The sequence below is a fragment of the Malaclemys terrapin genome, chromosome 9 (assembly GCF_027887155.1).
Source record: "Malaclemys terrapin pileata isolate rMalTer1 chromosome 9, rMalTer1.hap1, whole genome shotgun sequence".
Classification (NCBI taxonomy): Eukaryota; Metazoa; Chordata; order Testudines; family Emydidae; genus Malaclemys; species Malaclemys terrapin.
Window position 1 is genome coordinate 76,019,668 of NC_071513.1, and position 144,179 is coordinate 76,163,846.

General features: G+C 39.7%; 1 long non-coding RNA gene and 1 other non-coding gene across 3 annotated transcripts; one reads left to right on the plus strand and one right to left on the minus strand.

Annotated features, from left to right (window-relative positions):
• Positions 1 to 24,060: 24,060 nt before the first annotated feature.
• LOC128843511 (uncharacterized) lies at positions 24,061 to 82,083 on the minus strand. Of its 2 annotated transcripts, none has more exons than XR_008446283.1 (2): positions 81,936 to 82,083; positions 24,061 to 24,691 (listed from the first exon to the last, which is right to left on the minus strand). It is a non-coding gene; the product is annotated as an uncharacterized LOC128843511 (long non-coding RNA). The 2 variants fall into 2 exon arrangements; XR_008446284.1 differs by lacking the exon at positions 81,936 to 82,083 and adding an exon at positions 33,062 to 33,168.
• A 38,988-nt stretch (positions 82,084 to 121,071) lies between these two features.
• LOC128843818 (U6 spliceosomal RNA) lies at positions 121,072 to 121,178 on the plus strand. Its single transcript, XR_008446346.1, has one exon. It is a non-coding gene; the product is annotated as a U6 spliceosomal RNA (small nuclear RNA).
• The last annotated feature ends 23,001 nt before the right edge of the window (positions 121,179 to 144,179 follow it).

Sequence of the window (144,179 nt, forward strand, 5' to 3'; positions counted from 1 at the left end):
GCTTTTGACAGTTATTTCAAATTGCTCATGTTTGAGTTAGCAGATGCTGGCATAAGTAAATTGCTTCTCCACAGCGTTTCATCTCCTCAGCTATTTGGAATTCAACTTAATTCTCAATTTGCATGCTTTATACTGGGATCTACATCATGAAACTCTCTGCTCTTGACCTTTCTATATCACCTCAACACACACACACTTCCATATATGGATGCACATTTACCTAATGCACTCAGATACCTTCACGCACCCCCTCCCTACACCAATGGTATATATTATCGACTTTGTATTGTTAGACAGAATTGGGCTAGGTTTTGTATGTTTATTTATATCCATCTGTTTGAGTATAATGCAACATAAGGATATATTCTCTAATTTGATATTAATGTATTATTTTAATGAAATGGTACTATCAAGTTATTTACATAACTAACCCAAGCAACTTCATTATCTTGTTACTGTTACCCATCTCTTTTATTCCTAGTCACCCCTCTTTCCTCATTGTTTTTGTTATCACTATCATAATTATTTGTTTTATCTAAATATGCATTGTAAACTCTTTGGGGAAATCGGTGATAACTTATCTGTCAAGACTCACACTCTCTAACAGAGTAAGGGGATCTTCTGTTGACCTACATTCTTTCCAAGTGTTGGGACCTTGGATGACAAAGTTGACTAATTCCTGCTGACTCACCAGGGTAGCTATATCTTGTTACATACACCAAGGATGTAAGATTTCTAGACTGTAATATCACCTTAATTTATCTGCCTTAGATTTTCTTAAGCTGCAAATCACCATGGTCTGTCAATACAGTGTCTAGAATGTCTAAGATGATGATTTTCACTGATAACTACTTATGATAATGTATTCCATAGCCATTAGTTCAAATGCATCCTTTGAATTCTAAGTCCTTTGCCCAGATTCTTCCTTTTCTACCTCTGTTTTCCATCTTTTCAAGGTCGATGGGTGCTGAGCAACATCTTTGCTCTTCACATTTCCTGGCACTCTGGGCTTTCAGCCCAGTCACATCAGAGAGAGGATGTTATTCCTCTGAGATTTAGGGGTGTGATCTCTTACAATAATGTAACTCCATTCCTTAATTTGTAATGAAAGAGGTGCTGGGGCTTAAGCAATTCTTTTACTTTCATAACTGACACAGCAAGCCCAGAAGTGCCAGGGGTATGAACTGCCAAGCTTAGAGGTGTCAGGGGTCAGCCCTGGCAATCTGTGGCACAAATTAAGCACTGCAATTAGGTTACTCCTCATTTATACCAGTGTAATTGAGAGGAAAAATGGGACATAGATATCTTGCAAACGTGAAAAACTGTTTCCTCTCTGACTCTGAGGGGGAGTGAGAACCATCTCAGGGTTCAGTAGAAGAGTTGCAAGAGTTTTCACAGCAACAGTGTTCTTTAAGTAGTAGAAGGAAGAATGGAGAGGGTCATTAATTGGATCAAGTTGGAATGGGGCCTTTACTGGAAGTAGAAAGGGTAGATTTAGATCCAGGACCTTTTTGGACAAGTCATGGATTCAGTGGAGATATATTGTGAGGGGGGAATGGAAGGCAAGATTGTTCTATGGATATTTGATATAGCAATAGGGAAAGAAAGATCAAAAGGGCATATTTCCAAACTTATCAAAGCTGAAGTCAGGTTAAAGTTCACTTTAGGTCTAGGTATAAGACAGTGGTTATATTTAAAAATATCATTTATCTATCTTGAATAAGTAAATTGAATTATTGCAACACAGAAAAAACAAAGGAGGAAAACATAAGTGAAATTGACTCAAATTTTAAAATTCAGTTTGAAGAGGACATGGCTGTAAGTTGAACAAGTTCTACTGTGGAGACTAACCAAAAGGAAAGGATAAACTTTAGAGATGAGTTTTGTTAAGAAAATGTCAGCTTTAAGGACCTCAAGTATAAGTGAGATCTAGAATGCAGTTTAAATACGATTTACTTTTAGATCACATGGTAGATGGAGAAAGCCCATTACATCATCACCTTTTAATCAGATTCTTCAGATACTGGTCCTTTAGCAAGGTAATAAGTATATTGTGTTTTTAATTGTGTTGCTTGTGTTAAACTCACATGATAAAAACAGTGATAATTGACGCTGTGATAGTCCTGATATTTCAGAGGATTCTCCATGCAAAAAGTTGACCAGAGTAGCCTATTATCTTTCAAATGCTCTAAGCCACCAATGGATGAAAATGCATTTTTTTTAAAAGTGCCCAGAAAGGAGTTCAAATTCTGTTTGCAAACAACAGGAAGGCAAGACTGAATGCCCTTTTGAAGCAAGTTTGCATCACTATTTCAAACAGAAAACTTGCAAGAACGGCAGAGACCTAATTTTCTTATAAATTATATATTAACCATCCCATGCACTTTCAGTGGAAAGCCAATATTTTATCAGCTATAAAAAAGGTGAAATGCTTGCTGAAAGGCATGATGTGCGCCATCCAACCCAAGTATTTAAATTAACATTTACTTTATTTAATGTGGGAATATGTGAGATGCCCACGAAGCATGTGAATTAGTGCATGAATAGTTAGCTACCTGAACTCAGAAAACATGGTCTGATGCTGATGAGTGCTGAGTTCCCACATCACTGTAAACATTAATTCAGAGGCATGTCATACTAATACTAAATACATCATGAATAAACTAAGCAAATGTCTAGAAGGGATAAAGCACCTGGATTCCTATTTCTACAGAATCCCCTGTCACTAAGCAAGCAGAAGCTGTTCCAACATTTAAGGCAACAGATGCCTTGCTGAACAACACTTATGTACACTGCTTTACAGCCCACATCATTTAAGGAGTAGATTATCCTTGAGCTCCCACCCAGAAGGCAATGATCCAAGATACTATAATGGGTATCAGTTAATACTACTTAAGCATACAGAGGTTACTAATATGAGACCAGAGACTTGCTTCAACTGTAGTTCATTAGGAGGTTGTTCACTTGCTGCATATTTAATGTAAGTGATCACTCTGTGACTAAACAAAGAAAAACAACATCAGTAGTGGAAATCAGTAAATTCTTTGTATGGTAATTATGGTTACAATGTCTAACTGATTTCCTCTTTAAAATACTTCTGCATGGCTTAATGTTATGTACTCAGCAAGTCCAGAAGAAAGAGGACATATTCTTTACCAAATAGAATAGAGCTCAGCAATGAAGAGTACATTCTCTTTATCTAAATATATTTTTGTAATGTCATTGTTTTTCTTGGTATGCATAAATAGTCATTTTTTGCTATTTAACCAAATGCCAATTAGTGGCCAACAGTATTTACAACATAATGAATAGAAAGAAGAATATATATAATTCTGCAAACGCTCAAAATCCGTTCTAGTTTTATTTTTGAAATCTATTTCATATCAAAATAGTAATTTCCTAAATTTTCATTGCATCACAATTATTAACATGGATTGATTTATAGTGTGGGGTTCTAGTTCAATCTATGGTCTACTTAAAGGCGAGGTTCTGCCACTCTTATTCATGCTTAGTACCTTACTCTGAGTAGTCCCATTGAGATCAATAAGACTACTCGTGGAGTAAGAGTATTGCTCAAGGGGAGTACGGATGGTGGCACCTGGCTCAATGTTACCCTTATAAACAGAGTTATACTAGATTTTAAATGACCATTTTAATGACCTAACTTTGCCAGGCAGTTAATCATGGTCTTAATGAAGATACTGGATTTATGGCTGATTACAACTGCCTGTAACCCAATTCACCCCTTTTTTGTCTTATGACTGGAGAGGTGTTAAATCCACTTCACCTTGAATGGTCTCTTAGAATATGTGTTTACTTATGCTAAACATTCTGATCCACCTTGTGTTTAGTTGTGACACTGAATACCTGCCCCAGACCCAAAGAAGAGCTCTGTATAGCTTGGAATCTACAAACTGAGGCTAGGTCTACACTACCTGCTTGAATCAGCGGGTAGAAATCTATCTCTCAGGGATCGAATTATCGCATCTCGTCGGGACGCAACAATCGATCCCCGAATCGACGCTCTTACTCCACCAGCAGAGGTGGGAGTAAGTGCCGTCGACGGGGAGCCGCGGAGGTCGATTTTGCCGCCGTCCTCACAGCGGGGTAAGTCGGCTCCGATAGGTTGAATTCAGCTACGCTATTCGCATAGCTGAATTTGCGTATCTTAAATCGAACCCCACCCTGTAGTGAAGACCTGCCCTGAGTTACAGCTAGTAAGGGACATAAAAGGCAATCATAAGAGATTCTTTAAAGACTTGAGAGCAAGAAAAAAACAAGAAAAGTGTAGGTCCTCTACTTAACAGTGAAGGAGAGCTAATAACTGATGACATCAAGAAGTCTGAGGTGATTAGTTCCTATTTTGCTTTAGTCTTCACTTAAGCCATTAATGGTGACCAAATACTCAGCACAACTAATATTGACAACAAGGGGGTGGGAGTGGGAGCGGGAATGCAAGCCAAAATAGGGAAAGAACAGATCAAATAAATGAAATTCATCCTAGAATATTTAAGGAACTAGCTGAAGCAATCTGGGAACTGCTAACAATGATGTTTGAGAACTTTGGAGAACAGGTGAGATCCCAGAGGACTGAAGAAGGGCAAACATAGTATCTATCTTTAAAAAGGAGAACAAAGAGGACCCAGTGAATTATAGACCAGTCAGCCTAGCTGGGACACCTGGAAATATACTGGAACAAATTATTAATCAATTGTAAGTGCCTAGAGCATTATAGTGTTATAAGGAATAGCCAGCACAGGTTTGTCAAGAACAAATAGTGCCAAACAAACCTAATGTCCTCCTTTTGACAGGGTTATTGGTCTAATGGATAGAGGGAAAGTAGTAGACATGATACATCTTGATTTTTAGTAAGGCATTTGACACAGTCCAATATGACATTCTCATAAACAAACTAGGGAAATGTGGTCTAGATGAAATTAATATAAAGTGGGTGCACAACTGGTTGAAAGACTGTACTCAAAGGGTGGGTATTGATGATTCATTGTCAAACTTGGGGGGCATATCTAGTGGGGTACCACAAGGGTCAATCCTGAGTATGGTGGTATTAAATATTTTCACTAATGACTTGAATAATGGCGTAGAGAGTATGCTTATAAAATTTGCAGATGACACCAAGTTGGGAGGGTTGCTAGCACTTTATAGGACAGGATCAGAATTCAAAACAACCTTGCTGCATTGCTGTATATGATAGCAAACTAATTTTAAGAATATATAACAGGACAGGAGGAAAATATTAACAGATGTGAATAATCTAGAACTAAGGCCCACATATGCATTCATTGCATATTAGCTACTCCTTCTGAAATCAACAGGAGCCACTATTACGTAGCAGTGGCTCAGCAGGATCCTAGGAATCTCATATAATAGTTCCTGAGCATGTCCATGGACAGTATAATGTAAGAATTGTACCACATAAGCATGTGATTATCTGCACTGTGAAAATGGTTTTGTGTCTGAATGGATCTGAAGGTCATTCATCTATAGAAATGTGTGGGAATATTAAACTTGTGGGATTAACTGGGAGACTTGATGGTTTAGGGGACTGATAATGGGAGCCTTTCACCTCAGGATTTCTGGTTTGAAGCAAATCCAGATGAGTTACAAAATGTGATTCAAAGCAAACCCTGGATTAATAGTTATCTCAGGCTTTCAAGCTAGTCTCAGAAAAGGTGTTGGTGATCTCCTAGGGAACCGGTATCCACTTCACAATAATACACTACTACTAGTAATACTTAACTGTTTAATCCATGCGTGAGTTGGGAAGATTAATGCAGCCATAAAATAGGCATATGTGGAGCTGGTCAAAAAGATTTTACCCCCCCAAAATGGGGTTTCACTAAAATATTTTTTTGCAGAAAAATGTGATTTTTTTTATTTGATTTTTATGGGAGATTTCAAAGCAAAATAAAAGATTCATTTTGTTTCATTTTTTATTGAATTTTTCATTTTGTTATAGTCTTGAAGAACTAAGAAACTGTTGAGGAAATGCTGAGCTTTTCAGAGTGGCAGAGTTAGTGTTTCATTTTTCCTTTGGCTACTCTGTCACTTTTCCAAAGTTGGAGAAGTTTTGAAAAGTTTTATAGAGCAGAAACAATTGGAAGGAAAAAAATTAAAAAACCCAAACAAGACTACACACCGTTAATTCTGCTGCATTCAGTCTCAAGAAAGTATATGTTTGTGGCAGGGAAGAGGGGGAAATACTATGGTAGGTCAGGTCAGCATGCTCAGCACCTAACTGGATCATGCCCATTAAGCATATGAGTAGTCCCAGAGATTTGAATGGGACTGTCACATGCTTAAAATTAGAGTTGATGTAAGTACTATCCTGAATTGGGGCCTTAGTTGACAAAACTTAGGTTGCAGAATTGGTTTTTGCTCACCTTTTTTCCCTCCCTCCAATAGAAACACAGTCCATTGTCTTGTAAATATCTTTTTCTCTAAAGAATCTACTTTTATTATAAAGTTGACTAGCGCTAGGAGTTGATGATGTACCTTTTTTGCTCTGTTCTTTGCTCATGCCCCAGTTCTATTCTTGCAGAAAGATTTCTGATTCCCTTTTTCCCTACATGAAAAGGTCCTGCACAGTCAATGGTTCCTGAGGTTGTGTTATACCTATTTTGTAGTCTGTAAACTTTGGAAGCAACCGCACAGCACATCTGGTATTCTGGGCATTCACTGTGGTTCTCTTTTGTCCTTCCACTGTTGGTCATGGAATTACCTGCATAGAGTGCCTGCCCCCATTCTTCTAGTACTTAATTTTTTTTAATTATCTCCATGAGTTTTTTAATTTGCAGACTGAAATGAAACTTGCTGAACATTGTGTCTTCCTTCTCCACACTGCTCAGAGGTTTTCTTTTCTTTCTCTTTTTATAAGTGGTTGTTGGTTGGAAGAGTGGCGTAAAAGTGTCAGCTGGGGAGAAAAATGCAGAGTAGCATGAGGTGCCACTGTTTCATAGTTGGCAGACAGTCAAATTTTATGCAGAACAGATGACAGAGTGCTGTGCCTAAGGAAAACTATTGTTCCTTGGTGCAAATGATCTTAGAGAAAATGTCCAATCAACTTATAAGCAGGCAGAATGCCATTGTAACAGATGAGAAGGAGTGTAAGCAGACATACATCAGATGTGTTTGCTGATAGTTTTATACTCAGCTGAGAATGTCCAAAAGACATTGGACTCAATCCACAGCTCAGCTGAACTCACAATTGGTGCACCCAAGGGGAGAGAAGAGAAGATGATTCAAAGCTTCATTTGTGCTCCCCAGATCCTGGACTGGGCAGCAGCCAAAATGGCTCTTGATATACCTTAGAGCAGTAGTGGCGCATATGTACCTTTTGTAACCTGGAGCTATGATATGACTTGGTCCAAAAATACAGGTTTGTCAGCACTACTGTGTGTCACACTTTTAGTGTAGCCCTCGCAGTACTGGAAGATTGTGATGATGAAGAGGACACTTAAGAAAGAAAAATGGTCATTCTTAAAAAGTCCAAGTCAGTCTATTGATATAAGTTCTTTGAGAGAGGGCCCATCTTTTTGTTTTAAAATCATAGATTATAAAGCCATGGGGCTATTTTTATCTGACCTCCTGCATAACACAGGCCATAGGACTTACCTGAATTAATTCCTGTTTCAACTAGAGCATATCTAGAAAAAACATGCAATCTTGATTTAAAAATGTCCAGCAATGCAGAATCCACCAAAACTCTTGGTAAGTTGTTCCAATGCTTAATTATCCTCACTGTTAAAAATGTGCACCTTATTTCTAGTCTGAATTTGGCTACCTTCAAATTCCAGCCATTATATCTTGTTATATCTTTGTTGGCTAGTTTGAAGAGCCCTCTATTAAATTTCTGTTCTCCACGTAAGTACTTACAGACTGATCAAGTCACCCCAAATGTGTTTGGATAGCACCTAACTCAATGGTCCATGACTTGGGCTCATATCACAATATGAATAATAACAATTAATAGCACACAGTGGTGTCTGAGATTCTGAAGATATTCCCCTGGAATAGGTAGAGAATACCTGCTGTATCTCAGACCCCCTTGTGTGTTGGCAAATATTGTTTAAAGATGACCATAGTAGAAGACTTTTCAGCTCTGGCTGGTGATATTGTGGCTGAAACAAACAGGAATAAAAGGAAAAATAACCCCCTTTCACACTAAACATTTTTGTCTAATAAAGCCAGATCTTACTCCCATTGAAATAAATGGTGACACTCATTTGAACGTCAGTGGAGCAGGATTGGACTCTAAACCTTCCCATGGTTTTATAATATAGCAATAAGTATTTACTGACTCTCTCCATAAACAGAGCAAGCAACAACATGTAGTCTCAACCTTTCCTATTACAGAGGGGAATCTTTTATAATACCCTTATCCAATATCTTCTGTAGTATAGACTTGTCAAATATCCCATTATGGAAAAGGCCTATAGAATTTAAAGATTAACCCTGCAGGTTTCAGTTGAGATATAACTTAGACATTGCTCTGAAAGCTTAGAGAATTAAGTAGAGAGTGATGATGATGTTGCTATATGTTTTTGAACTGTTCTGTGGAAGGAAAATCCATTTTCAATTAATGCTATAGGAATTTTCCAAAAGGATAAGTCAAGGACAAAAAAAAAAATCCATAAACCTGCAAGAGAGAACTGCACTAACTCCCCTCAAAGACATGTCTGACATTAAAATAGCAACAATATCCTGCGTGGCTGCAGCATCACCGCTTCTTATGATTTAATCATGAGTCTTGTGATATTTAATGTTTTTCTTCAAGCCCCAGCTCCTGGAGTCATCTCATTATGTTGAGAGAAAAAGCCTCAATTTGCAAAAACAAGTAAATTTCTAGTCCTCGTGTGCAGAGAAAAGCTTGAAAATGTGAACCCTAGAAGCTTAAAAAATCCCAAAAAGTAAAGAAAAACATCAAAATTGTTATGTTTTAAAAGTTCTCATGATTTTTAAACCAGTATCCTGTTTTTTGTGTGGGGTAATTCATGATTTTTGAATACTTGTGGTTGGCAATATTGTGGTTGATACCTGCAATGCAGAAGTCCAGATGTAAGGAAAATATCAAATGACATTCCTTTTCTAATCCTGCCCTTACATTTCCTTGTACAGTATTATGAAAGAAGGAGGTATTTTAGTCCAGTTAACAAAATACCCTGGAAAAATCAAGTATCTAGATAATTTCAGCACTAAAACTGCAGAGAATTTTACTTAGAGTTGAGACAACAGTGTCTTTGTTTTGTCTACTGGAATTAATCCTCAAATTGCCCAGATAACCTTTATCTTTGCTTGTTATAGATAGCAATTCAACATTTTACTTTAAAAACTAGTTTCTTTAGATGTTATTTCAATTCACTTTGCAATCAGAAGCTGAAAGAGTTTTATTTGGGGAAGTTTAATCCAGAGAATCCAGTTTAATCCTGCCTTGCCCAACACTGACCAAGAAATATGACAACAGCACTCTTATCAATTTTCCCCTAAGGCTGAGTCAAAGTAAAATAGTCCAAGGAGGGTGTGAAGGTTTGTCCATTGACTTCAGGGGGGTTTGAATTAGGCCCCTAATGATATGATCATAGAAAAGTTTCACTGCAGCTTCATTATAACAGAAAAGATTTCTCAACCTTAATACTACGTTAAAACTATTTTTGCATGGAATTTCCTTGCTTGTTTGAGTTTTTAAAAAACAGTAAAAAGAGTCACTCTGCATCTGGAATTTGTAATTTCCTTGAATCAGAGCTTTTAAGCTTTTGGCTTTTCAGGCTTTGAGAACCAGCCCTTTTCAGAACTATTGATCTATGTTAAGGATAGTAATGTATCTGTATTCATATGAATGTGTGAGTGATTTCTTGGTTCTAGATTTATATGATGCTGAGACTGTCTGTCTAAACATCTAGGTTTCATTGAAGTACTAAGAAAACTGAAAATGCAGGAGGAAAAGGGGTAAGGAACTAGTGACCGTTTGAACAAGTACCTTATTTCCTTAGTTCCTTATTTGACTCTCGCCTTTCTGTTTCATTAGTGTAAGGCAATTCAGCATGGAGGGTTCGATTCAGTGTAACTCTTAAGTGTCAGAAAAAATGGATAAGAACTAGTAAAATCACAAAGTCTTCAAGCCTGTTCTCAGAATATTTTCCCCTGGCTATTATTACAAGCCCTTCAGGAAATTTCTCCTCTTCTTCACATTAAGAGGCAAATCTAAAGCTGTATTTGACCAGTTGTTTCATTACCTTACCCTCTTCCTCAGGCCTCTTCTGGTGAGGATCCGTGTTTTTTCACCTGGCTTTTTGCCAAGTACAAATGCTTTTCTGTGCCTGACACTATTGTCTCATTGGACTAGGAGCAAAAATCAGTGGTAATGAAACTTTTAACTACTTTCCCAAGCTTCTCCTCCATCTCTGACTCCTTAGATTTTTCTTCCCCACTTTAACTGTTGTTTAAGAGTCTGTAGCTCACTGTGACTGTTCATAACTGTTCTACCTGTCTGACCTTTTGGCTCAGGTTTTTATCATTGATTTTTATTTTCTTTTTAAATGACTTGATTTCTTGGCACCTCAGCATTGGACTAGCTCTGCTTCCATTACATATGTGACAGTAAAACTCCTACTGAATTCAGTGGGAGCAGACGTAGGTCAACACTGAGTGCTTTTTAAAATCACAACCAGAACTCACTCTCTCTCACACTCACGTGGTGGCAGCAGCAGCTCTGGAAAGCAGATAGGCCTCACAAGTTACCAAAGCCAGGTTAAGGGAAATGAAAAATGAATTTAGAGGGATAGTGTATTCTATGGCCAAGTGATGGGAGATCTCTCTCCCAATGGCTTCCTGGTGTTTAAATTATGGTTTTAATCACAAGCATAAGGTGAAGTACCTCTGAGAATTGATGTTGGTGGAGTGGTATAACACCAGAAGAGAGGAAGTCCAAACCACTTAGGACTGTGTAGCTCAAATCATCATCTTTCACTTCAGCCAACTGACAGCCAGTGCAGTCCAGAAGCACAGGGTAACAGTCTCGCTATGTGAAACACTGCCGAGTAGGTCGGCAGCAGCTTTCTGTGCCAGCTGCAATTTCCAAATGCTTTTAAGAGGCTGCCCCGTGTGGAGGTGACAAAAGCATGAATAACCATGGGGAGGCCTGTACCCTGAAGAAACGGTTGCAACCTTCTTGCCAAACACAAATCCAATAAACAGCCTGGCATCTGCTGCTCCCTGGACACCCAAGAGCAGCTGGGCATTCCCAGGACCTCTATATTTCCAAGTGGAATGACCACTGGAGGTGCTGATACAATTTCTTCAATGTATTCTGGTTGTGCCACATTACTGCATGCATCTCACTATATATTAAATGATATTGTAAATACATTACTTTTATCTGCTGTAAAAACTATTCACAACAGGGTGAGTTAAGGGCAGGAATGACACCAGTATTGCTGATTTTCCTGACATTTTCTTGACTTAAACTGAATTGTTACAAAACCAACCAAAATTAAATTTTATTTACAATAGCTGGACCTATTCTTGGTCCCATTTAGACCAGGCCCATTGGTTTCCTACCACTTCTGTTGCATGTTTCTCACTGTCATGAACTATGAAGTGTCAGTCCCAAGGGATAACATGCAGGAATTTGTTGCACTGTTTGTGTGATTAATTGGAGCAGACATTTCTCAGGTTAACACATCATATTCCTGTGGCATGCAATTCTGAGTCAGAGCAATTCAGTGAGAGTCCTGAAATATAAAAATTCTATTGAAGTTATGTTTATTTCCAGTTATTAACAAGTTAAACGTTTTATTTTGTTGTAAATGGATGCCTTATTTACAGCTCCTTCTGCACATGCCATATGGATTTTTAGAGACATTTTGTAAATACACATTGTATAGTATTGTAAATAAGCATCTGTTTTATTAGTGACATAATGGTAACACTGGGATTATTGGCTTACTAGAATTGCTACTAAAATACACGGGTTTTGGAGGAAGCAACAGAGTGACACCACTGCTCCTTGGCTGCCAGAATGATGGACAGAAAGACAAACATCTTGTATTCCCAGGAGAGACAATAGACGCTCCAAATCTTCAAAGTATTCCAATTTAGATTTCCTTATTTCAGTCTCTGGAGAGCATGCCAAGAAGCCTGAATTAGGAAGGGGATAAGAATCCCGATAGGCAGGCAAAAATAGAGATTAAAAACAAAGCAAATGGTTCATTTTAAAAAGGAAACTAAGCACGTCAGTCACTCCACCTTAAAGCAACAGCACCAAATATAAATAAGGCAAAGAATAAATTCTGCATGCAATGAGCAATCTGCAATATCTACTGATTAAAATAAATGCAAAATGAACAGAAGGCTTTTACCTTTCTTTAGGTTATAATTTCCTTCAGATGCACGTATAGAATTCTTATTGATGTTAATAACTGTAACACAAGTGCATGTAGATCCAAATAAAATACTTGTCTCTAATACAAATGTAATTAGAGGAATCATTTTTCATGCTTAGTCCAAGAGCCGTTCTCTGTTGCAGCTGCCTCTGGAGGTGTTTCTTAGAGCCATCACTTGAATTTGTTTACCTTTTAAAAATGAAGTCTCCTTGTTATTTTAAGTTCACTGATTTTTTTTTAAAGAGTTTAACTGCCAGATAAGTTATAGAAGTAAAAGAACAAATACAAATTAATAGTAAACACGGACTATTTGGTGTTCAAAAAACTTGTTAGCTGGTTGTGGTCAACTCTAACTGAAGACAAGCTTCCAGCTGAAGCATGTCTCATTCCTGTTCAGTCTAACGATGAAGATTCTTCCTTACTCTTTGTTCTCTTCCTCTGCTTAAACAGAGCAGAGAAGCAGGAAGTGATATCATTAGCATTCAACACAGGTCCAAATTCAGGAAAGCTCTTAAGCGTGTGCTTGAAGATAAATACATGTTTGAGTGCTTTGCTGTATCAGAACCTTAACTCCTACTTGGTAGGCGATAATTGTACCAATCCAAATGGAATTGTCTAATACTTGAGTGAAACGCCACTGTGAGTGCAATGAAATGTTGGCTGTACAGTAGGTAGTTGCATTGGCAAAAGTGCTTCCAACAAAACTATTTTGACACCCTGCATTCGCATTCGGCCTCTTATGCCACGCATTGTGTCAATATATCATCAAGTTGTATAAGCAAAAGCATACTTCATTGTGAGTAGGCATCTCCGTGTCCTCCGCACCACTTTCAGGTGCACTGCCTTATGGGAAATTGTTTTTGTTTTTTGTGTTGTATTTTGGTATAGCCAGAATCCTCTCGGGGAATTTTGGGTGATTGTATAAACTGTAAAGACCCCTGAATGTTCAATTGTGCTACTAGATAGGTCACTTCTGAAGAGACTGCTGCACTGTGAGATTGCAGATGAAGGACTGCATATCCTGGACCACTCTGTGTGCATTCATGGTGATACTGTGCTGATATAAGTTTCCAGCTGGTATAATTCTATCACTCCAAAAAGGGGAATAAATATGCTGGAAAAAGGGCAGGTAGGAGCCAAAATTAGGTTCTAGGCTGTGCTGAAAAAAGGAGACTTTAGCTGGTACAACTTTCTGTTATAGACCAGGCTCTCATTATAGTTTCTAATGCAGACTAGGAAAATTACTTGTTGTGAACAATGCTTGCCAACAGCAATTTTTTTTTTCTGTTCCTCACTTCAGCTAATTAGTTTATTGTGGAAAGTGCTAGACCCCTGGGGGAATGTTTTGTTTAGCATATTTTCTAAAATGGTGTTGGAAAATATTGGCCCCCTCTACACTTGTAGCTAAACCATTTTCAGCACCAACTGAATGAGAGCCAGATGGGTGAAAGGGACTCATTGTTAAGAGCTATCACCAACAATGAGTCATTTTTTCCAGTGTAGATGAATCGTAAGGAGAGAAAGTACTTCAAAATGCATGAAATTTCACTCTACATGGAGTTTCACGATAGCAGTCTTCACTCTACATTGGTTCCATGGTATGATCAAGACATGTTTTTTTCCCTAGTAAATTAAAACAGATTATAGTTAATTTTCAATGCCTATTAGCTCTGGATCTCAGTTTAGAAAGGTAACACAATCAGAAAGCTCAATAAAGCTCAGAAACTCAGAAAGATATTTTAAAATACTTTATAATGCCTCATAAATTGGGTAATAAAAATAACTACAGCATAGTATCACAACCTGTCATCCTCTCAGTCCCAAACAAGTGGCTTATTGTGTCCTGAGAATAAAAGGCCTCTCCTGCAGGGTACCACAAAAGAACCATTCTTTCATATTTAGGCTGAAATTCCCTTATTTTCAAACCTATCTTAGCACTCCAGAGCATTTTCTGACTAAGGATACATTAATAATGGGAGATGTACAATGATTAGAGGTGGGCACTCAAGCTGACCCTGGGGTTCAAGATTCAGTGAACCATGTGAACCTCAGCATGAGTTCAGGGAAGTTTGGGGAGCATGGGGTTATCATGGCTGTAAGCCTCCCTTTTCTTTTCCTCTTCCGCCCCCCTCCCACCACCCCCTAAGACATTCTCTCTTACTTCCTCTTCAACAGCCCCCGTCATTCTAACAAGCCTCAGGATTCTCCCAAAAGGGATTGGTGAAGTGTAATGGAATGCTAAACTGAACTGCATGGTTCAGCCACTAGGTGTCACTGTGTGTAAAATACCTTATTTAAATAAACATCAGCCATACCTGGCAGAGCATTAAAAGGATCTTCTGATGACCATATCTGGTGTGTATAAGCAAGTTCAGTGACCAGTCCATATCTGGTACAAATGAACGTGACAGGGAGGTCTTATTGCAGGTGAAAGGGTATGTTTTTACACTGCATTTAAACAATCTGGCACTGGTCACCTGAGTAAGGGTCTCGGGGTTTGAGCTGCAAGGCTATAAAAATGCAGTGTAGATGTCCAGGCGCGGGCTGGAGGCCGGGCTCTGGGACCCTGTGAGGGGGGATGACCCCAGAGCCAGGTCTCCAGTCCAAACCCGAACATCTACACTGCAGTTTTACAACCCCATAGTCTGAGTCCTGGGAGCCCAAGTCAGCTGACAGGGGCCAGCCAAGGGTATTTCAATGTTGTGTAAACATACTCAATGAAAAGGAAGAACCACTTGTGGAAGGTTCCCCTAGGAGCTCTGAGTTCTATGCAATTAATCAGACTTAGCAGCAAACTAGTCAAAATTTAATAAGACTTTTTCAAAACTATTTAATTTCCCTCCCCCCCAAAAAAATTTATATATATATATAGTAATATTTATTTTTGGAACACTTTTACTGGCTCTGAAACCCAATTTTTTCAGCTAAACCTTTTGTTTAGCCCTTTTGGTTTTCTTTTCCATAAAAAATTAAATGTGTGAAAAATGTTAGAACTTTCAGCAATATTTGGGAGATTGCTCTAATCCTAACAGTGTTTAAAGTGACTCCAAGGAAACCTACAGGAATTGGGTCATTTCCAGCACCTGAAAACCAAAGTCTACTGTCAGAGCATGTGCTACTTAACAAAGACTTTGTAATAATCATATATAATTTCTTTCTTTTTTAAAGGAAGTTATCCAACTTTATTGGCAAGGGGGACATAATATGTAGAAATTTAGAGTGGATCATGACTCTTTTGCTAAAGCATCTGATCAGAAATTCTGACTAAGAATTTTTCTTTTACATTGTATTATAATGATATTTTATTTAAAAAAAAACACACAGAAAATATAGAATAACACACAAAATATACATGTTCTACAGGTAGTAAGGTAAATATGCAGTATTTTTATTTATATATATGCAGGGGATAGGTTGACCTAACTACATCACACAGAGTGCAAACTTTTTGCACAGAGCTGAGCAACGTCGCTAGTTCAATCTAATTTTTAAGTGTAGACCAAGTCAAAGATTCTCCCTTAAAGGTGCACTGTAACCTAGTAAAGGTGGGAGGGTGCAAAGTGGGTTGAGGTGTGGCTCTATCCCACCTACATAATGGCCAACAGAGTGGGTGTATTCTGTACCCTTAAAGTGAAGTGGGATCCTTTCTGAGACTACATCCCTTGCTCCTCTGCTGTAATATGGATTTATACTACCCTAAACCCAGGGCTGTATCAAAATGGCCTGATATCTCTCTAGAGAGAGAGAGAGCGAGACTGACCTCTTTCTAAATATAGTTCAGTTTCATTTTAAGATGGCTTGTCTTTCTCAGGTTATCAGTAAGTGAGTAAAGCTAAATAGTCTCAAAATTGGTTTGAGAATCATCTAATCTCATCTCTTCTCTGTGATCCACGTCTCCAATTTCTTTCATTTTATTCAGCTGTATTGAAAATGTAAGGTCTCTTCTTGAAATTCTAGGTTTTTTCCTAGCTACTCTTGTCAACACTTCTTTGTTGTGCTGTAGATTCAGAGACCTTCTCACTGACTGAGCTAGTGAGCAGGCTGCATATTTTTCATAATATATTGTGAAGCATGTTGTATCTTTTGAGCATGAGTGATATTTGGATCTGTGAGCAGTCCCATAAAATGAGATCATGTGTTTATTAGAGCAGAGTGAATGCTACTCAAGTGGGCAGGGCGGGGAGGGGGAATGAATTTGCTTTGATTGAATTCATGACATTTTTGTGTCCACTTTTTACAAATATCCATAGTGAATGTGTTTACTAGCAGGAATTTTTGCAGAAAGAGCAAATATTATGTGAATATTCTGAACTTGACATATGATTTTTTAAGTCAGAAACCCAGTTCTCGGAGTTAAACTCATCCAGTCAACAATGAACAGTACCACTATGTATTCTGGGTCTAATACAAAATTTAAGAGCAACTTGCAGTACACTGAATAGGAACAGTATACAGTGCCAGATCTATTTATAGAAATATCTATTATTCACGGAATAATGTTAGTTAATATATTTGCATACCACTTGTAGACAACTTGTGAATGGAACAAGAGGCAAATTGAGTGAATACATTATTTTGCTACAAATCATTTAGTTGTTTCTAATGCCAACCTAGGCCCTGATCCACTGAGCACTTAATCATGTGCATAACTTAATGGAACTACTCAGGTGTTTAATGTTACACACATGATTAAATGCTTCACTGGATCAAGGTCCTGTTTGATAATATCCTCTCCTTTGGGCTGATTTAGTTCATTCTGATGCTGATTACAGAGTATAGAAGAAGCGTGTGGTTTTGTCAAAAGACTTGATGGAACATTTTGATTCCATCAAATCAGTATTTTCCAGCAGAAACTGTTCAACTGGAAAACTTTGAACCAGCTTCCCATTGGCACCAGGCTGCTCTGGGAGGAATTTTGCCTTCTCACTGGGGTGCTGTGCCTCTGACCCATCTCCAAGGCAAGTCCCTATGTTGCACAGTTGAACCCTTTGTGTTTCTAAATAATCAAGGTGCTTTCAACCCATATGTGGACATGGATTGGTGCAGTGATCTGTGTAGTATTGATGAAGGGTATGGATTTCAGTGATTGTGGCCTAGATTTTTTTTTTCTAGGTGCATTTAAACTTTTTGTGTAGTATTTGATATCCAGCTATTAGATCAATTAGATTCTCTGCTTGATCATTGGGGACCAGTGCTTAATTTGTAATGAAAGAGATGCCAGGGAACAAGCAATTTTTTACATTCATAACTGATGTAGCAAGCCCAGAGGTGACAGGGCTATGAATTGCCGTGCCTACTGGTGCCAGGGCTCAGCTCTGGCAAGCCCTGGACAAAATAAACACTGTTGGTGACATTTGGAAGAGCCAGTTCCTGGTTTCCTAGTTATCCTGCCAAAGCTTGTTTGATTCTGCTTTTCTCCTATGTTCATAATCATCTTTCCTGGGAGAGATTTCAAATAGGTTTCAGAAGGGTCCCTAGATCCAGAATATACAACAGAACCTCATCTGCACGTGTGTAGGTTTTACATTCTGATTTGTCTCATTTGAATCACTGAGTTTGAGATTCACCTCTAGCGGCTAACTAGCCATATGGTAGAGAAAGAAAACTGCCAAATTAAATAATAAGGGCATCTCAGTATTGGTGTGCCTTGTAAATAGAAGTTTTTCATTTAACCCAACTGACTATCATTGAGTACTGAAGGCAGCTGTCCAGTTCTATGGATTTGCAGGAGCCCAATGGTTAGAATTTAGGAAAATTCAGGTTCAGAACCCATATAGCTTAGTATTTTATTTTCCCAATTATCTGTCTTTCAGGGTTTCTCCTCTGTTGTGTGGTCCTAGAGTAGCATGTCTCTTACTCTTGACATGGTCTGGAGGCGAAGAAGAAGGCTGATTGTTTTTACTCCCAACACAGACATATGCATTTCCAGCAACTTTGACCCAAAGTTCACTGAGAAACCTGATAGAAAATTGTCAACTAAGCCGCTTGAAACTTTTCATTTTCAAATAATATGATTGTTTACAGCATTTCATTCTCAATTCTCCCTTCTTGCATATCTTTTTCACCATGCATTTTAAAAACAAAAAGTTTTCCCACAGTTTCAAGTTAGTTTATCGTTTTAGATTCACATTTTCCATTTTATATTCTTTATTTTCTGTTCACAAAATTGATCAGACTTGCTAGACAGCACCAGCAGTATCCTAAGATCTAAAACACTTATTCATTGCTGAGTGGGGGGAACTTAGCTCCAGACCAAGAGTTACAGATATTATTTTTGTCCTTTTCTTCCTTCTCCAGGGGCTGCCCCAGAATTCTCAGAGTTGTAAACTTTATTACATTTTGCACATCTCAATGTAAAATGCAATGCACTTTAATTAAAGCTTTAGTATGTTTACATTATTGAATCATTCCTGAGCTATCTCCTCAGTTTCTATTATAGCTTTTCCATCTACATGATCCATAATTTTACATGTCATTTGTCTGTAACCACAGGTTCAAGTTTATTTTAAAATGAAATAACTGTTAGGCTCTGTGTCTGTGGGCGCTGTGGGCTCCGAAGCTAATAGAGATGCCTAAACATAAGTCAATTAACTTGTGATGGCCTAAGTGTCCACACTGAGGCATTGATTTGGAAAGTCAGGGACATATTCCCTTTCCTTTGCTCATCTGTTTCAATATTACAGTCAAAAACAATTAGGTGCTAAGCTTGGAGCTAATGAGTTTGCCTATAATTTTTTTATTGCAAGTATAAAGGGATTCAAGTTAGAAAAAAATGGATAGGAGCATTTATTGGTGTGTAGGAGGCAACACACTGAAGCATGCACTGCAAATTGTAATAATTTATTAGCAAACATACAAAATCTGCTTGTTCCCCCTTTATAATAACTGAGAATCATGAAAAAACTAATGATATTGTCCCTGTTTTATAGTCACATTTTTAGATGCTGTTCAATATTAATCAACTTTTTATAGCCAGTCGGGGTAGATTTTTAAACAGTGCTTAAGTGACTTAGGCTATGTCTATATTACAAGCTAGGGGTGTGATTTCCCCTGGTTGTGTACACATACTCCTGCTAGCTCGATGAGAGTGTAAACAGCAGTGAAGCCATGGTAGCTCAGGTAGCATCAGCAGATGCAGGGCTGAGCTACGTGGAGTACATACCTTCCTGAAACTGATGCCTCCACTGCTGCTATCTATGCTACTGCAGCTACACTGTTGTTTATACTCATGCCAGCAAAATGAGAGCTAGCATGAGTATGTGTACATGAGCTGGGGAATCACAGCCCTCGCTCATAGTGTAGACACAGCCTTAGAAGCCTAAGTCCTATTTTCAAAAGTGATCTAGCCTAAGTCCCACAGATTTAGTAAGTATTTGCAGTCTCTGACCCTTGTTTCATTCTGACATGTGTAAGGCAAGTAGTGAATAAGTATTATTCAGTGTCAATAACACTTTCAGGATCTGTCCCATAATTAAGATATAGTGGGTAAAATTTCAAAGTTTCAATGGGATTTAGGCACGTAAGTGCTTTTGATTATTTTACCCATCGTCCTCAACTTCGGCATGCTAGGATTTTCTGAAGAAATTACCTTGTGAGCAAGGATAGTACTTGACTTTTTTTATTAATAATATAGAATGATAATTTATCATCCAGATTGGGTTTGGTAACTGCTTTTTATCTTATAATAAACATAGGATATGACTAGTTAGCTTTGATAGCTTTGGATATTTCAAAACAATTGTTCATAGGGAATCTTGGTTAGCTGTCTGATTTTTCACAAACCTAGTTATATTTCAAATAATAGATGCACAGAGAATAAGCGTGCCATTTATTTGGTTTCCAGTGCTCTAATGTATTTCAAAGCAAATGGCAATTCATGTCCCAGGCTTCTTGAAGGAGCTATATTTACTCAGAAGCAGAAAAGGTATAGTTTGAATGGACTCTCAGAATTATGGGAGTTTAAGACACAATGTAGTGCAGTGAGAATAAATTATCTGTCCTTTGATAAACTAGAATAATGGCTGGTACTTGAAAGATTAAAACTCTTTTCCCCTGAAAAAATCTGAAGCCACCCGCATTGGCAATGTGTATAAAATGTATTACTTTCAGATAAACTGTCATGGTCTAGGGAAAGCTTTTTGGTGTGGAAGCATCTCTGAAGTTGAAAGATAGCTTTCAAAGTAACATTACCCCATTACTTTAAAAAGATATTCTGGCTCTTGCATTTTGGTTTAGGATCCATCTGCTAAAGATGAACATCTTACCATCTTTGCTAGAGCTCTTTCAACACCTGTCAATTTTTTATCACTGAAAATTAAATGTAAAAAAAGCTTAGACTGCAGAAACTTTCTTTGGAAAGGCAAAGCTCCCTAAGCATGACTAAGATGCAACTAAATTAAAGATACACAGAAGACACCCACACATATAGAGTACTCTGTAATGCAGGATTTACTTTTTCTCTTTTGTTCTGTTGGTCTCACAGTCTAAAATAATGGACATTTTGTTTTACTGTATCCATTTACAAAAACGTAATATTCATCTCCCCTCATTCAGCCAGTTAAGGAAGCAGCAGATAGCTCCGTGGCACTCTCCTGAACCATCTCTTCAAGGGCTACTCTTCAGGTAGGTCTGCTGCCCCCAAGCAGTGTCTTCCGTGGGTGGAAGTTGGAGGCTAACTGTTCTCTGCCCCTACCCATCCAGCTCCCTGCATTCAGCAATAACCGAGCAGTACAGTTTCCTTCTGCATCAATCCATATGGCATCTTTGGGGCTGAGATATCTCCGGCTGCCCTGGCATTACCTTACCAATCTTTATGGTAGCTGTAGGTATCTCAAAGTGTGTATAATAGTAGCACAAATAAATATTCTGTCCATTTATACCATGGATGTGAGATTGTGACCTTCAGATCCACTTACTAAATGGAACAATTTATGACTAATATGATAACTGATCCTGTATCCCCAGTCATGTTTGCTTGTGACATCCACATATTATTGATTTAAAAAAAAACACATTTGGTAGCCATTCTGTAATATTCATTTCACCTTTTTTATTCCCTGAAATTCACTCTTTTCCTTTTTAGATTTCCCTTTAGCAGTTCTAAAGAAAGAAACAGATAAGCATAGTAGCACATACAGAGTGTAATTTGCTGCTTGCAGAGAGCAAGCACAAGGTCTAGGGACCACCTGGGTCACACTTAAGCCCTGTCTTGCTTTAAAAAAAAATCGCTAGTTGCTGCATATTCAACCTGCATAGATTACCATAAAACCTGTCATTACACTTCTTTTGACCTGATGGATACTGCAATTTGTTTGAGCACGTGGGAGAGGGGTCAGACTACATTTTGAGAGAGGAGCAGAGGCAATTTTCTATAAGAGTTTCTGAAGAAGACATGAAATGCATTTAATGAAGGGCTTTTACCAGCAACATATCCTCCATTAGACTTCATCATTAACATTCATCTATAACATTTTATTAATGGCATATTTGTTTTTTAATGTATTTAATTAGCACACAGTGATCTTGATTAACTTATTGTGCAATTCAACTCCATACATCCCATAAGCAGTACACATATTTTCAGCTGAGTGTCAACAGTTTTTAGTTTTCCATGCCAAAAATATATGGTGTCGTGTGGAGAATGTAGGGTCCATTGTAGAATCTCTTTAATAGTATCATATAATAGTCATGCCCCCAGTTGTAATGTACACTCAACACTCTACACCTCAGATTGCCTCATCAACCTGACTGACCCAACATCAGTTTTTAGGTTCAGGCTGTGCCCTCTTGATTTCTGGGAATACATGGATGTCAAGACTAATCTCATCTTTCAGTATAAAGGTGCATTAATGGTTCTTTGTGCTGTGGAGATAGCCTTGAAATATAAATAAGGGTTGTTGTTTTTTTTGTTCTCTCCTTTCTTCTTTTTCCTTTTCACATTTACCCTATTGTCCTTGTTAATCACTTTCTTGCTCTCTACCATGTTACATGGACTCTCTGACCATTGTCTCCCTTTTTCTGCCTACCTATCTCCTGTATCTTTTATCTCTGTACAGAAAGTTCTGGTACTTGATACTCCAAAAGGCTAGTGTCACTAGACTAAACTTCATTGTAATATAATAAAACCATGCAGAAAAGACTATTCCTGCCTAATCAGTGAGTTTGGCTTTTAAATGATAATAGTAAAGAATCAGAGAAGTGTTTTACATCTATGTACAAAATAGTAATGTAGTGATATTTCTGTCCATTCATCCGTCTGTAGAAAGCAGGGGTTGTATCCGATTAAGTCTGTACAAAAACATTCACTATGCTCTTTGGCTTTGTGCTACATGATTAAATAAGAAACATATGTATTATTTTCATGTATATAACACTAGTCTGTACCTATATTAGTCTTTTTTATCTTCTAGTAATATTCTGTATTCATATGCCAAAAATTAAATTAAAAAGGACAAATGTGGTTTTCAGCCCTGTTGCATTAAAGAAATTATAACACTGTGTCATTGTTAATGTACCCATTATATGAAATTTTAATGACTTGCATCAAGAATAATGGCTGAAACTAAACATAGATAAAGCCAGTGGAGGGGGGGGGGGACACACATGAAGTCCCTGACATTATTCTAGTGAAGCAAATTACAATGTTGCAGAGGATTTTTTAGCAGTATTGTTCTTTTGATAATGCTTTACTGAAAATTAAGTGTGTGTGTGTGTCTGTGTGAGAGAGAACTGAGGAATAATATGCTATTAGAATACATTCTTGCTTAAATTATATGTTAATGGATTTATTCACCATGATTGAAGGACTGTAAATAAATACCTATATTTTCCAATACATCTAAGCTAATTAACTCTGCTTCATGAGCAGCAACAGTAGGTTTAATTCTCTTTTCTTAATATTTTATATACTTACACTGGGAAAAATACCACTGATGCAGGCTAATTGCTCTTATTTTCCATATTGGTATTACTCATCATTAGGTTAAAAAGATACTTTACCATTAAACACAATTTCAGCCCTAATAATTTTCGATTAATTGTTCTACTGTTTTCTTCCTTGAGAGCTAATCATTGAACACTCAGAATCCCATTTCACAAAAGGAATATCATGCTACTTCCATGTATTTTCCACTAAAATTCATTCTAAAATATATATTTAAAAAAATCAAATTAAGTGGGGCTTATTTTCACAAAGTTGTGTCAGACTAACAAAGGAGCTCAGAAAGAGACTAGAGCTTGCATAACAATCTGAGCACAAAATTAATTCATGTAATTAAAAGTGGGGGAAAGCTTTAGCTTAAGTCAGAGTTCTGTGGACTGCCTCAATTTCTATACTTGGGCCTGCCTCTGTCCTCCTGAAACTCTCTTGAACAAGGTCTGTACAAGTACAAGAGGATGTCTCAGAGACCACAACCTCAGATATGATCAAGGTCCTCCTTCATCTAGAATAAAATGTCTACCGGTTTTCATAAATCCGAGGCTTCCTTATGTATTATAGAGTCACCATTATTTATATAACGACTCTCTGCTTTGTTGTCTCCATCCTGGTCTTAAATTCAACCACTATATCACTTATGTTGACCACGAATGACTTAATTTATCCAGGTTTCAGAGTAGCAGCCGTATTAGTCTGTATCCGCAAAAAGAACAGGAGTACTTGTGGCACCTTAGAGACTAACAAATTTATTAGAGCATAAGCTTTCGTGGACTACAGCCCACTTCTTCGGATGCATACAGAGTGGAATAAATATTGAGGAGATATATATATATATACACACATACAGAGAGCATAAACAGGTGGGAGTTGTCTTACCAATTCTGAGAGACCAATTAAGTAAGAGAAAAAAAACTTTTGAAGTGATAATCAAGATAGCCCAGTACAGACAGTTTGATAAGAAGTGTGAGAATACTTACAAGGGGAGATAGATTCAATGTTTGTAATGGCTCAGCCATTCCCAGTCCTTATTCAATCCTTTGTTGATTGTGTCTAGTTTGCATATCAATTCCAGCTCAGCAGTCTCTCCTTGGAGTCTGTTTTTGAAGTTTTTCTGTTGTAATATAGCCACCCGCAGGTCTGTCATTGAATGACCAGACAGGTTAAAGTGTTCTCCCACTGGTTTTTGAGTATTAGGATTCCTGATGTCAGATTTGTGTCCATTAATTCTTTTGCGTAGAGACATTCCTTATGCAAATTTCCTTTCTCATTGTATACCATTTCATTACTAAAATGTTCTCTTTCCGAACAGATTTCGGGTGAGGTACCACAGTAGATCAAACAGCTTCAATTTTCTTATCTGGAAATCAGAGTTAAAATGCTCAGCTACAAATAGAAATGAATTGTACCTTGAGAAATGAGGATGATCTCATTTTGGATTCTAGTGATTTTGTCTATCAGCTCCCCTTCCCATAATCAAGCATATGATCTTTCATTTTGCAGGTGCACTGAAAGTGTGTGTGTATATATGTGTATATATATATCTATATATATGCTTATATAAAATTGAACTAGTCTAAAGGAAAAATATTTCACACAAAAATTCTGTGGCAGAATTTGAATTGGACCCGTTCTCCATCTTCTCTATTATTTTTCACTGAATTTTTCCTGAAATCATTTTCTACATTTTTGATTACCAAAAATCTGTTGTTGTTTTTTTAGTAAACAAAAAAATTAATTTAAATTTTTAAATAAAAACTGGTAAAATACGGAAATATTCAGAAACACTGGAAAGTTTTGATATTGTCAACAAATTTTTGTCAACAGTTTCATTTTTGGAAAAAAGCCATATTTTGACATAAAATTCATTAGTGCGAAAACTTTAACCAATTATAATAAAAAAAATTCTTATTCATGCTGCTGTCTGTGTTAATACTTGGGAAGGGGGGAGGAGGGGGAAGTAATAATCAGAACTTTGGGCCTGCATCTGTAGTGAAAAGAAAATGCTTCAGAAATAGAAAGAGAAGCTGGTGTAGATAGATGATCAGAGAATCAAATGGTTAGTCTTTACTATGTCACAGTTGCCTTTCCACAAAGGACTGCCTACAGGGCTAAAAATATAAAGGATTTTCAGTAAATTACAGCTGTCTTTGGGTGGTTTTTTTTTATTGTGCTTGCTTGTTGTGTACCAAATGTCACAGAAAACAGAAGGCATCAAACTTGCAGATAGATCTACAAAGAATGAATCTGTTCAGTTCCTAGGATCAGAGGGGCCACAGAAAAAAAGCATTACAACCATGATATAAATATGCTACAGTTTTTCAAGCAGTTGCCTTTTATCTTATATGAAGGGACTAGCTGATGGAAAATGACAGAGAGAAGATGGAAAGAGAAATAAATGCTTTGTTGTTTGCAATAAGACAAGCAAGAAAAACTAACCAGGCAACAAATAAATAAGTAACTAAATCACTAAAATAAGAGATGTTGTGGCTATTTATATTTGTACTAATTTGCATGTAGGTACATATTCATACTGCCAGCAAGTTCCAGTTAGTGTAGAGTACAGCTGTCCACCTTATGAGCAATCTTGAGCAGCATGAACACGGGTCTCCTCTCTGCATTGACTTCCTGTTTGCTTCTGGGTGCAATGTAGAGTGTTTGATGTTTTTTAAAGCCCTGAATTATCTTGGGCCCCAGTTATCTGAAGCATATCTCGCCTTATAGCTCATCACAGCATTTAGATGATCATCTGGGAGTCTGTGCTACTGGTTCTTAAATTTGCACAAAATTACAGATGGCCCCAACTCAGCACCAGATTGGAAACCAAATTTCCGGATGATTCTCACAGAAACAAGAATTTAAAGTTTTAAGGCAGGAAAACACTGTATTCTTATATAGTCGCATTACTCATAAATGCCGGTGTGGGGAAAAAGTTGTCAGAAGGAGTAGAAAACCAAAAGGAACAAGGTGGGAGGAAAAAGCATAAGTAGTCATAAAAATGAAGTACAGAAGGTTGGGGTTTCTTCATTGGAAAACCAAGTTAATCATTCAGAGTCTGATCCAAAGCACACTGAAGTCAATGGAAGTCTATCTGATTTCTTCAGTGGACTTTGATTAAGGCCATATTACATTGCGTATTACAGCACATATGTATTAAAGTACAGTTACAATATTTTACATGGGGAGGTGTAGTTTTATTTTTGAGGAAGATTGAAAAGTAAGATTTAACCACTATAGGAAATGTAAACTATAAACTCATGGAAAAATTAATCCACAAGCTCATGTTTATATTAGCTTTTAGACTGGAACTACTACTTATCAAAAAAGCATCCCTCTGAATGAAGTCCTATTCAATGTGCTATACTTACAGCAATGGGGGTGAGAAAAAAAGCCTTCTTCAAAACTAGAGAATTCAGTGGAGCTATTCTGGATTTATGCTGTTGAAACTAGAATATTCTAGCCTCATACTGTAAATAGAACATTTTATCCATAACAATATGCAATTAGAAGTTTAGGCGTAATATTCCTCACATCAAAAGCTAAGTACTTTATTTTCATTACATTTCTATGGTATTTCCACAGTTCATAATAGGAGAGATGTCCTCTGGTTTAGATGTTTTCTGGACACTTAGTAGCTGGCTGAGTTAAAGGCCTGCTATTTTACAGCCAGGTATTGATTGTTAGAGTTCAAGTGAATTTCAGATAACAAATAGGGATTCTGACTCACTGGAAATTTCAGATTAGAGTAAGAACTAACTAACATTTTGGGGTGAGGGGAAGAGAGCATCAACCCTGTACCTGTGTAAGTTTTATATTAGTGTTTCTGTGTTCATCAAAGACTAGCAGCTAGGATATGTTCCAAATTAAAAAAGCAAAAACAAAATGCAGGGAAATTAAAATGCAGAAGAGAAAAATTGGCAAAACAAAATTGTAATATTTTGCAAAATACTGCTGCTCTGCTCAATTCACCTAACTTCTTGGTTAAGATTCCTAAATTATAGCACATTTTTACCTACATCCTTGAAGTCAAAGGGAATTTTGCTTTGACTTCAGTGGATGTAGGATCAGGCCCTAAGTGCTTAATTAAAGCAGTTTACATTAGGTTAAGAAATTGGCACTCAAACATCTTCAAAACGTATAGTACAGTATATGAATAGAATCACTTATGCAAATCAATTACCTTGTTTACCTTATGCTAGCAGTTTAAAGTTTAACTGTTCTGTGTTATATACAGTACATTGTAAATGAAGTGGTGATCTACACAGGATGTCACATCATAGCATTATTTAAACATTATGTCCAAGATGTATTATATAAAGTGTTTGTTTGTAAGCAAAATTTTCTTCAGTCCCTGCAGTCTTCTTTACACTTGAAAGAGCAGATGTTCATTCTGTTTGATGAGGTGAGAAATAATCACTGGTTGCATTCAAAGCAAAATAACCTTGGATATATGGTAGGTATTGTACCAATTTCAAGTCCACACACTTACAACTTTTACTGCAAAATCTGTGAGGTATGATAAACAGTACCAATAATAACATATGCAGTGGGAGGAATTCTTCTTCTTAGTGTATGCGCAACTTGCCTCAGGTGGCACGTGACCAGGATTTGGTCCAATGGTTGGATCATTAGTTTCCCTGGCCCAGGCTGGATACTGATGGGGAGGGTGACATGCTCTACTATAGGCTTAAATTCTTATCCCTTACCTTCGAACGTTCCTCTCAAAAAAAGATATCATTGCCAAAAAGTACATATTGGTTCACTGTAAAGTGCTGTTCTTGCAGGAAGGAAATAAACATTAAGTTATTTAACATGGAAAATTCATTTGAAAAAATGAGGTGCTGTACTTAAGAAGGACTATCTACATTAGGGCAGCCCTGAACAAGGGATGGTGCATAACATGCATTAATCCAGGAGCAGCCCCAGAAAGCATTAAAAGTCATAATTCTTCCTATGCTTCTACCTTGTTCAAGAAGAGGGAATAATTTACTACAGGCTTAGAGAAAAAGAAAATTATGATTGCCTCCCACCCGGTCACTTCAACTGCACTGGTCAGTGAGTCAGAGGGATGGAGTCAAGGTTCTGCTCATTCCCTGCCCACCTGACCTGAGGGAGGAGTAAGCCAGTACGCAACACCTATTTATTCTGCATGCCCCGTCTCATGGGATGGATAGGTACGTATAAGTATAAGGTGGGGCTCTTACTCTCCTGTATGATTGCATAGCACACATCACAATTTACCTCTAAGAGGAAAGAAGATTCAAAAGTCCACAGGATGACATTTAACTTGACAGAAGTGCATTAGTAGTAATGAAAACAATAACATTTCACACGTAGAAGGCAATTTCCATCTGAAGATTTCAAAACACTTTACAGAGCCAGGTAAGTATTACTCTCTCACTTTATGGTTGATCCTTTGGTGTATATGTATGAACTACACCCTAACTCGGGATTGTACATAAAAGGCTAAAGCTGGCCAAAAATTTCCCATCTCATCTTTTTTTAATGAAAAAATGGAAATTTTTTACAGAAAGTGTCTGCTTTCCTCAAAAAAATACCCCCAAACTGAAACATTTTCAGATGAAACAATAAAGTAAGTTTTCAGGGTTTTTTTTTTTTCCTCAGAGAATTTTAAATTTTCTGAAGGGGGAGTGTGACAAGGTAGACCAGCCCTGCGCTGGTTCAGCAGGGGTTAATCCCAGTTTGTGGGCTGAGGAGGCCTTGTCCCCTTGGCTCTGCTGAGCATACTCTAGCTGGAACCCGGATATAAAAGGGAGCAACTCAGCTCAGTCGGGGCTGAAAGAGGTGCACTGCAGGTTCCTGCAGAGGGACTGCCAACACTCCAGGACACAGAGGCCAGTCAGACTGTGACAACTAGTGACCCCCCCAGATGCTGTTGAGGGAGGCAAAGCCATGGGATCCCTGAGACACCTAGCTGTGGAGGAACAGGTTGGAAGTAACCCAGGGAAATTTAAAGGGTAACCAGTCATATAACTGGGACTTGGCTCAGTATGTTTCAGCAGGTTCCCCACTGAGCAGGTGGCGGACAACCCCAGCACTGCCAGTGCCCTGGGTTGGACCTGGAGTAGGGAGGGCCTGGGTCCCCCTTTCCTGGCTGCTGCCCAGTTCCTCAGCCACCCCGGCTGTCTGGCCATGCTGCCCTGCCGCTCAAGCCCCATTGACTCTGGCTATTGGGCCACCCAGACCTGTGAGGAAGGCAGCCATATTGACTCTGGTCACTGGGCCATGCAGCATTGTGGAGGAGGGCAACCCTATGGACTCTGGACATTAGGCCACACAGCCCTGTGAAGGAAGGGATCCATATAGACTGTGGCCATTGGGCTATGCAGCCCTGAGAGGGAGGGCCTCCATATTGACTCTGGGCACTAGGCCATGCAGCCCTGCGAGGGAGGACACCCTATTGACCCTGATCATTGGACTGTACCGCCTGGAAGCCAGGGGCTGTCATACAGCCTCACCCAGGGGTGATGAGGTGTACCAGCCCTGCAACAGGGAGACAGTTTTCCAGTTATCCATACAGCTGTCTTTTAAGAATAGAGAGAGAATTTGAGGAAGCAGAATCAGTCAACAAAGTAGGAGGGGGGTCATAAGAGTAATAAAGGCAGGTGAGATGAGGAAATAAAATCAACAGTGGATTCTGATATGGGGAACTGATGAAAGACTAAATGAAATAACTACATTGTATAATGGTTATGGAGAGAAGCTCTCCCTTCTGCGTAGCTAGCATCTTCACTAAGTGCTACAGCGGTGCAGCTGTGCTGCAAGTGTAGATAAGCCCCGGGTCTGCCTAGAGCTTGACCCTAGTGCAGGCCTGCCCCTGCAATCTCAGATTTGGAGACTCCTGGGAAGTGCTGTGTGTTCTTTTAACCTGGTCAGCAACTGGAAATCTTCTGAGATTACTGCTGTTTTGAGCAGAAGCTGCAATCAATGTAAGCAGATGTCTTCTATTTTTAGCAGCAAATATTATCTCCTGTTGCATTTTCTGTGATGTCATCTTCCTGTATCCAGGAAGAAAGGAGAATGAAACCAAGCACCACAGTCACTCAATCACTATAGTCCACACATTTTTAATATGTGAGCTCATAGAAAATGATAATACCTTCCAGGATTTAATAATTAAATCACTTGAAAATTTGACTTCGAAACAAATTCTAATCCCAGATGTGCAATGTGTTTGGGTAAAAGGAAAAATCTACCATAAGGGAGTAGTGGATATTTCAAGATTTGCAGCAGTGGGCACCATGCACTTCAATTCTCAACTGGTCTTTGTTTTTTAATAGCCTGCAAAATACCTGCCAAAGAACAACAGCTGTAGAGAACACTCAGCAATAAGAACAATTTATGAGTATGAACAACCAAACAATCAGCAAGTTCTTGAAGTTCTTGAAAGGCAAGAGTCAAATGATATTTCCGTAGTCCTTTATTTTCTTTTATTCTTCTTCTTTTGCAATATTACCTCTATAATAATGTGAATTTTGATTCTTTTCTTCAATTTTAAAGGGCCACGGAATTAACATGTAACAATATTACATCCAAGCCTTCATTCCTCACTCCCTTCTCTTTGCCTCTTGATAATAGCATTGTCCTGTATACCATCGATAAAGGTTGTTGAGGTGGCTTGCCAACCCTGACATCCTCTTCCACCCTTTTTTATATTATTATTCACCCTTCACATACAGGTTCTTTAAAACTCCTGTGACTTTACATATGTCTCTATGGGTAAGTCTACACTGAAATGTAAGTCATCTGACCCATGTTAGGGAACTCTGGGCTTGAGCTTCTGCAGTGTATTTTAACTCTGTTAAGATTTTTTTTCTAACCCATGCTCAAACCTAGGGCTCTGGCGTTCATACAGCAGTGTGCAGACCCAAGTCAAAGTAGCCATATCCCAGGTTCCCTAACATCCTTCCGTACCCTGAAATGTGGCCGCTGTAGCTCTAGGATCATGTTGCACTGTGGGAAAACTTTACTGCCCACCTTGCACATTACCAGGAAGCAGCTCGATTTGCAAAAGGCTTGATCAGTTTGCTCTCTATTGCAAATCCAGGAGGCTTTCTGATAGTGCACTTGCAGATTGGTGATCAGGAGAGAATGGGTTAATGCTGACCTGAGCTGCTGCCATTTACAAAGAAGGTGGAGTGGCTTCCATTTTTGATACAGTTGACTGCAGATTGTTGGGTTAGAGAAGACTAAGGAAGTTGTCCCATGGAATTGTGGGATACTTCTGTCTGACTCCCAGAACCCAAGTCAAGTGGGGCTGCATCTACACTGCAAAGCATAGTGCTCAGATCCTGGATCCCATCTTAACTCAAACTCAGACCCTCCAGCCCTGCAAGGTCCTGGAACTCTGGGTTTAAGTCCTGGGTTAGGGCAAATGCAGTGTAGACACCGGGGGAGTTAGGCTTGAGCCTGAGCTCAAGCATGGGCTTATGTTGCAGTGGAGACACACCCTATAACATCTCTAAAATCCATTACTTCCTCTCTGTTCCAAATGAAAATCTGATTCATGCCTTCATTGCCACATGTCTACTGACTACTATAATCACCACATATCTACTTTATCGCCTCTCCAGACTGTCCAAAATACTAGTATCAAAATCTTCTCCTGTCATTACAGTCATATCATTTCCCCTAGATTCTATTCCTTTTCCACATCAATTTCAAGTTCCTTGACTTCACCTGTAGGGCATTACACATCTCCAATTGTCTATGTGTATGTCTGTTGCCACCCATACACATTATCCTTTAATTGTATTGTTCCAACCAATTTAGACTGTAAGTTCCTCAGGGCAATGACCGTCAGAGCTTTGTGTTTTGTAAAGTGATGTGAACACTTATAGCGCTATCAAAGTAATCATAACCACAACCCACAGGGCATCACATGTGTCAAAGCATATTTGTTGTGCACCAGATCACTAAGGATAGCTGTTTTTATATAGTGAAGTGGGACTGCAGGGCCTGAAGAAGAAGAAAAAGTCCTGAGTTATGAATCTCATCAAAACTGGCCTATATAAGTAGATATAGGTAAATGAGGCAAAGATAAAAACTCAGTAGCTTTGCAAGAGAATCATTCCTAAATATATACAAATTATTTATCTCTGTCAAGATAGAAAAAGCCATTCCACAATATTATTAATCACTGTGATACACACTGTAAGTATGAAAAAGTATCAGTAGAAAAGAGCATTACATTTACTTCTACTTGGAAACTACTGTTAGGATTCTGTGAAACATCCAAAAAGCTATAGCGCAGTCTTGATCCCTTTTCAGAATGGAATGTCCTACGAAGAATATTCCCATTTCATTCTGTCCTTTCTACTAGGGCCAAATCTTTCTCTGATTTTCTCCAGCATATAGCTGGAGTGACTCAGGTTAAGCCGGTGAAGTTACTTGTGATATACTGAAAGCAAAATCTTGCCCAAATGGATTTGCACAGGTTTATCTCATGTCAGAATGGGGTGCTTTCTATGAAGGAGATAGCAAAGAGAAATTTTGAGGTGACTTAAATTAGTTTGGGCTCAATTCTCATTTCACTTACACTGATGTATCTCAGGAGTAACTCCATTGAAATAAATAGGAGATAAGATGGTGTAAAACTGCTGGAAGTGAAGGAAGAATAAGACATTACATAAGTCATACATGCACCTATGTTTTTTACACCTCCCTACGTTTCCTCTGTTAGTATAAATTAGTTATTTTGCATACTCACTGGCCACTGTCTCCATTCTGCTTCATCAAGATGGCTGTGAGCCAGAAGATGGTGAGCTGTTTGCCTTGCACCACAGCAGATGGATCTCTTGGATACATGAGGTTCCTTCTGGGCTGTGGGGATATTCGACAGGATGTGCAGATGTGTGAGTATCATGCAGGCTGTGTGATATGGCATCGCTGGTTTGCTGGGGCCCCTTTTAACAGGACAGTTACAAGATAGTTCAGTCCCCATGTCTATTCAACTCATGAGCTCTTTGCTGAGATTACCAACATTGGTGGTAATTAGCACTCATTGGGATGCTGGATTTTATTATGTGGATACCTGTCCACAATGGACTAGTAATGACCCCAAGCTGCAAATGCATGTAGAGCCAAACATTTATAGAATTCTGGGGTGGTCACATCCAGCATTGTGGTTTAGGCCATTATAAAAATAGGGCCAAATCTGGAAGTTTAGATTTGGATTCAGATCCAAATTTCTTCACATTCAATCTGTTTCAGCATTTCAAGCCATGTTCTTGGAATTGAAATGAAACAAATTAATTTCACATAAAAGCCACTGAACACTCTTGCCATGCTACCGCTCAACTACCGTCAATCTTCAACAAGTACAGGACCTAGAAGAAAACTCCAAATACCAATCCATTGAGCTACTCAGTCTACATGTACATCCTGACAGAGTAGTTGAGTTTAAGCAGAAGCTGACATCAAGTGATTAGGAGCAAGAGGAAAATGGTGAAAAGAAGGAAACAACACAGACCTTTTAAACTGTTACAGCAGTAAAAACAAGTATTTTCTTTACTAGTGATAACAGACAGAGGATACAGTTAGCAGCTGACAAGTCCTCTCCACTTTTGCTAGTCTTTACTTTTAGCTAGAACATTGGAGAGAGGATCTAGAAAATGCCCCAGAGTTATAATAGATATCTCTGCTAAGACCTCTGCTAAGCAATGATGGTAGCTAATTTAGAGCCCAAGCTGATGTGAAATAACAATCCAGTTATGTTTATCTGACCAGAATCACTTTGTGTATCTTGCTTTAGCTAAGGGTGCATTACATTGTTTGGGAGTCTATCTTCCAATTCCATTTCAGTCACAGAGAATTTTAAAGTATGTATATTGCTTAATCACACTGCATGAAACTGCCTCTGGAAAAGTGAGACGTTGAGAGATTTCAGAAACAGAAGCTGCTGTATGTCAGTTTTCAGTAGGGCTGTTAGCACTAACAATAATATCAGTAACTTGTCTTGATAGCCTATTGTAACTGTCCCCAGCTCATGGGCAATTTTCAGATACCATGCAATACAAGATTGTCTTTTTACTTTGTGTAGCTCTGTGTCAGGTGGCAGATGCTAAAACTCAGGACCCTGCACAGAGATGCCGAGTTATTTCTGGTGACATCTTCACAGCCAGGTCAGGAGGGCCCTGTTAGCTTCCAACCCAGACATATGGAAAGGTTTGAGAGGATGTCTGATGTTGAGACAGAGGAAACTGGAGCATGGAAGGAAGGATCCTGTGGGGATAGTCAAGGGACAAGTTTAGGCTGATGTGTACAGTAAGTTTTGTTGTTACTAAACAAAGAAAATCTTCAGAAAAGAGGAGAGGTTTGAACAACTAATCCAGTGGCTGAGCATATAATTGGGTGAACATGTGTTGAGAACAGGATGAATCAGCTCTTACTGTTTCACTGAACTATGAACAGACATCAGTATTAATCAAATATGAAGTACAATTAGTTACCCTGCATAGTTAGCTACTGCTCTCCTCCCTGCAATGGACAAAGATAAGGTGCCATATTGATTCTTTTAAATCTGCAGCAGCCTTTGTGGAAACTTGGCCCCTTGACTTCAATGGGAGTTTTACCATTGATTTCAATGAGACTGGGATGTCACCCATAGCCTTTTTTCAAATCTAGTGTGTTTTCCACTAAATATGTATATATTTGCATCTGTTCTGGGGTTTTGCTGTCTCTAATTTTTTTTATCCTGCTCTCTCTCTCTTCCTATGTTAATCAATTAATGTCAGTTTCTTTTCCCTTTTTTTAGTGGAAAATAAATGTAGTAATAATTAAAATGTTGTGTGCCACAACTTTCCCATTTAACAAAAATGAGAAATATGAATTTCGCATTTTTTGCCATGTCAAAACCAGGACTTTGCCCATTTACTTGCCAGGACAATCTTACAAATAGTTAATACTCTAGGATCTAGCCACAAGATCATTTTATGATAAAATTTTGGTGGCAGACCAAATAAATAAATAGGATTCCTAGAACATCAAATTCCACATTCATCTCCACATGCGCAGACACCGCGAAGTTGTGCTACTGCAGCATCTGATGAAAATCAAGATTGCAGTTCATTGGACAAAGCCCTTGACAGGAAGCTGGTATATAGGGTGGGGGTGGTGGTGAGTAACTGGAATAAAAAGGATCAGATTATATTATCTCGTGTAAATTTTCATAGCTTCACCATCTGAGGATCTGGCCCCTAGATTTAATGCACTGACTAAAGGACAATTTCTCCAATACTGTATCTTTGAATTTCTTCATTTTCTGGTCTCAGAGCAGATTCTTATAAGATAAATTCATATTTATGTGTTTTAATATACTATTATTGCACTTAATATAAAGCTAATGTATCTAGCAAGTAGCATTTAGTCTACTTATAGTTATTTCTATGAAACATAGAGCTCTAAGAAATACAGAATAATAATATCCTGAAACATTTTAAAAAAACAGATTATTGATGTTCTCCTAATATTGCTGAAAGTATATAATAATCTTGGCTCTTCAAAGCCCAAAATGTATCATTTTAATTGTCTGGAATGATACCCTTTCTTATTAGATTAATGAATAGTAGGTTTTCTTTTTCTTTTTCTTTTCTTTCTTTATGTTGGAAGAGAGAGGGTTATTTGTAATGATTAGTTTTTCAGAAAGATAAAAAATAATTATTTCTCTCACGTTCTTTGGATATCACCATATTCTATATAAAATGAAAAATACTAAAGATAATACATTGGCCAAAGAAAAATATGGCACTGAAGTAAATGAGATTCAGATAGGACTTGGCAATGAAGTGGAAAATTAAGAATTTAGACTATAACTCATTCCTTTTTTGCAATGACCCTGAATTTATACACCTTTTGAGTTTATAAATTGAGAAACAAAGAGAAGTCTGAAAAGAAAATTAAAAACACCTTTGTCTCTCAGTGGGCAAAAGAATGCAAATCTTACTTCACTCTACATCTCTGCTGAAGTGTTAGAAAAAAAAGATTAATTATTTTAACCCCATGATTAGATGACATTGATGTACTTGATAGATTTATGATTTATTCTCTTACCTATAGGTAGAGTTATTTAATACTCTTAACTATAGATAGTTATTTCTCTTTCCTACAGCATTCATTAAAAATTGAAAACAGCTACATTAATGACCAGATCACATCATGCTTCTTTTGGGGCCTGATCCTGCATTCCTGGTTCACCCCCCAAATCCTAGTAAAATCCTCAAGTTTTGGATAAGCTAGGATTCTTTGTATGTAAGAAAACTTTCAGAACTCTCATGGATTTATTAACACCTGAGTTTAGGTTAAAATTGCACAGCTGCTTCTTCTGCAGGAGATTATTGAAAGTATACTAAACTATCAGTGTCACACATTAATTGCTACTCAATAGTTCAAAGCCACAGCACTTAGAACTAATTCATTTCCTTCCTGGTGATGTAACGTTGTTCAGAAATAGCCCCCTTTCATGGTTTTATATATTTTTTTAAAAAATCTGTTAACAGGGAATTGAATTTTCAACTCAATCAATAGTGCTAAAATTAAACTATACATGCCCCATGTCAATTGCTCCTCCTTCCTCATCTATTTTATCACTCTTCAAGACCATCTCCTAGCTATGATAATTAATTCAAAGTGGAGTGAGTAGTTGGCTTGACTGAAACACTTAGAAAGAGACAAGAATTAGGCAATCCAGGCATCCACGCATACATAATATAAATAGGCTTTCACAATTTTATAAATAATGAAACCCTAGGGTAAATTTTGGTGGATAATTCCTCTGCAGAATTTGTAAGTGGCTTGTGGTCCATTTGGAAAGTGGGCAGCAATAATGAAAGGAAAAAAGAAAAAATTAACAGTGCTAACTTCTCCCTCCCCCTAAAATATTTTCTCAGCTGCCTAAGTGGACATGAGAAATATTAGGCTTTTATTCAGTGACCATTAACATAATAGCACTAAAACTGGCAATACACATGATATCCTACATCTCTCACTTGCAGAATATAAAAAGAAATCTGGAAATTTAAATTTCTTCACATCCCTGAGCGATCTCATTATACTGACATAAGTTTATACTGTAGACCTGGCTCCTCTCTCAAAGCTCTGGCAATGTAAACCCCTTGGGGCAGGGACCAACTTTTTGTTCTGTGTTTGTACAGCATCTAGCACATTAGCATCCTGACCTCTAGGCACTACGGTAATAAAAAAGCTTACTTCCACCATGAAGCAAAGGGAAGGCAGAGACTGCATTGTGACTGAGTGAGTCACAATGTAGCCCCTCCTCTTGTCCTACACAGAGCACATTGCAAGGTGCCAACCAACCCTTTTTATAAGCAGCATAGGAATGGATTAACATGTCATACATTTGTGTACTTTGGTAGTCCCTTCCAGTTGAGAATGTCCAAGTGTTTTACAACTATGATTACAATCATTTACAACTATGATTTAACTTATTTATTTATTTGTAAACTGAGCCTCATCACATTGTTACCCAGGGTTTTCAGAACCCAAAGCAGTGATAACTTAGCTATTTCACTCCAGGCAGTGTCAGGAATAAGTCTGTGGGAACACAACAATTCTGTCTGATGTGATGAAAGATTAATTCAAGTAATCGTGTTCTTATTTAAAACTACAATGTATTAGATTTAAGCACACCCAGACATAAGCTAAAGGTTACAACATCCCAAATAACTACCTAGAATCTGAGATGGTATTGAGTAATTTACAGCAGATCTGTAATAGCCAGTCACTTCCCTACTAGGGAATATGTCAGGAAAAAAATCTCTCAGGATAGCTTCAAAGAACTGGTCCAAAGTACATTCTATTATCTAGTCTTTTTATAACTAACAAAACACATAACTCATAGTGACCCCTACTGGGTCATCACCTCTCCTAAATTCAATAAATTACTTATCAACAAACATTCCTAGCAATCTTAGTTATAATAAGCTGCTATATCAAAGGTGCCCAAAACTCAAGGTTTCCATCTATGTATTTTCTATTTCAGTCTCAAATTACTGACTCTTTTTCTCCCCTCCTCCTATTCTGATTGGCAGAAACTTAAGTCTACAGCTAATTTTGATCTTGCTTCTAGAAGCCCTGCTTATTCAAATTAATCCTTAACTATGTGGCTTTCTATTTTATTAATTCATGGTGGCTGAATGCACGCAATATGGTTGCGGTTAGCTTGATCAAAATCTGGGGTGTACACACTCCCCTCAAATCCAGGGCAATGACACCTGTTTGAAATAAGAGTTATAGATGGAGACATTGATGCACAGTGTGCTTATGAGATTTGTCCAAGGTCACATTGGAAATTTGTGGCAAAGCTGGGCAAAGAATATGGTACTCCTGATTCCAAGTCCTATGCATTAACCATATGACCAGCCACCCTGCCACAGAAAATATCCAGCTGACAACAGAAACAATATTTAAATTAAAGTAAAACTAAAAGAGATCCCATACTTCTGGAATTGCTTCTGACTGAGGAACTTGTCAAAATGAGAAATCATTTTGGTACCCATGTGGGTACAAAAAGATAATGTCTTTCTTGGGGTTTTTCACCTTTTTCACTATGGTTGGATTTTTGTGAGTAAGATTATTAAATAATTTCCTTCAGCTTCAATACAGCATAAAATAGATAGTAAAAAGTAACTTGTTTGTCATTGCTATACATTTTCCGAGGATAGCAATGTGATGATGGTCTGATCAGTAACAAAGAAACAACAAAGGGGGGAAGATACATGAGCGTTTCTCTGGAATGTATTTTTTTTTTAAATCTGATTGGTGGGGAGGAGGGAAGGGGAATTAGAGACACTAAAGAATTAAAGAATCAAGCCAACTATTTATAGCAACCCTGATTTGAAGGATCTCCCGACTCTTAGTAAAATCCTCGTTCCATTGAAATCAATGGCAAAACTACTATTGATTTCAATGGGGCCAGGATTTTGCTCTCTGTGCATTTTTTCCTCGGTTTTCTTTTATTCTTGCTTATGCCTTTTAGTGCTTTCTTATATTTCACTGTGTCTGTCTGTCCTGTAAATGGCTGGCTGAAACCCCGGGTGAATTCTGAGTGAGAATTAATTTGTGCTGTCATGCGCTCAACATTTATTCTCGCCTGACTGTATCTATCTTAGCGTATCATGTAAATGAAGAAAGATCAGTGAACAAGGAATTGAGCTCCATGACCCAAAGCCTTAGGTAGCATAGGCCTGAAGCACCCACGAGAAAAAAATGGTGTGTGCTGAGCACCCACCAGCAGCCCCACCGTTCAGCACCTCACCTTCCCCCCATATCTCCCACCTGTTGGTGGCCCCGCCAATCAGTGCATCCTCCATCCCTCCCAGTGCCTCCCACCTGCAATGAATCAGCTGTTCCATGGCATGCAGGAGGTGTTGGGGGGAGGGGGAGGAGTGAGGACAGGAAGAGGCAGAGTGGGAAGAGGTGGGGCGGGGGGCGGGCCCTGGGGCAGAGTGGGGGGGTCGAGCACACCCCGGCACAGTAGAAAGTCAGTGCCTCTGTCAGGTACTGTTAATAAAAATTAAAAATAAAGGCTCTCTCAGCAGAGAAGAGAGATGCATTATTAGCAGTTTCTGCCTAATAATTCCATCAGTTAGAGATGGTGGAGAAACTAGTAGCATTATGATATGGGCAGGGCCGGCTCTGGCTTTTTTGCCGCCCCAGGCAAAAAAGCCTCCCGCCACCCCGAGCCCCCCAGCGGGGAGCGCGGCAGGGGAGGGCGCCGAGCCCGGCCGCGGCCCTGCTCTCCCCGACCGGCCGGAGCGCCGTCGGGAGGGCGGTGAGCCCGGCCACAGCCCCGCTCTCCCCGACCGGCCGGAGCGCTGCCCCCCTCCAGGTGCTGCACCAAGCACCTGCTTGGTCGGCTGGTGCCTGGAGCCGGCCCTGGATATGGGATCAGCATGATGCTTTCATAAATTGTCAAGACAATGTGAAACTATACAAAACTTTCAAATACATTTGGAAGATATTTATGAGTCTAGTTTGTTGAAATGAGCCTTTTATGCCCTCATCCTAGGGCTAGTCTACTACAGGGATGTGAATTGCAGAGCTCACCAAAGAGTTGTCCTCCAACTGCCCCATTTGGATACTGTTGGCATGAACTTCAAGGTACCTAGTTCATGTTAACGTAGTCCTCTTTCAAATAGGACTTTTAGTTTGTGCTAGCAGAGTCGACACAGAGCAGCTGGAGTACAACTCTTTGATGTGCTCTGCAATATACACAACCATAGTCTGCACAATGTAGCTACAATTCAAGACCTTGTGGTTGGGTCATGCAGAAATAATTGTTGGCACTGGCTATGCTTTTTTGCAGAATGGAGCTGTGTGAATCGTGGATTTATGTTTTTTTGGGGGGGGTTGTTTTGGTTTGGGGTTTTTTTGGTTTGTTGGCAATTTTAAAAAAAAATGTTTCAAGTCAAACAAAGCTTTTTTTAATTTTGGTAAATCAAAAAGTTTTCTTTAAAAAAGAAAGCATTGTATTTTGAAATGTTTAATTTTGATTGTGAATGTTTTTTCTTACATTTATATTGTTTTTAAATTAAATTTGAATGACATTGCCAAAAAATATTTTTTAAACTGAAATTTCAAAAAGAAAAGTTGTTTTGAACAGAAAAAAATTAGAGGTTTCATTTTGAAAATGTCCAAACAAAACATTTTGACTTTTTCCAGTTTTGTTTGTTTGTTTTTTGCTTTCACACACATAATTTCGCAAAGCTGACATGAATTTGTGAAACATATCAGTATCACTAAATTGGCAATTTCACTGAAAAAATGTGTCTAGTTCAATTGGAGAGCAACCTGCATCCTCTTTAAAATGATAATACAGGAAAGTATATTTTAAAAAGTAAATAAATATCCTCAGATTAATGGAATAATATAAACACTTTCCAGGACTGATATCAAGTAAAAAATGAACTAAATGTCTAACATTGCAAGAAATCTGTTTTCTTGTAGTTATTTTAATAATAAAGAAAAAATTAAAACTTGGAATCAACTTGGAATAAAAGCAGTCTTGGAAGAATTTATTTTTTTAAAAATGTTGACATATTTTAATTTTATTTTTTTAATTGATTTAAATGTTCACAGTTGCAGGAAATTATGGGATGTCAGAGAATAACTATTTAATGAAGTAGACATTAAATTCAAAAAGTTAAAGCAGGGATTGGCAACCTTTGGCATGTGGCCCGCCAGGGTAAGCACCATGGCGGGCCAGGCCGGTTTGTTTATCTGCCGCATCCGCAGGTTCGGCCGATAGCAGCTCCAACTGGCCGCAGTTCACCACTCCAGGCCAATGAGGGCATCGGGAAGTGGCGCGAGCCGAGGGATGCGCTTCCTGCTGCCCCCATTGGCCTGGAGCAGCGAACCGCGGCCAGTGGGAGCTGCGATCAGCCAAACCTGGAGATGCGGCAGATAAATAAACTGGCCTGGCCTGCCAGTTTACCCTGGTGTTTACCCTGGCGGGCCGCATGCCAAAGGTTGCCAATCCCTGAGTTAAAGCTTTATATATGTTAAAAAACAAATTGTCAATGTCACATGTCAAAATATACAAAGTAAATAAATATCTTTAAATCCAACTCTAAAAAGTTCTCAATCACATTTTTCTTACTTGGGATCTCTGTAAGTTTCCATTAATAGACTAACCAGTAGGTCCCTTTTTTTGAAGGGATATAAGATTGTATGCAACACACTAGAAATAAACCTAGGTTAGCAACATCATGGACATATTCACATGCTCTTAAGAGCATAGAATAGGTTAAAGTATTTCCACCTGTGATGTGTTTGAGGAAAGGAAAACTTCGCAGGTGTGGAGGCCAGAAAGATATTTAATGTAAAAAGAAGCCAGAACGAGAGATTTCTAGCTCTGAAGTAACAGACCGTGAATCGGATAATAGCATGAAGAGCTGTGCTGTCAGGTGCTCTAACGTTGTGCTTTTTTCTCTCCTAATGCCAGTCATTTTTAGTCCAGATTTTGTTGGAACAGCTTTTCAGGAAATCTATTTTCATACAGTTATTTACTATTATTATTTTCCAATTATATCATATTTTCAATGATAGCTGGAAAAGAGACAACGAAGCACTGCAAACAACTGAAATGAAAAGATGCTTTCTAATTCAATAATACTAGGAATGAAATTGATTTTATTATATTCTGACTTTAAGTCTTAGTTTCAGTTCAACTAATCCTTATATAATAATTCCCTAACTCTGAAAGTGATTTGTTAAAGCAATGTAATAGAACAATTTATTTTAAATAAATAAGATATTAAAAAGCATTCAAGGATCTCGGGCTAAAAGGAACATGGCACAACAGATGTTAAATTTGTTAAAACAATATAGATATTAGAGAAAAGCATGTGTATTTACATAGGAACTGCAAAAAGTTCAGAACTATAATACATTATTACTCTCTTTTCCTTGACAGAAAAGCAGACAGACACAATTTCTATCTATCTTAGTGTTTTCAGCCATCTACATGTTGCATGGGCAAATCAGTTTGGCATGATAATGTCCATAGTGGAATCTGTTAAAGAGTTCACCTAGGTTCTGCATAGCTCTGTCTTTTCTTTTCTTTTTTTTCTTTTAAAATACTGTAGATTTGTGGGAGATTTTCAAAGGTACAAATAGAAATTAGACACCTAGCTCCCACTGAGTTGCAATAAGATTTGGATGCCTACTTGGTTTTTGTGCTTTGGAAATCTCTCTCTGCAGTCATTGTAGGAAAGTTTTAGCAAATGTACAGGTTGCATTGTCCAGGAGATGTGCATCTTCCCCGGGAGATAATGAATGGAAAGGGAATGTGTCTGGGTCCTGTGTACTGTGGTCCTGACCTGATGATGGTTGGAGGATCAGGACCTGGTCCTTGAATTGACATTAAAAGAAAACAGGAAGTCAATGAAGAGTATGAAGCACAGGGGTGATATGCTCTTGGCACTTCATCTCAGTATTATTTTATTCTGTGTAGGTTCTTAATTCACTGAAGAAGACCATCCCAGCCCACTATCCTGAGGATTTCTCTGGTTGGAGGCAGGTCTCCTTTGAAACCCGACCTCCTTCACCCCTGTGAAATTTCCTAAACTCTGCACATATGTGCAGAGCCAAAAGAACAACAGGTTGTTAACGTTTGCATTACAAAATCCAGTGTGCATGCAGAGTCGACTCTTCAAACCCCTATACATTCGGCCGATCACAATAAATTTTCATCTGATCACTGAAAGGCAGAACAGAGGTTTAGGGCCTATTTTCTGCTAAATTTCAAGTGACTCCTCTGACTCCAGAACTGGCTACTTGCCAAATTTCAGTATCCTACTCTAAGCACCCAAGTCACTAAAGCTATTTAAAAAAAAGTTAGGAAATGTTTTATTAAAAAAATCTTTAACATTGACAAAATCAGGATCAATCACAGAAACAGTACTCTAGTTATTGGGTAAAATTTCTAAAAAAAATTGGCAAGATTAAGGATGAGGGAACTCTCTCAATCCTGCATTGAACATAATGTGGACGATCCCAGGTGTCTGTACTAGTATCTTTTATATATAGCTGTGATGTGAGCTACATCACAACAAAAACAAACTTTCAGTAATAGGTATTCACTCAGGGAGCTATGTTCTTATTTATTGAATATTAATGATAGCTGTGTCTATTCTTGTGTTTTCCTTTGCTTTCATTGGCTTGCTCTAGCTCCATCTATTTTATTATATTCTCCTCCCCATTTGTGTCCCTGTTACCTCAAATTACAATCTACTAGAAATTCCCTGCCTTTGCCCACTTCAACCATATGCCACCAACTCAGCACGCATGTTGACAGCTGATTAGTTTGGATGAATTTAAGTGTTTTATAACCAAGGCCGGCTCCAGGCAGCAGCTTAACAAGCAGGGGCTTGGGGCAGCCAAGGGAGAAGGGCGGCACCTGCGGCAATTCGGGGACAGCAGGTCCCTCACTCTCTCTAGGAGTGAAGGACCTGCCGCTGAACTGCCGCCGCCGATCGCGGCTTTTTTTTTTTTTTCCCAATTGCCGCCGCCGATCGTTTTTTTTTTTTTTTTGCTTGGGGCAGCAGAAATGCTGGAGCCGGCCCTGTTTATAACATTTGGTGTTGCTAATGCCAACTGGCGTCTTTATATCATTTTTCCCCAGGTAAAGTATATATTAATATATCTGAACCTAAAGTAAGGAAATGCATAGGAATCTCAAAAGTGTATCTTTGTGTGTGTTTGTGTCACGCTTGGAAGATATCAATGGAATAGGAGTTGAATGAAGCCATAAATGTATACAGTAACTTCTCGCTTAACGTTGTAGTTATGTTCTTTAAAAATGTGACTTTAAGTGAAACCATGTTAAGCGATTCCAATTTCCCCATAAGAATTAATGTAAAAGGAGTGGGGGGGTTAGGTTCCAGGGAAATTTTTTTCGCCAGACAAAAGATATTATATACTTATGCAGTATACATTTTAAACAAATTCTAATCAGAGGATTATCTGGGGACCTGCTCATGAGCTCCCTGAGCTTCTCCTAAAGCAACTGTGTTGATATCAGATGGGATATTTCCCAGGGAATGCCTTGCTGCTAAATAATGAACTAGCACTCAGTCAAGCCCTCAAGAGTTAACATGTTGTTAATATAGCCTCACACTCTACAAGGCAGCACCGGTGGAGGCAGAAGGGAGGAGACACAATAGACGCAGGGCAGTAGCTGCAAACACTTCCCTGGGGAAACTGAACGTGACGATAAACCCATGCTATCCCTCTGGAGTGCACCACTCCCTCCTCCAGACACCACATGCACGGCCACACAGGCACTGACTTTCCAAAGTGCCGGGGCCGGTGGGGTGCTCAACCCCCCAGCTCTGCCCCAGACCCGCCCTCACTCCACCCTCTATCTCCCAAACACATTGCGTCCTTGCTCCTCCCCCCAGAGCCTCCTGAATGCCTACAAAACAGCTGATTGCCTCCAGAGACCTAGGGTAGAAAGCATAGCTTTTCCTAATTTTTGAAATTCAGTTGACAATTTATTCTTCATAAAGTATTTTTAATTACTATGTTCCTTACTTCAACAACAATTTTCAATCAAAATCATTATTTTATCCATTAAAATACTCACATAACTTTTTTCTGTTCATTTTCTAGGGATACACACAACATTGAAGTGGTGCCTCACTAATGTGTGAACATCATCTGCTGACTTCAGCTGAAGCTCCTAAGACAATGGAATCTATGTAGTTCTTCTACACAAAGTGTCTGTGCGCCCAGAGAGTGTGAACTTCCTGAGTTGAAGGATGATGGCGCTCTGGATCAAAAAGACTGGTTGTGGAAAGCCTGTTTATTTTGTGTGGATTTTTTGTTTTGCCCTGGATTAGAGGAAGTTGGCTTGGACTTTGGGGCAGAGCACGCAAATCACCCTATCTCCTGGGGAACACCCAACCAATTGGAGGGAAACTACGGCACAACTGAACTGGTATCCAAAAGGTAAGTGGCATACATGCAGGTAGATTATAGTATGTGGGTATCGACAATCTAGTAGTCCTGGATGGAGAATCTGACTCAATTACTGTGGCCAGCCAGTATTAGTCTGAAACCATATGTATGCATGTTCATGTGCACACATGCAACCCATGTTCGAAACTTCAGGAAAAGGCCCAAGAACATACCTCAGAAGGTTTGGACAGCCAGCTTACTTTGAACAAAGAGGCTGGATGCCTATTTAAAATGTATCAGCATCTGTGAAATCTCCATGGAGTATAGTTGCTTATTTTAAATGTATCCAAATGCATCTTGTGTTTCTGCAGACTAGTCTGAACATTTTGAAACAGACTTAGTGTAAAAGAGATTTCTGGTCCTTCTTGACCATGCTCAACCTGCAAATACCATGAAAGTGTTTTTCTTGGGGTATTTTGTTACTTTTGCTTCCACTGACATCAATAGCATCCAGATGTACCAAAACATTTTGGTCAGAGGTCTGAGCAAAGGTTAGTGGGGTTGTGTTTTTTAATATAATCATATTTCCTCTAGGAATGTGAGAATTTATTCTGTCAAAATTAGAACCCACTTGAAAATTATACATTATATCTTCAGAACAGAACTCATATCTGAGTTGTGCTGAGAAGCTGGCATTTGGATGCTCGTCTGAATATGGTCTCAATTTAGATTAGGGTTTGACCTCTACAGAAAATCAGATTTATGATTTGACTGTTGTCAAAGTCTCATCAGCTATTCCTGAAAGATGTTGGCCTGAAATGGCAGTAATCTCATGACATTAGCTCTCCTCACAAGATCTGAATCTCAACTGGCCCTTGGGTTTAGGAGCCAACCCAGAAACAAAATCATAGTAGTGTTTGAATCCAGGGTTTCTCCTCCTCACTCCTTAAACCCGTCTTCATTCCTTTTATTTTAATCTTTTTGTCATTCTACATGAAATCCTTCTCAAAGAACATTGCTGGCATGCCCAGTCCTCAGTTTATCTAGAAAAACTAGATTGATCAATAAAATTTGCAGTAAAAAACAAATAGTTTAAATCAACCCTATAAAGTCAGCATGAAGATGAACCAGCCCATGCACAAAATCTACTTGTCTGCTATTCGAATAATAAAACTAATGATATTTCAATCACCTGTTAAAACAAGTTACACACCCTTGGCAAGTGGATGTACAAAAATGTGCAAGTATGGTTTAAATTAAGGGGGGAAATCTTTTTCTTGATTTGAAAAAGTTGAATGAAACACAAAACTTAAAAAAAAAAAAAACAGATTTTTACTGAAACCCAAAACAACACCTTGTTTTTTAATCCTTCCTAATGTCTTTTAGTAGAAGTGCTCTCATACAATTAAACGTTGCCTGATTACCTCAGTTTTCATTTTACCTTGCATGATCTCTTAAAGACATTGCTAAAAGAAAATTGCATTAAAAAAAAAAAAGATATATTCAGCCAGTATCAACTACTGTCAGTATGACCAGTCCAGAGGTTAACATAATAAAGCACAAAAAATACCAATCAACAAGAAAGCTTCCAGCCTAAAAAAAAGAACTAAAAAAGTATACTCTGTCATCCCACAGTGTCAAAGGCCTGGTATTATCATTTTTATTCTGAATATGTTTTTGGCAAGGATGCATACTATCTTTAATGCAGTAGTTGTAATCCAAAAATGTCATTTTGATAGTTCATTACAATCCATTTACCATCACACTTTTTAGTTTAAAGATTGTGTAAGGAAGCAGCTAAGTTTAAATGTATGTATATTGCAGGAGCTCTGTTTTTTTGCCAACACAGTAATTACTAGTTGTATAGATTGGTAGGAAAAATATATATTCTGAATGGGCACTAATACAACTGTCTGAAAAATTCTAAATGAACCAGATCCAAACCTCTGGATTATTTCCCTCCCTCCAATTAAAGATTTTAAATCTTGCTCCAGAACAGCTCAGGCATTCTAGTCAAGCAGATCCACTGTCTGATTAGAAATATTTTTATTCTTGTTACAGTTATCTTGCTGAGTAAATATTGATCAGACCTTGCAATGCCCTGAGGTTGAATTCCTTGCATTTGCAAAAGGGGGAGAACAGAACTGCCTCAGGCTACTGTATCTTCTCAGGGAAATGCAATGAACAAAAACATGCATGTAGCTATAAATTCATAAGGGCTGATGATGCAGAAAGATTACTTATGAGCAAGGTTGTTTGAATTTGATGAATTATTTCATGCTACAGCATTGCTAGAGAGACCCAATACAACTCCCATTGAAATCTTTGGAAGGCTTTGCATTGACTTCAGTGAGATTTGAATCACCTCTCTCCCCCACCTTTTTAAGAAATTGAAGAAGTAGTGTCGATCCTTTTAATTACCCTATTTTACACTCGTGTGTGCACATGTAGCTGTTGGCTTCAGTGGAATTACAAGTCTTCAAGCAGTAGAGAATCAGGCTCTGTATCTTAAGAAACTTGATATATTTGTATCCCTCATAAAGCAGGCAGCAGGCCCAATTTTGATCTCAGTTACAACAGTAAAAAGAACAGGAGTACTTGTGGCACCTTAGAGACTAACAAATTTATTTGAGCATAAGCTTTCGTGGGCTACAGCCCACTTCATCGGATGCATGTAGTGGAAAATACAGTAGGAAGATAGATAGATATATAGATACATTAACATTATTATCTTAGGTGAAAACTTATCTTCAGTTCACAAATGGGGAAATTATACTGGGCCTCCATATTTGTATTTAGTTTATTTATATGACTTATAAATGTCTTTTGCTAAAACACTTGCATCTTTCCCCCGCAACACAGCTGGGGGCACCTGCTTGACAGGCTGTTGGCGGGAGGGAGAGATGCATGGCCCTGAGAGCTGGGGTGAAACAGCTCCAGTTGTTCAAGGTCATGACCAGCAATGCAAGAGGCGACCAAATTCAGCCTGGAACCACTTTCTTCAAGACTGTTGGTAGGAAGGAAGGAAGGGTGCAATGAGCTCTCTCTCAGGAAAGGTGTTGGGGCTGAGTCACGTGCCTTTATGTAATCCAGTGAAAGCAGTGACCCCCAAGATCTTTTGGTCAAAAGGAGGTTGGACATCGCTCACCTGCTTACCCTCTGCCGACTAACAATTTAGCATGACCAAGAGTGATTAGTGCCATGGCTGAGTCACCTAACAGACACCAGGATGGCAGCATTTAATATCTGGAATTGGCTACAAGAAGATCTGTGAATATGGAGGATAGGTATCCTGAGCAACAGACTAAATGGGAGGGGATGGGGATGCATTGAAATGTGATTGCTTTATGTTAATTTTATGGTGTTTTCCATTTATGATGTAATACCATCACATAGGATAACTGCGATAAATTGTCTTTTAAGTGACTATCTGTAGGGCCCCGTTATGCAACTCTTACTCACATTGGTAAGCATTTACTCATGCGCACTCTCATGAGTAAGTGTTCCAACTTGGCCAATAATATTCGCCATTTTGTATGTTAGATTAATTTTGCCACCTACTTTTGATTCTTCTCTCCATTTCCCTATCCCATGAGCTTTGAGTTTCGACTGCAATTTCTGCAATGAATAATCCTTGTCCAAGTTTGGAAGGGATATGGACACAAGCAGCAGGCTCTTACTTTTCTAAATAAGGCATATAGTAGGGAAGTCTGGATAATACTGATACCCTCTGAAAATACTGTATTACTTGATTGCTCTTTCACAAGGTTAGTGCACTATAAGATGGCCTCTTTGAGTTCTTTCTCTTCGCTACTGGTCAAGCACAGCTATTTAATCAAATGGCATTGGCACACTCAGCTCAGTGTCCTTCCATAATATGTAAGGTTAATCAGGGTTTGGGTTTCCAACACAGACATTCACTTGGACTTTGGTGTCTTTCTAGGCTTTTGGGATTCTTGGAATTACTGGGAATTCATACAGTCGTTGTTAGGAAGACTATCCGCCTGTTTTGTATCTGCCTGTTTTAATGGTTCTTTTTTTTTAATCTTTCTGCACAATAAACTAGTCTGTCAATGACATTTGAGTCACCACCTTTCCTCAAAAGTGTAGCAGCTCCAGTAATGGAAAGCCTGTATGGAACATAGGCCAAAAGTATGCAACTCAGAAAGAGAACACAGTTGGATTAAATTGGATTGTCCATGGCAGAATCATAGAAAAAATATTCCTAAAAACAAAATAAAAAACCTTAGAAGAAATCCTTAAATATGTGATGTACATTAAACACACTATAAGGATTATGGTAATGTGCAAAATACTGTTGCCAAAATAATGCCCAAAATTTCTGCACCATTTTTCATTGGGAGAGGATATTTATTCCTCTAAAAATAGAAAACTTTCTCAAAGCCATTTTTTCTTTTGATTGACCTTTCTTCTTAGCAACTTCTTTTGCAATATTCCACAGGGACTAGATTCTATGACCTAAGAAATCAATATTTGTCCATTGGTGCCTCTTGTCTTCTCTCTGATACTATTAAACAACTGATTATGTTTTCTTTTCAGCGAGCCTACTCTACCTTTTCAAGGAAGGTAATGTGACACCTTCCTACAATACATTCAACATTTGTATTACATGTAACCATCTGACATTTTCAAAATGTGTTTTTTTACATTCTTCATTTTCCTGAGTTGTTTATGTACCATTATTGTCCACTGGGTTCTGGAAAAATACATCCGGATGTATCAGTCTTTACCAGATTTACTTTCCAGGTTTTATTAATGATTTTCAGTCCCTTTCATAGTTCCTTGCTGAGAGTGACAACTCAATCCTACAATGATTTACCTGTTCTGTTGCAAGTGACTTTATAGTAGTGTATGTATCTTTTTATTAATAATCTACTGCAATGTATTTAGAATTCACCAGTCTTATTTAAATCTAATTTAAATAGATATTAGAGACGTTTAAGGCCAGATTATTAGATGGTGAAAATACATGTACCGGCACCGATTTCAATGGAGCTTCACCAGTGTATACTAGTTGATACTCTAATCCGATAATGTCAGGCTGTGATGCTGACAGTGCACTGAATTATATTACACTTGGTTGCATAGGAGACAGAATGAAAGCAGATGCAGTACTTTGTATTATTTTCATTTAGTTTAGAAGGACAGATGATTCACTATTGTCATCTGTGTTTAACGAAGTAGACCTGAGCAAATGATTCACAACAAATACCATATCTGATGACTTTATCCTTTGTTTCTACATCCAGAATATCCAATGAGGTTGTGATTTCCTCAGATGAATTTTTTCTTTGGAATTATTTTAGGTAATTGTTTAAAACATTATGGATTGTTTGTGAACAATTCTTTGGCCAGGTGGACACGTGCTGGAAGGGTTTGAGTGTGGTATGTATTGTGACTGGGGAGACAGGAGACCAGCAAGGACTAGGTGAATGTGAAATTATCCCATATCTCCCCTAGTGGTTGTGGAGGGACTATGAAATGATGATACTGGTTTGAGTTTGCCTTGGAAGAAGAAGACAGATGCCTCCATCTCTGGAGGAGGGCTCAAGTCATGTTCAATGAGCAGAGGCAAGTGTGCCCAGCCGCCCTGGGGAAATAGGGAGCAAGACTGTCAATGTCAGAAGGGGAATAAATAGTCAACCCTGGAGGTGGGGAGTTGAGAACATCAAGGGTGAGACCATCAACCCCGGATGGGAAAGTGGGAGAGACCATCAACCTCAGGGGGAAGGTGAAACTATCAATTTCAGAGAGGGAGTGGAAAGTGGGATCCCCTACCTCAGAGAAAGGGGATAGGTGAGACAGTCAACCTTATGGGGAAGGGTGGTGATACCAGTAGAAGGAAGGATGAATCTGGTCCCTGGCATTGTAATCTCTGACATAAATCTCTACAATATTTTAATGACTTGGTAACACTTGGTCCCTTGAGTCTGATTGGTGACTGAGCTACAGGTATCAGAGTAATTTTCATTTTAATACATTTGTTGTGGGTGCATTATCAGATACATTAAATTTCAGCATATTCACTATCCAAGATGAGTTCAGATATGATTTATAGGGTTGGTTGTCAGTCAAGGAACAGAATCAATACTTTACACAGCAAAATACTCTCTCCCACTCTTCTTTTCCCAGCCCCTGAAAACACATCCCACCATAAAGAATCAATGATAAACTTTAATTTCCAAATACGAATGATCCACTTATCAAAGAATCTGTGTGTGCTTTTGCCCTCTGCCTCTGTAGACACTGGCATAATTCTCATCCCCCTCTTTGGAGAATAGTTTAATTTATTGTCCGTAATGGTTTATTCCCCATCATTAAAACTAAGCTTCAAGTTTAAATTATTTATACAATTAGACAGCAAAAAATCCATATGCTCAACTGCCAGTTAGTGCCATTTGCCTTTGCATGAACATCTACATTAACACAGGATGAGTTGAGACTTGTAGTCATAGCTTGCAGATTATCCAAAAGATGGTTTACCACAAATGTCCTAACTAAACATACCTAGCCCGATCCTGTTCTCACTCATGCTGGTTTTAGCAAAGATGCATCTCCAGTGAGTTGTCCCTCATTTACACTGTGGATGTGAGATCATAATCAGCCACACCAACTAGAAGAGGAAGAAAGCAAAGAGCTTTTTGAGTTAGTTGTTGGACAAAATAGCACACTTGGTAAACCAGATTGGCCACGGGCTTGCATTTTGTGTAGTCATTTATGCAAATGCAAAGTAGGTGTAAAATGCTACCTCTGTGATCTGATAAGCTCTTACATCCACTTGGCACAGGTATAAATGATTGCACAAGGTGAAAGACAGTGGAGAATCAAGCCCATTATTAATAAAGCAGAGCTTTTCACTTTGGAACATGGGGCCAGCTTTTCAGAAATGCTCAGTAGCTCCTATTGTGACATACATGGCCAGATTCTCAAAAAGGATCCACATGCTGAGCTCTTCTGAAAATTTGGCCTACCGTGTGTAGTTCTGGTTTTTGCATTTCTGATTTTCGTTCGGCTGGTTTCTGTAAAAGCCACTGGATGCTCAAAGAGATCTGCAAGAAAAAAACAGAGCAAAACCATACACATTTTCCAGGAGCTCCTGGAAAAAAACTAATTTCCTTCCAAAACTAATTTTGCGTTAAGCTACCCTTCCCTTAAAATGGATATCTTTCCCACTGGATTTATACACCTCACAAATTCTCTGATGCTCTGTTAACAAGCTGAGGCTGTGTGGTCAGTTTAGCTTTTGGAAGTGGTACCTCCAGGAATAATGGCATGGGAGGCTGTATCTACACTGCAAAGAAAAACCCATGGCACTGAGCCCAGGACCATTGACTCAGACTTGCAGGGCTAAAAATAATAGTGTAAACATTCCTGCTCGGGCTAGAGCCCCAGCACTGAAACCCAGTGGGAGGGATGGTCTTGGTACCCAGGCTGCAGCCTGGGAGGGAACATCTACACTGCTATTTTTAGCCCCACAGCCCAAACCCTGTGAGCCCAAGTCAATTGATCTGGGCTCTGAGACTCAGCATCATGTGTTGTTGTTTGTAGTGAGGACATGTCTTAAGATAATAGCAGCTGCAGTCAACTGTAAATAGCAAGAGGGGATGGTTCTGAATATGAACTCCAAACTAAAGTCTTTGAAATCTAAACACTCTGAAATGTGGATAACAGATGTGTGATTAGGGTGTATATAATTTGCCAAACTAGATTATCAGAAATGACCTCCTTCATATTTTTCAGGTGACAGACATTCAGAAATGAATCCATCAATGATTTCTCTTGTTTGGGGCCAACTCTAAATAACAGGACATTTGGGATGTTTTGTTTACTTAGTAGTTAATTAGAATAATAGATTTAAGGCTGTAACATATTAAGTTATCCAATGACTAAATTATTTCCAAATGTAGGAAAATACATTGGAATTTGCTATACCAAATGAGAACATTGCTCTGGTAAACCGCCTCCACCAGTGATCAATACATGATGCTTTAGAGGAAGGTAAGAAACAAAAACAAATAATAAACCAACACTGCATACTCCACAAAACCTCTAAAATGAAACCGTGGCTATCCTCATTAGATTGTACAGAAATTCCTCCAATCAAAAATGAATATAGCTAAACATTTCTCACATAGATCTGGATTCATCATCAGAATTCAGAGGCAGATACACATTTTGGTGTGCTCAAAGAATGGAAAGGGTAAATATTCAGTATACATTTTTTCTTTTAAACTAGAAGCAAGCACATTCTTAAATATCAAACCAATTATCTTACCTGAGAGGAGGAAAAAATATAGAACATTTCTGACTTCTTCAAAATAGCCTTACATGCCCATTGAGAAAATGCCTAAAAGGGACTTCGGTCAATCTTGCTTTATTAGTTGCTCTTGAAGAAGCATTTTTCAGAGATCTTGAGCTAGCAGTCAATAACATCACTCTTACTGACTGTAAGATACTTGTGGAGTTCCCTGGGCTCTATCATTTAAACACAATTGGTGCAGTACAAGTTTCAGCTCATTTTAAGCTATCATCTGATACGGAACATATACAGAATTCCCTACGGCTGATCTTTCTGCATTTTTATCTCTCTTTGACACTCAGCATTTCAGGGATTTCTGATTGCAATATTTTTAAGCCAAATTCAGCAAGAAATGTTTCCTGAAGATATAGACTTCTGAAAATTATTGCTTCATATGGCAACTGAGCCTACCTACTTACCAACCACCGTCCCACCTCCTTTTTGATTATTGCCCTCTTGTCTAATGCTCTTGCTTCTAGATAATGTATGTAATAAGGTTGCAGTTTTGTTGCAGATCCTTATTTCAAAAATATATGCACCATCTCTTGCCCCTTGTGCATCACAAATAAGGAAGAAGGGTGTTCTTGTGGCTGAAGCACTGGCCTGGACTAGAAGATCTGGGTTGAATTCCTGGATCAGCCACTGACTTTTTTTGTGACCTTGGGCAAGTAATTTAATCCCTGTACCTCACTTTTCCATCTGTAAAATACAGGCAATGCTAATTCATTTTCTTCACACTTCTCTGACTATATCTTGGATCTTTTTTCATGCAGTTGAAAGAAACTAACTTTTACAGATCATTTCTCCCATAGGCAGGTTACATAGCTGCAAAATTTAGGGTTACTTCTAAATTTTGTGAAGAAACTAAAACTCCTTATTTATCATATTTGAAGTGACATAGCTGCTTTGGATTTCAGTGCAAGTACCTGAATTTACATCAGTTGAGGATCTGGCCAATATATCTTTTTAGAGCCAGATTCTGATCCCATCTGAAAATCTGGAATAACCCCAACCCACTGAGTTGGGTGGAATGACTACAGATTTACACCACTGTAACTGTAGCTGAGATTAGAATCTAGGGCATCATATTTTTCTTGTGAAGACAAAATATCCATAAGGCTATGCAGCAAATCAAATAACTTAACATTACTATGCACTGAGTTATGATATAGGAAAAAATATATATATTTAAGCTTTGAGAAAGAGTTCTGGAAATGGATCATAGATATTATATTAGAACGCACATATTATAATATTCATTGCAGTGGTAGAATATGAACTGCATATTATTGTAAAAGAAAATCCAATTTGCTGCCTACTGCCTTCAATTTGGTTTTGACAAGTGCTCAATCTTTTGCTGAATTTTGCTTTCTCCATTTATCTTCTGGGGAATGTTCTGTAATATCTGCTTAGGGCAAAAACAATAATCTTTCCATTTAATTTACTGAAAAAGCTCATGTACTTTCTGTGCTTACTAGGTGCAACAAATATGAAAACAAATCCCTGTTGCTAAAGATCCACTTGACAGTATGAAACAGATTCTGACTTTTTAATTTAGGTATAAAACTGCTGAGGGCATATGAGGGATGCAGACTTACCACTATGTAGCATTTATTTATGAGCAGTTGCAAGGGAATGATCTACAAAATCATGTATTATTTTACTAGTGATGGATGAACCTCAGAAGGTACAAAGAAGACCTGTTTGACCCTCACAAAGAAACCCAAAGCATATGAAATTTACCTGCTATGATTAAAAACTTGAAACTCAGGCCACGTTTACCATGAGCTCTGCTAAGGTTTGCTAGTGTTTCGTTGAACTAATTTTGATTAAATTGAGGTCCATTTCTAATTTAATTCACTTTGAAAACATGAAAAACTTGAGGATTTCACATTGAAATCCAGTGAAATCCATTCTTCTGAGATTTGCTTGGAGTAATACTATCCATTCAAAGCCCAAACTCAAAGTTCAGCTACATTTTGCATTAGATCTGAGGTTTGGTTTAGAAACATATCAAGTTTCCTTTATAGATAGTCACCTGATCTTATCCACAACTCACTAGTCTGGAAATCGAGAACAGGATTTCTCCAGCACATTCTGAGTTCAGATACATTGAAAGTGCAGTCTTTCTAACATTTTTTCAGTATTTTCATTTCTTGCCCCCCCAAAAGCTGTCAGTTCAGATAATCTCCTGCATATAATTTAGCAAAACTAATCAGACATTCTTCATCCTCAAAAAAGATTTAAATTTAATTCAGTCTGGCTCAACTTTCTAAAGTAGCTTTCCTAATAAGAAAATGAAGAAATGGGTGTTATTAAATCTAAAGCAGAGCCACAGAAACCGCAGCAACAGATTTAGCAACGAATATACAGAATGAATACCAGATCAGGGGCCCAATACCACTCCAAAACCAGTTCCAAAATACCCACTGATTTTCCTGGCACTAGGATCACATCTTATGTTAGGGTGTGTTCCAAGCTCTGGGTATTTGGAATTGTTTCCTGGGATATGTTTCAAGCATTCTACTTATTTATTATCTCCTCAAACTTGAAAGAGGCAACAAAGCGTACAGAGGAAACAACAACAGTAGCATGGCTAGTGCTGCTACTTCTACAGAATCTAATAGTCAGATTGATATTTCTTAGACCCTTAGGGTGTGTTTGCAATTAAATACTGGCACTGGCCCATGTCAGCTGACTCGTGCTTGGGCTGCAAAATTGTGGTGCAGATGTTGGGGGTCAAGCTGGAGCCCAGGCCCTGAGCCCCTCCTGCATTACAGGGTGCTGGATTGCAATGTTTCTAGGCACCGAAAAGTTAGGTGCCATGATGTTCAGCATTGCAATGCCTGGGTCCCACACCAAATCCCTTGGTCCTTGCTCTGGTAAAATTCCCAGTGTCTGCAAATGCCCTTGGTGACTGCAGGGTTTGACCATCTGGGAGCTATTCAGCAATCCTCATCATCTTTGTTTTTCAACTTTTTTGAAACAAATATATCTGCCACATCAACCTGATTTTATGCACCTATGAACACTTTGGTTCTTTTTGCATTTGTAAGGCACTCAAACACTAGTAATAAGTTTGGCATAGGTATCTATGATGAGACTACTGCTGAACATCACCCTTAGGAATCCACATTCCTAATCAAATGCAGTTTTTGTTTTGTGTTAGGTTGTTTTTTGGTTTTGAGTAAAGAAGCAAATTTGTACTTCAGTTTCTTTTCTCATCACAATAAAGACCAAAGATCCAAATGAAGGGCCATATTTGGCCTCAGTGTATATACAAAATTGGATAAATTTGTCCTGCAGTCTTAAAATTTGGTTAATCATTGATCATAAATCCCAGTTCCACTTATTTCCCCCATCTTATGCCACTGTAATATTTAGAAACACAGAATGAGAAAAATTCTTATATGAATATCTACTCATTCATAGCTATCTGAATGGCAAGAAGCATGCACTTCTGGATAAGGCAGTGGCCTGGGAATTAGGACTAATAGGTTTTATCCTGGCTCTGAGACAGACTTTGATCTTGACCAAATCTCATGTTGTTGTGCAATTTCCCAGTCTATAAAATAAATGGTCCATTACTGATATTCCTCCTTTATTTTTCCTACCTGCCCTCCTGGCTCATTTCACAATTTTTCAATTTAGCTGACTTCACAGTGTAATCATTCCCTTCCCCAACAAAAGGAAGGATACTCCAGTGATTAGGCACTAGCCCAGAACTTGAGAGAAGTGGGCTCAATTCCCTGCCCTGCCAAAGACTTCCTTTGTGTGACCTTGGGCAAGTCACTTAGTCTCTCTGTGCCTCAGTTTCCCATCTGTAAAATGTGGATACTAAAACTTCCCTACCTCACGGGGGTGTTGTAAGGATAAATAGATTAAGGATTGTGAAGCACTTGAGATACACAGATGGAAAGTGCTATATAAGAGCGAGATATTATTATTTTATTTAAAAAAAAAAACATGTTGAAACAAATGCTCAGTCACTTGTTATTACACTGTTTCCTTCTCCTTCAACTGTCCTTTATTCCCTCTCTTGTCTGTACTGTAAGCCCTTTGTGATGGCGAACCTATCACAGTAACTTGTGAAGTACTATGTACACCAGCCTGATAGGGTTAATCATGGCCTGAGAGGCCAGTGAGATTACCTGGCACCATCTGAGTGAGGGAGGACCGGGGTTAATTGAGAGCAAAGCCCAGCTGGGGAAGGGCGGGGCCAGTACTATAAAATCAGGCAACTGAAAGTAGAGGCTGTCTGTAGTCATTTCTTGGGAAGTTGTTATTGACAAGGAGAAAGTTAAGGGGTGAATAAGCCCTGAGATCCTGACCTGGTGTAAGAAGTCTGTCAAGGAGTTACAAAGGATGAAGTGGCCATGGTAGTATAGCAGGATCCCATGATAAACCCAAAGCCAGGCAAGGAAAGATAGATATTTGGTAGGCAGGATCCCAGGGAAACAGCAGCAGGATGGGAACTGAGCAGACCTGGATTGCCTGGATCTGGATCCTGGTATAGTGGGTGTAGTTCCCCTATCAGCCACTGGTACAGTGGCCTACAGCTCTGAGCTAGGGCTAAACATCCTCTGAAGATAGCATTTGGATGGTAACCTGTTAGACTTTGGAAGGGGTAGACTAAATCGTGACTTAGCTGAAGGGCCAAGTTACCACAAGAAAGACTATTGCAGAGTGAGCAGAGAGCAAAAGGGGGCATTCAATGCCATGAGAGCGACTTTCCTGGATCTAGACAGGAGGCAGCATACTAATGGTGAGTAGGAACTCCGTTATAGGCCCCAAACAAGATTGGGGCCCAGTTGTGCCTGGCACTGTGCAAAGACATAGTAAAAAACTGTCCCTACCCCAAACACCTTACAATCTAAATAGACAAAACAGACAAAAGGTGGGGGTGGAACCAGAGACATAGATGGGGAAATGACACCTAAGATCTCCCAGCAGGTCAGTAGCAGAAGCAGGAAGCCAACCCCTGCTTGCCTGGGTCCCATTCCCATGCCCGAGCCACTGAAATAAATTGCCTCTACAATGCAAGGATAGATTTCAGAGGGGTAGCAGTGTTAGTCTGTATCAGTAAAAACAACCAGGAGTCCTTGTGGCATCTTAGAGACTAACAAATTTACTTGGGCATAAGGTTTTGTGGGCTTTAGGGTGGATGGGGCCCATTCCCAGCAGTTGACAAGAAGGTGAGAATTATACTCACCTTCTTATCAATTGCTGGGAATGGGCCCCATCCACCCAAATTGAATTGGCCTCGTTAGCACTGACCCCCCCCCCCACTTGGTAAGGCAACTCCCATCTTTTCATGTGCTGTATATTTATACCTGCTTACTGTATTTTCCACTCCATGCATCTGATGAAGTGGGTTATAGCCGACAAAACCTTATGCCCAAGTAAATTTGTTAGTCTCTAAGATGCCACAAGGACTCCTGGTTGTTTTTAATGCAAGAATATTGTTCTCACTCCTTTTCCCATATGCCTTAGAGTCTGCAATAACCTATCTGTAGGCAGCAGATTAGCATCCGTTTCAGTTCTTATATAACCAGATGAAGGCAAAAATGGATTGTTTATAAAATAACTGTCTTGATAAGTTCCTAGGTAATGTTTACTTTGCTGGTTCCAATCATTGAGGATTGCATTGTTTACAGTGTTGAGTGTGAAAGTATCTGTCACTGAATGATCCTCTTGTAATTGAGGTCATCATGTTCACCTCAGTGAGTTTATATTACTAGTTAATGCTATTATAACAAACTGAAAGAAAATAAATGAACAGATTCCATTGCTGTACATAGCCAATTCCGCTATACTCGGGATAGTTCATACTCATTGAACAATAGCAAAATAAACTATTAAAATTAATGGAATATATACAGTGTTTGTACTTAGCTCAACCACTGCAGCTAGTAGAGATGGCTGATTACCACTCGCCACACAGGGAGAATGCTGTAAATTTCTTCAATTTAATCTAATCAGTAAAGTTGTAATCCGTCTTTAATAAGGTTTGAAAAACGTTTCTAAACCTAAAATTTCATTATTAGCCAATCAATATTTTTTCTCTGTACAATGAGCATTAAAAGCTGTCACAGACCACTTTTTTCCAGGGTAGAGCTGGAGAGTCTTTAAATGGGGTCAGGATTTGTTCCAGACAGTTTGAATAGAGATATATCAAAAGAATATACTGACCATGTAAGGACTTTTAGTCCAAATCTCAATGTACAGTAAAGTTTCCTCCTTCAGAGTTCAAATTTGGAGTAAACAAAAACAGACTTAAAATAATAATAATAATCCATGAAGAAAGCAAGAAGGACACCCATATGCTGTTTAATATCCGGAATCTTTTCCCATTGAACTCAATGGAAAGATTTTCTTCAATTGGCACTAGTAGGGTGGATTCCTAAAAACTGCCGCCCTCTCGCTATGCACACCCTGTAGGAGCTCGCTGTGCTCTGGCTCATTCTATCCTGTAGGGAAAAGGCTTGGCGTCATATTTCCATGCACAGTCTGCCCTTTGACCATCATTAACATACTGAATGTAGCTATATGTACAGGTGACTCCATTCTCCTGTAACCTACACAGCTTTTGCATGATCAAATGAGCATTCAGTGTGAGGTTTTAAGTAGCACTGGTTGGAAAACATTTTGGGTGTGTATGAGCACATGTCTTGGGGGGCATGTTACAGAAACCTTCAACTTTAAATCAAACTGAAAATCTGAAAACCAAAAAAAATTTAATCTTAAAAGAGAGAGTTGTAAGAGTTTTTTCACCCCTTCCCCTCCCCTCCTCCTCTCCCCCCACCCCAATGGAAAGCTCAAACTTTCTGCACAAAGCAGATACTTTCCAGGGAAGACTTCATTTGTTAAAAACCCAGTTTTCAATACAAAAAGGTTGATTAAATTTTTTTTGATCAGCCCTACTTTTAACCTTGACCTGCTAAACCAAATATATTAAGATGACCAAACAAGCTAGGAAATAGAATATAGAAAATAAGAAATAATATTACAAGAATGAAAAATTGAGGCTTGAAGTGTTTCTATCATACCAAACTGTAACAGATTGTGCCAACCCCTTTAAAAGTATATGCTGCAAGCTTGCCTGTTTGGGTAGACCAGGCATTTAGTGTGGTTATCAGTTCCAAAGGAATCATGTGACTAGGAGGTTCCCATATGACCAGAGAAGCCTGTGGCTCAGAATCAGAGGCATGTGCAGGAAGCATGAGGGGAGGCCTGTGGAAGAGAAGCACTCACCCATGAATGGGGGCTGTGAAGAGGCCAGAGAAGGAAAAGGCCTGAGACCCATAGCTCTAATATTAGCTGGAGGCAGTATTAGTACCTCTGCCTATTTAAAAAGCAACAAAGAGTCCTGTGGCACCTTATAGACTAATAGACATATTGGAGCATAAGCTTTCGTGGGTGAATACCCACTTCGTCAGACGCATGTGGTGGAAATTTCCAGAGGCAGGTATAAATATGCAGACCAGAATCAGTCTGGCGATAACGAGACTAATAACAATCAGGGAGGATGAGGTCCTATTCTAGCAGTTGAGTTGTGAAAACCAAGGGAGGAGAAACTGCTTTTGTAGTTGGCTAGCCATTCACAGTCTTTGTTTAATCCTGAGCGGATGGAGTCAAATTTGCAAATGAACTGAAGTTCAACAGTTTCTCTTTGGAGTCTGGTCCTGAAGTTTTTTTGCTGCAGGATGGTTACCTTTAAATCTGCTATTGTGTGTCCAGGGAAGTTGAAGTGTTCTCCTACAGGTTTTTGTATATTGCTATTCCTAATACACCTCTACCTTGATATAACACTGTCCTTGGGAGCCAAAAAATCTTACTGTGTTATAGGTGAAACCGCGTTATATCGAACTTGCTTTGATCCACCAGAGTGTGCAGCCCTGCCCCCCGGAGCACTGCTTCACTGTGTTATATCTGAATTCGTGTTATATGGGGTCGCGTTATATCGGGGTAGAGGTGTATCTGACTTGTGTCCATTAATCCTTTTACATAGGGACTGTCCAGTTTGGCCGATGTCCCCTGCCTATTTAGGGGACCCAAGCTAAGTTTTCCAGGAAGGGTGGTAGGATTCCCCTTCATCACCTACGTGAGTGGTGGTGTTACCTGTTCTAAAGGTGTTTGGTGCTTTTCTTCAACCCCGGCTCCTGGAGTCTGTGACTATGTGAGAATCTAAGCTTTCATTCAAAAAGAAGTTTCTAGCCTTCATGGTTGAGTAGAAAAGCTTGTAAATGTGAACCCTAAAGTGTAAAAAATTAGAAGGCAAAAGAAAAAGAACCTAGATTTTGGCTTAAAAATCTCTTGATTTTTAATATTAATCTCATGATGTCTCAGGGCCTGACTCATGCATTTTGGCTGCTTGCAGTTGGCAATATTATAAAAGGGGGAAGCCAGTGCAGCTTTTGATTGGGAAAGTCTTACTGATTGGAACTGAAGGCCAAGAGAGAGAAACTGTTAAGTCTGGGGAGCATAAATTATTGAGGATCACATATCAAGAGTAGATAGTAAAACTGGTTTAAATTTTTCATGTAGAACCTTTTTGGATTCAAAATGGCCTCTTTTCTAAAACTAAAAACTGTCATGAAAAATTGTCCTTTTAAAAAAAATCCCAGTTTTTTTTGTTTGGGCGAGGGGCAAAATCAAATATTGAATTCTATTTTTTGCTTTTCCCTCTCTTCCCTTTTTTCCCTTTTTCCTTTATTCCTTTTTGCTAGTTAATACAATAAAATTCAGTGAATGATGCTTAGAGTGTGTTTTTCTTTTAATTTTCCCTTTTGCCACTCTGTAACATTTCAAAACTTAGTCGCCTTTGGAAAATGTACAAAATGAAAAAATTCTAAATCTCTACTCTGCCACTCTTCAACTTTTCAAAAGTTGTAGATGTATTGAAAAGCTACAGAGTGGAAACATTAGTTTCAATTTTCCTTTCACCAGTATCTGTAACACTTCCAAAGTACTAGAAGTTTTGAAAAGTTAGAGTACTAAAGGAGAAACAAAGAGAGAAATGGCTGTGTATGTGGTGGACGTCAGGAACTTGTACATCATTCATTTTATTACTCGGTGGCAAAAAAGATGGGGGAGTGGTGGGAGAATTCAAAGGAAAAATAGAAATATTTGAAAAATATTTTCTTAACAATTTTTCAGATTTTTTTTTCAATGTCCGTTTCTGTTTTGCAGGACTTATTTCAAATGTCAGAAAATGTTCACAATTTATTTTTGTTCTTCCTCTTTAGCCAGCTGTGCCTAACAGAAAATGAAAGCCCAACAGGATAGAAGAAACCGTTAGCCCAGGAAGTATAATCCTATAAGGACTATATTTTCTTTGGTTTATTTGGATAGTGTTGGTGAGCCCAAAAAACCTCTTACTGAGGTTCATCTGAGGGCTAAATCCAATTCACCATCATAACACAGATGTCAGGGGAACCTATGGCAGTGATGCTGGGAGTGGTAAGAACCCATTACACACACACACACACACACATTAAAATGTTGAATTCAGTAAGGTAAAGCTTCTTCTGCACAAACCATACTTGTTATGTGGTTTTGATTAGTAAACTCCAAATAAGCAAACTGCTGAAGAGCAAAGTATAATATGCCGGAGGCAAAGAACTGGCTTTTCGTTTTGTTGTTTTAAAATTCCATCTCTTGCTCTGTCATTAATAATTTGTCAAAAGGCTTGAATTCTAAACTCTGAACACTAAATTAATAATTGGAGCTGTGCAAAATAATATGCTGCAAACAAAATACCTAATGAACTTACATGCTCGATATGGAAAGGCAGCATCTTGCCATTCAAAAGGAGCAGGAAGGAACTGACCATGACTAGAAAGGAAAATGGAAAGGCTTGCCTGTTGATAGGCAAAGGTGAATCTCTCCTGTTAGTTCTCTCACTTTGTATGCAGGGGTTGGCAACGTTCGGCACGCGGCTCGCCAGGGTAAGCACCCTGGCGGGCCGGGCCAGTTTTATTTACCTGCTAACGCGGCAGGTTCGGCCGATTGCGGCCCCCACTGGCTAGCACATCGCTTACCCTGGCGAGCCGCGTGCCAAACGTTGCCGACCCCTGGTATAGAGTATTTAAATAATCCTTGGGCTAGAAAGAAAGTGAGAGTATCTCTCTAGCCTGGTGGTTTGGGTACTCACTTGGAATGTGGAAGACCTTGGTTCTTCAAGTCCTTGCTCCATAGTAGGCAGAGTGTGTGTGTGGGGGGGGGAGAGCGGAAGAGTTAACATAGGTGTTTCATTTGTGGGACTTCTGACTCCAGTTCCACTGATGGTGATACACCAGGTCTTTCGTACCCTGACTGAGTGCTCTAGCCACCGAATGCCTACCAGATTGGGCCCTGCAGGCCCTGAAATACCTAGTTTGAGGATCCTGCTGAGACTTAAGCATGAGCTAAGGGCCAGGGATCAGGACTTAGGCAGCTTTACACATTCCCACTGGCAGTAATTTAGGCACTACAGGGTTAGATGGCAGCTAAGCAGAGGTTTTGAGCATCTAAATTTTGGACTTTGCCACTGAAAGTAGGAATTAAGTGCTTAAATGCTTTTCTGGATCTAGTCCATTGTGTGTGTCCTAGTGCTCTGGTTGAAGCAGTGCAACTCCACACTGATGGATCCTAGTGCAGGGCTATGGCTGAAGAGTCATGACTTATCTTTATACAAAGAAAGATTTTATGACTTTTCAGGACTAAGAAATTTTGTTTAAAAAAGTGTTCACAGTTCACAAGGACTGCAGTGGAAAACAGATGTCAATGGCCTGTAAAACTCAAAAAGCAAAATTTCCTTAGAATCCATTGCAGGAGTCCAGGATTGGCCCAGGATCGTTTGGCAGAAATTGGCTCTGTTTCCTCCAGTTAAATTGGCAGAAGGTTAAATTTGTGTGTGTGAATCATCACCTCGATAATCAGCTCTCCAAACACTACGCATCTTACAATAAATGTTGCACTGCAGATAAAGTGCTGTTTCCAAGGCCAGGTCTACACTACAAACTTATGTCAGTATAACTGTCACTCCGGGGTATGAAAAACCCACACACCTAAGCAACTTCGTTATATCGACCTAACCCCTTGTGTTAGACAGCATTATGTCAACGGGAGATAGGGTGACCAGATAGTAAGTGTGAAAAATCAGGATGGAGTAGGGGGTAATTGGTGCTTATATAAGACAAAGCCCCTAATATCCGGACTGTCCCTATAAAATCGGGACATCCGGTCATCCCAACAGAAGAGCTGCTCCCATAGACATAGCTACTGCCTCTCAGAAAGGTGGATTAACTACTCTGGTGGGAGAAGCTGTCCATGGGCATAGTAGTGTCTTCACTAAAGTGCTACAGTGGTGCAGCTGCACCACGACAGCTTTTTAAAAATTGTTTTTAAAACTACACTCTATGCCATGTATGCTAAGGACAGAATAACAAGAGCTGTGTACATTAGAGAAAGCAAGTTGGTTCAGCTTTAAAGAGTATTCTGAAAACTAGACCAACCATTCATTTTTGTGGTTACTATAAGATGACTGTCTTCCAGGACACTGAATTGCTTCAGTACCTTGTACTGTGCCAGAAAAATTGGTCATGAAGTTGAAGTGGGGATAGTAAATTGCCTCTCACAAATGTACCTGCAAACAGTCAGAAGAAGAAAACCTCCCACATATTGTCACAATGAACTCTCCTCTATGATATTTTGCTGCAAGAGAAATGTGGGGCTGGATAAAGTTTTCAACAAGCACATTGGATACTAGTCAAATGTGCTAATTTAGAATTTTATCCAGCACCGCATGTGGTTTGTTGTGTGTTTTTTTTTGAAAGGATGTTCTTGATTGAGTAGACTTTCCTATTCTGTGCAAGAATTTAGGTGAAGTACTGGATACATAGACAGCCCACTAATTAACTACCAATTAGTGGGCAGGTGAGGGGGGGATTGTGTATGTGTTGTTTGTTTTTGTTTTGTTTTGTTTTACTTTAAATGCAATGCTCTTATTTATAATTGACAATGGCCCCTTGGCAAACAACTCACCTCAGACCTGACAAACTCACTACCCCAAACTCATCTCGTACAGGATATCTATCTACAAAAACTTGTAACTTGTCAAGATTCATAATCATTGCAAGGTTATATATGGTAATATTTGAGGAAAAATGTAACTTCATTGAAAGTATGCTTTATGGCCTTGGATATAAAAGTTAGTAACCTGGAGATAATGTCACCGTGATTACCCATTTAAACAGAAGGGTGTTGTCACCCCTTCTCTGGCCAGCTGGTAAGGTAATGCTAGGTTCCAAAAACCACCACAATATATTTTGAAAATCAATAAAAATATTGAAGTGCTTTCTCATGAAAGCTTCTTTTGAATATCTTGGATTCATTCGGAAGGAAGACCCCATCATTATACATGGAACCTGTTATAAAACCCCCTCCACCAAAAATGTAAATCTGTTTCATTCATTCATTCATTCATTCATTCCTTGCTACAGAGCATTTATTCCTGAGCAAGCTATTATGAAAGAAGTTTGTCAGGGAGTAGATTGTAACCTGCCAAGCAATCTTCAGAAGATTTAACATGGGTTTTTGCATAGGTGCTGGAACTAAGGGTGCGGGAGTGCTGCTGTGGCTTGAAGTGGTTTCAATTATATACAGAGGTTTACAGTTTGGTTCAATGACTGTCAGCACCCCGACTATAAAAATTGTTCCAGCACTTCTGGATTTTAGTATCCACAGATACTATAAACCTGTAGCTTTTCCACTGGATTCTTCTCTTTTGGGGACTCTTTGCTACTAAACACTCTAGAAAGCACCCTGCCACTTACTCATCAAGCTCAATAACCTTTCAGCACAATTATGCATACATTAGGTGAGAACTATTTAGTATCCCTTTAGCAATCATAGAAACATCGGAAGGGACCTTGAAGCCATAAAGTCCAGCCCCCTGCATTGAGGCAGGGCCAAGTAAAACCAATTATTTTAAGGGGTTGAAAACTTTGACATATGAACATTGACTATCATGGATTCTCATGAAGGTTTTTAGCTACATTAAGATTTCAGAAGCAATACAGTCACATACAGGAGAGGTAGAAGATGCAATAGGGTATGGTTCTGGGGCATCCCCCAGTAGAAGACCACACAAAGTACTTGTGATTAGACAGTGCCTGCAGAGGAGCTGTTTCAGAGCCTGCTAGAATACAGGGAATGATGTGGGGATTTATACCTCCAAAGATTTGAATTAAAATTTCCACTGATAGATTCCAAATCTTCTGAAGATTGTCTAGTACTAGTATTTTCAGTGTTAAGTATTTTGTCTACCTTGGGGCTGTGTTACTGCCCGCTCTTATATTAAAAATTGCACATAAGAGACCACATTAAACTTGTCCCTAAATCATACTGTTGCTATTTTGGGGCTAGTTGTTGTTTTCTTCTAGGCAAAATCTGTGTAAAACAATACAGTAAATCAGCCTGAGAGTGCTCAGATTGGAAATGGCACATTGCATGCTCCTTTGTATTCTGAATATGGTGAGGCTGATTTTCTATGTGCTCCTAAGCAGAAGGTGGCTGTGGGGTTGTGATTGTGTGCTCCTGTGTCTATTTTGACAGTGCTGAAAGTAGGATCTTGCTTGTGGCAATGTGTATTCTTTTGCTATCTTGATGTGTTACACAGGATTAAACATCAGGAAATGTAAAGATGAAAAAGGTGCATTAGTATTTTCAGGATCAGGACATTAGTCCCTATTCTTTCTCATTCAGTCCATTCCATTAAGGTCCTTCTGCCAATTTAGCAGGGTTTCCTTGTCCATTGGGTTAATGAGTTTGTTTTTTGTTTTAGTATGTATTTAAAAAAACCAAAGATGTTTATGAAAAGCTTTGCAATTCTAAGCAGGTACTCTTTCTTGCTGTGTCACAATCAGCATATTTAACACCTTTTTCTTTCCCCCTTTATGCCCGGCACAACAATTGCCGTTTTCACTTTAGACTGCAACATTTTCACAAAATTCTATGCCCATCTTGCTAGTGTCAGTGTCTCATATCAGCCTCCATCAACCTAGCTTTCACCATGGACATCAAGCAATGGCTCTTATCAACTAGGGCATAACCAGCTTTGAGATCTGGGCACAAATCTGCTTTTGTCTCTTCTACTGTTATCTGTACCCATATTAAACAAGGCCTGTTGATTTCCTCTGCATGGCTGCACTTATGGGAAAGCCTAGGCAATTTAAACTAAGAAACATTAGCATTTTCTATTTTTTCAACCCTGCTGTAGAATTTAATAGGCAATTACACACCAGCTATAGAATTGTATAGGGTGGTCTCCCCCATCACGGGGTGCACGGCCAACCCCTCTTCTTCTGGGCCCGGTTGCCCTCCCAAATAAGTCCAGGGAGACTTCAGCTCTGTGCAACACCCGTGTCCTTTATTCTTTAAGTGTTTTCCCACCACCAATGTCCAACTATATACAATCTTTACAGGCTTCTCGCCTACTGCAGGCTGGGTCAGTAACTAGCTAGAGGGCTTCCACCTCCTTCCCTGTCTGACATCTCTCTCTCTGGCTGGCTGCCTCCCTCCTTCTGGCTCCTTCCCAGCCTTTGTAGCTCTTGCCTATCAGGCTGGCAGGTGCTGCCAATCGCCAGGCAGACTTAAGGCTTTTTAACCCGCTTGATTGGGGCTGGCGTGTCAGGGTCTGATTAGGTGTGTTTGCTGCAGCACCCTGCCACCCCCCCAAAACAAACCCAGCCCAACAGAAAGGATCTTTATTAAACTCTAAAGGTTAGAAAGTAATCCAGAGAACCCTGAATTTCTATTGGTTTCATCCTTATTAAATCTTTTCCATGAGGGTAACAATGAACACAGAGAGAGAGACACAAATGCACACATGTTCAAGATGAATACTGTAATACTTAATAGAATAATCATATATGGAGATATACCTATCTCATAGAACTGGAAGGGACCTTGAAAGGTCATTGAGTCCAGCCCCCTGCCTTCACTAGCAGGACCAAGTACTGATTTTTGCCCCAGATCCCTAAGTGGCCCCCCTCAAGGATTGAACTTACAACCCTGGGTTTAGCAGGCCAATGCTCAAACCACTGAGCTATCCCTCCCCCATTATATAGATTAAGAATATATTGATCTTTATGCATGCATTATATTACCTGTGAATTTAAACACAAAATATCCTTCAGTTCTGGGAAATATAGTGGCCATTTTAATATTACATTAAACACTGGGTTAAAAGAACATTAAGGTTGCAAAATTAAACTCTCAAAAGTTAGGAAATGCCAGAATTTAGGTTGACAGTCCAATCTGCATTATGATAGTCTCTAATTACATGAAGCAACAGAGGGCCCTGTGGCACCTTTAAGACTAACAGAAGTATTGGGAGCATAAGCTTTCGTGGGTAAGAACCTCATGAAAGCTTATGCTCCCAATACTTCTGTTAGTCTTAAAGGTGCCACAGGACCCTCTGTTGCTTTTTACAGATTCAGACTAACACGGCTACCCCTCTGATACTCTAATTACATGATAACATAATAGTTTTTTTTTTTTTTAAACAGGATGCCTGCCTCATTGTTTCAGAAGCTAGAAGGTATGTAGTGAATGAGGGAAGGAATTTCAGGAAGAGAAAGAATAATCTCATGATTAATGGAGTTTAATGTTACCCTAGAGAATTTGATCCTCTCTCCCTCTCCCATAGAGTCCCTAGGTGATGCTGGGCACATCTCTAGCACAATTTGGGGTGCAGTCCAGACAAGTGAGGGGTTGTCAGCACCTGCCCCTTAGGTGCCTCACAATGCCTTGCTGATATAGCTCCCAACCTGGGCCTCTCAAAGCCGCCTACCATCATGCAGCTTACACGGAGTGCCTATGTATAGCTGCAGTCCTGGTCCAGCCCCTCTGACTCCAGCAGCTTGTACGCAACACTCCAGCCACTCTCTGGCTTCTACCAGCCTTGGTTACTACTTGCAGGGTGACCCAACACATTCCCAGTCCCAGATTTTCCCCAAAAGCATGTGTTCTGCACTGCCCGGCCCTACCCTGGACAGGTCAGTTATCAGAGGTCTGTTGCCCCTGGGTCAATAGTCAATAGTTTGCTACTTTAACAGGAGTTACCAAACAGCTCTGTTTAAACACAGCACTGGATTAGTTTTGATTAAAGAATAAAGTGACTTTATTTAACTACAGAGATTTTAAGTGAGTACAGGTATAAGGCATTAAAGTCCAATATAGTTATAAGAGACAAAGATAAGTTTTAGTTACTGAAAAGCATTTTAACAAAGTAGACTCAGTTCAAGGTAAAAATTTTACCACATGTTCCCAGCAACAGGACTAACCAAATTCTCAAGTCAGGACTTGCCCTTAATGTCTAAAGAGCTGGTTCCCTTGTGCTAGGTGAGAGAGAAAATACCTGGGGTGTGTTTTGCCCCTCACTTTTATACTCCAGCCCCCACTTTGAAGTGAATTCTTCTGAGGATTACCTCTCAAAGTAAAGTTCATTTAAACTATAAAGAAGGTGATGTAGAGTCTGGAGGGAAGGTGACCCCACACTCTTTCTTCTCTCCTGTGCATGGTGAAAAGCAGATTTGGCTTGACTCCCTCTTGCTGTCTCAAGGACCTTTGTTTACTACTATATGTAAATTGAGGTAAACACACATTCCATTGTTTACAATAGGCCTGCTTAACCACCTTGGCCTAATCAGGGCTATTGTGGGTTTAAACTTGTGCCACCATCATCATTCAAGATAAATTCATAACTTTGCGTATAATGTTGCTACATACATTTCACCATGATATTGACCAGCAAGTTATTAGTTTTCAAAAGATAACTCTCAAGGCATATTGTGTTAAAAGATTATTATGATGGTGCATACAGTGCAAATACAGAGGTGCATTTGGTCAGTTACTTAAACCAAACTCTTCAGTGGGTCACTATCTGTGTGGCCCACTTGAGACCCTGGGATCTGATTTGCAGAAGTGCTGAGCACTCACAGCTGGAGTCGAGAGGAGCTGTGCTTTGAGCATAGAAAGTAATTTATAATTCTGTATACTCTGAAAAATCAGGTTGTTGCAGCGCAAATCAGGCACCCATAATTAGTGTCTATTTCTGATCTTAATCTCTGTGCCTCAGCTCCCAATCTGTAAAATAGGCATAACAGCCCTCACCTCACAAGCGTTGGGAAGATAAACTAATTAATGTTTGTGATCTGTCTTCAGAGCAGGGTTTGAATAATGTGCAGCAAATAAGGCATGAGGCAACATGCTGAACAACAAGGAGAAAAAAAATAACTGTTCATTAAGTATGCACTCAATGAAGAGGACCTGTGGGGAAAAAATAGTCTGTCATGATTCTCCTACCCTGTGTTCTCTGTCTAATCTTTAGTGGTGGTGTTGTCTCATGCCTCCCTCCTCCAGCTTCTTATCCAAGCCTCTTTGCCCAGTCAGGCCCAGTTCTTCCCCTATACTCTGGCTTCTCATCAGATCTGTCTCCCTTCCCTCCTACCCCAATGGTTCCCAGTCTCCTTACCCAGCCAGTCCAAATGTGCCAACCTCAGCTTCCTCATCAAATTGGTTTAACCTCCCAGTTTCTCAGTCATCCCAGCTTCCAATCCCAGTTTTCTTGCCGTCCTCAGTCACCACATCCACCCACAGAAACCTGTTTCTCCTCATGTTGTCTCCTGTATGCACACCCCAGATTGCTCCTCTGCTACCTTCTAAATCTCAACAAGGGGTAAAGCTGATTATATACAATAATATTGTAGAGAAAGGTCTCAATTCTGTTCTATGAACTTCCTGATTTTACAAATATTCTCAGCATTAGTATTTTCAGTTGCATATACTGGTAATACATCTCTCTGAGCTACAGTGGCAAGATCTGACACAGGTATCAATGTGATTGAATGCAGCTGTTACCAGCAAATTGCAGAGATTACAAAGATATTGGAAAGATATAATTGAAAGCTTAGCAACTGGTTTCTAATGTGATTTAGAATTGACAACTAATAATGGATAGCTTTCTGGTATAGATGTGTGTATATTAGGTCTGTCAAGCGATTAAAAAAATTAATCACGATTAATTGCACAGTTAAACAATAATAGAATACCATTTATTTAAATATTTTGGTTGTTTTGTACATTTTCAAATATACTGATTTCAATTACAATATAGAATACAAAGTGTACAATGCTCACTTTATATTTGTTTTTGATTACAAGTATTTGCACTGTAAAAAAACCAAAAGAAATAGTATTTTTCAGTTCACCTAATACAAGTATTATAGTGCAATCTTTTAATCATGAAAGTTGAACTTACAAATGTAGAATTATATGCAAAACAAACTGCACTCAAAAATAAAACAATGTAAAAGTTTAGAGCTTGCAAGTCCACTCAGTCCTACTACTTGTTCAGCCAATCGCTCAGACAAACACATTTGTTTACATTTGCAGGCGATAATGCTGCCCGCTTCTTGTTTACAATGTCACCTGAAAGTGAGAACAGACACTGATGCAATTGGCGTCGCAAGGTATTAACATGCCAGATGCACTAAAGATTCTTTGCGTTTTGTGAAATCTGCAGTGAAAGTGTTCTTAAAATGAACAACATGTGCTGGGTCATCATCCAAAACTACTATAGTATGAAATATATGGCAGAATGCGGGTAAAACAGAGCAGGGGACATACAATCTTCCCCAAGGAGTTCAGTCTAAAATTGAATTAACGTATTATTTTTTTAATGAGCATCATCAGCATGGATGCATGTCCTCTATAAAGGTGGCTGAAGCATTAAGGGGCATACGAATGTTTAGCATATCTGGCACGCAAATATCTTGCAATGCTGGCTACAGAAGTGCCAGGCAAATGCCTATTCTCACTTTCTGGTGACATTGTAAATAAAAGGGCAGCATTCTCTCCTGTAAATGTAAACAAACTTGTGTGTCTTACCGATTGGATGAACAAGAAGTAAGAATGAGTGGACTTGTGGGCTCTGAAGTTTTAAATTTGTTTTTGAGTGCAGTTATGTAACAAACAAAAAAAAATCTACATTTGTAAGTTGCACTTTCACAACAAAGAGATTCCACCACAGTATTTGTATGAGGTGAATTGAAAAATACTATTTATTTTGGTTATAGTTTTTACAGTGCAAATATTTATAATTAAAAATATACACTTTGATTTCAATTACAACACAGAATACAATATATGTGAAAATGTAGAAAAACATCCAAAAAAATTAATAAATTTCAATTGGTATTCTATTGCTTAACAGTGCAATTAAAACTGTGATTAATCACAATTACTTTTTAAATCACAATTAATTTTTTGAGTTAATCGGGTGAGTTAACTGAGATTAATTGACAGCCCTACTACATACACATAGTCACAGCCATATACATAGAGGTTCATTCTAATCATAACAATTATTTCTTGTATAAAAGGAATCCTTAGCGTTTGGTCTGTGATTTTTCTGACTGATAGCTCAGGTACAGTATAAACTTGCTTCAAGTGGGGATAACTGTTAGAAAACATTTAGGAACATAAAAATATAGCTTGAAGTCTTTTGGAGTCACTGCTGGGCTCTTCAGTAGTCTACTTAACTAAAGAAAATGAAATTGTACTAGGATAATCAGTTTTATTCAGACCATAAATAACATTTTAAAAGTGAAATCTTAAAAGAACCTGAGGAAAACCTCATTGGTGTCAAAGGGCATATCTTACAATGTACAGTTTGTCTTATGTTAGCCACTTAAGAATACTCAGGAGAGGTCAGCAACATGTAGATAATGCTAAAAGATGTGTTAAGAAGGGGATTTAGCCAGCCATAGTTTAGATTGCCAATATGGAGTCTGATTCTTCTTTCACTTATATTAGCATCAACTAATTGATGTCAGCAGAGTTTCACTTGTGTAAAAACTGGAAGAAGTGAGAAGGATCAGCCCATTGTCCATGGAACTAGTGAATAGGGAGAAATACTGTCACTATGAATGTGAAGCACTATTATTTCTGTAGCAAATTAATGTGGACAATTTCTTGAAAACAAGAAGAAATGTGGTAAGTCTTGAAAAATATTTTGGCATTCCAATTTACAACTAGAAGACACTGCACATTAAGGGAAGATCTAGAGATTAGAGCTGGTTGGATAGTAGGGGGAAATTATTCAGAAATTCTCAATTTCATTTTGAGACAGTCCTGGCCATTTCTTTCTCCTCTTTTCTTTTATGCAATGTGTGTGTGTGTGTGTGTGTGTGTGTGTGTGTGTGTGTGTGTGTGTGTGTGTGTGTGTGTGTGTGTGTGTGTGTGTGAAGACTGGGGAAAGACTATTCTTGTGTGAATCCCTGTATTCAGATGTGATCATGAGGCATTTGCAGGGCGTACCTGTTTTAATGTTTGTCTTCCAAACAAGAAGCTGAAAAAAATCAATGTGATTTAGGAGACCAGTTCTATGCAAATAGTGAATAGCTAATAATTGAAATTCAGCCATATTCCAGTTGTTTGTAATATGTTTGTCCGAGGTAATATCAAACTACGCATACAAAATGTGAAAAATCAATTGGTTTGCAGATCATTCTTATATTGGATAAATTGGCTTAACTTCATTGACTGGAAGCTGGGGAATAGGATTCCATTAATGATGCACAAGAAGGAATGAAATTCATCTCTTTATTGCTTGACTGTGTTTGATGTGCAGTGTTAGAGGAAAAATCATGGCCATCCTGTAAGGAGGAGATCTATTGAGAAACATGGTGTCATTTTTAAGAGTCACTTTTTCAGACTCCTGCAAAAGGGTGATCTTAAGCATGGATGTGATGCCCATGTGTGAGCAGCTATTGAACTGCATAGTGAAATGTTTGCTTAGCTAAATTCCTCCATATGTAACTTGTCCAGGGATGCTATGGCTTGGTGGATTAGGTACAGAAGCATGTTTGTGTCACAGTCTTCTTTGTGTATTTTTCAGACTTTTTTCAACGTTAATAATTTAAAGAATGCAGACTAAAGGGAATAGTCTCATGATGATGTACTGGGATTTAAGTGTGTAACTCCAATTAGTGTTAATGGGGATTTCTTAAGGTAAGAATATCCCTGCTAGTATTTTGGTTTGAAGCAATTTCACTTTTTGCCTTTCTTCATTTCACTTTATATATGCAATTCCTTTTCTCTTTTAATGAACACTGTCAAGAACCTCATTTCTCTTAATCTGAAGCAATTAACGGTTTTACACTTTCCATTTGCTGCAAAAAATGACTTGGTCTATATAAATGATAGAGATGTAAATGACTTTCCCAGTTTGACTACATCTTCCCCATCCTTACCTTAATCAGTGTGAAAACTGCTGTGAAAAATTGACTTACTCTGTATTAAAGTATAGCAAAGATGTTTAGGTAAGAGTCTGCAAACTAATTGCTTTTCATCAGAATTGGGCATCTAGTAGACCCAGTCCAACTTCCATGGAAATCAGTGGGAGGATCTCTTGGGAGTTGCATCAAGCCCAATGCTACCATAAAAAAAAAACAACGGAGTGGATCTATATTCTGTGAGAAATGACAATAATTGTTTTCTTTTGGGTATTCATATCAGGAAGGCTTATCCCAGTTACTTTTTCAGCCTTGCGGGAGGTTTAATTCTGGCATTAATCAGTGGTCAAAATTTCAGATACTGTCAGGTTATTTAATTTTTTTTTTTTTTGCCAACCCCTTTTTCAATTTTTAAAACTATTTATCTTAAAGGAATATCACCTGGATTATTTTATCTTCTTAATTTCTGGCGAAGTACCTGATGTTCACACAAGTATATTTTGTGTACACAGCCTTACTTAACTCCACAGTTTCTATATTTTCAATATAATTTGAAACAAACCAGAGGGGTGAATGAAGACGAGCCTCTTCTGATCTGACCCATCTTTACTGGTTTGAGTTGCAGAACAACTCCCTTTTCAACCCTTGGGGCTATTGATTTCTGTGCTCTCAACTCAGAGTTTGAATCCTCAGCCACTTTATCACTAAATGGGTCCACAAAGAGACAGCTGTCAATCAGCACTCTTCCCATCTTAACTTTGCTTCAAACTCAGCACAGTGCTTATCCAGAAAGGCATACAGGCCACATCCAGGAAACAACTCAAGATCCTCATGGCATATCAGACTAATTCTCATCTTATGTTTCACACCGTGTGATTTTTCTTTTTCAAATAATTACAGATTGGCAGAAGAAAAGTGGCAGATGGACTATATTTAATTTTTAATAGAAATCTCATAAATCTTACCCATGAAAAAATTCAAGTTGTCTTTGATAGGAATAGTGTTCTCACATTGAAAACTGGGTGAAGTACTGTAAGCAAAGAAAAATCAATGACAATAGAGTGAGATTTTTGGCAGTGTCTAAGGTATCACAGGGATTGGTAGGAAGTCAGGAAAATTATTTGAAGGGTCTTAGACATATGGACAAGAAACTAACAATGAGATTCAGCTTGGGTGAAATATCTTTGGGACATAATTCAGTGAAGATTTTTTTCTAGCCATTTTGACCAATTTTTTTTTATTCCAGAAAATATAAAAAACAATGTTTTTGTCATTATCTGCTCTCAACAAGTTGTATCTTCTATATTGAAAAGGCCAACATAGTTTTGAGATAGTCAAAGGGATGAACTGGTTTTGAACTTTGCTCATTTTTAGAAGGTCCGTGTGTTCATCCTTTACTAAACATTAGAGATTTTTCACAGATCAACAATAGTTTATTCAGTCAGAATTCTCAATGTCTTCTAGTATTTTATATGTAATATTTAAATAAAGGCTCCCACTTAGTATCATATACGTTTTCTGCTGAGCTTTAATCATTTAATGTAACCTCTATAGTAAAACAACTGAGGACAGTAGTCTAAATGAAGTCTGGCTGAAGAGTCACAGACAATTGTGTGGTTCATTACAAAGTCAGATTCTCTTTGGCATTCATGTGGACTAAAAATATCTGTGACATTAACATATGGTTCATGGCAAACAAATTTGAGTGCGACTAAATCTTGAAGACAACCTTTGTAAAATCAGGTCACCTTGAAGATAGACTTGTAAGTTAATTTGGAATTTGAATAATCAGTGAATGACATTTATAATGCTGATGCCATAGTTAAGGTTGACTTGCCATTTCTATTATAAACTCTATATTCCAGTGATGTATCTCAGCCATTTTCATTTGCTCTAGGCTTGAAGCATAGGCTTAAAAATTATAGGCTAAAAGGCATGTTTTGCTTAGCATTTGTTTCTAACTATTTATTAGGATGCAAAGGTATCAAAAAGAACCGAGTGGTTATAAAGGCATTTGAAACTAGAGAGAATTTGTGTAAGCAATTAGATCAATTTTTATATCTCATAGGAAAAATAAGCAATCAACGTTTTAAGAGGAGATTCTCAAAATTATCTGCTATACATACTCAGTAACATTAATTTCCGAGCTTGTGATACTATCTGACAACACTTTAACAGAATGCTGTCATTGAAGAAGTTTGATTTTAAATGAAAGTCAGAGAATGCAGTAAGAACCAGTGAAACACATTTACATATTCTCATTAAGTGACTAAACATAATCTTATCAACGATGATGCCAAAACTGTCAAAGGAAAGGAATTATGAAACTGAGGATGCACATCATTGCACTTCATATATATTTACACCATTGAGCCTATTATTGCTGAATCTGAGAACAGTGTGTCATATTATGTCAAAGCTGTTGTGATAAATGGAGATACTTATTGAATAGAATTTCCACACCTCAGCTGCTAATCCTGGATTCTAAGATATACACTAGTATAACCATCCAGTTACCAGTTTTATTCATGGGAATATGTGGTGAGATTTCAAAAGCGCTCCACATTGGTCTAATTCTGTTTCCATTAGAGTCAAGGGACTGTTGCATTAGATTAGACTACAGAATAATCTTTGAATTATAGGGAGGAATATAAAATTTGCTTTTGATTTAATGATAAAGGGAATTCTAGATATCTGACTTCAGTTACTTCAGCTTGTGTCATTATATTGATTTTAATAAAATAGCTGCCATAAGAAAACACTCTTAACATATGAGGACAGATTCACTGCCAGACTTGGGCTGAGAGAGAGCGCCAAACAGGACTAGTAAAATTTAACCATCTCTCTCCTTTGTTTCCCACAGTGGTTCTCTACCACAGCAAAGATTCTGCCCTGTCATATCAAACTAAAAATGACTCTTGAACTATCCAGGACAATTTAGAATTTCATATCATGCTATGTTCCATTGTTCTGTTTTACCCATTGTGGTCTGAGCTAATGAGAGAAGCTCTGTCTATGCTGCAATAAAAGACCCCTGGCATGACCACAGCTGGCCCAGGTCAGCTCACTTGGTTTTGTGAAGCTCATGCTACAGGACTATAAAGTTGCAATGTAGATAGTCAGGCTGGAGCCCAGGTTCTGAGACTGTCCACTATTGTGGGGTCTCAAAGCTCAGGTTCCAGCCTGACCATCTATACTGCAATTTTTAGCCCTGCAGCCTAAACCCTGTAAGACCTAGTCACTGACCTGGGCTCTGAGACTCTGTGCTGCTGGGTTCTTTACAGTAAGGTAGATACATCTGATATGGTACTTACCTGGAACAAAAATTAGCAAAACCGCTAGACATATTTTAGGTCAGATGCCAATTGTCAAACAGGAAATGGACATTGGGCAATTCAGGCAAACAAGAAAAATGCATCTATAGTGCTTGTGAAGGTCAGATACAGAGTAGCGAAATGATAGTAAATCAAAGAAAAATCAGCAGTCCAGCATTAGAGGCACATAAAGTAGTCTATCTAAGGATGTACTGCAGGATAAAAAACTGAATCTAGATAGAACAGTTATGAGTAATGCCAAGAAAAGTGGTAGCAGTTTTCTTTTTGGCATCCCAGAAGCAGGCATATTCTTCTGCTAATTTTAAACTGAATGATGAAAAATGTGATCTGACAAATAAGTCCACAATGGGAAATTTTAGAAAATAGTATTTAGTAGGATTGGTACAATAGAATACCCTTTTCTTTCCGTGAGCTTGTATTGGTTTGATAACTCCAGCCCACATGCATTGTGAACTTTTTCACATTTGTGTGGTATGCGACATTTGATGTTCCTTTCTTTATTTAGAACATCGTATTGTAAATGTTTATATACATTTTACAGAAATGCACTACGAAGGGAAAGCATGGCTAACTTCGGCACAACCCCAAACTTATACAGCAAATCATCACGGGTGCCGATTCTGCTCTCACTCAAGGCAATGCCAAAACTCTCAATGGGATCAGAATCAGGCTCCTACCTATTTTTTTCCTTATGCTATTTCTAAGTTAACTGGAAAGATAGAACTATATCCTGCTCACCTGACTCATGCAAACACTCCCATGTACTTCTGTGGGACTACTTGTTTGAATAAGAGTTTGGTCTGTAATCAGAAGTTCTTGTTTTCCAGTTTCGTGGTCCTCTATTCATTTCTTTAGCAATAGAAGGAGGGAGCAAATCTATGGTATGCTTTATCAGTTAGTTTAATCAGGTAAACCCTTATCACTTTCCTTCATCCGAGAGAGACAAGGAAAACATCTGTTTTTCAGCTTTTTCTTCTGACCTGGCATGTTATACCATTTCCCTATTGTACAATGGGCTGGGAAAGATAACATTATCTTCTCTCTTCACAAAAAAACGGGGTGAAAGACAATACACTGCCACAACAGTTCAAGCTGCAGGCAACCAAGGATACACAGCACTTAAAGAAGGATGTCGTTAAATGGTGTAGGAACTATATTGGGTGGACTGTGGGAGGGACAGGCACTGCAGTTATAAGCCAAATACTGATACCACAGTTTACCAATACTGCAGTTCATTGTATAACTTTGCAGTTTTTAAACGATATTAACAGAAGAATGTACTTCTTATGCAAGTCTCAAGGCTGACATCCTGAGAATCAATTCCTCTGTTTATACCCACACACCATAAAATGTGGGGAATGGAAATGTAAACTTGCCCACACTGCACTGCTCATTTGCACATCCTTGATCTGACAGGTGTTGTCAGTTGACATGCATGTATGCTCTCTCCATATGCCATACCAGCCCTGCAGATAGCTGGCTCAGCAGACCTCGAAAGTACTACCCAGAAAGACCACAGACTCAGTTCAGTGGCAAAGGCACTCAGCCAGGTTCATTGCTGATGAAGCACCATGCTATTGCCTGATAGACTCTATAGGGACACTAACACATGTATGCCTGTGACAATGGACTCCGCTCAGTCAGCAGCGTGACTTTCTGCTGCCCCTTAGGCTGCACAAAGTTGCCCCTCCTAGGATTTCTCTTTAATCCACTGGTACAAACAAGTTCCGTATTACACTTCTGATGTGGTTAGTTATCCACCCTACATCTTGTACCTTCTGGTTCAAACAAAACACCTCCATCCATCATTCTGTCCTCTTATCCTTGTTTTTACTTGGAGTTGGTGTTTTCCTGTATCATCTCCCAGGCTTGTGTTTGTCATAACTCTGGGGTGTGCCTATACTAGCTTTCTGGAATATGTTTACATGAATACCCATACTTAGTACTTATTGGGAGTGCCTGTGTTTTAGCCTTTACCAAGTTCATGTACTGGACAGTGAACTTGTAAGCAAGTGTTTACTTTATGATAGGGCCTGGTTCATAGCATGGACTGGCATTGCTGACTCTGGTTCAGTCCTCAGGTCTTGCACCTGGCCCAGTGCTCCAGGCTTGCTTGTTCTATTCCAATAGGGTTTACCTTTTGGGGTGACAGAACACTTTGTTCTCCAGAGCAAGTGATTCCTTGGCCTTCCTGCTAGCAATGCTAGAACAATTTGCAGTTTGTCAGTCATAGGGTCGAAAGAGCCCATCTGCCACTTTCTTTTCAGATGTAATTGTGGCATCTAAAATGTGTTTACTAGGGCATTTGTGCATTTCAAATGTACTTCTGCTTGATTACATTTTTAATTCAATGAAACTCTTTTAAACTTGAAATAGAAATAGGGTGATGTCGTTTGGAGAGCAGGAAAATTCCTTATCCTGGAAGTAGTCTAGCAGAGTTCACTGACTCTGAAATGCCTACTAGAAAGCCTGATCCTTTTTCTCTGCAGTATCCATACCAATGCCTATGTTTCCTGCTTCTTAGGAATAATATCTCCGAACACGGGGTTAGCTGTAGAACTTTTCTCACAATCCTTTTGTGTTCTCTAAATTGTGCTCAAATCACATTTTGACCCCATCAACCTGCATTCATTTTTTTTTACTCTTTTGTGTAATTGAGGTCCCCACCTCAGCTCTAACTATCCCACATATGTTCATCTTTTCAATTTCATTCCTCTTCTCCCCCACTTCAGTAACACAGGGTTAGTGTGATAGAATAACTTCAATTCTACTTGAGACTGAGTGATCTCCGAGCTAGGCTAGCTTTGCAAGTTTATAACTTTGTCTCACTGCAGGTAAATACACGTATAGAGACTCTATCTACTATACATATATTATGCAAATTTGAAAATGTTTAAATCATAGTGTTACTGAATTGAAATCTTTTATAAAGGATTCAATGAATGTATTTGACAGTTTGGCAGCTGGTGCATGCCAGTGAAGGGAACAGTGAAAAGTCTGTATCAGACAAATGTGATATTGCAAAATGGAAAAAAAAAATAACCAGCAGAGAGACATAGAAGGATTCACTAGAGCAAGGAGCTTGTAACAGATAAATCAAGGGGAAAAATACTCTAAAATAGTAATCTAGCTACCAAGTTATTTGCTTTTACCTATGGGCATAGACAAATCATTTCTTTCAATAGCAATAGCTGACCCAAAAGGTTACAAGTAGAAGATACTTACTATACATGAATGTTCCTCCTTGAGCTAGTCCACAATGGCACTGCATTTCATAGATTTTGAGCTGTAGAGAGAGCATTATGATCCTCTAATCTGACATCCTGTGTAACGCAGACCAGAGAACCTCATCCAGTAATGGCAGCAAGCCCATAATGTCTGGCTGATCGACTGTACCTTCTAGAAAGACATCCAATATTGATTTAGAGCATGACGTGATAGAGAATCCACTACATCCCTAGGTAAGATTTTCTCCAATGGCTAATAACTCTCTCTGTTAAGACCATGCACCTTATTTCTAGCCTGAAATAAGTGTTTGTTTGAAACGCAGCTAACAATGAGCATTACAAGTGAGCCAGAAATAGATCAACAGAATTAGGACTGTTAAGTCATATTTTATTTCCTCTTATCTGGCAGCCCATCCTACTCCTGATAATATGATAAACTCGTGGGGCCCCACTCTCTCCCCACACTGAAGCTGACACGAATTATTCATATTCTGCAGGGGTTGAATCAAGTCCCTGAAGCTCTCATGAATTTACATCAGTTCAAGAAATTCTGCCTTTAGAAGGTCACTTAATCAGACATATTATGTTGGCCAATGTTAAACTCAGGGTTTTTTAAGGTTGCCCTATAGCATGAAGTAATTCAGGGCTGTTCACCAGTCTGCTGGCACCTGGATTCTGAACACCATTATCAACACACGCATTATCTTAATTCAACCTCAGAGAACAAGTCCTAGAAATTGACTCAGAAAACATCACCTGTATCCTTTTCTCAGTTTTAAATAGTTTCTTCTGTTCTAAGCCTTTTTAGCTTTTAGAGTTCTTCCCACACCAGAATGAAAAACATTCCTAAAGAAATTAGGTGCAAGGCATTTTCACATCTGAGTTGCTTCCTACACTTCTTTGTCCTTGGTGTTCTTGAGTTATCATGCTTTCCTCCACAGTATCTCAAGGACTTTCCATTACATTTTGGTCACAGCACTTGCTAACGCACCAAACAGCATGGCAATGCATTGTTACAGATATTACCTTTGGGGATTCATTGGTTGGTCTTTTGTCACCCTCCTGAAAGATTGCCCAACAGCATTTTCTATTCACATTTCCTAGAAAACTTTCTTCTCAAAATATTAATTCTTCTCTATGTTGGGAAATCCTTCAACCTTAGTAAAGAAAATCTAGCCATGCACCTATGTATTTGGCTGAAATCAGTGCAGTATATGAGCAATTTTGTTCTATCTCTGTGCCTTACAGCCTTCTCCGTTTCAAATCCAAAAGTTTACAAAATCCTCTGCCAGAGATAGCAGTACAGCTGTTTGTTATGAATAGATAGGGCCAAATCTTGTGAACCTTCTCTTTATGAATTATTTGCAAACTGAGTGTGTTTGTTCACAAATGATTAATACGTTTTAAAACTTGGACCTATGGATTTCCACACAGGCTACGTGGAATTCAGTTCTGAGAGTCACATGATAGTTTCCATCTCCCTGATTGGATGATCAAATATCTGTTAATAGGAGCAGTGCCTGAAGAAGTCATTCAGGCATTGAAAATCTCAGGGAGAGGCTGAGAGCATTTTAGGGCTAAAGATATAAGGAGAAAAGCAGGCCTTGGAGATGTTAATGTTTCTCTGTTGGAGCCGACAGAACACTATACTTACCTGTGTGTGTCAACCACAGATTTTAAAATAGCTGGATTAGTATTTTGTATTTGAAAAAATATATAAATAGCTGGGCTCTCCCCTGGCTTGGAGAAAGAAACACTTAAACCAGAAGTATTAGCTGAATTTTCAATTCGACTTACTCTGATTTCATTCCCACCAAGTAATTGCATTTATAGCATGGCCAGGCAAGCACTTCTTCCTCTGTAAATGCACTAGCTCATAGGTGAATATACTTGCTCACAGACAGAAAGACACAGTTGCATGAATAAAAGCTCCTCAAATATTTATGGGAACAAAAACTAGTTGCTTGAATGTTTGTAGAAAAGTGAATAAATTCCTTTAAAGACATGTTAATACTAAGGGAGGACTGGAAGACTATTTGTTGAATTGGACTGTTTTATTTTGTTCAGGATGGGAAGGATTTTCATTGATTGGCCAAATCCTTTGGTCAGCCCAGGGAAGACCATTGACAGTGGGGAAAACTGAGGCAGTTGCCATGTCCTAGTTACTCCTCTGAACTGTCCTGTTGAGTGTATACAAAGAGTGCTCACTAACATGAGTAAGGGTTGGGAAATCAGACCTCTACACCTTCAGGCCTTTTGTATAGTTACATATCTCTAGAAATTAACCCTTGGCTTCTTTTAGTTCCATGTGTAATACTTGTTCTTGAACCACTGCTGATTTCATAAGTTTCCTATTTCTCACATAAAGCTGGTATTTTAGTGAAAATATTTCAAAGGATCATTTTTATGTAATCACCAAATGTCTGGTTTCCAGCAGCTCTATAAATTTGTGTGAAGCTTTGTCTTTTTTTAGAGTTGCTATGTGCAGATGAGCCCATCTGTTCCCTTCTGATTTCCATCTTCCCAGTTTATCTGCTTTGCTTGTGTTTTGGCAGCCTAGCTCAGAAGTCAGTGAGAGAATGTCAGTGCTTGACATTGCAGGATTTTGAGAAAACAAATAGAGCAAAAGAAAAATCTTGTATAACAGCCTAGGATACATGGCATGGCTCTTTAAACCCAGGGTTTGTTAACAAAGTGAAATGGTGAGAAACCACAGATCGCATTTAGGAATGGAACAAAATCCTTGCCTCATTTGCTGCAAATGTAATGTTCTACATTTTCTCCCCAAATAGCTGAATGTTAAGGAATGCTGCTAGACTTTAGCTCTATTTCTTCATTTGCAAATTAAGTGAATGATAGGGGAATTCTCAGTAGTATTCTTGGAAATTTCAGAAGCCTAAATAATGTCTTTCCTAGGAGCTTCTGACAGACATTCCACATTGCATGTGCAAGAAATAGAATTACCTGTTTTTAAAGGAAAGCTCTCCCCCATATGTATTAATGCCTAGGAACATTAGCTGTATAAAGTACACTTGAAGCTGAGAATAAGTGTTTGTTTCCCTTTAGACCTCTTCAGCAAATTCTCCAGCTTCAGTGAAGCAGAGCTTAGTCCAGATGAGGGAGGAAGAAGACAAAGTTGGCTCTCAGGGCAGCTCTACTCTACTGCTTACGTTGATCTAACTTACATCATTCACAGGTTTGAAAAAGCACCATCCCCCGCTGCGCTGATGTAGCGCTGTAGTGTAGACTTGACCTCAGGCACCTTTCTGCCATGCCCTCTTTTCCCCTCCTTTAGTCCTTGGGCTGACTGAAACTCAAACCACTTCCTGCCTTGAGTTGAGCATGCTAAAGGGTACTGTAGCTCATGCTGACTTGTGTGCTTCTTATGGGTTGTTACGCTGGTGAGGATTGCTGGCATGCAGAGTAGTATGGACATGCCCCTTCTGTACCTTAAAATGCCCCCTCCTACACTCTTCAGTTCCAGACATGCCCCTCTCAAACTTCAAGAGCAGGGAGTTACTGTAGAGTCAAGGATGCTTGCTTTGTTAGCCCAGGCTTCCCTTAGCTACACCTTTGGGGTAGGTTTGAGGTCCACAAAGACTTTATTATGAGCCCTTGTTTTACTTGTACAAAAACGTACTTACCTTTTCAAAATCATGAGAGAGCTCATAGATAGATGTGGTCACAGCCCAAATTCATAGGCCTTCACATACTTGATGATTCCATATGTAGCCTGCACCCAAATTATTCATGAGTGGTAGATCTTTCAGTGTTATGAGAATCATCCACAAATAAGAACCAATAAAACTTTTGTGCCTCACTATCATCTATTTTGCATATGACACATTTTACAGGAAAAGAGAGCTCTGCACGGTCATGAGATGCCAGATTTTAAACATGTCACTGTACAGGGTGACACACATCCCTTCCTGGGTCTCAGCCAGGGTAATTTTGTGAGGAACTTTCACATGTGGGTCCAGCAAAATAAATATTTTTGTCAGACTCTTGGTTCTTCAGTGCTTCTGTTTGCAGCTGCTCTGAGGTTTGGAATTTGAAGGGAGGTGGATAGGCAGACAGAATGCAGATGGGGACAGTCAGTTCATAATGCAATTTATCTCCTGGACATCACAACTACCACATTAGCATGAATGCTAATATATTTAAAGCTAGATTTACCCCTACTTTGTGTAAGCTTCTGATAGTGTAACCAAAGCCCAAGATGCCAGCCGTGGCATAGTCAACCAATAGGAGGTTCTGGTAAAGGAAATGGCAACAAGCACCCTCTACCTGCGTCCATAGGGGTGTCAGCATAGCCTAAAAGATGGTGCTAGCTGGGCAGGGCCTGTAGCATGGCTGGGCGAGTCTGGATATGTGCTAATTCTGTCAGAAACACTGAGAGCTCTACAGTGACCAACCACAGATAATTGTGGAAGAGGATAGCTTTATTGGGGTACTTATACAGCCCTCAAGATTGCACGGTCATTAATGATTTTTTTTATTACTAGCTCCCCTGTGAGATAGGTAAGTCTGTCCTTTATTCACAGAGCTGGGGCCTAGGCTATACAAAGTTACTTGCTAACAGTCAGGTAGGAATCTGTGGCACGGCATAGAATTGAATCCTCCAGGCCTCCAGAGACCCAATCTGTTGACTTAACCACTAGGCTGTCCTTCCTCCACCTCCACTGCTTTCAGGATGAGTTTCCCAGGGATTGCCGAAGGGTTTATTGGCACCAGTCAAGGTGTATCTGATCCTTTGGGTTCTGGTCTCCCTCAAAATGCCTTTCTAACTATTATTAATATAGGCTGGAGTTCTGCAAGTAGATTGAGGTGAGAAGAGGAGCACAAGCCTCCTCTTCAGGAACTGAAAAGAATATTCAAATACGAAACATTCTTTTAAATATTTCAAGCTGTTCAGGAAACAACATGTTTTGAAATAACACTGTCACAAATCTAGTTTTTAAAAAAAATTCTTATGAACAGTTCTCAATTAATGTAGATCGCCATGCCATGCAGCATTTACCCTTTTACTAATTGCCACTAATTACAGGCAATTGACATCAATAGCTCTAATGGTTTGAGTAATGGTTATAACCTGGCTCTTAACAGAGGGCTTAACTACTTCTTTGTCATGGAGAGATGATAAAAATGTGTCTAACATTTATAGAGCATGGCATCTTTTTTATTGTGGGGAGTCATTAAATTAAGGCAATGCTCACAGGTGCTTGCATTTGACATATGACTATGTTAGCCTCAACACACAGATCTTAAATATACTTTCACCCTCATCTAACCTAATGATAACCTCTTCCTCTACTCTGTAATGCTGAAGTAGGTACATGTTTTTCTTCTAGGAATTGAGCTGAGACCCTTAAACTCATTTCTCAGTTGTTGGGACCCAGTGAGGGCACAGTAACCCATTCTGCCTCAATGCCCTTCTGACAGGGTGGACTAGATCTGGAGGCCCCCTGCGATAGGCCTCGTGGCCCTGCCTCACCCTGCCCCAGAAAAGAGCAATAGGGAGGTCCTTCTAGCTGCCAAAAAAAGACTGTTTGGGACACAACAAATGAGAGGGGGTGCAGGGAACAGCCAATCAGGGCCCAGCAGGCTCCCATAAAAGGAACTGCAGGATGAGAGTGAGTTCAGTCTGCTTGTAGGGACTAGGGGAGCAAGAGTTGCTTCTGGCTGGTGTGGGAACTGAAAGGCTGGACAGAGCAGCTGCTAGCAGGGCTGGCTGCATGAGCTGCACGGGACTATGCTATGCCCTCATGTGCCAGCAATGCCCCTCTGCCACATACATTGGCCAAACTGGACAGTCTCTATGCAAAAAAATAAATGGACACAAATCAGATGTCAAGAATTATAACATTCAGAAACCAATCGGAAAACACTTCAATCTCCCTGGACACTCAATAACAGACTTAAAAGTGGCCATTTTTCAACAACAAAAACTTCAAAAAACAGACTTCAGTGAGAAACTGCAGAACTAGAATTAATTTGCAAACTTGACACCATCAAATTAGGCCTGAATAAAGACTGGGAGTGGCTGGGTCACTACAAAAAAATAATTTTCCCTCTGTTGATATTCACCCCTTCGTGTCAACTGTTGGGAATGAGCCACATCCACCCTAATTGAATTGGCCTTGTTAGCACTGACCCCCCCACGTGGTAAGGCAACTCCCATCTTTTCATGGGCTGAATATTTATACCTGTTTACTGTATCTTTCACTCCATGCATCTGATGAAGTGGGTTATATCCCACGAAAGCTTATGTCCAAATATATCTGTTAGTCTCTAAGGTGCCACAAGGACTCCTCGTTGTTTCTACTGATACAGACTAACACAGCTACGCCTCTGAAGCAGGTACTGTAGTTACTGAGAGTGATTCAGTGGGGAGCTATGGTCAGCGAACTGAGTCCAAGAGGGGTGGCTCAGCAGAAAGACTGCAGTCACTGAGGGCTCAAGTAGAGGCAAGGAGTCCCCAGGGAAGACGTCCTCGGGGCACTGCTCAATTCCAGAATAGGAGCCTTGCAAACTAGCTGGACCAAGTGAGAGTACCATGATGGGCCCTGTTGGGCTGTTTACAGACTGAGCCCAGGAAGGACTGCAGGATGTTTTGGGGTGTGTACCCCAAAAGAGTTTTTTTTGTTTTGCACACAGACAGTGTGTAACCTGGCCAGAGGGCTGAGTCACCGAAGACCCACCCGACGAGTGCAGTGGCCAACAAGGAGCAGCATAAGTGAAGGAAATTGAGGAAAAACTGCAGACATGCCCTTGACTGGGGGCATTCGTGAGAGGTGAGTGCACCCCCATTATAGCCCCACAACCCACCACCTTCCTGTTACAAAAGTGAATATTAAATAAGGTGGCACTTCCTACTGAAATTAAAGCTTATCAGACATTTGTTTAAACATACAATGATTTGCAGACACTGCTTCTAAATTGGGTACACACGGCAGCACCAATCATGGAGTGCGGGATGAGATATACAAACCTTGCACTAGTTGGACAGGAGTTTAAGAGCAACTATGAGCTCAGGCCAGGCAGAGCTGCCCCACCTGTGAAGCATGCCAGAGGTGGAGGGAGAAGCACAGCTCAGAGGGACCTGGATGATGGACAGACATCTCACTTCAGCTCCCAGAAAGGAGCAGAGAGCCAACACTTCCTGCAAATGTGAGCGGCAACACAGATGGCTGAAGAATCCTTGAGAGACGGAAGGACTCGTGCTGCTTTTTATTTGTTAATTCAGTTTTCTTTCCTTTGTCATGTCAGGAACTGCAACCAGGCATGGCCTGAAGGTAGACTGCTGCTGACAATGCAACTGCCCTTCGAAGGTGGGCCAATGTAGGAAGTGGTCCAGGGAAGAAGTAAGAGAGCTGAAGAGACTGACTGTAACCACTCGCTATAGGGTCCCTGAGCTGGAACCCAAGGCAGAGAGAAGGACTGGGATCCTCTACAGCCTTATTGAGGAGCCTAGCATGAAGACCTTAGACAAGGAGATAGTGGACTACTGGAGCTGGACCCAGGCTGATGACCTGACATGAGGACATGGAACCATGCAGCTAAACTCTCATTTATTCCCACAGGTTAGAGACTGAACATAACCTGGCCATAGGGCCGAATCACAAAGCAAAGGGGAATGCAAGCAGACCTGATCGGCTAGCCAGGAGGGCTATGCAGGGAGATCTACAATGCTGCGCCCAGCCACATGGTGAGTCACTTTGTCACAGAGTTGAAATATGAATTGTTTTCTAGCTCTGCAAAAAAAGTCACAAATAAATGAGAAGGAGCATGCAGGTAGAGAAAATATACAGCAGCTCACTGCATAAGTTACAGTATATGTCTTAAAGAAACAGCTTTTGCAAAACTTGGCCTAATTTTTTTGTTGAAATTATTCATTGTACGTTGAAAAAACAAAAATGGCACTTCATTCACAACTTACCCTCTTTCTGTGCAATGCAAATTAAAATGGCTAAATTCTAAACGTTTGAAAATTGACCTAATGGACACCATTTAATCTAGTGGCCATTCAGGCACTTCACAGCAGCCATTATGCTTCACACCCTGGCCACCTGAAAATTCACAGCAGTGGTTGGATAGGATGAAAATCCTTCTGCTCCACAAGCATGGAACTCTGACCTCTGTGCTAGAAGAGAAAATCTGTTAGAAATACAGAATACGTGGTTGGCAGTTATGATTCTATCCACTAGAGGGCAGTCAGCCATATCATCCCATCTGCTATATTGACAGCTACGAGCAGGAGAGAATCTACTATTGTGCCCTCTAGGGAAGGGAAGACTGTAGATTCTTAAAAGGTTAGGCCAAGGGCATCATACACAAGTTTGGGACTCTTCAGAGGCAACCTTAGTGCCTCCATCTTTTGACTGAGAGGGCTGCTTCTCTTCCCTACTGCACAGAGATGGAAAATCTGGCCAGACCCTGCATAAATCAGCAAGAAATGGAAGTGAGAGAGAGGCTGGACAACCCCTCTACAAAGCTGCTGATCATTGGTGAGTGCAGGCGCTCTTCCTGAGGACCCCCAAAACATTTAACCATATAGCGTGCAGGGAGGGGTGAATCGTGGTGAAGCATGAAAATGGAGCATGGTGCACCTTCAAGGTCATGGTCTAGCTCCTACTGATGGGAAGGATGCCTATTGATTTATTGGAGTTGGATAAAGCCCCAAAGGTTCAAGAGTAGAGCCGAGTTACATTTTTGATGAATAGATTTGTTGAAATACACAATTTTCAGTAGTTTGAAACAATTCATGAATTTGTGTTGAAGTCAAAGTTTTGACTAGAATTTTTTTTTAAATCACTTTTTTTTATTTTTGATCTTTTTGAAATGTTTTGTTTAGCCTTTTCATTTCAAAACATTGCTTTTGAAATTTAATTTTGGCCAGTTCTTAAAACAAACACACACAAACTTACCTGCCAAAATGGACTGAAAAAAAGATTTAAAACATGTTTTTCAATCTGAAATATGTTTGCTGATTTGAAACAGGTTTTTTAGCTTTTAAGTTAAAAAAAATTTCAAAACAAATTGGTCTTGGTTCAAATCAAAATGGATGTTTTGAGGAGCAGGAAATATACCACTCAGAGGGGATAGATTTTTTTGTTTGTTTGGTTGGTTTGGTCTTTGAACCAAAAATTCATTATTTGCTCAGTTCTATGCAAAAGTTCTACTTGCCTTACTGTGCACACCCCAACTATCTGACTCAACCCTGTGGGCTCTCTTGGGATGGTACCAAATTATTATGAATTGCTGTGACTGATATGAATAAATGTTGTAAGCATGAGTTTGGTAAGGCTTGGTACGTCTGAACTTGCTAGAGGATTCTGGGAGCAGGATTCTCTTAGCATTAGATAAATGATGTGGAAAATTACTGGAAGTGGTGAAAACTGTACTTAAATGGTTAATAAAGGCTCGATCTGGGTGGATGTTTCAACATGGAACTTTGGAATATATCAGCCAAGGGGGACCAGCTCACAAAGTAAAGAAGACGTGAAATCATGTGATCATTGGGCTTGGTACAAGCTGACCTGGGTAGAAGTGACCACTCTGGATGGCATCACACTAAGAGCTTAAATGAAAGATTGATGAGAGGGTAAACATTGACTGAGCTTTGGTCTGTCTGTTCTGTATCCCCGCCCCTTCCAAAATATTAATTAGAGAAAACCCAGTAATGAATGCCCGCAGGGCATATTTCTGGGACATGTGACTCTTTTGAGAACAAAAGGTATAAATGCTAAGCAAAGTAAATTAGTTAAGTTAGTTCCCCAACTAACATGTGAAGAGGTTCATGATGCTGTGAGACAGAGGGCCTGGGGTAACCTAGGCCCTGCTTCAAGGGACCTTTGCTGGATTCTAGAATCAAAAGGACTCAGGGTGACCTAGACCCAGGAGTGAAAGTAACTTACAGGACTTACCGGTACTGCCGGAGTCCTGAGGAGGGCATGGCCTCATCCGGAAGAAACGTGGCCTCATCCAGAAGAGGCGGGGGCTCATCCAGAAGAGGCGGGAGCTCTCAAGATTTAAAGGCCCTGGGGCACCGGCTGTGGCTGGGAGCCCCAGGGCCTTTAAATCAACCCAGGGCTCCCAGCTGCAGAGGTGGCTGGGAGCCCCTGGGGCTCAGGGCAAATTAAAGGGCCCGGGGCTCCGGCCGCCGCAGAGCTCCAGGCCCTTTAAATCCCCACCGCAGCTCCAGTTGCCGGAGCTGCAGGCGGGATTTAAAGGGCTCGGGGCTCCCCACAGCAGCGGGAGCTCTGAGCCTTTTAAATCCCGGCCCCAGCCCGGACGCCGGAGCTGGAGGCAGGGTTTAAAGGGCTCTGGGCTCCCCGCAGCGGCCAGAGCCCCAAGCCCTTTAAATCCCCGCCGCGGAAGCTGGTGCGGTCCGGCACGGCGTACTGGCTCTTGCTGGTATGCCGTGCCGTACCGGACCGGACCGGCTTACTTTCACCTCTGCCTAGACCCTGCTTCAGGGGACAGTTGATAGACCAAGTACCTGCTAGGGAAAGAGAAGAGAAGAAGTCTCCATCTAGAATTGGTAGCTATACCTGCTTTGTTTGCCAATCAGGATACTGTGTAAAGCTAACATAGTTACTGAGCGTTTATGCTTGGGGAGCTGAGACTTATTGGGAAAGGTGTGTGCTATGTAATCTTAACTACTTGTGTGATTCTTCCTCAAATAAATTACTGTTCATTAAGCATATTGGTTTCTGAAGTCTCACTGGTACCGGTAACAATCCGCCAAGCTGTGGGCCATTAAACATCCGTTTCAACAGGCTCCAGCCCCTCCGGTGCACAGGGCAAAACTTTGTACTCAATCTAAGCATGAATAGATCTATTTTTTCTTTTCGTCTTCTATCTGAGGAATACATCAAGTGTGATTACACCGTGAGTCATTTTATAATCAAACTACTAACCCATCCCTACTCCTGCAAGACTCAGTCTTGCAAGGTGTCGAGCACTCTGGCCGTGATCCGGCAAGTACTAAAATGTACATGAGTAGAGGTGGGATTGTCCAATGGTTAGGATGCTAGCCAGAGATTCAGGCTCAATTCCCTGCTCCACCACAGACTTCTTGACTGACATTGGGTAAGTCCTGGGTAGTTGCTCTGGCTCTCAGTTTCCCATCTTTAAAATGGGCATGAAAATATGGCCCTAACAGGATTGTGAGGATAAATACATTAAAGATTGATGGGAGCCATAGAAATACCCTAGCTAGATAAAGAGAAGCCCTACTGACTTCACTGAGGCTACTCACATGCTAATGTTAAGCATGTATGTAAGGGCTTTGCTCGGTCAGGAGCTGAGGCACATATCCTCAAAGGTATTTAAGAGCCTAAACACTATCAGAGCTGGATCCCTAAATACTTTTGAAGATCTGGGCCTGAGTGCTCAGCCTGAAAATAAGGAGCCCACTGTTTTGTCATTAGCATTAGCCATACTTAAACATATGCATGTGGAACATCCATCTCTCTCTGTCCCTTATGTCAAATTATAGCAAGCCTGTATATTATCATTCTGTTTGGCTTATATTTCACTCTTCCTTCATTTCTGCATTTGTCTTTGCAAAGGCACATCCAAGCATCTCAGACACACAGTCAATTTCTCTCTAAATATGTTGGGTCAAGAAAAACCTATTAGTGCTTCTTGTACATTATGGGCAAAGTGTTTAATATCTTCCATTTAAGATGCATTTGCCAAAGGTGTTGTCAAAATGAATGATTAGACAAATTCGTAAGGGGTTGGGGGAGGCCAGTAGATGGGTATTGAGGGATTAAAGTTCACGTTTGGTAATATAAGCTAAATGCTTGAGTGGTTTCATTTCATTCTACTTCTCCAAAAGGGGATTTATTGTTCTTTCTTTGCTTCTCCTTGTCAATGACAGGTAAACAGTTGAGAGATTTAAGTTTATCCCAAGAACCTCAATTCAACAGAAAATTGCACTTCAGAATAAAGGAGGCTACTAAATTCTTGTCGATCAGACTTCTTGTTTCATTCTAGAATTATTCAATCTTGCAGATTTTGAAAATTATTTCCTAAATGTGAATTGTATTCTGGAGGGATCTTGAAATGAAAATTGTGTGGGTTTGTGTTTGTTTTGTTTTTTTATTAAAAAAGGGTTTTCACTAGTACAAAGCATGCCATTTACCACCCTAGCTTTCATTAATATGGTCAGCATTTGTAACACGTATTGTCTTGCAAATATTTTCTTGAAGGTGCTCAGGATTTGCTGCCATTTACAAAGGTTGTATGTTATTGTCAGCACATTGAGGCTTCACAAATATAAAGGGCTCGATGGAGCATTTTACACAGTGCCCTGAGTATGGGTTGGCATAATAATTTGCTACCGACTTCTAGTGGGTTTAATATACTGATTTCCTCCCCTCTCACTGGCTACATTCCACTGGTTGGAGGGGGAGCCAAAATTCTGCCCACCTGCTTGGATGCACAGCCCAGCTCCTTCCATCCACTATGGATAGGAAGTACTAATGGGGGAGGGGGAGCTTTAACTCTCTCCTTCCTCCCTCTGTGCACAGAAGTGTTAGCAGTAGGCACAATCTGGCTCCCAGTTTGCTTATGGATGTGTGTAAATTGAATAGGCACTGGTCAATAGATAATTCATCATTATATTTCAACTCTTTTGCATATTGCTTCTTGTGCAGGGTGGGAGGGGAACTCCTTTGAACACTAATTATGGAACCTCGGATTCTCTTTCCCTGTTCCTGTCGAATAATTGGCACCAGCACAGAAATGCAGCTCCAAGTCATCCCAATGATCTTTCCACTGCCCTGTGATCCTCGTTCTGACTCGTTCCTTGGTTGTGCTGTACTATGCAGGGGAGATGAGAGTGCTAAAGTGTGTGACACAGTATTTGCGTCTTTGTTAATCATCAGAGCAATTGTATTTATGGTTTGACATGGAAGGACAAATCTCACCTGCCTTATTTGCATGGGTTGTCACTTTTTGAAATCCTTGTGATTGCTTCTGTGAGAGAGGCAAGCACAGTGTGGCCTAAAGATGGAGCGGATAAAGAACAAGTAATATCCTAACAGATGCAATGAAATATACAAAAGCTCTCCCTGTAAAAATACATTTCCAAATGATTGGCTAGTCTGCCACTGGCACAGGGAGTGTGTTGGGGCCATGGCCAGGAGAAAAGTCATATGGTTGGAGCACTACTGTGCTTCTGTGATCTGCATCTGGTTTACCCACCTCTCAGGGCAATAGCCAGCCAGCACAGGCATTTCTATACTCTGCCAGAGACCAGACCAGGGTATAATCAGCCTTAAGACCAAGATGTCTCAAATGTCTTCATTGTAACTTTGCCAGTCTTGGCACCCAAAAGATCCAATCCACCAGCCAGTAAAGTTAATGGCAAAACTTCCATTGACTCCAGTGGTGGCAGGACTGGCCTTCCAAACAATCCTGTTAACTAGTTTCCAAACGAGCTGACTCCCTCTCCTATTGCCACCCCCCATCCTGTTTTCTGCCCCTCCCACAGCCAGCCCGTGACTCATCCTTCCATTCTTAATCATTCAATAGCATGCAAAACTATATAACTAACCTAATGCAGTTAATGATACCGTGCACATTAGTAATTATTAGTGCTTGGAAGGCACAGGGAGTTTACTTTCTCAATGTGCCTTAGATTCTGTGTTAAGCCCACCTGAAGGTTTTAGATTATAACACAGCACACTTTCAGTAAGAAGTAACAGAGGGTCCTGTGGCACCTTTAAGACTAACAGAAGTATAGGGAGCATAAGCTTTCGTGGGTAAGAACCTCACTTCTTCAGATGCAAGTGAAGAAGTGAGGTTCTTGCATCTGAAGAAGTGAGGTTCTTACCCATGAAAGCTTATGCTCCCTATACTTCTGTTAGTCTTAAAGGTGCCACAGGACCCTCTGTTACTTTTTACAGATTCAGACTAGCACGGCTACCCCTCTGATACTTTTCAGTAAGAAAGTAGTCAAGTGAGGATGGAAGCTTGAAGAGGGGATGAAGGTGAGAGTACATTTGTTACAGCTGCTGATAAAAAAAAAAACGGTGGATTATAATCCATAATTATGGGTATATACAGTACACCATAAAAGCAACTGATTTCATAATTGCAATATGTATTTTAGGTATCCAAAATGCCCCTTTTTTTCCTCTTAGTGCAGGAAAAATACTGATACAAGGAAATAGCATTCAAATATGGGGGGAATCTATATAAAAGAGGCAGTGTTCAGTTCATCATTGTATCAAGGAGTGTTTGTTTTAAGACAGTGAGCATTCAACACTGACCAAGATTAGGGAGTCCTTCAAAGGAAAGTCAAAGTTACATGTTAAATCTATATCCAAGGTAGACAGCTGTGGCAAATAATTCTTCACTGAACTTTTCATTAGCATCCATGAATATTTGCATAAATCTTGTCAAGAAAAAATTGGCAGAAGTGCAAGGCCTGCTTCCAATTCTTTTCACTTCTAACATAACCATGGAAAATGCATTTCCAGATTTAGAGGCTTGTGTGCATGCACAGAAACAAAAAGATATCAACAAACTGATTAGTAATGGTAATTACAAACCTGTGACAAGCCATTTACTTGAATTACTATAGGAGAATGCAATTGCCGTAATAAATAAAGTGGCAGCTAAAAACAAAACTGAGATTTGTTCTCCAGTGTCTGGAACGCAGCTGCAACATCAAAAACAAAACAAAAAAAACCAAAGATTTCAGTTTATGTGGAACTTAAAAAGCTACTGACCAGAGCTGTCACTAAATAGATCACTTGTGTGAGGTCATTGTTTACAGTTCACTTTATAAGATGTTTCAAACTTTATACCTCATCTGTAGCATTGGCATGAATATCTACCATGTTAGTATGAAGTAGAAGGCAGGGTTTGGGGCAAGTAAGGGTTTATTGAAGCCATAAGAGTTGTCTCCTGTGATATTGTAAAAATGCATACATGTTATAGTGTCATCCTATCTCTGACACTGGCATTGCATATCTGCTGAGTGGTAGCAGAATTCCAGGGCCTTGTAGGCTGATTTCCCAATGGAGGATAAATCAGTGATGTGCAGACTGGAGGAGACCGTCACAGATAGCACACTGGAGTGTCCCATTCCCAGGAAGCAACTCTGCACCTAGAAATGATTCTAGCAGAGAGCCAGCCACATTGTTGCTTGCAAATACTTCTACAACATCTTTGCAACCAAACCCATGACACTACAAGACTAAAACCTTGCTCACATGATAATTAAAAAAATCTTAAAAGACTGAGTTATAGTACTGTGACAGGTACGGCAATTTCCTGCAGTATTCTTGGAAAACTTTACTGAATTAAGTATCTTTGGAGTCCATTGTATTAAATGCAAACGTTATGTTTTAGTGTGGGCCTGGATGATCAAAGGCCTATAGTCAGCAATGTGGGAGACAAGGATGCTCTTTTGAGACAATGTGTCAAGTGGATTTCCTGGGAAATATATAGGAGGTAATGAATGCAAATTCTCCTCCCCCAGTCATATAAAAAGCTAGGCTTTTGAAGCTATGTACTGAGAAGGGGACCATTGTCTGCTGATTTATCTGCTCTGGATTCTGAATTTGGAAAAAACAAGCAATATAAAGGAACGACTAACCTATTCATGTTATAAACTTGTAACCACAGGAAAAAAACAGAGGGTTTGAAGGGCTGACTCCTACCAGAGTCCTTGCTGGAGTTGAGGTGGTGGTGATCTCTTGTAAGCTTAGTAGCATGAATGTAGGTTCTCTTATTGTTTTTGTTTTCTCTGTAGTGTTTTCACTTTAAGAATAAATATGCTTGCTTAGAAAAAGCGGTGTGGTAACTTACAACTAAGCTTTTGGAAGGATTAGATTTTGATCAGTAAATGTTAATAAACATCAGTTCCACCTCACACGCATGAGGGAAAGAAAGTATTTCCATCAATTATCAAAATTTATGTAAAGAAAAGTGTTGCTTGAGAACTTAGTTTAATTTAAAGATATTTACTTTGTATATTTTGACATATGATGTGAACCGTCTCTTATTAACAGTTAGAAAGCTTTACCTTTCTTTGAATCTCAAGGACTACTGTCATTAAATAAGTGTCTGACCCCCGCCGCACCTTAGTTTCCCACAACTGAAAATTTAAATAGAAAAATAAAAAGCTTAAAACACATCCCTCGGCCCACGCTGCTTCCCGCAGTCCACATTGGCCTGGAGCGGCAAACCGCAGCCACTGAGAGCTGCGATCAGCCTAACCTGCGGACGCGGCAAGTAAACAAACTGGCCCGGCCTGCCAGGGGCTCTCCCTGCACAAGCAGAGCCCCTAGTTTTGGAACCACTGTCCTACAGCGTACCACCCATAATATCATTGCTTTTCACAATTGAAGCTGGATTGGGTTTAGTAAAAGTCAGTGATGGGATGGGTGATCTCTGTGGCAAAATATGCAGCTAGAGTAGGAAGTATGGTCGGATTGGTAGGTGGCATTTTTACTGCTATTGTAAAGTTTTAATAAGGAATATATTGCAGATGGTGGTGCTATATTTTAGGTAAGATGTTAAACCAAGGATCTGACCAATTGTTTCCATTTTAATACTACTGTGCACTTACATGACACTTTTCATTCTGTATTCTTTACAAAGAAAATGCAAGCATTGTTACATTTTACAAATGTGAGAACTGGGACATGCAGCTATTAAAGACCCCAATCCAGCAAGTCACTGAGGCCCAGATGTTTAAAGGTATGTAGGCATAGCTCCACATGGCCTAAGTCCTTAGGAAGTCTCATTTTTAAAAGTTACACAAACCCAGTTCCTCTAAGACATTTAGATATCTAAATACCTTTGACACACAGGGCCTAAGTGACTTACCAGGGATGATGCAAGCCAATGGCAGAATCAAGGCTAGAATTAAAGCATGAATTTAATTTGGTTTGCTGCTAAGAGAATGGCAAAAGAAGCATGTTTTTATGGGCCAAATTTACTCCTATTGTAGTTCCGTTGAAATTAAGGCAAATTTGCCAGATCTGAATATGTCCCTATATATTTAATGTGGTTTCCTTTTCTTTGTGGGGAAGAAGTTCCTCTCAAAAATGAAAATTAAAATGCTCTATTACAGCCTAGTCTTGTTAGTTACTGAGCACCTGTCACCAGGTCAGGGGTGGGCAAACTTTTTGGCCTGAGGGCCGCATTGGGTTTCGTAAATTGTATAGAGGGCTGGTTAGGGGATGGGATCGTGGCCCGACCCCCATGACCCCCTCCTATCTTCCCCCCCTCCCCCTGTTCCCTGACGGCCCCTCTGGGACCCCTGCCCCATCCACACACCCCCGCTCCCTGTCCCCAGACCGCCCCCGGACCCCCACCACCCAATCCAACCCCTTCTCTCATTACTGAGGCCCCCCTGGAATCCCTTCCCCTCCAAACTCCCTTCTCCCTGTCCCCTGACTTCCCCCCGGAACCCCTGGTCCTGACTGTCTCCTGCTACCCCATCCAACCCCCCCTCCTTCCTGACTGCCCCCCAGGACCCCTGCCCCCATTCAACCTCCTGTTCCCCCCCGACCACCCCGACCCCTATCCACACCCTTGCCCCCTGACCACCACCCCAACTACCCTGCCCTCTATCCAATCCGCCCGCCACTCCCTGCCCCCTTACCGCGCCGCCTGGAGCACCGGTGGCTGACAGCGCCTCAGCCGCACCACCTGGCTAGAGCCGCGCCACGCCGCCCCCACCTCCACCACCACACAGCACAAAGCACTGGGTCAGGCCAGGAGCTCACAGCCCCGCTGCCCAGAGCATTGTGCCAGAAGCAGAGTGAGCGAGCTGACGCTGCAGTGGAGGGGGAGCAGCAGGGGAGGGGCCAGAGGCGAGCCTCACGGGCCAGGAGCTCAGGGGCCAGGCAGGACGGTCCAGTTTGCCCACCGCTGCACTAGGTGCTTCGTGTCCTGAGTTGTTGCCACTGAAGGTGCTCATTAAAGGTTCAGGATCTACCTTGGCATGTCTTCTGTATCACCAATATCTAATAACATTTAGTAATCTGAGTCTCCATTCCCCCCACTGCAAAATGGGGTTGCTAGTGTTTACCAGCATAGGAGTACTGAGGGGCATGAATAAATAATGTTTGTAAAGTGCTGTTCAAGTGCCAGGTATTATTATGCTGGTGCAGAGGTGGGAAAGGAATTCAGGCACTGCCCCTGCCCCCTCGCTAAAGTGGATTTTTAATTTTTTGTATGGTCTCATGAATATTTGTCATTTTCATCTATCAGACACTTTTTTCAGCACATTTATAGATATGTAAAACTGTAACAAGACCCCCTCCTTTGACAAGTGAACAAATCCCCACACCATTTTAAGAGGAATATAATCAGCATGAAGCACATCTTGCTTTTCATTGCTTTGTATGGTAATAAAATAGGATTATATTTCCCTTTAAAAAGCTGTGGCGATATTTTTTTTTACTGGTCAAAGAGGACTATATTTACAGTTCCTGATACTTACAGGTTTGTTTGGTCCTTTGAGAATGAGCCTGAAGTTCTTAGCTTTGATTTGTGTCTTGTGAACCCTTTTCTTAAGCACCATCCTGTGTTTTGTTTTGTTTTCCCCCCTTTCGGCCATGTTTTTCCTTACACGTTCACACAGAAACTCTATAGAAAAGAGAATCAGAGATCTGTTGGAAATATGTAATCAATATTGGCAATCTTTCTTTGCAGAACTTTACAAGTATGACTTTAAAATTCTCTACACTATTTCAGCTGAATGTCATATTGTCTGTTTTATTCCAGATCAATCTTTATGCATGTGGCAGATTTAGACAAGTATTCTTTGGATCCAGGACTGAAGGAAGCATATTACACAGATCTCAAATCAGCAGAAATGTTAGCCATGTGAGCAAAGTGCGCAGGCAAGGACAGCAACTGAGTAGCAACTACTGAAATGCCCAGAGGCTGCAAAATCACAAAAGGTCAGATGCCTACCTTTTAGAGCTATGGGGGAAAAAACGGGTAAGTAAAAGAAACAAGTGCTCTCAATTTTTCTATCTTACTCTCTTTTCAATGACAAAAGAAAATAACAGGTTTGTTTAATAGTTTTATCTCAAATAATCTTGCTGATATCTACATATTACACATGGAACCATACTGTCGTCAGTTGGTATCAAGAGTATGCCTGGATGCAAAGAAATATCTGCACTGACAACACGGCATATATTTGAATTGTGTATTGTATTTGGAGGGATTTATTAGCTCATCACATATTTGAAACAGATTTTTGCAGATGGGTTTCAATGGGAGCTCAAGATAAATAGCATTCCTTTCCCTCATCTGAAATGATTTAATTGCCCCTTTAAGGGCTCAACTTTGATATCACCTTTCCCATGCAGAACATTTGACTCAGGCAGACATTTGTTTTAGAGGCCACACTGCTTTTACCCATGATCATTGAGATCAGAGCAACTAGATGGTGCAGGATGATCAAAGACAGGGAAAGTTCCCGTACACCTTCTCAGTGAATGTTGACAGAAACCATGAGAGAGTGTAATACGGAGCTTTTCTAGATGGAGACACCAGCTAAGAATCAGGCCCTGTGAATGGACTGTCCAGAAAAGACTTAGATCCAGATCTTATTGCCATTAAATTGAACATTTTTAATTTAAAAATTACATACACTACTTTAATTGAGTATCAGAGGGGTAGCCGTGTTAGTCTGAATCTGTAAAAAGCAACAGAGGGTCCTGTGGCACCTTTGAGACTAACAGAAGTACTGGGAGCATAAGCTTTCGTGGGTCAGAACCTCACTTCTTCAGATGCAAGAAGTGAGGTTCTGACCCACGAAAGCATATGCTCCCAGTACTTCTGTTAGTCTCAAAGGTGCCACAGGACCCTCTGTTGCTTTTTACTTTAATTGAATTCATGTCTTAATACCTGGCTTACCTATTTGGGGCTTGTAATTATTTGTGGATGTAATTTTTGGGCCTACATATTAGTACCACATTATTAGCAGGTATTGGCAACTAATGTCATCTAGAAGTCATCAGTGACCTGATCTGTAGGTCTATCAAACTAGACCAAAATATTCAAATATTGGTGCCTAATGGTTCCTAAAATATTCAGATGTCCGGTGCTAAACTAAGTACCTGAAGCCACATTTCAGTATTTAGTGGTCTGATTTTCATAAGTTCTAAGCACCTTTGATTCCCATTGAAGCATTACAATTACAAATTCTAAATCCCTAGCATGCACCCAAGTGTTTCTCAAGTCTACGGGTGGCTATTTGCCTGTGAGCATGCAATTTTGTGTGCACGTAAGTGTAGGCCTTGTAGGGGGCCAGCCAAAAATGTGGGCCTTAAATGACACATGCTAGGGGCCGGTATCTACAATACTGTTACATGCTAGGAGCCAGTATCTACTGATTTCAGTGACTTACTGAAATACACAACACTCAGTGTCCAAATTTTCATATTTTCTAAATCAATGGGACTTTGGAAAGATGAACACCCCTGAAAATTGGGACCAAAAAACTTAATAGAGAAGTGTGCCCCAAATCCTCCTCTTGCATTACAATGCCCCACTTAAAATATTGTCCTAGACGTGCATTGGCACAGTGTTCTATATATACACACATTACTCCTCAAAGGGACGGAGCTTAAGCCAATGCAAATATCCGTGCATATCTTGGCTTAGAATCAGGCCCTTAGTCTCACTCTCCACTTAGAGCTTGAAGATGCTGGATGGTGTGAAAATTCTGGGGACTCGCCAGTTGTGGATTGATGACTTTTGTAGCTATACCATGTAATTAGACTGCAGAGAATGATAAATATCCATTTTTTAAAAACGTTGCCAAGTATTTTCCCACCATTATAACAGGAGGAAACAATGGTTTGGAAGACTATTTTTAATACATATTTAATATCCCATTTTTTAAAAAGTATAATTATAATAGGTTTAATCTTTTATGTGGTATGGAAACAATACTGGGGTAGAGATTAATAGATTAAAATGTAATATTGTCATATGGGATAAAGCATAAGTCATCTTCCTATTTATTACATTCTGTTGAATTTTGCATTTGATGTTTACACATTAATTTATAACTTTTGATTCAAAAGTACTTCTTACCCTGACCTCTCAAAATACAGACACAAATTATGGATAAATAAAAGTACATCCTATATTGGCCATATACTACAGCTCAGCCTTGGATTACCTTACAGTGCACATTTGTTTGAATTAAATACTACATAAATAAAGTGTTCTCATAATTACAAAACAAGTTAACTTGTTAATTCACATAAAATGCTATTTTCTGACTTCCAATTTAACTGGCTATTTTTCATTAAGCCTTTTGCAGTAAATGTTGTCCTATGACATGAATTGCCTTGTCAAAAACCCTGTATTCTGCATGTGACAAACACAGTGTATATTAATACCTTCATTATACATCTTCACACCCTAATTATTTTAATTACTGCAATCACTGTAGATAGAATAGCACCTGCAATTTAGAGCAATCAACTACTTTCAGTTTGCTAAAATTAAGTGTTCATATAAAATATCAAACCTTTAGTAAAGGTCGGTCAATAAGTCCGCTATGGGCTGACCTCTTGTATTGAACATTTGTATAAACTTCTTAAGAGTTTTGAAAAGGAACACCATGGAAACACTATGGAACAGAAGTTGAGTGCTGTAAAGCAAATAAAGAACAGAGAGAGATCATGTAAAAGTGTATATTAAGCTAGTATTCCCTATGCAATTTTTGGCATTTGGCAGAAGGATTACAAGAAGTAAACATAATCTGAGCTGGGAATTAGTTTCCAAACCAGATAGCAGTCAAAGTAGTTCAAGTTTAACTGTTTTTCCACATATGGTGAAGCTGAGAAAGAAATGGGCGAATGATTTTCAGAGCAGAAAGCTGCCAAAATAACTCAGTTAACAGAATGTTCTAAATAGCTGGGCATCATCTACTCAATAAAAATGTGAGAATATGTACCTGTCAGCTCACCCATGCACTGCCTAACTAAAGATGCTGCTACTTATATGAAATTGGATGCACTTCCATGGTATTTAATATGTCAGAAGAACTCAGAGCAAGAATGAGAGAGACTGAGAACAAGCCCCAGCAAATTATATTTGAATGGCACAAAGGTCCCCATTTTTCTCCAGCTGGTAACTAGTATCATGACTGAACCAAATAATTTTTTCCCCTAAAAAAAGGTCTTTTGACTTCTGTTGGGGATCTGCCCAAAGCAGGTGGCTCAAGACATGCTTTCCCAGAGCAACTGAGTTTAAAGTTGACTTAAACAATCAATACACAAACAAAGTAAAAAAAAAACAACATAAAAATCAGAGTATAAATAAAAATTGTCAAGATTGTCCTCACTGTGAGAATATTAGTATATACACTGTAAAAACACACATTGGTTAAGCAGTTTTATCTAACTGGTTGAAATTACAAAGTTTCTCTTAAATTTGACTTTCAAGGTGCTTAGCTGGAATAATTCTTACACATTTTAAGGTTTTTGTTATTTGAAGTTAATGTTCAATAAGAAGCTATAGAAAATAAAATAATGATGTTCATTTGGTAAAGTTTAGTGTATTAATGTTAAAATGTATCAAGAAGTAATAAATCACAATAAACCAAGTTTTATCACAAAGTTTTAGTCTATTATTCTAAACCACAACTACTCTGGAAGGTGAGTTTGGTACTATTATGGAACTATGGAGCCTTTACATGTCCTTAATCTGTCAATCTGCTTTTTTTGCGAATTAAAGGTTATAGGAGCAACAGTGACAGTTTTGTCAAAAATAATTCTAAAATTAAAAATGTATGTTACTTAGTGAAATGTAGTCTCCATCTTTTCATATGACTCCTAAAATGTTAGAGATTTCAAATGATACTAACATTACTTGAAAATTGATAGAAAATACATCTTTCAGCTGCTAAACTTGTCCCCCATCCTATAAACATTTATGTATGTACTTAATTTGAGTAGTCCCACAGACTTCAATGAGTAAAGTTAATGATGAGGGTATTTGTAGGATCAGGGTCCTAATTACCAGCAGTATTTAGGTTCTGTAAAGCTATTATCATTGACTATTAAGGCAATTAATAATGCTGTTTTTAAAGTGTAAATAAAAGGGTTTTTTTTGGTAGGGGAGACATTTCAACTGCCATCCAAGTAACAAATATTTACTTTGAGAAGTGTGTTTTGGTCAAGGAGTCTGTATTTTAATTCTTTCAAAAAATACCTTGTATCAATCCAATTGTGAAATCAGGGCCGAGATTACTAACTGGGACTAGCACTGTAAAAGGAAAAAGGAACCTAAATAATCTAAAACAGCAAGCTTAATCAACATCTGAATCATCAAATCCAGCCCCAGAGCTGAGGCATGACCAAGTAATGGTCCAGCCTGTTCTTAGAAACCCTGACACGTGTTTGTCCAGCCTGTTCTTAAAAACCTGCAGTGACGGGTATCCCAGAACTTAACTACCCTTATAACTAGAAAGTTTTTTCTAATATCTAACCTAAATCTCTGTTCCTGCAGATGAAGTCCATTACTTCTTATCCTACCTTCTAAGGACATGGACATGGAGAACAATTAATCATCTGTCCACTTTGTAACTAAACATACTCAGATTTGTTTTTAACCTTTCCTCATTGGTCAGGTTTTCTTAACCTTTAATTATTTTTTGTTGGAGGGAGTCCAGAGGAAAGCAATTTGTCTACGTCTTTTCTAAAGTATGGCACCCAGAACTGGACATAGTACTCCAACAGAGGTCTCCCCAGGGCAGAGTAGAGTGGCACAATTCCCCCTCATGTCTTACATACAATATTCTTGTTAATACATCTGAAAACATTAGTCTTTTGTGTAACTGCATCACATTGTTGACTCATATTCAATTTGTGATCCACTTTAGCCCCCAGATCCTTTTCAGCTCTACTACCATCTAGACGGTTATTCTTCATTTTGTAGTTGTACTTCTGATTTTTCCTTCCTAAGCATAGTACTTTCCACTTGATTTCATTGAATTTCATCATGTTGATTTTAGACCAATTCATCAAGGTTGTTTTGAATTCTAATCCTGTCCTCCAAAGTACAATGAGATCATGTTTAAAAATCGCTCCCATTTCTCATTTCTTATGTCTTACTATTGCAGTCAGAGAGCACATACTGTCAAATGCATAGTAATATATAGGTGATATGTTGGAACACCTTGTAGTTAAGTTTTGCAGCATTTTCTGACCTGGCATGCCAGTGAAGCAAAATGTATCTCACAAACGGGCTTTTCAACTGTGACATGACTCCTAGTCTGTGGCTTGCCTCAATAGAGAAACTAGAAAGTGACATGTATCAGAGGGGTAGCCGTGTTAGTCTGAATCTGTAAAAAGCAACAGAGGGTCCTGTGGCACCTTTGAGACTAACAGACGTATTGGGAGCATAAGCTTTCGTGGGTAAGAACCTCACTTCTTCAGATGCAAGTAATGGAAATCTCTAGAGGCAGGTATAAATCAGTGTGGAGATAACGAGGTTAGTTCAATCAGGGAGGGTGAGGTGCTCTGCTAGCAGTTGAGATGTGAACACCAAGGGAGGAGAAACTGCTTCTATAGTTGGATAGCCATTCACAGTCTTTGTTTAATCCTGATCTGATGGTGTCAAATTTGCAAATGAACTGGAGCTCAGCAGTTTCTCTTTGGAGTCTGGTCCTGAAGTTTTTTTTTGCTGTAAGATGGCTACCTTTACATCTGCTATTGTGTGGCCAGGGAGGTTGAAGTGACATGCTTTTCATTTTATAGAGACCTGCCACATGTTACCAAATTACACAGTCCCTTCTTATTTCTATTCATTTCTGTTCTCACACACAGCATTATATAATTGTTAAATAAACTGAGGGAAAAACACTTTTTTACTTGTGCTAAAAAGCATAATTAGTTTTTAGGTGAATAATTTTGTTCGTATCTGTCAGAGCATCAAAAAAACTACATATGGGATGAGTAATGACCCATTCAATGAGTTATGTATCTAAAAGTCCTCATAATGTCAGCAATATTTGGCCAATTTGTGAGTGTTGTTCTTTGCATCTCCAAATTAGCTATTGACTACACATCTAAGGAAACTAATGTGTGATGTTTATTGCAAATTAGGGGAATACACTGAATTCATGATTTAGCTATTGTAAACCACTGTACGGTAGCTCTATTGACATCAGTGAGCTTACACCAATTTACAACAGCCGAGGATTGGGCACCATGAAATATACCCTTTGTGTTCTCATTTGTCATAAGAGTATGTGGATAGTAGGTGCCTAGCACTGAACCTCCTATTCTTTTGCCAAAATAGGGCTAAGGAACAATGTATGTCATAATAAATTGGACCTAAATCCTGTGGCATTTTAATGCAACAAATCAGAATTCTGAGGCAGCTTAATTTCTGTTTAAAAATGGAGAATTTTACTGAATTAAATAAAAAAAATAAATAACAATCAATAGTTCTGTTGGTGTTTGTTTGGACATGAATTTCAATATACATTATGCTACCTCCACATTGTCAATTTTCAGTGTGTTGAGATTGGGCAGCAATTGACTTAAAACGGCAGTACAGAGACAAAAAATAAATGAAACAGAACATTTGCACTTGTTAATTTTCCGCCTTTTCTCCAGGCTAGATATGCCTCATGTAGATATGTACTGACTACTCATCTGTATTTCTTCAGTCCACATATAGATCTGAGCATGTATGTGTGATAGGGCCTTCAGTGGCCAAGCAGCCTAGTGGCTGGATCGTTGGTTTGGGGGGCTGTAGGGGGCCCTGACCCCTCCCTCTTCACCAGGTCTAGCCCAGTGGTCCTGTGATACTCAAACCCCCTAAACAGGGGAGATGAATCTTTTTCCCTGCCTGGGGTAGGGGGTGGTTTCAGGACTTGTTTTCCTGGGCTACTTCCTATGAAAGTCATTTTAGTTTGAGTGTGGCCCTACTGGGCCAGCTACCCCACAGTTGAACCATACCTGCAGGTTCCCTGTGGCAGGGGAAGGCTTACTTCCCTCCAGTAGCTGCATTTGATGGCAGGTTGCTGGTCCATGCTTGTTGCTGGTCCATGCTTTCAGGCAGGCAAACAGAGAGCTCCCGCCTCTTCGCCAGTCAGCCCCTAACTAAGCCAGACTCCTTTCTTTTCTCCACCCTCCAGGCCTGGCATTGGCTGCAGGTATAATGGGGTGGGGCTAAGTGAACCCACAGATTTTCTTTTACCTCTGCTGTGCCAGGTGGCAGTTTTTCTGCTTCCTCACAGTATGCTTAAATAGTTTATACAGTTGGAGAACCAATCTGTTCTAGTGGACAGGGCTTTGAACTGGTAATCAAGAGGCTGGAATTCTTTCCCCACTTGTGCCTTTAATTTGTTGTGTGACTATAGGAAAGTCACTTAACCTCTCTGCCTCAATGTTCTCCACCACAAAATGGTGGTAATGATGCTTATACATCATAAAGTGCTTGAAAATACTCAGGTTTAATGTACCATGTGCCTTATCCTGTGCTCTAATTCAGTGGTTTTCAATCAGGGGTATGCAAAGGTCTTCCAGAGGGTACATCGACTCATCTAGATAGTTGCCTGATTTTACAACAGGCTACATAAAAAGCACTAGCTAAATCAGTATAAATTAACATTACATACAGACAATGACTTGTTTATACTGCTTTATATTCTATATACTGTAATGTAAGTACAATATTTATATTACAGGTGATTTATTTTATAATTATATGGTAAAAAGGAGAAAGTCAGCACTTTTTCAGTAATCATGTGCTGTAACACTTTTGTGTTTGTACACAAGTAGTTTTTAAGTGAGGTGAAACTTAGGGTACCCAAGACAAATCAGACTCCTGAAAGAGGTACAGTAGTCTGCAAAGGTTGAGAGCCACTTCAGCAGACCCAGGATCAGGACCTGGGATGGCTACATATTATTAATAAACAGCTGTATACTTTTTGAGATTTTGTAAACTAGCAATTTTTAAGAAAACTAAATGTCCAGAGACCTGTAGTGAAATTGTGAATCTATAACAGAAATGTTGACACTGTCTCCACGTCAGAAATTCATAGTTTAATATAATTCACAAATACAGCTCCTGCGTAGTGTCTCCAACTTGCTCTTTCAAATTATATTGTTTACTTACCATACTTCATTGCCAGTAAAACTTTTTTTTAAATAGAAGTTTATAAAGCAAATTATCCAGCTGTGAAATTGGAAGCACAACTGTTGCAACCCACCTGAATTTTATTTTTAGTAGTTCCCATACAGTAATCTGTACTTGCCTTTATAGTGCCTCCAACTGAAAAGGATTATCTAGTCCGAATACATCAGTACATAATAAATGTGCTTTATTTCTTCCACAGTTCTTAGAGCTGCCAGCCAAAATGAATGTTTGTCCCAGTATTGGCACCACTGGTACTTTTGCAGAAACTATTTCATGGTCCATTGGACCCTAAAGGACATTGTTTTTAAAGGCATATTATCAGAAGCATACCATCAGAGTGCATATTGCCATGTATTACTATAATTTAAGGGCAATAGTATTGCTCGGTTGATATCTGAAGACATTCTGGTCAAAATGCATTAAAGCTAACCTTTATGCTTTTCAACATTTATATTTTTATATCTAAGTAGTAAATATAGTTCACCAAGGGTATTTTCAGTCATTTGGTAGTCCAAGTGGAAAAGGAGAGGAAACCTTTCTAAATAAATTAGAGGTTGTATAATCTCTTCTCTGTGTGGATGTAAAAGCTACTGCTGATAACGGGATTTATATATAGTAGAATAGAACATTAATTACCTGTCAAGGTACTATAGCAAACAACCCCATTTTGTTAGCTATATTGCTTTATAAATGTCATATATTCACCACTTGAAATTATACTGTGAAGCAACTGGCTTTCTTTTGAAGTAGTTACTGAATTGTACAATGTGAATTTCTAGATCTTCAAGGTTGGAAAACTCATCAAAATATTCATTTGTCAAGTCATTGCTACATTAAAATGGTGTGGGCAATGCCTAATTTGATAGAGACTGCAATGGTGTTTGTTAGGGTAAGATGTTACGTGAGCCTGACAGCTTAACTGTCAGATAAATTGCTGTAGTTACAGCACATAGGCAAGCTCATAAGCAGATGATATTAATGTTACCAAAATATGACACTACAAACTAGTAGCTACTTAGAAGCATCTGGACAGAAGCAAAATCTAATTTTGTCTAAAAGATCTATATTAGCAGTAATCATATTGTAATATGACCAACATATTCTTGTCAAAGGAGATAGTATGATGGAATATTAATACAACTGATTAAAGATGGCATGCTATTCTAAAATAAACCTTTCAATTTTGACACTCAGTTCAGATTGATATAGATTAGATTGGTTAAAAAATATCCAGAGTAGAAGAGATAATTAGTTCCTCTGCCAAATGATTGGCAGGAGGGGAGAATGTACAGTATTATAGAAGAGATTAAAATTAAAAAGCTAGCCTTAAAAAAAGATTAAAGTAATTAAAGGGGCACCTAATATGATACAGTAAAGGAGAACCTTGAATATTTTTAAGGAAAACTCATTGGTCATAGGTCTGTTTAAGAACATTATTCAAAAAGAGTGAAGATAGAAATAGATTATGTAGAACAGGGTTAGACAAGGCAACTGGAAGCATGAAAGACAGAAAGTAGGACATCTGTGCCTTTACTGGGTGGGTGAGAAACCTTTATATAATAGTGAAGGATGTATGAAGACAAATGGTTCAGAGAGAGAGAACAGAGAGTTTATTATTTACCCCACATATTAGAGATGATGAAAAGTGCATTGAAAAATAAGTCCCTTTGAGGGTATTTTGTTAATAAACTGGCTAATTAAAAAATAAAGTAGCAGTGAGAAATTTTTGCTGAGCTGTTTCCCCTACCAGCTGTAGATAAACAGGGCATATCATCATCCCCACTTACCTGAAGGGCAGTCAAGGGAAGGCTAAAACTATATATGAACATCTCTCCAAACACCAGTATTAATAAATAAACATGAGAGCAGCAGTTTTAGAAAAGATCTGAACATTACAGACTGCTTTCATCACTCAGGGGAAGAGTAGAGGGAGTTACACTGCAATGGGAGACCTTTGGAAGAATTGTGGCTGACCTAGGAGTTGACCCAAAGGACAATCAAGGAAAGAATTAAGATATTTGAGTACCTCAGAAAAATTAGGTTCGCCTTTCCCTTGCTTGTCCCTCATGGTCAACGGATTAGACAGCCAAAGTTTCTCCTGAGGACTCCCAGGAAGCGCACACTGCAGTTAATGAATCTACTGAAAGCACATCACTCTGCCACTCATTGCATTGGCTTTCTACTGAACATCAGGTCAGTTTTAATATATTGGATTTTATTTTCAAGTCCCTCAATAGCCCAGGCCCAGGATACCTAAAAGAGTACCTTGTTCTTTGGGGCCACACCTGCCTGTGACAATTACACAGTCACAGTATAGAGACCGGTGACCTACTGAAAATCTAGGACTTCACAAAAGAACTGGAATTTCATATCAAAATATATAGCACCTGTAAGGATTGCATATACTTTCATATTTAATTCATTTAAAATCTGTGGGTTATTTATTTAAATGAAACTGTTATAGAACTTCCAGGCTGGTGCAGAATCCAGGAACTTTGCAAGAGAATTTTTATTCAGTTTTCTGTGGAGTACACAGGGGGCCCGGATTAAATTGTAATAGAGTATTCTGCCCCTTTAACAGCAGGTGTGGCCCAGAAAACCTGTTACAGCTGGGACTTCTAATCCCCAGTGATTGTGTGACATTAGGCTGAAAGCAAGGCCTGCAGGGAGAAGAAACAAGATATAAAAGCCAGGCTATGGCAGCAGGAGAGAGATCTGGAGAAAAACAGAGTTTCTCCACTGGGAGGCCTGAAGGGGAACAGCTGTGGTTGTTAGACTTCTCCTGATGAGGATCTGCCTAGAACTATTATTGCCCTCTACATCCAGGATGAGTAGAGAACTATTCATTCCTTGACTTGTGAGAAGGTTGTGGAGAACCCCTGTAGCAGAAGGGTAGAAGGGGTTGTTGTATTGCCTAACGAAAGCAAGGAAGAATTATTTGCAGACATAAGCATGTGGGATGTAGAAAAGTGAGGACAAAGTAGAGATGGGAGGGGATTTCCTGTATAAACATTGGCATATAATTGGTATATTAATAAACCAGAACACAGGAGAGGAGATTTATTTGACAATGCTAGTCATGTGGCATGTGATTATCCTAGAACCATGGTTGAGCGGGGAGGAGAGGCAGAGGCATGGTAGTTCACCTAATGGTGTGGGATAAAAAAGTTCCCTGCCCCATCTCAGTCCCCAAAATATAGGAAACTGGTAAAATACAGACATGCACCTGCTCCAGAACCCCAGTTCTGATTCTCAGACTTTAGAATAGTCCAGATCCAAACATAATGGCTTATGATAATTTCTAATAAAATATTTATAATTACTATATGATCAGCACTCATGCATGTGTGCACACATACACACAACTATGTAAGTAAATAACAAGTATTCAACCTGCTACTATATTTTTGTCAGCCATCTAGGTCTGAATTTTGTGATCTGGCTTTGTTTTGTTTCACTGGCCAAAATGCGGTTATTATATTGGCATAAAGTATTTCCCAATATTTGTCCTTGTGAAGAGAACAAGGAGGGTAAGTATTAGAAAAGGTCAGAGAATATAAGTTAGATTTCCACCAACGTGGCTTTGTCTAACAGGACAGAGCATCTGCCCCATGACACTGTAGTGCTTTTGTGAGAAACACACCACATTTTTATAGCAGAAGACAAGCTTTTAAGGTGAGGGATCAAACATGTTTTCTTTTCGGTGTTAAATCATTAATTCAGCAAGCCTCCTCTGTCACAACAATCAGGTTCAATTTTAAAGTCAAAGTTGTATATTGAGTATCTGTGCATCTAAAAGGAAGACTGGTTGATGATAGATGAGATCAGGGTAATTGACGTCAGTCATTCTAAATAATGTGGGCTACAGTGTGACTTGGATTATATGCTCATGCAGTGAGTAAATCTGAGGAAGGATGCATCTGGACCCATAAGTAAGCAGATTCTGTGCTTGTTTACTCCCCCCAGCAGAGTAGATGTGCAGGGTATGGCTTCACTCTTCCTATTTGTTGGCCAGCTCAGCTGTGCTAACCAACAAGTAATATTTGATTTGCTACTAGTACAGCCTTGCCTCTGCACTCCAAACTGAAGGAATACATAGGACCAGAGTTGCTCAGACACTGAGATAAGGATTAAAGTAAAAACCAGTTATCATTTAGTTTTCTTCACTGTCTCTAGCTTGTAATTATCTTCCCCTACATTATAGCAGACTAATTTGGAGGAATCATTGTTTATGCCCAATGGATAAAATTTGGAAATATCCCAGATATCACTGTTTTGAGTTTTAGTACCAGAGTTAATGGATGGATCCTTCAGTAGAAGATATAGGACCATAAAAGAATTAAACTAAATAATGTATTCTGTATGTGGACTGAGCACATTTATAATGTGAAGATAATGGTGCAAAATTTGATGGAAAGTATGTTACACATATACTCATATCTTAGGCCAGATGATGTGCTTCTGCTGAAAAAAATTAGGGCTAAATTTTAGGGGAAAACCCTACCATCTAAGGTAATTTTTGGTAGAGAGGAAGAGGGGAAAAATATGTGGCCACACAACAGGCAGCCTGGTAGTGTTGCCTTCCTAACTTATGGATATCCAAAAAGTGCATGCAATCCCCGTGTATTTCGATGCATTGATGGAAGTGAGAGTCTTCCACACAAAGCCCCAGATCCCCTCAGTGGTATTTTCACTGAGTCCCAGTTGCCATGCCGGCAGCTTGGAAACCATACTACAAAGGCCTCCCCAGTGCAGGTCTGATGCAATTCCCTCCTTTCAACCCTTCCGGGGAAGAGTAAAGAGGTAAGGCTCCGAACAGAAGTTCCCTTAAGTTAAGGTTCACAGCATCAGCATTAACTTATAGACAGGGTAAGGATTTAGATACCATTGCATTAATTCAGATTTATAATAAAAAACACTATAATGAAAAGGAGAGAACAGTTGCATGCTAGAGTTAAAGAATGTATTTCAGTTGCAAATAGAGATGGGCTCAGCCAACCTCTGTATCTGAACACTGTTAAAATTGGGGGAAATTCAGATCAGATTCAAATGCAAACTTTGTGTACCATGCCCATCATGAGCTATAATATCTACTACAGAATAGAGAAAAGAGTGGGCACCAAACAAAGAATCGATCTCAGTCTAGTAAAACACTAGGGACTTGTGGATGGCAGTGTTCTAAAGCGATACTTGACTCTTTTCTTTCTTCCCCAAAATCCAGAAAGGAGTCCTCAGTGATAATGAAATCCCATACCATAGTAGTATTCCTCCTGTAACGGTTAGCAATGAAAGATCAAAGTTAAAATGTCATGAGGCACTGTAATTTTCCTCATCCGTACAGGGTGTTCAGTAATCAAAGGAACTTCTGAAAGTGCCTCACACTGTTGCTCATTTATTTTACTCTGATTTTATTTTCAGTTTATTCTGAGTGTTCTAGAGGCCTCCATTCAGAGCTAATCTAATTTGTAAAACAGGATTTGTGAGTGTGAGGGGGTTGCTAGATTTCAATAGTCTTACCTCATGTTGCCTGATAATGCTATCTAACTATTTCCCCCCAAGTACTTGCCTGTTGTAATATTAAAAACAGGGGGATATGTAATGACCTGGCTAGTTTGTGTGCTGGGTAGATTCAGGCCTGTTGAATTGTGTGTGATATGTCCTACACTGTTAACAGCTAATGGAGATTCTTCTTTAGTTCAGGTGCTGGAGGTCTGTGGTTTTGGAGCACAGTGATCTAACTACTATCTTGCTGTTGCCATGAAGCTCCAAGCAGACCAGGTATGCACTCATAGATGGCCTCTAACTTGTTACTGTATCTATTTTATAGCTCTAGACACACAAGATCATACCACCCTCTAATATTTCTCATGGAGTAAATGAAAGGAGCAGAAATCCTGCCTATTTGGGTCAAAACTGACAAAAGAAGGTGACCAAGGCAACATGGTGTAATCCTCCTCTTTCCAACCCTGTGCAAGCCCCTCCACAGAAACGCCACATAATTGGGCTTCTGTCGGTTCTGATGGAAGGGAGTTGTTTAACAAGCAACATCCAGAGATGATTCCCTTAAAAATCTACTGAGGTCCTAAATTCTGCATGTGATATGCATTATGACATTTGTTGATCTTGTTCAGATAAAAGTGAAATATTGATATATCAGAAAACGGACATTGCTGAAGTTGTATTGCTCCCTTTTTATATTACATAGAAGCATTTAGTGCTGAGAGGACACATACTTAAAGAGAGAAGAAGCAGGAGTGAATATCCTTTCCTTAGAGAAAGGAACTTGTTAGAGTACCATATGTTGAAAACATAGCAGGAATTCAGCTCTGAGAATAATTAAGGTAAAGCTTCCCCACTAGAGCAGATGAACTGACATGACAAAGCAAAGGTGAGACTACTGAGTTAATATAGGTAGTGTGGTGAATAAATACATTCCAAGGAAAGTTTGCTTTATTCAGTTAACATAGTAACTCACATGGCTCAAAGGCTGCTTAAAATCTTGGTAGGTTTATGTTATATTAAATTATTACTTGATTTATTTTGGCACCATTACAGAAACAGAGTACAGTAAAGTTTGATACTAAACAAACACAAACACGGTTGCAGATGATTAATTGACAGATTTATTTGTTTTAACTATAGTTTGTACAAGATTCCCATGCCATTCTTTAGGTATTTTCATTGGATATTATTTCATTATTTTAAGGCAAGAAATGAGTGAACTATCCCAAACTGAAAGGTGATTGTACAAAGAGCACCAACTTCTGCAAAGGACATGGGTCTTGATCCACCGAGTACTTTAGCAAATGCACAGCTTGAAGCATGGGCATGACATGGGACTAATTTCATGCTTAAATTATACATTACTTTAAGTGCTTGCAGGATCATAGATAAAGCTATCAAACTTCATTTTCACTTGTAATCAAAATCTCCACTAGGAAAAAGCTATGGCCTCAAGAACCATTTTTGGAAATAGTTATATTACAGAATCATGTCGTGTTTGAATTGCAAAGGAATAAGGTTCTACATATATGTGATACCTCTTTTGTCTTCTTTCTAAAACAATACATTCAGGATCTGATCCAGCTCCCTTTAAAGTCAATAGAAAGACATCCATTGACTTCAAAAGGAGTTGGATCAAGACCATAGTTATGTTCATGAATTGAATTGCTAGGCTATAGATTTTTTTTTTATCTTCCTTGGGATATTGTGACTTTCACAATAGCTAGAAAAAAATAATGAGCTTGACTGTAATGAAAACAGTGTATGAAATAGGAATAATAAATAAACAGATTCATAAATAATGTAACACCCTAATTGTAAGTGGTATTTTGCAGTTGTTTTCTAGGGTACCTTTACTTAAAATGACTTTTTAAAGTATACATGAAAATGTAGATAGTGCCATTGTGGCTAAGTTATTTTAAAATGTTGTTTTCATTTAAAAAATAGTAAATAGCCAAGTTTCCCTGATCATCATCAGTCCTTCACAATTGTCTTTTGGTGATGATTTTTCTGAAATATCCTCATTAAGCTTTCTTTTGTTTTGATTCTTTATCCAGGGATACATTTTTTATCAGCACTGTCAGTTACTGGTACAGTAGAACAGGTAACACAGTGTTTGCCACTGTCAGAATGATAGTCATTGAACACATTAAATATGTATTACTGAATCAAAGGTTTCATTTTTTTAGGCAAAATCCTTCAGTAAACTCCACATGTGGGGATCATTGTGCCCATGCAGAGCCCTACAGGCGACAGTGGGATTTACACAGCAGAGGTGTCTGTTACCACAGAGTTCATTACAACATCAAGATCTTATTTATTCTTCTTTACCTCATTGCATATGTCCATTACACTGTCAGTGTGCCTACACAACCTGAGTGTTTGCCCTAGCAGGATCCACTGAGGCAGACCTGCCCATCACTAAGCTCCTCATGCTGTGAAGTGAAGCTCTGCCCCCTTCTTCAGTTCCTTCTCATCATCCCATGGTCAGAGCTTCAGTGTTCCTAGTAAACTACTTATCTATTGGTACTCTTCACTTTTGCTTTGTTTTCATTTATTGTTTTTATTAAATTAATTTTAGTATTTTCTTTAGATTATTTAAGCTTTCTGTCTAAACTTTGCTTAGCAGGACCCCACCCAATACTAGCAGGGCCTATCCCAAAGTCCCTGGGATTCAACCTGGGCTGCAGAAAACCTATCCTTATCAATAACCCTCATTCGCACTGTCTCAAATGCCTGGGTGAAGGTCATGTTAGAGATAGGTGCTCTCTTTGCCGTAGCTTTAAGACCAGGACAAAGAAACTGAGGGAGATGCATCTCCGTTATACCCTCATTGAGGCAGCCCTGAAATCACCATCTGAAACTTCTCAGTCTTGAAAGGGAAGTTCTTCACCAACCCCTTCTTCAAGTGTTCCCGCAGCATTACCAACAAAGCAGAGCTGGAGGAGATCCCTGTCACCAGGTCCATCTTCTTCAAGGTCTAGGGCTTCTGAACAGTCCTGACCTCAGAAGCATAAGGGGAAAAAAATGGTATCTTGTTCCCTGAAATCCAGAGCCCGGGACTCCTTCACAGAAGATTGGTTTGATACTGATGGTAGAGCGAGACCTTTGGCTCGCTGCTCTCGGTAATGGCTCTTCCAGACAGACCTGCACCATTGACTCCGATATGCCCTCAAGGACTGTCGAGACCAGGTACCTCACTAACAGTGCAACCCTTAATTCTTTAGGACAATAGCCTACGTCTGTTCTGATCACTCCAGAGGCCTATGCCATGGCCAGATACTTACTGTGCCTGTTGGTATCGTCCTCCCCCTTGTTTCAAGCTTACAACCCTCCTCTGAGATTGGTGCAGCAGTCGAGACTATGGGCAGCTGAGCACTCCAGTCATATACTCCGCTATAGTATCTGCTCCTCCAAGCCACACTCTACCAGCAGCTAGGAAGCCTTTCATTCTCCCTCTAGTACATCATCCTGAATTATTGTCCCGGAGGCACCCTTCCAGTACTGCACCACCCTGGCTCATCAGACTCTGAGGTAGGATCTCAAGTATCCTGGTACCGAGAGTCTGGAGTTTCCTCCCACTCCCATATATGTCAGTGTGATTCCACGAGGGCTTCAGCTAGAGACCAGAAAGTTTGTGCCAGACCCACCTGGGGCCCGGTACCATACCAACCCTCCCCCCCCACCACCACCACCCCTGCAATGCCAATGGCCCTACTGGATGACTTGGGGAATGCCTCCAGCCTCTACCTCTGTTTCACCAATCTCTCACTTTAGAAGATCTAGGTACTGACAGACATGCCTCAGTCACTACCAGTCATCTAATGGATACTCAAGCCCAGGGTTTTCTTCAACCCATCCCAGAGCAACAACATCTCCTGGCACCACAGGAGCAGCTTAGGGAGCTTTCTCCCTTACCTCACCTGCAGGCGTCGTAGTCGTTGCCCAATGAGGCCCTGGTACGGGAAGATTCCACCCCAATACCGGGTGATTTTGAGGTGGATCAGGAGCTCCTTAGAAGGATAGCACTCTTTGAGTATTCAAGTAGTGCTTCTGGAAGAAACTACCCCTAAACTTGTTGATATTCTCCATTCCAGTACACCAAGGAAAGTGGCCTTGCCCATAAATGAGGTCATTAAGTAGCCAGCCAAACCCCTTCCTCCATTCCTCTGGTTACTAAGAGAACAGAGTAAAATATCAAGTTCCATCTCAGGAGTTTGAACAATTTTATCTACATCCCAGACCTGAATCACTAATGGTGGCAGCAGTGAATGAATATAGAGGTTGTCCAGTTTCATCCATGCTTGACAATGCATCACCCTCAGACAAGTTGATGCTAAGCTTGTTGGAATGCGAATATACCCTTCAATTTTTTCCATCCTGCCCCTCCCACCTACCTACCCAATTCCTCTTCAGAGACCCATCTCATGAGTCTGTGCTAAGACAAGTAGTGCCAACTCTACATTCTTTGGGTGCCCTTGTGTCACCAGGATAGGGAATTTATTACCATTACTTCCTGAGGTTGAAAGCCAGAGATGGTCTCAGACCCATCTTGGACTTTTTGAACCTCAATAAATACATCAAGGAGATAAAGTTCTGCATGGTGTCCATAGCTGCAATCATCCCTTTCCTAGATCCATGAGAATGTTATGTTGCCCTCAACTTACAGGATGCATGCTTCCACATGGCTGGATACCACACCCGAATCCACAAGTGCTCCATCTCACAGCATGGTGCCTCCAGGGTTGAATGAAGAGGATGTAAGCTGTTAAGGATCACACTGAGGAGCGCCACTGAACAGCAGGAAACCTGCCATGAGGGCTCCTTCCTGAGTAAGTGGAAATGTTTCTCCATTTGGTCAGCTTCCCATATTGTCTCTGTCAGGGGGTTTACTCAAAGTTGGGACACTCCTGTGTGGCTGCATCTGGGACCAGCTCTGACTGATTTGATGGCCCCTTCCTTCACTCATTTGTGCTCTTTAGGAGTCACAGTGCTTCCTCTTTTTGGCTTGGCCCTCTGGCCAGATCACTCTACCTTCTGGAGTGGTAGCAGAGTCTCACTGGACCAACCATTCCAGGTAGTCTTATGATTCAAAACTATGCCACTTTCCTAGTGGCTGATAAGAGAACCCAAGCCTAGGTTCCAGCCCTTGAATCAGCATCCAAGCTCTACACGCCTCCATCCTTGCTGCCATTTCCCTTGGTCTCTTCATACTCTGACCTCTGCAGGTCTTCTCCACCACTCCTCTGGATAAACTCTTCCCTAAGGGTCAGGATCCCAGGGCTTCTGCTCTCCTCTGTGTTTGCGCTTTCTCTCCTGACTAGGCCTTCCACACTGCAGTCCCCTTCTGCTCTACCTTCCTGGCTTTATACAAGCCCCACCTACTCTGCCCAGATGAACTCCATCTTCAATTAGTGCTTGTCAGTCAAGCCTAAGTCATCTCCTAAGAGCTACCTATTGGTTAGTTAGCTCCTTCTGAGACACCTTAATCCCTTCAGGGGAGATGTAGGGGGAACAGCCCATCAGTCTGCCTGATGCAGATTAAAATTCAAATGATACCTGACTATTTCTTGAACCTCAAGGAGTCAGGTTTAGTGCTTAGCTCCATCAGGGTGCACCTACCAGCCATCTCAGCTTTTCACTCTAAGACATAAATAGGATGAGTGAAAGCAGTCTCACAGATTCCTTAAGGGTCAAGATAGATTGTTTTCACCCATCAGAGACCCAGTACCTTCCTGGGACCTGAACTTAGTGTTGTCGCCACTTATGATCCTCCCTTTGAGCAGTTAAAAACAACAAGGAGTCTGGTGGCACCTTAAAGACTAACAGATTTATTTGGGCATAAGCTTTCGTGGGTAAAAACCTCACTTCTTCAGATGCATAGAGTGAAAGTTATAGATGCAGGCATTATATACTGACACATGGAGAGCAGGGAGTTACTTCGCAAGTGGACAACCAGTGTTGACAGGGCCAATTCAATCAGGGTGGATGTAGTCCACTCCCAATAACAGATGAGGAGGTGTTAATTCCAGGAGAGGAAAAGCTGCTTCTGTAATGAGCCAGCCACTCCCAGTCCCTATTCAAGCCCAGATTAATGGTGTTAAATTTGCAAATGAATTTTAGTTCTGCTGTTTCTCTTTGAAGTCTGTTTCTGAATTTTTTTTGTTCAATGATAGTGACTTTTAAATCTGTAATAGAATGACCAGGGAGATTGAAGTGTTCACTTACTGGCTTATGTATGTTACCATTCCTGATGTCCTATTTGTGTCCATTTATTCTTTTGCGGAGGGACTGTCCGGTTTGGCCAATGTACATGGCAGAGGGGCATTGCTGGCACATGATGGCATATATGACATTAGTGGATGTGCAAGTGAATGAGCCCTTGATGGTGTGGCTGATGTTGTTGGGTCCTCTGATGGTGTCGCCAGAGTAGATATGGCATTTTACGAATGCTTGATAAAGATCTTGTGCTCGCTTCGGCAGCACATATACTAAAATTGGAACGATACAGAGAAGATTAGCATGGCCCCTGCGCAAGGATGACACACAAATTCGTGAAGCGTTCCATATTGGGGTGGCGGCGACTCTGGGCGCCGCCGCTCCAATATGTACCTACAAGATGTTTATCAAGAATTCGTAAAACTACAATACCCACCTGGGTAAGTGAGGAAACAGATTGACAGAGCAAGATGGGTACCCCAGAAATCACCTACTACAGGACAAGCCCAACAAGGACAATAACAGAACACCACTGGCCATCACATACAGCCCCCAGCTAAAACTTCTCCAGCGCATTATCCATGATATACAACCTATCCTGGAAAATGATCCTTCACTCTCACAGACCTTGGGAGGCAGGCCAGTCCTCGCTTACAGACAACCCCAACCTGAAACAAATACTCACCAGCAACTACACACCACACCACAGAAACATCAACCCAGGAACCAATCCCTGTAGCAAACCTCGTTGCCTACTCTGTCCCCATATCTACTCTGGCGACACCACCAGAGGACCCAACCACATCAGTCACACCATCAAGGGCTCATTCACGTGCACATCCACTAATGTCATATATGCCATCATGTGCCAGCAATGCCCATCTGCCATGTACATTGGCCAAACCGGACAGTCCCTCCGCAAAAGAATAAATGGACACAAATCAGACATCAGGAATGGTAACATACATAAGCCAGTAAGTGAACACTTCAATCTCCCTGGTCATTCTATTACAGATTTAAAAGTCACTATCATTGAACAAAAAAATTTCAGAAACCGACTTCAAAGAGAAACAGCAGAACTAAAATTCATTTGCAAATTTAACACCATTAATCTGGGCTTGAATAGGGACTGGGAGTGGCTGGCTCATTACAGAAGCAGCTTTTCTTCTCCTGGAATTAACACCTCCTCATCTATTATTGGGAGTGGACTACATCCACCCTGATTGAATTGGCCCTGTCAACACTGGTTGTCCACTTGCGAAGTAACTCCCTGCTCTCCATGTGTCAGTATATAATGCCTGCATCTGTAACTTTCACTCTATGCAGCTGAAGAAGTGAGGTTTTTACCCACGAAAGCTTATGCCCAAATAAATCTGTTAGTCTTTAAGGTGCCACCAGACTCCTTGTTGTTTTGTAGATACAAACTAACACGGCTACCCCCTGACCTTTGAGCAGTTGGCATCAATGCTTGATTTTGCACCTGTCACTGAAGGTGACCTTCCATGTAATCATCACCTCAAGCAAGAGGGTAGGTGAAATTGAATGCATTGATCACTGACCCACCATACACAGTTTTCTACAAGGACAAAGTGCAGCTGTCACACCCTAAGTTCCTTTCAAAAGTGATTTCTGACTTTCACTTGAATCAATCTATCTATTTGCCTGGGTTCTTCCTGAAACTGCACTCATAGGGATGAGTGAAGACTCCATACCCTCAGTGTTCATTGAGCCTCTTACTTGGATAGAACTGTGTGTAATGGACATTTGCAAGCACTCAAAGGAAAAAAAGGTTACTTTTTGTAGCTGTTCTTCTTCAAGATGTGTTGGGCATATGTCCAATACATGACCCACTCTCCTTCCCCAATGCATTGAAGTCTACAGTTGAATTCTTGTGAGAAAGAACTGAGGGAGAGGTGGGGCGACTCTGCCCTTTATACCTTGTATCGTTACACAAGGAGCTCATTGGTGAGTGAGACCACCCCTATGGGTACCACTAGGGCAGGGATCAGCAACCTTTGGCACGTGGCCCGTCAGGGAAATCCGCTGGTGGGCTGGGATGGTTTGTTTACCTGCAGCGTCCGCAGGTTCGGCCAATCACAGCTCCCACTGGCCGCGGTTTGCCATTCCAGGCCAATGGGGGCTGCAGGAAGCGGCGTGGGCTGAGGGATGTGCTGGCTGACATTTCCTGCAGCCCCCATTGGCCTGGAGTGGTGAACCTCAGCTAGTGGAAGCTGCAATCAGCTGAACCTGCGGATGCTGCCGGTAAACAAACCATCCCGGCCTGCCAGCAGATTTCCTTGACAGGCTGCGTGGCAAAGGTTGCCGATCCCTGTACTAGGGAAAACTCTCCGGCAGCAGTGCATGAGGTATGCACTTACCATGCAACACATCTCAAAGAACAACAGCCATGAAAGGTAAGTTACCATTTTATATTGTGTGTATGAAATTCCTGTCAGCAACCTTGAGGCCCCCGTCATTATTGTACAATTATGCATTAGATTAATATAGTCAGGACTGGTCACCAAATTACACAGATTATTAAGGGAACAATAGTCCATCACTTGTGTACTCACTTATTATGCTTAATCATATTTTATTATGGTAGTGCCTAAAGACCAACCAAGAAGAGGCCCCATTGTCCTAGGTACTGTATAAACACAGGGAAGTAGATAGTTCCTGCCACCAAGAGCATTCAATCTAAATAAGCCAGACAGACACAGGGTGAAGAAAAAACTACAGCATAGGCAGAGTGAACAATGAAATGGCAGCAAACAATATGTTAATTCCATTTTGAAGGGGGAAGGGCAAGTTAGAAAGGGATACGCTAAATTGAAAGAAAATTGAAGGCAGGGAGGACGAGGGTGGGGGAGAAGATGTGGAGTGAAAATGAGGTGAAGAGACTGAGAGATGGGGAGGGAGAGGATTGGAACAAACAGCCAATCAGCACAGTGTGCATAAAATTCTGTCAGAATTACAGAAAGTTTTCCAAATGTCTGAAGGTCCTGAAGGAGAGGGAGAGGGGAGGGGCCATCTGGGTTCTAGCTTCCCCAAAGTGTGGGAGGAGTCTCCCTTAAGCACTTCTGATCTTGGAGTGCAGGGGGATAGGATCGCCCTGCCTGGGGTCTATTTTATCACTTTTCCCCCTGCTTTGGTTGGAGTCTCTAACTGATTCAACAGGAACTTAAAATACACATGGATTGTAAGTTTGGGACCAATATATTGTGATGCAAAACTTACAAGTACCATACAACTGTGCAGGTAGACTGACTAAGGATAATTCTGCTGCCAAGAAAGAAAACCTTGGGACACCATAAAATAAATCAACACTATGCCAACATATTTGTCGGTACATTTTGTAGAAAAGAAAGACTGTGTAATGTATAAACAGCAAATATTAAAGATGAGATAAAAGAAGAGAACAGTTTATTCTTAGATCTTACAGTCATAGACATTGGAGATGGAAAAGGCCTATTAGGTTTTTATTCATGTCCATATAAATGTAGGATTGGGGCAAAAATCTGATCTGTCTAGGGATTGGCCCTGCTTTGAGCAGAGGGTGGACTAGATGACCTCCTGAGGTCCCTTCCAACCCTGATATTCTGTGATCCTCTATTTTATAGCTGGGTTAGCAGGCTTTAGTTAAATATTAATATATATGAAAGGTTATTGAGTCCAGCTCCCTACCTTCACCTCACAGGACCAGGTACTGATTTTTGCCCCCAATCCCTAAGTGGCTTCCTCAAGGATTGAACTCACAACACTGGGTTTAGCAGGCCAATGCTTAAACCACTGAGCTATCCCTCTCCCCAAGTTCTTCATCTTTGATGGTTTGGGAGAAGAGGCATGTTGTGGGATGAGCTTTTTCCATGATCCCCGATGAGAAAATCGCATCCATCTAATGTTAAGGGAGAATGATATTGGGGGTTGCACTGGGGTGAGTTTGAGAGTCAGGATTTAGCAGGAATGTGAGTTGGATTGCCTAGGCACTGTACGTAGATTGGTCTGAAGTACTCACAAGGCAGGTATCATGTCACCCTGTTTGCATGGATCAGGCCTGGAGGAATGTGAACTGATAGTAATGGTGAGCACACACAGAAAAATCGGGATGATGATCCTGAATATTACAGAGAAGATGTGTATGTCTATTCAGTGTGAGTAATGGAGGCCAACTCTGGCCCTTGTGGATATTCAGTATTTACTTGCAGTGCTCTGCAAACGAGCTTAGATGGGAAATATTTCACATAAATAACAAGCTGTCACTAAAACAGAGAGGGGAATAAAGGTAAGGAAGGTTAAGTAAAAAGCATTTAATTCATTAGTAGGATAACAAAATGCAATATTCTGCATGTCAGAGAAGCCCATTTTGACATTGCGACTAATGTAGTCAATTTTCATACTGTAACCATAATGTACTGTAAATACTGATAAACTAGACAGACACATCTGCTGAACAGGCATTTGGTTCATCATTTTTTTGTAGTGACTACATATTCATCCCACCCAGTGTCTCTAAAAGTTCTGCTACATTCCTACACAAAGTGACAATGCAGGTTGTTCTACTTATTATTCTTGTTTTGCCAACACTGCACTTGTCTTTTTTAATGATGTATGGGTTTGCCTTAGTAGTGGTTAATCTAATGATGGAATAACTCGCTGGAGGTTACAGAGACCATTTTCTGTGTTTCTAGCCTGCAGGCAGAATCTCATGGTGATGGATGTCTTGAGGGTTTTTTCTGTGCAAAATATGTATGCACATTTATTGTACTATGAATTATAGCTATAACCCTAAATATTGTAATACGAAGTTATAGCTATTGCCCTAGATGGAGCAACTCTTAGGAAAGCCACTCTGAAGTGCCCTGTGTTCTTCTTTCTCCAATTAAACTACATTAAATAAAGAAATCTTTATTTAATTAATTCTTAGACACAAAAAGAGGTGTCCCTGGGTTTGAAATTGAATTGTCTCATCCGATTGTGAAAGGAAAGTTCTGACAGTGAACCAAATATGCTGAGAGATTTTATGAAAAGTTCCAGCCAACTTTTATTGCTTGAGCTAATGATATTCTGTATAAATGAAACATCATTACACTGAAGTCTGGCCACACAGTTTCAAAATGAATCTCTATATAATCAAGATAAAAGACTCTAAAACAGTGATTAATGCACTTCCTGTAAGCTAATCAGAAGATACACCTATTAAAATGGGAAAGAAATCATAAATCTTACACAGATTTCTCAAGATTAACACATGACTGACAAACTTTGCCAGTGATACGCGGCATGTATCTGTGCTCAGTCTGGAGATCTTCATTAGACTATAAATAATGAATACTACTTATATGACACCTATTATGCAGGATTCCAAATCACTTTACAAACATTAAGTCTTAACAATTTTATATGAGGTAAAGAAATGTTAAGGCATTTTATTTTTCCATAGAATATGTACATATACATATGTCTTGTTTATATTACTTTCCTGGGAAATATTTACATTTGAGCCATGTATAGACATCATACATGCTTTAAAAATACTCTCCAACTTTCACAGTCACAACATAGAAATCGCTACGTTTAATTACTGACTGCTATAGTTTTATCTCCTGCTGGCCTGCTCACTTGCTCTGCCTAATGTGGTGTATTTGGGCATCCCTGCTGTCTGACCCTGCTCTAGATTTTGTTTTATGCTCTCATTGTTGCGTGGTCTCATGTTGAAGTGGTCCCTCTTCTCCTTCCAGTTTGGCTATTTTTCATTCGCTGGCTTCTCTGTGTCCTGGTGGCTTTTAGGGCTTACATTTTAAAGCACTTAGGCTCATGCAGTTGTGCCTGCAAAATGTTTTTGCCACTGTACCCTCAACATATTTAAAAATTAGTCCAGTTGTTTTTCTTTGCAGCTTTTGTTGCCCTGGATCAGGCTGCATGTTTTGTCACTGTGGCTGTTCCCTTTGGAGTGTTCAGTTTATGTCCCAGCTGATTTCCCGTCATTTGTTATCTTCAGATTGAAGTCTCCATTTGTTCACATTCCAGACTCAAATGAACTGCTGCAGTCTGCTGATTTGCCTCCTGGATCATTATGCCACAAGCCAATAGATCACACAGGATAATGAAGCTTTCTCCAGGAGAGATTCACTATGAACAAGGTAGGACTTTGAAACTGCAATACCCTCTGGTTGCTTTGACAAACACAAAGTTTGCATATGAGGCTGGAGAAACTGATTAAAGGCATCTAACAAAAGTGGGGCGATGGCAGGTATAACTCAGTGATAACACTATTGGCATCTGTAATGTTTGAACTCCCTTAATTAAGGAAGCTCTTCAACAAAATAGGTAATTTCTTAGTGGAAGTGTGACAGTTTTATCAGCCCACTCAATCTTCCCTGATCATTTTTTAGGTACCTTTCCAAAAATCTCTAACTACCACCAAGTATAAATATCAGCATTAATAAACAGCATTGTGATAGTCAGTGTAGAATGTAGTCTGATCATAACAAATGTTTAGATTTTGGCTGTATATTATTATACAACAACTATGGAATAAGGGTATTGGTACTGCAAAGCAAGAAGCAGATGTCATAGTCTTGGAGGTCAGTTTCCCATTAGAGGAAAAATTAGTGAGGCAGAGTCTGGAGATTTTCTGATTGCAACTTGTTTTAGTTACACTGTATACACTAGTCTTAGGTCTGGTCTATACTACCCGTGTCAGGACTCTCCGGGGACGTGGGTTCGAATCCCACCGCTGCCACCATGTCAGGACTGAGATCCCCACTTTGAACTTTAGGGTACAAATTTATGGGCCTGCATGAAAAACTTCTAAGCTTAACTACCAGCTTAGCTCTGGTTCGGCTGCCACCATCAATGGATTCCCTCCCTGGGAAGCCTTGAAAAATCCTCACCAAATCCCTGGTGAAAACAAATCCAAAACCCCTTGGATCTTAAAACAAGGAGAAATTTACCATTCCCCTCCTTCCTCCCACCAACTCCTGGTGAATCAGTTCCAACCCCCCCCTGGGATCTACAACAGGGAGAAATTAACCATCCCCCCTCCTTCCTTCCACCAACTCCTGGTGAATCAAGATCCAAAACCCCTTTGGATCTAAAACAAGGAAAAATCAATCAGGTTCTTAAAAAGAAGGTTTTTAATTAAAGAAAAAGGTAAAAATCATCTCTGTAAAATCAGTATGGAAATTAACCTTACAGGGTAATCAAACTTAAAGAGCTCAGAGGACTCCCCTCTAGTCTCAGGTTCAAAGTACAGCAAACAAAGATAAACACTCTAGTAAAAGGTACATTTACAAGTTGAGAAAAACAAAGGAAAACTAACACGCCTTGCCTGGCTATTTACTTACAAGTTTGAAATAGGAGAGGCTTGTTTAGAAAGATGTGGAGAACCTGGATTGATGTCTGGTCCCTCTCAGTCCCCGAGAACGAACACACTCCCAAACAAAGAACACAAACAAAAGCCTTCCCCCCCCCAAGATTTGAAAGTATCTTGTCCCCTTATTGGTCCTTTAGGTCAGATGCCAGCCAGGTTACCTGAGCTTCTTAACCCTTTACAGGGAAAAGGATTTTGGAGTCTCTGGCCAGGAGGGATTTATAGTACTGTACACAGGACAGCTGTTACCCTTCCCTTTATAGTTATGACAACCCGCCTGAATCGGCGGGTAGAAATCGACCTCTCGGGGATCGATTTATCGCGTCCCATCGGGATGCGACAATCGATCCCCAAATCGGCGCTCTAACTCCACCAGCGGAGGTGGTAGTAAGCGCCGCCGACAAAAAGCAGCAGAAGTCGATTTTGCCGCCGTCCTCACAACGGGGTAACTCGGCTGCAATACGTCGAATTCAGCTACGCTATTCACATAGCTGAATTTGCGTATCTTAAATCGACTCCCCGCTGTAGTGTAGATGTACCCTTTGAACGGAGATGGTCACAAAACGGCATTCAGGCAAACGCCTTTTTTTCCTGGAATCTCAGCCCAAACACCAATGCCTTATTCTCAGGAAACAACTCTGCCCTCAGATTAGCTACAGTTAGAAAGATTAAGACAAAGAGCAAATCCTCTTGCTGTTTGCCACAGCTTTCCCCAAAAGTTCTACATCCATAAAACTAACAACTAGTATTTCTTCTAAAGATATACACTGCTTTCACATTAAGGAGGAGAACTGATAAGAGTACATGTAACAGTGCCATCTGATGATTCCTGCATAACAAAGCAATTACCATAGGCAATCAGACCTTTGGTTTCAGAATTTTTCCTCTCATTTCACTGGCTGGATGTAGGGCTCTTGATAAGTAACTGTGTCAACCATGCATTATAAACTTGGATATGCCTTGCAGTTGTTACCAGCATTCATGGCCATTTTACCCAGATCCTGCAACTATTTATGTGCATGTTTAATTTTATGTACCACGAGTAGTTGCACTGAATGTATTCATTGATGTAACTCAAAGAACCTCTCCTCCTCTATTGGCAATTTGCACAATAATTTTTAACAAGAAATACATTTGAGAATTTCAGTCACCTCATGGAGAATTTGTGAATAGGAAATAAAAGGTAAATTAATCAAATTATTAATAGTTAATTATTAGCTCAGATTTAGCTGCCATCTCTCCCATCTGTCAGCTAGTAGGACCTGGCTATTTTCTCACCCCAGGTCTTTCCTCTGGGTTGTTAGACACTAGCTCTCTTTCTCAGGTGGTGGTCTTAGTTAATGCTTAATTAATAAGGCTTCTCACATCCAGATTACATCCCCTGTAATCAACCCAGCTGTAAAGCAAAAAAACCTTTTGTACTGAAACTTAAATGATCTATTTTTGTTTGGAAAGAATAAAGTTGTCATTGGTCTGAGATTCACTGGAATATGTTCTCACATCTTTAATTGGATTCATATGTCAGAATGTTTTTAGTTCTCTTACAGTGAACGAGAACCACAACAGTGTGCTTTAAATTCCTCTAGCATTCTGTTCAAGACAGCAACATGCTGCATGCATAGTATGTCACTACTTTAACAGCCTTGAAAGTCTTTGAATAAGATCTGGAATGGCAGACAATCAAAATTAAGACCATTTAAAAAGCTGAAGTAGTAGGGTGTGCTCTCTTACAAATTACAGAGTATTACAGTGCTGATATTGATATTCCCATGACAAAGGCTGTAGTATGGTTGTAAAATCATATTTTTTTAGTTCACTCATGTTTATGCTTTTCCAATTCTGTTGGGATGCCAGGCTGAATCTGAAGAGAAGGAGCATAGATGATATATTTTTAAATTAAAATGGTATTAACATTTACTTTTAAAGATTGAGAGAAGTAAGAGAGCCAACTGAGACATGGTGAACTTCAAAAACAGCTTGATTTTTTTTCAAGAGAAATGTAAAGGTGCCATGCATCCTGGAGAATAGTAATGGTTGGCAGCTCTAAAACGCAGTTGGCTGACGGGAGGAATAGCATCTGTGTGGGAAGAACTTCCTCCTTGTCACATGGAGATTGAGGAAGAAGACCACATCTGTCCCTTGCCTATGTCACTCCCTAGGGCCCCCAACAGCAGCAAAGGTGGGTGTGTTTGTTTTGGTTTTGGTTCTGTTTTTTCACTCGGAGGAAACACTTAAAAACCCATCCAAGACCCTCTCTGTCTCCTCTCATGAGTACTCCATAAGGCTCTGCTCTCTCCCTGCCCCCTTTTCAAAGGCTAGTGCTGACAGCATAATTAGCTGTACTAAATCCTTGCATTCCCTGAATACCATGTCTGCCATAGTGCCTTGCCCTGGGACATGAGAGAGAAAAGCTCCTTGGACCAAATCTGTGAGAGTTGCATTGCAACCTGGCAGAGCACTGATTAGGTTTGTTTTTGTGTTTTTTGGTCCCTTCCAGTGGTTTGGGGCCCTTCTGAGATGTGGGCCCTGTGCAAGTACATTGACTGCATATTGGTTAATCCAGGACTGCCCCTCATACCTCCTCCCTTCAGTGTCCCCTCTCCCATCACTTTTCTTTCCATTTAGTTTACCCCTTTCCAACTAGACACAGGAACAACAGCAGCAGCATAATCATAGAACTAATGTACCTTCAATACCTGTGTAGGGGACAGACACAATCTGCCTGTAGCCAATTGACTGTAATGGCATCCCTGTGATGTGGGACATATTATTACAGGGGTGTGTTAAGGTTTAAAGGTCTGATCCTTCAAGACTTACAAATGTGTTTAACCCTGCACGTGAGTAGTGTTCAATTCTACAGGGCTATTCATGGGAGTAGTTTCATGTCGACCTATTTATGAGTTTGGAGAACTGAGGCCTAAATTATAAGATATTCAAGAATCCAGTAAAGAAAATATTTACTGTGGTGTAATATTACAAGCTGTGAAGCAAATATCCATTTAAAATTGAAGTGATACATTAAGACAGCTTTTCATTCGTCTTGTTTGTATTTTATCCATATATAATTATACAACAATGATTACATTTTACAAATATGAAAAGGATATTTTTTAGAAAAGTAGTACATTAATTGAGATCTCTATGGTGAGATTACTTTGACACTTCATAGTAAACGGGTTTAAATTAATTCTAAATTGCAATAAAAGTCCTAATAAATTAAGATTTAAATAAAATATGGAGGAAGCAATCTTGAAAGTCACCATTAATATAGTCTGTATCATTTCTCAGGGTGTCTTTTATGTGAATACACTACAATAAAAGTTCTTGTATCTGGTATCATTGTATGGTATTTCACTTTGAATGTGTTCAGTTTCAATTTCTCACGTAAAAAGACTATAATGAGATTTCCTCCATCGTGCTTTTGATTTTATTGCTATAACCATGTTGACATCAAATGCAATGTCACCAATGATGGTTGCTATTGGATTCATAACCCATGTGTCTTGATTCTTGGGGTTAATTCAGTTATTGTATGTGGGTTAATAAAAGGAACGTTAGCTGTTACACACACACACACACAAATCCCATCACAATTGGTTCTTGTAATGAAACAGATCATGCGTAGAGGACTTTGAAATTTTGTACTAAAGCAATAGCTGTTGCTGTCAGATACAAGTAACTTCGTTTGACAGCCATAATGTCACTATTTTGTCTTCATTTGGGACAGCATTGCTCCAGAGGCTGGAAAACATGACAATGAATTGAAATGGCTAGCAGTTCAAAATACTTTCAAAACTATATGTTGAGGTGATTATAATGAAAAGTTAAAAATATGAGAAAAATCACCATATGCTTAAACAATACTCCTTTGAAGCCAGGCCTTTTGCACTACAGGTGTTACTCGCTTGCTCTTTGCCCACAATTCAGCCAGTGATATTTCAGGGAGGGCACTCTTCAGTAATTGTACCACTGATTCAGGGCACAGACCAATACTTTTGCTCCTGACTTGGTCTCCTGTAGGAAGAGGTCATTTTCCTTTGTTTCTAGATAATTGGACAATGTTTGTCTATACTAGTGGTTCTAAACCAGGGGTACGCGTACCCCTGGGGTACACAGGGGTCTTCCAGAGGGTACTCAAATCATCTAGATCAGTGTTTCTCAACCTCAGGGTTGCAGACCCTAGGGGTTGATGGGATGGGTTTAGGGGGATCGCAAAGTGCAGAGCTGGCATTAGGGAGTGGCAAGCAGGGCAATTGCCCATGGCCCTATGCCACAGGGGGCCCCATGAAACTAAGTTACATGCTTTCAGCCCCACCACCTGGGGTTCGGGCTCCAGACAAGGATCACAAGTGAAAAATAGGCTCAAATATCACCCTGAAATGTAAGCACAATATTTATATTCCAATCGATTTATTTTATAATTATATGGTAAAATCAGAAAGTAAGCATTTTTTAGTAATAGTGTGCTGTGACACCTTTCTATTTTTATATCTGATTTTGTAAGCAAGTACTTCTTAAGTGAGGTGAAACTTGGAGTTCACAAGACAAATCAGACTCCTGAAAGGGATACAATAATCTGGAAAGGATGAGAATCACTGGTCTATACTAAAAGTCACCGAATCCAATTCAGGTTGTTGTTTTTTTTTTATTAAAGTGAAGTTTATTAGGGGAAATAAAGGGATAATAACTATCACAATAAGAGTTAGGTTAGCCTTGACAACTTTCCTGCAGAAGCATTGCTTGGCATTCACCCTCATCCACTTGAAATAACAGTTTTTTGGTTAACAGCTGAATGGACCTATCAGTGTAGTAAGTAGGGCTAGTTGCATTTGGTGGTTGGAGGACGGGACAATTTCTTTTTTTTTTTTCCCCATTGAAGGGAATGGCCTTTTTTCTAAATTGGGAATTTTTGTGCTTTTTTTTTTTTTAAATCCATTTTGTTGATGAAGCTAGAAAATAGGTGACATAGGATGGATCCCTTGATGATTACCTGTTCTGTTCATTCCCTCTGGAGCACCTGATATTGGCCACTGTCAGAAGACAGGATTCTGGGCTAGAGGGACCTTTAGTCTGACCCAGTACAGCCGTTCTTATGTTCTTAAAATGAAAAATATTTGGTCTTTTATTATTTTTTCTTTTTTCCTCTTTTTTTCCCTTTTTAGATTGAAAACTAGAAGGAAATTGGGGAGAAAGGAGGGAAGAAGAAAAAAAGAGGGGAAAGAAAACCAAAACAATGAAGAAAAACAAGTCAAATATGGGGGAGGGAATTGAAACTGAAAAATTTCTATAAAAATTCTCATGGAAAAAAATCATAAATGAAAAAGCCTTCAATTTCAAACTTTCCATTTGAATGAGTAGGACTACTCATGAGGTAAGGAAGTACTCTCCTTGAGTAAAGCTGTCCAAATCTGATTCTGAGTGTTTAAAACAAAACTGTTAGTAGCTTCCAGAGCTGGTGTTTCATCATCATTCAGGTGAAAGATCCTTTTTATCTATTAAATGTTTCTTGTAACTTATCATTTAATTTCCTATTATGGTAAAGGGTATAAACACAGACTTGGCAAGAGATTGGTGGTCATGTAAGCTGTTTCAGTATTCCCTTGGGGAAATGAATAACAAACTACACTATCTTTACTTAGAAGTTCATGACAAACTTCTTCTAAGCATTACAAGGGCAAAAACAGCAGTTTGAGCAGGTTAAAGCCACTCATACTACCTATCTTCTAAAAATGCTTCATTCAGTTGATATGAATTGATCTTATGTTACAAATACCTGCCTCTGAAAGGGGTTAGCCTTAAAGCTAGCTTGAAATCCATCTCAGAACATAAATTCATAGGTTCCAAGGCTAGAAGGGACCATTGTGATCATCCAGTCTGGCCTTCTGCATAACCCAGGCCATAGAACTTCCCCAAAATAATTCCTACAGCATATGTTTTAGAAAACAAATCCAATCATGATTTTAAAATTGTCAGTGATAGAGAATCCACCACAACTCTTGGTAAATTGTTCCAGTGGTTATTTACTCTCACTGATAAAAATCCATGCCTTATTTTCCATCTGAATTTGTTTAGCTTCAACTTCCAGTTATTGGATAGTGTTATCTCTTTCTCTGCTAGACTGACGAGCCCATTATCAAATATTTTCTCCCCATGTAGATACTTATAGACCACATTGTGGTTTTTTTAGGTCTAGCCCAGTGTTTCCCAAACTTGTTCTGCCGCTTGTGTAGGGAAAGCCCTTGGCGGGCCGGGCCAGTTTGTTTACCTGCTGCGTCCGCAGGTTTGGCCAATCACGGCTCCCACTGGCCGTGGTTCACTGCTCCAGGCCAATGGGAGCTGCTGGAAGCGGCGGCCAGTCCGTCCCTCGGCCTGCGCCACTTCCAGCAGCTCCCATTGGCCTGGAGCAGCGAACCGTGGCCACTGGGAGCCGCAATCGGCCGAACCTGCGGATGCGGCAGGTAAACAAACCGGCCTGGCCCGCCAGGGGCTTTCCCTACACAAGCGGCGGAACAAGTTTGGGAAACACTGGTCTAGCCTATTCTAGAAAAGGTTTTCTGGTATACCTATACTGGCAAACCCTTCCAGTGTAGACATAACTTCTATCAGCAAAAAAATGTGCTTTTAGTGGTACGGCTTATACCAGTTCCCTAAATGAAATAACCTATCTTGGCAAAAAGCACTTTTTGCTGGTATAATTGTCTATACAAGGGCTTTTGCCAGTATAGAAATGTCATTAAAAATATCACATCTTTAGCTGACATTACTATACCAGCAAAAATTTCTAGTGTAGACCTAGTCTTATACATGGCTAACTTCAGTGAGACTACTAGTATAAGCAAACCCAGCAGATTTGGCTTCTTATGTTAAACTGTAATTTTCTAAATCCAAAAGGATTTACTGTATCCTTTTTTTAATTCTTCCTTGGTGTAACTCCATGAAGCCACCAACCTGACACTGTTTCACCTCTTCAGCCTAGTGGGGTATTTGTTTCCAGAACTAGTTTTTTCCTGTGTTTATACTTGCTGCAAAATCAGTGTTGGGGTAAATAGATTATACGATACCAGCAACAGGGTCAGCAGTGGCAGCAATGGTTCCCCTATATGTCTGTCTATCTTGTTTTTCATGTGTGATCAACGCTGAATGTGAAACTCAGTATGAAAAAGGAAAGTCATTCTCCCTGCTGCCGTTTTAAATTTGTGGGTAAAACCTTTCATGATCTATAATTCTTTTACCTCTTTTTTTCCACCTTCATTTATAAAGCACGTGCATTTGCGTGTGCAGTTGCTTTAAAGCCAAGCAACTTCTTTAAAGACATTAAAATGAAAAATGACAAAAGTGAACCTGTATAAATAAAGAAATCTACTTGGACGATGCTGCATATAAAACTAGTATATATGCTTAGTAAGGAAGATACTGACGGAAAATCTCTTGAAAGAATAAAAAAAATTGTCTTAATAACCTTGTCATGGGGTAGTGGTAAATAGCTACAGATCAAAGGGGGAAGGTGGTGACAAGTGGAGTACTGCACAGATTGTGCCAAATTCCATCTTGTTCCTACAGCATTGGCCATGTGAAGGAAGGAATGTGCAGAAAGGTGTGTTCATAGCTGTAGCTGATACAGAATTGGGCATGTCAGTCAATGCCAAAGGAGAAGCAGTGAGTTTCAAATTTATTAGATTATATGGGGTCATGGAATTCCAAATGGCACATTCCCCCTGTCATTTATGACTCTGCTCACATTTTAGTTTTTCTCATATCTTGTTCATCGCTCAGCAGAAAATGCTTTTATAGGAGTGTTATTTCAATTTCCTAACTGTGGATTTCCTCATTACTTATATTTACCATATTAAGATAAATCTTTGTGCACAAAGAAGCATGGACTGGGAGGCATTCACTTGGAATCTATTGTCTTTGGTTATTTTCAGCCAGTATTTTAATATTATTTCGACGTAATATCTTGTGATATTAACAGGTCAGACAGAAACTGTAATGAAATGTGTTCTGATGCAAAATGTCCTTTCTTATTTGAATTGTACAAGTTTCTTACCTAGGATTGTATTTGTTATTGGGTCCATGTAACAAATCAATCTTGAAATGCACTGTAAGAAATGTAGTGGTGATTTAGCATGCTTCAGAGAGAGAGAGATTGAGAGTGCCAAACAAAGGGACTCTCACATAAGGTGGAAAGATAAATTAATTGGTATAGTGAGTGACATGAATGACTAGCATCGTGAAAGCAATCCACCAGTCTCATACTGAGCCAAGGATCTTGTCTACTTAAATATCACTACCTGAAAACTTGCAAAAGAGCCATTGATTAGGAAGAGGTGGGTTCATTATCTAACTCCCTCCCCCCACAAAAAAACCCCCTATATTTTGCAGGTAGATTGACCTACTCATCACCGTCACAGAAAATTCCCTAAGTCATTGGAAATTTCAGAAACTGATTTTTCTCTTTTTGTGAATTTTGCCAAATTTAACAAAAAAAAAAAAAAAAACTTGTTTTCTGTTTTTCTTGGTTTTGTTTTTGCCCTTTTGAGAAACTGACAAAATAAATTAGCCTTTTTCACTAAGGGCTAGACAGAGCTGGTAGGCTTGGCTCAGAGTAGGGGGCAATGCATAAAATGCACTGCCCCCGAAGTAGTTAGGGAAGGAATTGTGCTCCATGGCTCTTCTCTCTCTCTCTGAGGAAGGTGGAAGGAGTACTTTGCTACAGCCATTTGCAGGGGGCACCATGCTCCCCCCATTCACACCTCGGTCTACACACTCCCTGCTCACTTGCCCCTGTTCTTCCTCCTGAGCCTGGAGCCACTATCTGTGCAAGACTAATGTGGCCACACAGAGAGTATAGAGGGACTTTAACCCCCCACCGTTTACTCACATGTGTTACTATGTATGGGGAGACTTTGGCAAACCAGTAAAGTGCTTGAAACCACTATGGCTTATTGTTAAAGACAGCCTAGTCAGCAAGCTGTAAATTGACCATTCAGCAATCTCAGCTTGACCAAGGCAGGAGGGGAGGGGGTTCTGGGTACTCCCTCCCCTCCTGCCTTGGTCAGAAAGGGCAGCTTGACCCCGTGTCCTTCCTGATAAAAAATGTGTTGAAGTTGCTGATACATGCATTTTAAAAGAGCAGGATGTATCCTCAGGAATGTCTATTGGGGTCTCAAGGCTGCTGACCCTGGAAAGACCCACACCTGGTTAATCAATAATCAGAAGGAGTCTCTTGCTTGCCCAGTGGAACTGCTTGCTTGACAAGTGAGCAACCCAGAATACCATGGATCTACTGGCGCGACAAAGATTGTGTTTTGTGTTTTATGTTTTGTATTTTGTCTTGTGTTGTTTGTCTTGTTGCTAGCATTGTTGTGTATTGTGTTACAAAACAAGAAAATACTGCATTAGGCAGAAAAGGATGAGCAAGCATTTTAACTGTATTTACAAAAACCAATGTTGCAGAAGGGCGAAGGTCAAGAAACACCAGGCTATTAACAGGGAAACATCCTTAGGTGGTAAAGGCACATTTAAAAGCAAAATATGCATGAGACACAAGGTGTGTATATTGGTGGGAATAAAAGAATGGACATAAAAAGTTTTAAAGTACAAAGTGAAATTACCAAGGGAAAAAGGGTATGTAAAAATATTGGTTACTAAAAGAATCAGACTTGCCAATTATTACTTCTTAGTCAACTTCCAGCATGCAAGCCCAGCTGAATGCAGCTGGGTGTTGTATGACATTGGATGTAAGGAAAGAAAGGCCCAGTGAAGATATAGCTGCCCTAATACTATCTCAATGTGAACTGCTGAAGGTTATTGGATTTTCCCTGGTACCCAGGAGGGGTGGCTAAAGAAGAGGCTCCCAATAAATGTATTGAACTGCTTTGGGTGGAACTGGATTAGAAGTTGGAGTGCTGGATGCTACTAACATAGAGGCATTGGCAAACAAATGAAGTTATGTTATAAATGTTTCTGTCATTTTATAGCAGTTAGGGTATGTGACTTTGAATTTCATGTACCCAAAGTTAAATATAGTCAGTTAAAAGTATCTTATACTTTGTATTCTATTGTAACACCTGTTCCCCTTGGAATGGTTTTAACTGCTTTACAAACATTGCTTGTACACCCTGATTTACAGAACCAGCTATATACTGCAAAACAGGAAGGGCGCGGAGTCATGGTTACCATGCATCATAATGCCAATGAAATTAAATGGGTATTTGCAAGAATTGACCAGGACCTGTCCACCACTGGTGGGAAGTGTTATTGGGATGGTCCCCCACTGGCACAGGCATCCTGAATTTAGCCCTACACCCCATCATAGTAATTTTGGGCTACCAAATAGTAGTGGTTTTTGTTACCAGCCTAATGACGTGCTGGACCTGGCGCAAAATCCGGCAATTGCAAGTCCCCTGACAGATGAGTCAGTGGTTACTGCCACCAGCACTCGTACCCCAGGGAAAGGAACATATCGAACTTGTCGCCCCTCCCTTAAATGGGAAAGGAGGCTAAGGCAATCACTTGTCAATTGCTGTGCTGGTGTGCTAAGTATGGGATGCCAACAAGAAGATAATTTGCTTGGTCTTGGCTGAGAGCCTTGAGCTTTCGTTGGATCTCAACTCAGGTGCATCCAGAAAAGGTGTGACAGCGATCGTGTAAAAGCCCCCTTGTGTGTAAGGTAGCCTTTAAGGAGGGGAAACTGTACAGGGAGACTTTGGCAAACCAGTAAAGTGCTTGAAACCACTATGGCTTATTGTTAAAGACAGCCTAGTCAGCAAGCTGTAAATTGGCCATTCAGCAATCTCAGCTTGACCAAGGAAGGAGGGGAGGGGGTTTTGGGTGCCACAGAAAGGGCAGCTTGACCCCGTGTCCTTCCTGATAAAAATCGTGTTGAAGTTGCTGATACATGCATTTTAAAAGAGCAGGATGTACCCTCAGGAATGTCTATTGGGGTCTCAAGGCTGCAGACTCTGGAAAGACCCACACCTGGTTAATCAATAATCAGAAGGAGCCTCTTGCTTGCCCAGTGGAACTGCTTGCTTGACAAGTTTTCTTTAAGGGACATGTCATTGTATTACTAATATATAAATAAGGGGGGAAAGCTTGAGATGGGGGTACTCTTCTGGACTAGTCTCTCCCTCTGGATGCATCTTGTGTTCCCCACTGGCAGACGGGCTGTCACTGTGCCACTCGAGAGCCACACTCAGCTTTGGTAATTATCAAGGGTTGGGGGTGTTTTACTAATCTTGTTGCAGACGTGTGTAAGTGCTTGAGACTAGTAAAGTTCAGTTTTAAGTGAAAGCACTCTTGTGCTGTCCTGTTTGTGCCAGCCATCTATTGGTCGGACGGCCGTGTCTCCCCTGATTTATTTCCTGACACCTCCTCGCACAGAGTAAAGTTACCAAGAGCTTTGGGTTGAAAGAACCCCGGGTAACAGCTAGAGCCACAATCAAGCCCTGTGTGTGGTGTTGTTTTTTGCATAGCAGTAATATGCGCTTGAAGTTTAAGCAGTATAAGCCCCTCTCTCTTTCTGTCACTCTTCATGTCATTCCTTTCTACTCTTCTGCTCTGTCAAATTTGTAATCTAATCCCCCACCACACACACACACACACACCCTTCCAGGGCTAATCATGGGGTATTGGTGGGAGGGATTTGCCTGAACATGTTTAATTGTATATATGGTATCCAAGTTTAGAGGTAATCAGACCATTGCAAGTTTGAGTAAAATGTCTCCATTCATTTCATATGTAATACAATTATGGCTCCCAAGAGCCCATAGTTTAGGCAACATCCATATATGGGAGATAATGAATAAATAAATTAAGAAGCTATTTGAGCAGACAGTAGTCCGAAGCACAATATCAAGCACAAGGATTTCATTATGGGTGCAGGTTTGTTTGTTATAACTATAAATCATGTCACTTTATTTTACACAGAAGCAGTGTTCACTGTTATTATCTGATTATAACCCCCACACAAGCTATTTACACCTCATTCTTGGATAATCAGCATAATGATTACCTACCTCCATGTGGTAATAATTAAATGTAAAAGCCGGCAACAAAATAATGAGATTTTATAGGGGGTTTTTAGTTTGGAGGTAATGAGCCTGGAACAAAACATTGAGCCATGAATACAACACAATTTAGATTAATTTCACCAAGGCACAATTTTCTGCAGTTACAAATATTTAATTTTGGCACTTGGAATACAGAAGTGTTTAGAGGCAAAAATAAACACTTAAGCCAAAATTTTGGACATTTCAATGCCTCTGTATAGTTCAATTTAATTCTTAAGATGTTGATGGTTGTGTGGCAGAAGTAGAAGGGGAAAGGGATGTTCACACTAAGACCCTGATCATGCAAAAACTAATATACATGCTTAACTTTACAGCCTTATAAAGGAGCAGATCCTTGCCTGTTGTAAATTGTCATAGCTCCTTTGATATAAATAAAGCTGATACAACTTATGCCACCTGAAGATTAGCCCTATGAGTAGTCCCTTTGAAATCAATGGAACTATACACAAGCTGAGACTGTCAGAGCCACCTGAGGGATTTGGATGCTCAATTCCCATTAAAATTAGGAAAGAGAGCATTTCAACTGAACATCATCATCTTACAAGAGTATGGAATATGGCCCCTTATGCACAAGCATAACTTTACACATGAGTAGTCCCATAGAACTGTATCTTAAATCCATCCAGAAACTGAAGCTAGTGTAGAATTCTGAGCCTTTTTTGTTAAGCAGTGTTTTAGTAAGCATTTTAAACCCGTACTCTATCACATTCATATTATCCCATTACCCCCAATTACACATTGTCCAATTATAATACCCTAATATATTTCTTCTATTCTTTGTGTTGACACCATGCAGATAAATGTAGACTCTTACCATGTTCCTTCTTAGTCATTTTTTGCCAAGATATATCTAGATGTATATATTTAGCCCTTTCAATGTTTCCTTGGAAATCTATTGCTTCAGGCTGCCTAATAATTTTTGATGCTCTTCTCTAAACTCCCTCCAATTTGTCAATATTTAATCTTCTGGTTTTCATTTCTCAGCAACTCATAGTCTAGTTCAGGTCATGAGAGAAAGGGAGAGATTCTTGTCTCCCTTCTCTGTGGAGATGCTTCTCTGTGTGTAGCCCAAAACTGTATCGGCCTTATTTGCTCCCATATTAAATAGCAAGTTGATGTCTAAAGGGCATTTAAAGTTCTGGCTTCCAAGGAGGTTGTTGTCCATAACTGGAGGGTTTTAAGAACAGGCTGGACAAACACCTCACAGGGATAGTCTAGTTTATTTGGTCCAGCCTCCAGGAGGCTGGAACTTATAGTCTCTCGAGGTCCCTTTCAGCCCTACATTTCTATAATTCCATGGTTCTATGTTTCTATGCAAGTAATCCCATTGGCTTTCATAGAATCATAGAATATCAGGGTTGGAAGGGACCTCAGGAGGTCATCTAGTCCAACCCCCTGCTCAAAGCAGGACCAATCCCCAGACAGATTTTTGCCCCAGATCCCTAAATGGCCCCCTCAAGGATTGAACTCACAACCCTGGGTTTAGCAGGCCAATGCTCAAACCACTGAGCTATTCCTCCCCCCATGAAGCTTTCATGAAGCTACTCATCTGTCTATAGGTATGAATGTGTATAGGTGTTGGTGGGATGAAGGCCTAAGCTCTCTATTAAGATACATATCGTTGCCCTTACATGGGGACAGAGTAATCTAATTTGCCTTTTTTTCTCTTACTGCTATGATCATTCTACAAACACTTTGTTAGAAGAGTGCTATTTTCTCAGCTGAAGCAGAACTATATACTCTCTTGCTTTTGCAAATGGATAGGAATATGTTTTACGACTGTAATATTTTAAACCTTTTATTAGTAATCATTATTTTGTAATTAGCAAGGTTGATATGTGTACTCTCAAACCATTGTGTGTCTGTGTGTAAAGATGAATATAAGAAAGGGCAGCCATACATGTGTTCAGAATAGCTGGAAGAAAGAGATAGATAGAAGACAGAGCATTAACACTGATTATTTATTAACCCTGGTTCATGATAATATACTGCTAAAGGTGAAAGTGTTTTCTTCTGGAAAAAGGGTTGAGCTGCACTAGCATTTCAATAGATTAAAATAAAAATGAGGTATCTTTTATGAATATCTGTTGACAGCTATGCATCCCATCTTTTAAATGGAGCTCTGCCAGCTAAATATAGTTGTGATTTTTACATTTTTATAAATCCTGTGAGCTCCCCAAGGGGACATTGTCTCTTTTCAATGATTTATATAGTCTGAATTATAAAGGATGATAAGCATTTGCAGCTCAATAGTGTAGTTAATGCTCAGCCCCCAGGGTAACAGAGCAGTGAAGCATTTACTACTCAGTGGTAGTTCTGCAACAATCAGCAGCACTGTGTCTCTTTCATAGTAAATTTACATCAGTGCACTTTGTCCTCAGGGACTTGAACATTCACTCAATGTAGCCTAGGGAAAACAGCTATTATGGGCAGTTTCCAGCCATTTTTTGGTGGCACAATGAAAAAAAAAAAAAAAAGCTATTGTAACAGAATCATAAATCACAGATAGTGCAACATCAAAATAGCCCTGGTTCTCTTCATAGAATATCAGGGTTGGAAGGGACTTCAGGAGATCATCTAGTCCAACCCCCTGCACAACCCTGGGGACTCCCTGCACAGCATTACACACAGAATGCGGTGGTGTCAAAGATACCGCAGCTGCCCAAATCTTCTGTTCCTCTGCTTATAGAGGGACTATGTAAAGTCCACAAAGGGCTATTTCAGCCAAATGGAACTTCTTCATTTAAAGCAGCTTCATGTTGCAGGATGACTAGCAATAAAAGTGATGACTCTCAGGTACATTTCTTCTTATATGCCACAGAAGATGAGGTAGATGACATTGTGCTGATATCAGAACAGAAGAATGTGTATGAAAGATTTATTGTTTATCAAATAGTTCATCCCCAACAGAAGATGTTGAGGGCAGGTAAATGAGAACAGGAGGTTGCAGTGCATATGAAAGATGTGATAGCTCACTTCTGTCTACTTGGAAAACATTCCAAGTAACTTTATGCCATGATTATTATTAAAAGGGACATTGTATGACATTATGAAGCTTCTCAAGGAAGGCAGAGGTCATATGCAATGAAAAACACCAGAGGAAGAGGAGGTGTACACAACAGAGGTGTTACAGAGCTGCTGACGTACGGTTATGACAGACTGAAATACTATCTCTTTGCGACCACATCCAACTGAAGAGTAGCTTGCTGACAATTCTAATCATAACTCCATCCTGGATTCAGCAGCAAATATAAGAAGACTGGTAATTCTCAAAATGCATGGAACTTATGGAAAATGAAAACAAATTGAGCTTGTTAGGTGGGCAAAAATTGGAGGCTCCCAGCAAAGTGTTTGTTCCCACAATTGGCTTAAAATGTTGAGCTCACTGGAAATCTTGCAGATTCCTCATCCTGAAGAAGAATGAGCTTCTTTTCCACAGACTCAGCCCTCGTGTGGGCTTAAATCTGAGGCACTCAGATATTATGGTGTTGAGGGCCATATGAGTACCTAGATAAATAGGGACTGGAATGAGTGCTGTAGAGATGACATTGACAGTACGAAAGAGAGTGGCTTATCTGCTCACTATGGACGAAAAGGTCAGATCTGTGACCTGGACCCACAGAGGAACTTTGAGCTTGAGACGATGGAAAGAAAAGAGAGGGAAAGAGAGCCATGACTAAAATAGAAAAGGAAAGGGTCAAGCCTAGAATCAAAGAGAAGTCAGAGGGGGAAGGGCAGTAGACTAATAGGAAGTCAGAATATAATCTCAGCAGGCTGTGAGATTCAGGTAGCTGACCCATTCCTTCACTTAAAGGAGCTGTTGTAGAGGGAAGGTACAGAGTTAATATTGTAAGTCTCACTGAAATAGTACTGACTATCTACAATATGCTAACTCTAATAAAGCATTTAC